The 124,505-nt window shown below is 48.0% G+C and overlaps 1 protein-coding gene and 1 long non-coding RNA gene across 2 annotated transcripts in view; both read left to right on the forward strand.

The window, feature by feature from the left end:
* Nucleotides 1-3,916, forward strand: part of LOC147114553 (uncharacterized) — a 6,754-nt gene extending 2,838 nt beyond the window's left edge. Inside the window, exon 2 of the long non-coding RNA XR_015078956.1 lies at nt 1,736-3,916. This is a non-coding gene — a long non-coding RNA (uncharacterized LOC147114553). The remainder of the gene's footprint in view (nt 1-1,735) is intronic.
* Nucleotides 3,917-30,780: 26,864 nt separating this feature from the next.
* Nucleotides 30,781-119,451, forward strand: LOC147114554 (dermatan-sulfate epimerase-like protein). Its single transcript, XM_085992293.1, has 2 exons — nt 30,781-32,088; nt 115,065-119,451. Exons 1-2 carry the CDS (start codon nt 31,100-31,102, stop codon nt 117,661-117,663), a joined length of 3,588 nt encoding a protein of 1,195 aa, XP_085848419.1. The 5' UTR covers nt 30,781-31,099; the 3' UTR covers nt 117,664-119,451.
* The last annotated feature ends 5,054 nt before the right edge of the window (nt 119,452-124,505 follow it).

Genomic DNA, 124,505 nt, shown 5'->3' on the forward strand with positions numbered 1-124,505 from the left:
TGCTCCGCATCAGGAGTAACAGTAGAAATCCAAGTAGATAAGGCATATGCGTACCCAGTAACAGAAATAAAACACCCTGTTCTTTACGCATGGGAAATTGCCGACCCAAGTTTGAGTCCCAAACTTGTCAGTCTGTTAGGAGCGTGGGGATTCATTACAAGCTCCATAAAACAATACCAGGAATCCCTGAAACTAGGGAAATGGCATCCAAAATTGCACTGCACGGCCTGCTATGACAAAACAGGACAAGATTATCAGCCGTTTTTTAATTTAAAATACCTCCTAACTATTAGACTGCACAGCCCTATAAAGTTACAATTAATCCAGCTGCACCATTACCCAAAAGGTCACAGTATCCATTGTCAGAGAAAGCAGAAAAAGGAATTGAGCCAGTGATGGAATCATTGTTAAAACAGGGAGTTAACGCCGGATAGAATAAAGGTCGTTTGCAACACATCGTTGCCAAAAACTAAAAGAGAAATGAAGCATTTTCTAGGAATGACTGGCTATTGTAGACAATGGATATTGAACTATTCAGAAATAACCAGACATGAGCATGACAAATTTGGAAAATTCGCGGTTACCTGACTTCCTCGGGAACCCAGATTAAAAATGCACAAGAAGTGCAAAATCTTTTACTAGCTATTCAGAGACGTAAACAGATTGCAATTATTAAGTGCCAAGCGCACATGGGGCATTTGGACAAGGTTGCGCTTGGAAACGCTGCTGCAGATAGCGCTGCTAAGTCAGTAGCTATATCAAGTACTGAACGACAAGTTTCAGCCTTCCCTGTTAGGGAAAAGCCAGAGATACCGCAGCCCCCGTCCTTAGATGATGTGCTGACCCATCAAGATAGGGCCAGTTCTGATGAAGTAAAGGAATGGGTTGTTAATCATTGTTTTAAAAAACACTGACGGCTTATGGGTTCATCATGACGGCCGCATGGTGGCACCCAAATCATTACTATCACCAATTGCCCGATGTGTTCATAAATTCACCCATGCGGGCAAAAGGGGGATGGCGGACTATATCCTCAAGACCTGGTATGCACCAGGAATCTCAAAGTTGGCAAAACAAATATGTGAAAATTGTATTATTGCCAGACAATGAATGCAGGAAAAAAAATAAAGAAGGTACAGCCCGCATCCCATCCAAACCCCATGGGTCCTTTTGTACACTTGCAAATGGATTTTATTGAACTACCTGTGTGTATGAGCTTTAAATATGTATTAGTTATTGTTGATATGTTTTCAAGATGGATTGAAGCGTTTCCTTGTAGAAAGAGTGACGCCACTACTGTTGCTAAATGTTTATTGAAGGACATTGTACCGCGCTTTGGGATACCAGCAAAACTGTCAAGTGACAATGGGTCCCATTTTATGGGAACAGTGATTAAGGAACTATGCAAAGCCTTACAGATTAACCAGCACCTCCATTGCAGTTATCATCCACAGTCGGCTGGACTAGTGGAAAGATATAACGGGATGCTGAAAAACAAGCTTGCAAAACTGTGTAAAGAAACTGGACTTAAATGGGTTGATTTGTTACCCATAGCTTTAATGACAATGCGGTCTGCTACCAACAGAACTACAGGATTGTCGCCTCACGAGATCGTCATGGGAAGACCACAAAGATTGCCCTTTTCGGCACCTTTAACAGCTAAATAAATGGACATTCATAAAATGGAGGAAGATATGTTGAGTTATTGCATTGCACTAACCAAATGTATTTCTAGTTTCCATCAACAGGTGAAGGAAGCCCAGGTCGATCCCGCTGAAGGAAAGTGCCATACTTTCGAGCCAGTAGATAACGTCTACATAAAAATCTTCAAGCGAAAGAATGGCCTTCAACCCAGATTTGAGGGACCCTTCCAAGTACTCCTGACCACAAACACCGCTGTAAAAGTAAAGGAGCGACCAACATGGATACACGTGTCCCATTGTAAGAAGGCATCAGTTGAAGACGATACACTGCCAAGATGAACTGGATTTGGACTCTAATAAGACTGTCCCCTTTGTTAACGATAATTGAAACTGCCATATTGATTTATCAGATCCCCTGAAGGGCAAACCATGCATAGAAGAATGTGTACTTTTAAACAGTGATTTCTTTTATATTATATGCTATAACGAGACTATGAAGGTTCAGCTTCAGGATCACACTATGCAGGTACCCCCGTATCAACCCCTGAGTCTTAGGATTAGGCAGAATAAGATAGTAGAAGAAGATAGTGGACAGAAGCTTGATAAGCTATGGGTCACATGCCGTGATACTGTATTACCAAGTGACAAAACTGCGAACGGAGGGGTTATCTGCAATGGTAATTCAAGGGGAGGACTGGCCCTGACAGCTAAGTCAATGTTTTGTGATAATCCTTTTCATAACTATCATCAAGTTATCTGTACGCTAAAAGACAGAACCTTGCCAAATGCTGGATATGCAGCCACATCCCTGTGCATGCAGAGGGTGGAATACCTCTAAGGCCCATTCCCTTCGAAATAAAAGAGATGGTAGGGTGGTTATTACAGTCTAATACCACCTGGAATAAGGAGGCAGCCAATACATTTCAGACCCAAAATAGTTTAAACCCAGATCAGTTGGAAAATGAATAGAAAGATGCAGGATACAACCTTATAAAATTTGAAGGGTGGTTTCATCCCCAATATGATAATCGAAGGAATCCAGAGAGTCTATTAGTGCATACCCTTGGTTACCACAAAATTGGACTGGGTCATGTTATTTGGGATATGTAGTGCCCTATATACATCATATTTCATCTTTGGATAGCCACCCTGGGACACGAGTAAAACGAGCCATTACAGAAACTGAAAGGTTCTTTGCTATAGCATTTCCCTGGTATGGAACAGGGAAGCTAGCAAGAGAATCTATAAGCATGGCAGCAGTGTTGGAACAAATAGCCAATGATACTGCTGATGCTCTTAGTGATGTAAACGCAGAAATGGTGGCTTTGCGCACTGTTGCTTTGCAAAACCGCATGGCTCTGGACTATTTGTTGGCAAAAGAAGGGGGCACATGTGCAATCATAAAAACCAAATGTTGCACCTATATTCCAGATAACTCAGAAAATATCACCAACCTGGTAAACCACATAAAAGGAGGCTGTAGAGAAACTACGTCAACCTGAACCGTGGTCCATGTGGGATTGGATTTCAGGATGGGGGAGGAGCATTAGGAAAGCAAATTTTGGAAGTCTTAATTGCAATTGTGATGATTATAATTTTAATTAGTTTATTGATTGGTTGTTTAAAATTATTGTGTACAAAAGTCCTTTCCTCATTAACGTCAACTCCTCCAGTACCAATGATATCTGAATATGAGGATATTAAGGGTGAGACCTTTGATGTAGAATTTCTTAAACTTAGCGAAATAAATTGTCCTTAGAAAGGACAAAAGGGGGGAATGAGGAAATCTACATATTATAAGGGGTTAATTTCAGGTGCTTGCTAGGTATAAGTTTTCAGACTTGACACCGGTCAAGAGTCGATGTGTAACTAAAGCTATTGCACGTACTTGGATTACAGCCAAGAACAGATGTCTGCCCACCTAATGAGAATGTAGAAGTGAAACAATGGGTTTCATTTGAAGTACCCAGTGACTTAATAACTTGTACATGATTAAGATTAAGGAGGACCTCCGGTTACACGATTCATATCCTGTTATATCTTAACCGTTGACTTATGTGTCCAGGATCCTTCTGTCAATATGTTATTTCTACCTGATGATTAATCTAAAATGTATCCTGATAGAGGAACAAAGGAATGTCAATCAAACTTGTTTGTTACACTGTATAAATATAGTACGCTCACGCTGTATCATTGGAATAGTAGCCTCACCCCTTGAGTGGAGGTACTGATTCCCCTTGCAAGTTAAATAAAAGGCCTGTCCGTCTGACGAATCCAAGTGTGTATTGAGTCATTACCCAGAGCTAAGAAGTAAGGCACTTCTACAATTCGCACTTGGTTTGAGTGTAAAGCAAGGCTTTAATCAACTTGTTTCAGAACATGGAGGTCTAGTTGTACTTCTCTAGTTCCTGTCTTACAAAATATCCCTGGGCAAGCTGGGCCCACGCCCGAGCATTTATACTCCTTGGACAGCGCCACCAGCTGGCTGTCCAGCGTTATTTCATGAGTAGTTTCTTTATGAGGATGAGATTTATGACACACCCCACTTAGCAGGCACCCCAAATGCACTGACTATGCCATGGGAAAATTGCCTGACCACCACAGTCACATTGTCCAGATGGGACGTCGACCGAGAGTCTCTGGGGTGGGAGGTGGAGGCAATCAGGAGGGGCGTGACCGGGGGCGGTGCCGGCAACAGCGAATAATTCTGCTCTTTCTGATACGACAGCCACATGACCACCAGATGTGTCATCGAGCAAGCCATCAGGTGCCGAGATAGGTCTGTAGGCAACTTTCAGTGCTCGCCAGCGAGAGTGTCCAAAGTCGTAGTGGTGTGCTGCGTCCTGCACAACTTTGCGCAGTAGCGAGGATTAGTGGGCGAAGATGAAGAAGGCGGTCGTCGCTCATCATCTGATGATGCTTCCAATGAAGAGGAGGAAGGCGATGAGGAGGAAGATGAAGATGGGGCCCCCCAATGTCAGGCCCGCCGTTCACCTTGCTGCTCGGGATGCCAGGGGTGACCTAATAGGTCAAAGGTTCAGTTAGCCACTCACCCTGGACCAAAGTAACTCTCACATCCCCCGGCCCTCCCCACCCCCACTCACTCAAAGCAGTCCTGCAACCAACCACTCACACATTGCATATCCCCCAATTAGTCCCGACAATTCATGTCTTCACATTCATCACCAAGAAACTGAAAAGACGAGTTCCCACTCGGCACGCAGGAATGGGCAACACGGGGAAATAGTGAAAATTTAATACATTTTATTTGCCGTGATAACAAAAGGAAACTTAACAACATAACATTTTCTCCAACACCCGCGTGTCTACACTTGGTGAATTTCTCTTCCGTTGTGTAACGCTCCTACATGGTGCAATCCCGGAGGCTTCAGCAGAGGTAGAGGCAGGCTGCTCAGATCCCTGCCCTGGCTGCTGAGATGTTCTTGGCCAACAACCTCTGGTTGTTTGAGCCGTGAGGGCTCCGCCAAAAGCTGCTCCACCTGCACCTGTGCAGGGGCAGACTCGGCCATCAGGAGAGAAGGCAGCATGTCGGGTGCTGGCTGGGGGGCGGTGGGGGGCGACAACAGGTGAGTTGTGGAAGCGCTTTGAGTGGAGCTCCCACTTCCATGTCCGCTTTCGGCTTCATCTCTCTCCTGGGCCAGCGGCACATCACTCCTCCCACTCTGCGGGGGAGCAGTTTGGTGAAGATCAGTGACACTGTGTAAGGCCACAGATAAGGTATCTGTCACCCTATTTAAGGCGGCAGATATGCTGGCTTCCGAAGTCTGCACGGCCATGGTCATGGATTGCATGGACTGGTTTGAGAGCCGCGATTGCAGTTCTACGGAGGCAGCCACTCTCTCCATGGCAGGCATTCTCGCAATGGCCGACAACATCAATCCACTAGCGATTCAGTGGAGAGTGTGCGTGGCATGTCTGCCAATACTTCACAAATTAGCTGCTGGCCCTCAATGACTCTCCTTTTCATCGATGGTTCAGCATCTGTGTCCAGCTGAGCAGAGAGGATTGCGCCCTCCGACGTGGACTCTCCACAGCTGTCCCTGCCACCAGTGTCTGCTCCTGTTCACTTGTGAACAGTGAGTCACCAGGGGAAAACCCAACTAGCTGTCTAACCGGGCCCACTGAAGTACGAGTATTTGCGTAGGCGCCTGGGTAGTACGTCCTGTGACGGTGCACCCTCAGAAGCAATGAGGTCCCCCGAGGAATCATCCTTCAGAAAGTCAACAGACTGCTGCTCTACGCATGAAGGCCCTGGAGGAGAGAAGAAAGGGATATGAACTAGTCCTGGCAATGTAGCAATGTTGCCACTCAGGCTTATCATATTTCGCTCGTTGCTGCAATAAAGTCAAATGAATTGGTCTTGTATGAGACATTTGGCAGATATATTTTTAATTCAGTGGCATCTGTGAAATTCCAGTCTCTCCATCTCCGATGGTCAGGGACGTTGAGATGCCACTGATCTCCTTTGCCTCCTCCTCTGCAGCTGTCAGCTGCACAATCTGTGCCGGCCCACCTCCGGTCCTCTCCCTCTCCCTTGTGCTTGCGCTCTCTTCTCCTGTAACGTGGGAATGAACAGACCTGTGAGTGACTGTAAGGCATGTGTTTACCTGATGGAGGCAGTGACTTCGGTGAGGGTGACAATCAGGCAGAGGCATCACATTGCATAAGGATCGGGGTGAGTGGCAGCGGTGGAAGGATAAATGGGGAGGTGAGGAAGTGCATAGAAAGTGAAGGATGGGTGCTGGACACTTGTGTGAGGAGTGATGTGATGGAGTAGGCTTGACAAGACATAGTGGGGGTATGGGTGAGATTATTGCATCTTGACCAAACAGTAATGAATAGAGGAGACGGAATGTACCTTTTACTATTTACTGACTAAATGGGTGGACATTACAGCACATTGTCTGCATGGCAGAACCCGAAACTGAAAGTGAAAGACAAAGTAAAACCGAGCCCCCCAGCACCCCCTTCAGGTAACACCTGGGAACTGGGACAAACTTAATTGAAGCAAAACTCAAAACACAACCCTCCTTTCCCCCAGATAAAACCCCTTAGTCCTCCAGGCATCTGGGATGGAATCTAACCCGACTTGAGCGCCGCTGGACAGGCATAGTCGGGGTGCCACTGCTAGCCGCAGGAAAACCTTCCTCCGTGGCTGATGACTCCGTTACACCTTCTGTCGATGTGGCTTCCGTCGTTGTTGCAGGAAACAGGCTGTCACTGCCTGGCAGAGGTGGCGGAGACAATGGCCTAGCCTGTGACGTCTCTGTTACTCTCACCGGAGTATGACCCCGTAGCTGGTCTATGTGGCGTCTGTGTAGCTGGCCATCAGGTGTACGGACGCTGTACGACAGGGGACCCGTGGCCTGCTCCACCACGGCAGGCATCCATTTGTCTCCTCCTGCATAGCAACGGGCAAACACAGTCTCTGACGGCTCGAACTGCCTGGCGGTGCCCTGGTGCTTCTTAGCCAGCTCTTCTTGCTTTGTGTGCATCTCATCCCTGTAGTCCGGGTGTAGCCGGTCCAGTGCAGTCGCCAGCCGGCGACCCATCAGCATCTCGGCAGGACTCTTCCCCGTTGCTGAGTTTGGTGTGGTATGCTGTGATAACAGGAGCCTGGCCAATCTGGTTTGCCAGTCCCCCACCGATATCCTCACCAGTGCCTCTTTTGTGGTTTGCACCATCCTCTCTGCCTGCCCGTTAGAGGAGGGGTGATAGGGCACTGTGGTCACGTGGCGGATCCAATTTCTGCCTGCAAAAGCGTTGAACTCCGCTGACGTGAAGGCTGCTCCATTGTCCGAAACCAGCACGTCGGGGACCCCATGTGTGGCAAACAGCAAACGCAACACGTTGATCACTGCACTGGATGTCATGGAGCTCATGATAGCCACCTCCAGCCATTTCGAATGAGAATCCACCACTATCAAAAAGACCTTCCCCTGAAATGGCCCTGCAAAGTCAATGTGGAGTCTTGACCATTTACGAGTGGTCCACTCCCAGGGGTGAAGGGGAGCCTTGGATGGGCTATGGCGAGTCAGCTGACATGTCCCACAGCTCTTTACCACCTCCTCTACGTCTCGGTCCAACCCCGGCCACCAGACGTAGCTTCTCGCCAACGCCATCATGTGCACAATCCCAGGGTGTGAGTCATGCAGCATTTTCAGCACCTCCTCTCTTGCGGTGGCAGGAACCACCACACGGCTTCCCCAGAGCACGCAGTTCTTGTGTGCAGACATTTCATGGCGCCTCTGAACGAAGGGCTTGAAATGCTTCTCCTGGACCCCAGAGGGCCAGCCATGCAGCAGCCAGCGTAGCACCCGTGATAAGGCTGGATCTTTCTGTGTGAGGCTGCCAATCCGCTGGGCATGGAGTGGGGCCTCCGGAACCTCCTCCAGTAGCAGCACCTCCAGGGGTGGTGGCGTCTCAGCCATCGGCCGGTTCAAAGGCAAGCGACTCAGAGCATCAGCATTAGCCAGCATCTTCCCAGGCCTGTAGCAAAGTTCATAACTGTAGGCCCCCAACATCAGACTCCACCGAAGCATACGCGGTGATATGATCTGGGGCATGGGCTTGGAGTGATGCAGGAGCCCCAAGAGTGGCTTGTGGTCTGTGTAGATGACGAACTGTCTCCCTAACAGGTACTGACTGAACGTCTTTACCCCAAATATGATGGCTAGGGCCTCCTTGTCAATCTGGGCGTAATTACATTCTGTTGTTGAGAGTGTTCTTGAGGCAAAACTGATCGGAGCTTCCTGACCATCTGGCTCTATGTGACCCAACAGAGCTCCCAGCCCGTATGGTGAGGCATCACACACCAACACCAATGGCTTGTTTTCATCATAGTGTGCCAGAACCTTATCTGCTTGTAGCAGTTCCTTTGCCTGTCTGTAGGCTGTTTCATGAGCTGAGGTCCAGTTCCACACTGTTGCTTGGTCTAACAGCCTGTGCAGTGGCTCTAAGATTGTGGCTTTGCCCTTGAGAAAACAACTGTAGAAGTTTAACAGTCCGAGGAATGCCTGCAGTTCGATCTTGTTCTTGGGGGTGGGAGCGCTCCTGATAGCCTCCACCTTCTCCGTAGTCGGATGCACACCGTCTTTGTCCACTCGGAATCCCAAGAACTCCACTCCATTGGCAGCGAACACACATTTCTCCTTCTGAAGGAGTAGTCCTACCTCAGCCAGCCGGCGTAGTACTTCCTGCAGCCGCTCATCATGGGCTTCCTGTGTCTTGCCTGTAATCAGTATGTCATCCAAGTAAGGCTGAACTCCCGGAACACCAGCCAACAAGGTGTCCATGAACCTCTGAAATATTGCCACAGCTGTAGACACCCCAAACTGCAGCCTTGTGGCTCGGAAAATTCCTCTGTGGGTGTTGATTGTCAACAGCTCGGCTGACTCTTCATCCAGGACCAGTTGCTTGTATGCTTGCTTGAGATCCAGCTTGGTGAACAGAGTGCCTCCAGCCAGTGTTGAAAACAGCTCTGTAACTGTTGGTAAGGGATACACATCTGGTAACACAGCAGTATTAACCGTACATCTGTAATCGCCACAGATTCGCAGGCCCCCGTCCTTCTTTGCAATGGGCATGATAGGGGTGGCCCAACGGGAGTTCTTCACTGGCAAGAGAACCCCTTGGTTCACCAGCTTATCCAGGGCCTCATCCACCTTCTTGCGCAACGCAAAAGGAACTGGTCGCGCCTTGAAGAACTTAGGCGCTACCCCAGGGTCCACTTCGATTGAGACTGGTGGTCCCTGACAGGCCCCGAACTCACCAAAAACCTCTTCATAGTTCTCAAACATAGGCATTATGGGCTGTTGCTGTACCGTGTGTACTCCTGTCACTTCAATACCGAGGGGCTCAAACCAATCTCTGCCCAGCAGGCTTGTGCCCTGCCCCACCACCACATAAAGTGGAAGTGTGTCCTTGACTGCCTGATACTTAACTTGCACATGAATCATACCCAGCACCTGGAGTTGAGCTTGGGACCACTGCCGTAGCACGCCACTGACCTGAGCCATCGCCGGGGGTTCACTTGGCCACAGCCTATTGTAAGTCTCTTCACTTATCAACGAACACGCTGAGCCTGGATCCACTTCCATGCAGAGTGGTGCCCCATTCATGATCACATTTGCCGTGTATCCCCACCGTCTGTGGGGTAGCTGCTCAGCTGCCGTGGTATACACTGTGTACTCATCGTTGTCCTCCAGTGTCAGGGTGTGTGTCTGCGATGCTTGTCTTGGCTCTGCTGCAGCAGCCTGAGCTTTTTTCATGCAGACACGAGCTATGTGTCCTCTTTTCTTACAGAAATGACATACTGCTGACACAAATTTGCATGTAGTGGAACCATGGAGAGCCCCACAGCGGAAACATTTTCTTCCTGTCTCTTTAGTTGCCTCCATGTTTCTCGCAGCAGCAGCTGCGTGTGTGGTCTTGTGCACCTCCTCGGTGGCCTGAGATGGTGCTGCCTCTGTACGGCGCATACGTGTGTTCATCGATGCAGCCTCTGCTGCTAAAGCCTTCTCCTCGGCCAGTCGGAACGTCAGGGCCTTCTCCGCTAACAGCTGTCTCTGCAATGCCGAGTCCAGCATTCCGCACACAATCCAATCACGGAGCATATTGTCTAACTGGTCACCAAAATTACAATGTAATGAGCGTTTCCTCAACTCAGCAATGTAACTTGAAATAGATTGTCCAGGCTGTTGTTTACAATTGTGAAAATGGAAATGCTGCAAAATCTCTGAGGGTTTTGGGTTAAAATGTTTCTGCAGCTTCTCAATCAAATCAGCATAATCCACCTCACTAGGTTTATGAGGAGCCACCAATGAATGCAGGATGAAGTAGCAGCTCCGCATACACTTAGCAACACTGAGCGCTTCTTCTCTTCTTTGTCAATATTATTGGCCTCAAAGAAACACCCCAGTCTTTCTGCGTATTCCTCCCATGAACTGTCCTTAGCCCCAGAGAACTCTTCAATACGTCCCAAGGTCGTCATAGTTTTAATGTGCACTGTCCCTTTAAGATCCACGGGCTTTTTTCTTTTTAAAAAAAATTCTTTTTCTCCTCCGGCCAGAGTTACGGTAGCTACACTCACGGTAGTTGCCTGGCCCGCACAATACTCTGTCCGCCATCTACGTCGCAGCTAGCCAACGATCAAAATGCCGTTGATGTTGCTAGCTGAGTGGCCCGCTCATCGCAATTTCCAATATCACGGCTGTAGGTTCGCATGTCTATCTCCGTCCTTCTAGAGAGTTCAACAGCCGCCTCGTCGCCAGTATTGCATCTTGACTGAACAGTAATGAATAGAGGAGACGGAATGTACCTTTTACTATTTACTGAGTAAATGGGTGGACATTACAGCACATTGTCTGCATGGCAGAACCCGAAACTGAAAGTGAAAGACAAAGTAAAACCGAGCCCCCCAGCACCCCCTTCAGGTAACACCCGGGAACTGGGACAAACTTAATTGAAGCAAAACTCAAAACACAACAGAGATGATGTGCACTACAGGATGTAGGTGAATCAACAACTTTCCTCACCTTTCCTGGCCTGGTTAGGTCGTTAAAGTGCTTCCCGCACTGGATCCAGGGACAAGCCACAACGCTCCTGCTGCTGACCTCCTCAGCCATCTGCAACCACGCCTTCTTGGTGAGAGCAGCAGGTTTCTTCCTCCTGTTGCCGGGGAAGATGATCTCTCTACGACCCCTCACTGCACCCAGCAATACGTCAAGCGATGCATCCTTAAAGCGAGGCGCAAGCCCGAGACCGTCCTGAATCCGTTACGAAACTTCTCCCTCCCTTTGTGCACGCTCCTGACTCCTCTAAATGCCATCTTTGGATTGGCCCTTTAAATAGTTGTGCTGAGATCGCGTCATGTGGGTGTGTATCACGCCCGCTGCCGCGCACTGGAGGCACGATACCCGGTAGTAAAATTATAATTCGATCGCCGTGTTGAAATCGGACATTCCGACATGTTGAAGCTTGTTCTGAGTTTGGCGTCTGCTATCGCCCCCCCCCCCCAACACCGCCCCTTCTCAGAACCCACCTCTGGGTTATTATCAGGGCCCTATGAGTGATATGAAGTACTAACAAGGCATGGATATAACATTTCCTTCCCAATAAAAAGTATGTATCGTCAACCCATAATCTCACATAAATTTAAAAAGAGACTTTGCAATCCCCAATAAGAATAACCTCAGGAACCAATAAGAACATAAGAAATAGGAGCAGGAGTCGGCCATTCGGCCCCTCGAGCCTGCTCCGCCATTTAGTGAGATCATGGCTGATCTGATCTTGGGCTCAGCTCCACTTCCCTGCCCGCTCCCCATAACCCTTGACTCCCTTATTGTTCAAAAATCTGTCTATCTCCACCTTAAATATATTCTCTTAAATATGACTCAGCCTCCACAGCTCTCTGGGGCAGAGAATTCCAAAGATTCACGACCTTCTGAGAGAAGAAATTCCTCCTCATCTCCGTTTTAAATGGGCGACCCCTTATCCTGAAACTATGCCCCCAAGTTCTAGATTCCCCCACAAAGGGGAAACATCCTCTCTGTACCTACCTTGTCGAGCCCCCTCAGTATATCTTATATGTTTCAATAAGATCCCCTCTCATTCTTCTAAACGCCAATGAGTACAGACCCAGCCTGCTCAATCGTTCTCTGGCAGCAGTGATAATAATCACTCCTGCCACAGAACAATGAGCATTCTGTTACTGACGGGCTTTCCCTGAATTCTTTTAAGCAGTTTGAAGGAGTTCCCCTGATGCATTGTTTCAAACATGACAAATTACTCTTCGATTTTCCAAGTAGGTCATACGCGTACCTCAGTAACATTTACAGCCCTTCGCTGAGCTTAACGTTAAAACCTCTCTTTCCATTGCAAATTACCTTTCTGACATCCTATAATTATGTGTTATTACCCCAAGATGTTGTTAATATATTTGCAACAAAAGGTGAGACCCTGAGCAGTCGCTAGATTGTTGAGTTATTGCCCTCTCACTGGCAGCTAAGAGCCAACTTTAGAGCGTTGGTGAAAGGTTGCATTAAATGACTTCTCAAAAGTTCAAAAGTGGTGTTGATGGGAGCATGAAAGGAGCACACGTCATTCTTAAGTATTCTGAGAACTATCACTTATGTATCCCTAAGCTATTGTCACTCAGCGGTTGCAGTGTGTTGCCATCACAGTGTGATCTCCACATCAGCTCAATCCGTCGCCAGACAGTTTGACATGTCAATTGCGGCTTGGAAAAAAAATACATTTTTTTTTCAAATGCTATCATTGTTGAAACACACTCCTTTTACCTGCATCGAAATGTTTTAAAATCAAACAGTTCATGGAATGAAGTAAGTATGTCCAGCCCTACAACCCTCCGAGGTCTCTGCTCTCCTCCAATTCTGGGCCTAGAAATTCAGTCGCGTTTGCGCCCACTTATTGGCTATAAAGTGGTTTGCGCCTGAAGTTTTTTATCGCCCGAAATTCAGATGGACCCTAACATCGGCGTTAGCCGGTAGCGCCGCGCCGGCACCGATGACGTCATCGGTGTGCGCAGCGCCCCCGTTGCAATGCTATTCCGGCCCGATGGCCAAATTCAGTTGCGGCCGCCTCGCCCGTGGCAGCCGCAAACAGCGTTTGTGAAACGGGGTCTTGCAGCTCCGAAAGGCCGGCGCATAAAGGTGGAGCGGCGGCCGGCCGCTTTCCCGGCGGCCGCCTGCCCGCACCTCCCTCCCCGGACTCCTGCACCACCCCCCCGCGGCATTGATGTCTGAGTCCCGCGAGCCCGGCACTTCTCCGTGGTGCCGGGCTCATTTGCCGGGGGAATCCACCGGTGATCTGACGGCTGCAGGCAGCTCCTCCTTAAGAGAAGGAGGAGGCCTGCAGTACCCCAGCCTGCCGCACCGCATCGGGTGCCGCAGCGGGAGCTGGACGCCTGAAAGTGACATTCATCGCCCCTAGCGAGGCGGCCAAACCCTGCAATAGCGCCCGCCGCCGCCTTGGCCCGTCGCAACTGAATTTTAGGCGGGCGCTACGGGAATCCTGGCGGGCGCAAAATTTCGGGCGCAAAAGACCTGGCGGGGCCATACCGAATTTCTAGGCCCTGGCTTCTTACGAATCCTCAATTTTCATCGCTCCAACGTTGGCGGCTGCGTCTTCAGCTGCCGAGGCCCCGAGCTCTGGAATTCCCTGCCTAAACCTCTCCGCCTCTCTTTCCTCCTTTAAGACGCTCCTTAAAACCTAACTCTTTGACCAAGCTTTTGGTCATCTGCCCTAATATCTCCTCATGTGGCTCGGTGTCAATTTTTGTTTGATAATTGCGCCTGTGAAGCGCCTTGGGACGTTTTACTATGTTAAAGGCGCTATATAAATACAAATTGTTGTTGTTACTAAAGCAAAATCCTGCGGATGCTGGAAATCTGAAAAAAAAAACAGAAAATGCTGGAAACACTCAGCAGGTCAGGCAGCATCTGTGGAGAGAGAGAAACAGAGTTAACGTTTCAGGTCGGTGACCTTTCATTGGTTGTTGTTGTTGTTGTGACAACTTGGCCTCGATATTAACCCCGCCCCACGATGGGCGGGAGAGGGTCAGGGGTTAAAAATGGAGGACGCGGCCCCAGCCTGACCGCGCCGTTGCCGTTTTTACCATGGCAGATATCAGGGGATCTGATTGCCCGCAGTGGTGAAATGGGACACTTCAATAAAACTTTTAAATTGGACGGCCACAGTGCAATTGGGAGCCTGATTAAAACTTCACTGCTGCCGGACGTGTGTCCCAGGGGTTTCGGGATACCTGGCAGTGAAAGGGAGGTGGGAGCTGCCGGCCTGCTCAAGGTGAGTGCCTTTTCCAGGACTCCTTGTGGGCCAGGAGGAGCAAAGAGTGCTTCCTCCGCCACCCGGGCCCCTCCAAGAAGCCTTCAGCCTCCCCCCGCACCCTCCCTGCCTCCCCTTAAATATCGGGGTCTCTGTATCACAGAATCACAGAAACCCCACAGTGCAGATAGAGGCCATTTCGGCCCATCGAGCCTGCACCGACACATATCCCACCCGATCCCCGTAACCCCTTCACCAATACATATCCCACCCTAGCTCCGTAACCCCACACATTTTAATCCCCCTAACACTAAGGGTCAATTTATCATAGCCAATCAACCTAACCCGCACATCTTTGGACTGTGGGAGGAAACCGGAGCACCCGGAGGAAACCCACGCAAACACGGGGAGAATGTGCAAACTCCACACAGACAGTCACCCGAGGCCAGATTTGAACCCGTGTTCCTGGCGCTGTGAGGCAACAGTGCTAACCATGGGTGGGTAGCACCATCGCTCTCTGCTATCAGAAGGTCGTGGGTTCAAATCCCACTCCAGAGACTTGAGCACAAAAATCTAGGCTGACACTCCCAGTGCAGTACTGAGGGAGCGCTGCACTGTCAGAGGTGCCGTCTTTCGGATGAGACGTTAAACCGAGGCCCTGTCTGCTCTCTCAGGTGGACGTAAAAGATCCCACGGCCACTATTTTGAAAAAGAGCAGGGGAGTTATCCCCGGTGTCCTGGCCAATATTGATCCCTCAATCAACATCAGTAGAACAGATGATCTGGTCATTATCACATTGCTGTTTGTGGGAGCTTGCTGTGTGCAAATTGGCTGCCGCGTTTCCCACATTACAACAGTGACTGCACTCCAAAAATTACTTCATTGGCTGTGAAGCGCTTTGGGAGGTCTTGAGGTCGTGAAAGGCGCTATAGAAATGCAAGTCTTTCTTTATATGCAAGGCAAATCACAAAAACAAGACAGGCCATCACATTTCCATCTGAGGCTGGGGTACCAGTACAAATCACAGGGCAGCAATTCCAACATGAATAATAGAACATTCTAAAATGTCTGAAGCCTATTCAGGCGGATAGTGTTACAACAATTGGAGAAATGTCATCGATACACTAATGGATACAATGAATGTTGCCACAGCTCTGAAGCTGAAACGAAGAAGATGAATGAAAGTACAAGTGTCCAGGTCTCAGTCCTCCAAAGCAACATTAAAAACACTGTAAGACTGACTGTAAACACACCAGTACAAGCGTGACCTAAAGTCTGGCATTATTTTGGCCAATTGCCAGTCATTTTTGTTCATTAAAGATATTCAGATTATTAAAATAATTGGAAAACTGATCATTCCTTGTTCAAAATTGATATGAGGATGCCAAGTATAGATTTTTTTATTTGTTCCTGGGATGTGGGCGTCGCTGGCAAAGCCAGCATTTATTGCCCATCCCTAATTGCCCTTGAGAAGGTGGTGGTGAGCCGCCTTCTTGAACCACTGCAGTCCATGTGGTATCATCACGTGATAACTCCATGTACACAAACAACCAGTGTCTCAGAAACATGGATGGGTTTTGGCAGCAGAATCAAAAACATGAAAATCTCAGAGGGGGAGGAGGCATAAATGGGGTACATTAGGAACATTACCTCCAGACTCGACTCTTCCAACGCTCTGCTGGCTGGCCTCCCACCTACCGCCCTCCGTAAACTTGAGCTTGTCCAAAGCTCTACTGCCCGTCTCCTAACGCGCACCAAGTCCCGTTCAACCATTACCCCTGTGCTCGCTGACCTACATTGGCTCCCGCTCCGACAACGCCTCAATTTTAAAATTGTCATCCTTGTGTTCAAATTTCTCCATGGCCTCGCCCCTTTCCTATCTCTGTAACCTCCCCCAGCCCTACAATATTCCAAGATCTCTGCATTCCTCTACTTCTGGCCTCATGCGCAGTGCCGATTTTCATCGCTCCACCATTGGCAGCCGTGCCTTTAGCTCCCTAGGCCCCAAGCTCTGGAATTCCCTCCCTAAATCTCTCCGCCTCTCTCTCCTTCTTTAAATCGCTCCTTAAAACCAACCTCTTTGACCAAGCTTTTGGTCATCTGTCCCAATATCTCCTTCTGTGGCTCGGTGTCAGTTTTGGTTGCCTTATCTGAGGAAGAATGTCCTTGCCATGGAGGGAGTGCAGCGAAGATTCACCAGACTGATAGCTGAAATGGCAGGAATGACGTATGAGGAGAGATTGGGTCGATTAGGCTTATATTCACTAGAGTTTAGAAGAATGAGAGGGGATCTCATTGAAACTTATAAAATTCTAACAGGACTAGACAGACTAGATGCAGGAAGGATGTTCCCGATGGCGGGGGAGTCCAGAACCAGGGGTCACAGTCTAAGGATAAGGGGTAAGCCATTTAGGACAGAGATGAGGAGGAATTTCTTCACCCAGAGAGTGGTGAACCTGTGGAATTCTCTACCACAGAAGACAGTTGAGGCCAATTCATTAAATATATTCAACAAGGAGTTAGATATATTTCCTAAGGCTAAAGGGATCAAGGGATATGGGGAGAAAGCAGGGACAGAGTACTGAATTTGGATGATCAGCCATGATATCATTAAATGATGGAGCGGGCTCGAGGGGCCGAGTGGCCTACTCCTGCTCCTATCTTCTATGTTTCTATGTTTCTATGTTTTGTCCGATGACGCTCCTGTGAAGCGCCCTGGGACATTTTACAACGTAAAGGGCACCATATAAATACCAGTTTTTGTTGTTGAAGGGATGGGGATAACCAAAGATGTGGATTGGAAGAACTTACAAGCATGAGGGAAAGCAGAATCAGAGAACAAATCTCAGAGACAGAGTGGAGCTATCAGAGACTTGCGGGGTGAAAGTGCAAAACTGGACAGTACAGCAATGCTATCTTGATGAATAACTGTGAATCCTTCCACATCAAAAAGGATTGGTACAAGAGTGACAGGCTGCAGTTAACCAAACTCAACCAAGGTGTCAGCCTTAGCTCAGTGGCTCGCACTCTTACCTCTGTGTCAGAAGATTATGGGTTCAAATCCCACTTCAGGAACTTGAGCACCACATTCAGACTGACACTCCTAATACCAATACTGAGGGAGTGCTGCCCTGTCGGAGGTGCCGTCTGTTGGATGAGACGTTAAACTGAGGCCCCGTCTGCTCGCTCAGGTGGATGTAAAAGATCCCATGGCACTATTTCGCAGAAGAACAGAGGGGTTTCTCCCCAGTGTCCTGGCCAGTATTTATCCCTCAATCCAACATCACTACAACAGATTATCCAGTCATTATCACATTGCTGTTTGTGGGATCTTGCTGTGCACAAATTAGTTGCCATGTTTCCCACATTACAACAGTGGCTACACTTCAAAAAAGTACTTCCTTGGCTATAAAGCACTTTGGGATGTCCCAAGGGCTATATAAATGCATTTCTTTCTTTCACGGACTTGAAAGAGACATGGGGGCAGCAATGGAATTTCATTTCATCTCGACAGCTGGGGGGGTTGGGCTTCTGATATTCAAAAAGGTGTACGAAACAGACACTGGCAACTACAAACCCATTGGACCTTACTTCCATTCCAAGTAAAATAATGGAATTGATTATCAGGAGCAAACTTGAGGATTTGAGCAAAGCAAGCACTTGGGGTTCATTTCTAGAGGGATAGAATTGAAAAGGAGAGAATTTATGTCAAACTTGTGTAGACCTATGGTTAGACCACACTTGCAGCACTGTGAACAGTGCTGGTCTCCATATCATAAAAAGGATACAGAGGCAATGGAGAAGGTGCAAAAAGGATTTACTAGAATGATCCCAGAACTGAAATCATGGGGGTGATTTTCTCAATAGGAAGCTTTTGGAGGCGGGACTCCCACTTGTCGGGTTTCAGTCCCGCCTCCATCAGCTTCTGGCCAACCAGCGGAGTTTTCCGCCCAGCGGGCTTAGCAGGCCAATTAAGGCAAAGCCGGTTGCAGAGCACGTCAACGTATGACGTGTCATCTGTTAAGAATTTTTGAAAGAAGAAATGTCATAATTAGACAGCTCTGTGGAGCTGTCAAACACTGACATTCTCTGCAGTTTGATGAGGTCTTGCATACAAGAACTCATCAGCCTTCTTTCTTTTACAGAAATGAGATGTTTGTTGCATCTGAGAATGCAACGGACATCTCTCATCTGCAACACGGAGGCACGAGACTCTCCGTATCGAAGCCGACTGAAGCCTGCAGGAAGAAACAAAGGTAAGTACACTTTTAAAAACACTTAGGACTTACCTCAGATACTCACCTCTACACTTTTGCACCCATCACTTACCTTCGCACCACACTTTTGCACCCTCCCGACCCCCGCAGACCCATTAGTCGCCTCGGTGACCCTGGCGGGTTTTGGAGCCTTCTGGAAGCCCGCACTTGTGAGGACAAAAACGGGATAATCCTATTTGCTGCCTGTTAACTACCTGTTAACAGGCAGTTAATAGGCTTTAATTCCTTCCCGCCTCCAAGGAGATGGGACCCGGCGCGGGACGGCTACCCACCTCCTGGGAAGATGGCATGGAGGCGGGTTGGAGGCGGGTTTGCCACCCACCCCCAAATTCTGCCATTTTCCCGGCAGTCCCGCCTCCATACCCGCCTCCTCGGGGCTGAGAAAATCGCCCCCGTTATATCTATCAGGAAAGATTGAACAGGCTGGGGCTTTTTTCTCTAGAAAAGTGAAGACTGAGGGGTGAACTGATAGTGGCCTTTAAGATTATGAAAGGGTTTGATGAGGTAGACACAGAGAAGATGTTTCCACTTGTCGACGAGACCAGAACTAGGGGCCATAAATATAAGATAGTCTCTAATAAATCCGATAGGAAATTCAGGAGAAACTTCTTTACCCAGAGAGTGGTGAGAATGTGGAACTTGCTACAACAAGGTGTAGTTGAGGTGAATATCAGAGATGCATTTAAGGGGAAGCTAGGTAAACACATGAGGGAGAACGGAATAGAAGGATATGTTGATGGGGTGAGATGAAGAGAGGTGGGAGGAGGCTCGCATGGAGCATAAACACCGACATGGACCTGTTGGGTTGAATGGCCTGTTTCTGTGCTGTAAATACTTTGTAGTACTTTGTAACCTGTACATCAATAATCTAGTTAACAACAGTCAGCATGGATGCCTCACCTTCTTAAGGAAGTGACAAACAATTGTGTTGTAGGAAGCCCTACGACATGGTGTACCTCGACTATTAAAAAAGCTTTTGACAAGGTTCCATACAAAAGCCTATTAGTTGAACTCAAAGCTGTGGGAATTCAGAGGAGAAACCCTGGCAATGGATAAGAAACTGGTTGAAGGGTGGGAAACAATAGGCTGAAGGTTAGAGGAGTTATGTCAGAGTGGGAGGGGGTGGAGGGGAAACATTAAAGAGCAGACTTGCATTTATATAGCGCCTTTCATGACCATCGGACGTCCCAAAGTGCTTTACAGCCAATGAAGTACTTTTGAAGTGTCGTAATGTAGGAAACGCGGCAGCCAATCTGTGCACAGCAAGCTCCCACAAACAGCCATGTGATAATGACCAGATAATCTGTTTTTTAGTGATGTTGATTGAGGGATAAATATTGGCCAGGACACCGGGGATAATTCCCCTGCTCTTCTTCAAAGTAGTGCCATGGGAACTTTGATGTCCACCTGAGTAGCAGACGGGGCTTCGGTTTAACGTCTCATCCGAAAGACGGCACTTTCAACAGTGCAGCACTCCCTCGGCAGTGCACTGGAGTGTCAGCCTAGATTTTTGTGCTCAAGTCTCTGGAGTGGGACTTGAACCTCACAACCTTCAGACTCGGGGGCAAGAGTGCTACCCACTGAGACACGACTGAATAACATTGTGTGCATAGATTCTAAACACCAAACAGTCACGGAGAAAAGGGGCAGGGTGAAAACATTTACTTAAAATGGTGATGTTAAGCTGGTTCATCCTGAACCATGTGCTAATGGGTATAATGAATGATCCAGCAGATTCCATGCTGGCGTAGAAGACCTGGAACTAATGCAAACAGTCAGTCGAGTTCTCCCTTGTGCCCTTTCCCAGCACAACCACTGAATGATTCATTACAGACTTGTTAGCATGCCCTCCCTCCCACCCATAAAAAAAACCATACTATTCACATCTGCAGCTGAACACACGGTATGAATAATTGAATATGTTTCTCCCCCCGGGGGTTACTTATACTCATGACAACACTTACCAATTTTCTCAGAGTAAACTTACAAAAAGAAAAGTGCATGATTGGATGCAAAAGCTGTCGGGCTCTTCTGAGTAACGACACCTACCATTCTGTTCACGTTGTCAAGCGTTTAAGGCTATGCCCACTATGGGTACATTCAAAAAGATCTGACAAGTCGCCCTTATTTTTAATGAGGCTATTTTTTTGGAGAAAAAATAATGGAACTTGTTTATCCTGCTGTTCAAAAACAAACGTACCAAGCTTCTTTGATTTCAGGCACCTCACAGTCAATGTTCCCTCTTACTTTTATTTGGGTGCTTGGTCCCTTTAAGTGGCTGCGCGGCCCATTCAAATTTTCGGGTGTGCGTGGTTTCTCCCCTGTAAAAGCCGGTGATCAGCCTGCGCGGGACCGCCAGACCGCTGCGTGACCACGGGGCCGCACAGCTTAACGGGAACGTTGCTTACAGTTGCCCGCCTTGATTTTAAAATTTGACTTTAAAATTCTCATCCTTGTGTTCAAATCCCTCCACGGCCTCGCCCCCCCTCCCTAACTCTGTAACCTCCTCCAGCCCTGCAACACTCTGAGAACTCTGCGCTCCTCCAATTCTGGCCTCCTACATAAGCACATAAGAAATAGGAGCAAGAGTAGGCCATACGGCCCCTCGAGCCTGCTCCGCCATTCAATAAGATCCTGGCTGATCATCCACCTCATCTCCACTTTCCCGCCCGATCTCCATATCCCTTGATTCCCCTAGAGTCCAAAAATCTATCGATCTCAGCCTTGAATATATTCAATGGCCCAGTAATTCCGTTCCAAACGCGTGAGTACGGTCGGGGTACTCAGGCGTCTGGCTGGAGGAAATGCCGGTTTTCAGCATGCACAGCGCATGCGGGGAAATCCGGCATTTCCTGTCCTCTGAACGAAGGGGTTCAGAGGCACAGCGCGTGCGACTGCACAGGCAGCGCGTGCGCAGTGAACTTCGTCGATTTCATTCATGGATTCAGTGAGGTTAAGTCCTTACAACTTACACATGAAAAAAGCATGTGTAAAGTTGCTCCAGAGGCTGCGGAGGAAGATATATTTTATCGTGGAGCTTCTGAAAGGCAATATTTTTGTTTGGGAAAGGGAGGAAAGTTATTTTAAGAAATGCTGAGGTAAGTTTTAAAGTTTAATTTTTTTTTTTAAACGGGTTTTCAGTACTGTAGGTAGAAGGAGCAATTGTGGCTGTGTGAATTGAATTTGCTGTGTTTATTAAATGTGAAAATGACTGTTCTAAAATGAGTAATGTAACATTTCCAACATTTTTAAGAAAGAAACTTTTCATCAGTAATATATTCTTTTAAGTAATTATGTATGTATGTCCGTATATATTCCTTTACGTATATGTATGTAGTATATATTCCTTTACTTATGTGTATGAATGTATGTATTTAATTATGATTTTCCAATAAGTTACTTTCTCTGAAAGTCATAATTAAATACATACATTCATACACATAAGTAAAGGAATATATACATACATACATATACGCAAAGGAATATATACAGACATACATACATAATTACTTAAAAGAATATATTACTGATGAAAAGTTTCTTTCTTAAAAATGTTGGAGTCATTTTCACATTTAATAAACACAGCAAATTCAATTCACATAGCCACAATTGCTCCTTCTACCTACAGTACTGAAAACCCATTTTAAAAAACAAAAATAAACTTTAAAACTTACCTCAGCATTTCTTAAAATAACTTTCCTCCCTTTCCCAAACAAAAATATTGCCTTTCAGAAGCTCCACGATAAAATGTATCTTCCTCCGCAGCCTCTGGAGCAACTGTACTCATGCTTTTTTCATGTGTAAGTTGTAAGGACTTAACCTCACTGAAAGCATGAAGGAAACCGGCGAATTTTACTGCGCACGCGCTGCCTGTGCAGTCGCACGCGTTCTGCCTCTGAACCCCTTCGTTCAGAGGACAGGAAATGCCGGTTTTCCCCGCATGCGCTGTGCATGCTGAAATCCGGCATTTCCTCCGGCCAGACGCGTGAGTACCCCGACCGTACTCACGCGTTTGGAACGGAATTACTGGGCCAACAATTTACATGTCAATAAAATGAAAAATTTAACAATTGCACGATTTGCCCCCTCGCATCTGTGACTGAGGGTCCAAGGAGGTGCATTGCGCAAGAGGTCATCGTCATACGTATCCTCACACTGTTCCCTTTCGGGAACTGTATGACGTGGTGGAAGGATTTCTGGCCACGTTAACGCTCCTTCCATGACCATAACCATCTTCATACCAGCCATTAGGGTGGTTAGTCCTATGGCGTGAGGGTTTTACGGGCTCCCACAACCCATCTGAGGGGGGGGGGGCCACCCACACCCACGGACGCAAGTATCCCGCTGGATGTCCACCCAGAATTTATAGTTGGAGCTCCGACTCCACTTGCCGGGACTGTCTGGAGCGGGGTTCGAACCCCTACTCCTTCTGGCCCAGCGGCGGGGATGCTTACCGCTACGCAAAAGGCCCACTCCACGCAAAAGGTGACACCCATACGTTTCCTGCGCCTTTTCCCTCCCTGTGACTGGGGCCCTATGCTGCCACTTGAAAGACCACGCTATCATCTGTCCTTTTTGCGGCGCCTTGGACTTCTCATTACCAACGATGAGCAGGCGCTGCGCCTCCACCTCGTTGAGGAGATTGCTGAGGTCATCATCAGTTCAATTGTGAGTTCTTTTAATGCCGTGAATTGTTCTCATTCCAGCCATTTCACATTGCTAATCGGAGTGGGCCTTTGGCGTAGCGGTAGGATCCCCGCCACTGGGCCAGACGGGGTAGGGTTTCGATCCCCGCTCCAGACAGTCCCGGCAAGTGGAGTCGGAGCTCTGGCTCTAAATTCTGGGTTGACATCCAGTGGGATATTTGCGTCCGTGGGTGTGGGTGGCCCCCCCCTCCTCGTATAGCTTGTGGGAGCCCGTAAAACCCTCCCGCCATAGGACTAACCACCCTAATGGCTGGTACAAAGATGGTTACGGTCACGGAAGGAGCGTTAATCACGGCCATAAATCCTTCCACCACTTCATACAGTTCCCCAAAGGGAACAGTGTGAAGACACGTATGACGACGACGTTGCTAAATAAATAAATGGAATGAAAAAAATTCTTTCAGGGCTTTTAAAAGTCTTTAAATTGCTTTAATTCTGTTTAAAACTACTTCAGATTCTTCAAAATAATGTAATCATTTTTAAAAGTTTATAAAAGTTACCAAAAGCTTCATAAAAATACCAAAAACCTATTTAAACTGCTGCTCTGCATGTAAAATGCTTTGCAGCTTGTGAGAAACATTGGGGGCGTGTCCTATTAAACTGAGACCTCAAGGGGCGTGTCTCAGTTGCACAGCGCGCTCCAGGCTTCGCGCTGGCTGCACTCCTGGGCGGCGTGACATCAGACGCTGCCCGGGATTCTTCTCTTTCAAAAAGGAATTCCAGGCGTCCCTGGAGGTGAACGGCAGGCGCGTCGGGTAAGTGCAGATCGGGGGCTTGCACGCGCGGCAAGCCCCCAATCCGAATTTCTGCCCCAATGACTCAGCATTCACAGCCCTCTGGGGCAGAGAATTCCAAAGATTCATAACACTCTGAGTGAAGAAATTCCTCCTCATCTCCGTCTTAAATGGCCTACCCCTTATCCTGAGACTATGCCCCCTAGTTTGAAAGGATTTTTACTAGTCCTAGCCCCTTTTAGGGCTACCCCAGATCAGGCGTATTTCTCAGACATTCATTTTCAACTAAAGTTAGAGGTAGCCGAATCCTAAAGACGCTTAATTGGGTCTAAAGGTCCGGGCTATCCCTCCTTAAAGGAAAGGAACAACCCGAGAATGTTACTGTCCTCCAGATAGCGCTTTTAATAAGTTTAGCTAGACTGTAATGTTCCAGATATTATGAGGGTCTGGAAAACTCCCTCAGAATTCTGCAACTCCTCACCAAAGAGTGTACAGAGATTGAGTTTGCGAGTTTTTGATGCAGAAGTCTTATGTGAGACAATTCTAAAAAGATATAGATTTATTAAAGAACCGATATGCAATTTACAGTTGGTGAGTCAATCGCAACATTAACAGTTCCAAAAAGAGAAAACATACGATCTTTTTAACAGAGAATCTTACTTTCAAATCTTAACTTCACTACAGTATTACAGTTTTTAAAGTTTTCTACAGGATATCCACCAATATCAAATACCTTTGATCCCCGAGGTACAAAGAGTGGTAGACTACAGAGTCGCCTCTGAAGCTGAGAATTGCTTTGCCCGATTAAAGCGAGTCTGTTATCCCATTTGAGAGTTCAATATTTATACCCTTTTCCAGTGGTATTTCCTTTAAGGTTTTCTGCTGATGCAAACTAATTATCTCTAGTCATCTTTCTGCCGACCTCTGCAATTCTTACTGTCACATCAGCTGGTAGCATTACGGACTCATGTCTCATCTCTAGGTGTTCTAAGTTTCCAATATAGAAAACGGTGTGACGGCAGGTGTTCCTTACTTTATGTCATCTTTATGAGGGCAGATGTTCCTTATCTTATGTGCTACTTTACGAAGTGTAAATGAGAACACCTTATCCAGGGTGAACCATTATTTCGTTCCCAAAAATTCAGCTTGTCGGACTGCTTCACCTTCTGTTTCAATAGCCTTCAGGGTCAACAACTGTCTTACCTCAATAGCCAGAATGCTTTCACAGCTATTTCATAGTTAGGTTTCTAAATTTCCAAACCCAGTTTGTCATGTTTTAATAAAGCCAGAATTCTTTCGTAAGATAGTATTTTTCGGAATAGGTTATATGGCTTATTCCTTCACAAGTTCTAGACACTCCAGCCAGGGGAAACAACCTCTCAGCATCTACCCTGTCAATCCACTTCAGAATCTTGTATGTTTCAATGAGATCGCCTCTCATTCTTCTAAACTCCAGAGAGTTTAGGCCCATTCTACTTATTCTCTCCTCATAGGACAACCCTCTCATCCCAGGAATCAATCGAGTGAACCTTCGTTGCACCGCCTCCAAGGCAAGTATATCTTTCATAGATACATAGATACATAGAAGATAGGAGCAGGAGTAGGCCATTCGGCCCTTCGTGCCTGCTCCGCCATTTAATGAGATCATGGCTGATCCTTTAATTCAGTATCCCGTCCCCGCCTTCTCTCCGTAACCCTTAACCCCTTTTGCCCGTAGAAATATATCTAATTCCCTCTTAAATATATTTAATGAGCTGGCGTACACTGCCCTCTGTGGCAATGAGTTCCACAGGTTCACCACTCTCTGAGTGAAGAAATTCCCCCTCATCTCTGTAGATAAGGAGACCAAAACTGTGCACAGTACTCCAGGTGGTCTCACCAAGGCCCAGTACAATTGTAGCAAGACTTCCTTACTCTTATACTCCAACCCCTTTGCAATAAAGGCCAACATGTCATTTGCCTTCCTTATTGCTTGCTGTACCTGCATGTTAGCTTTCTGTGTTTCTTGCATGAGGACACCCAAATCTCTCTGAACACCAACATTTGAAAGTTTCTTACCATTGAAACAATATTCTTGTTTTTCTATTCTTCCTACCAAAGTGAATAACCTCACATTTCCTTACATTATACTCCATCTGCCACCTTACTGTCCACTCACCTGATGGGAAATTCAGCTGTAGCGCTCCAAGAGGGAAGTGGGGCGTTAAAATCAAGCGCTAACCACATCTCCACTTGCGCACCCTCGATTTTCATTGCTCCACCATTGGCGACCGTGCCTTCAGCTGCCGAGGCCCAAAGCTCTGGAATTCCCTCCCTAAACCTCTCCACCTCGCTACCTCTCTCTCTCCTCCTTTAAGACGCTCCTTAAAACCTACCTCTTTGACCAAGCTTTTGGTCATCTGTTCTATTATTTCCTTATGCAGCTCGGTGTCAATTTTTTTCTGATCACGCTCCTGCGAAGCGCCTTGGGATGTTTTACTAGGTTAAAGCCGTAAATGCAAGTGGTTGTTATTATTTTAAAGAACATAAGAAATAGGAGCAGGAATAGGCCACTTGGCCCCTTGAACCTGCTCCGCCATTCAATAAGATCACGGCTGATCTTGGGCTCAAAGCCACTTCCCCGCCCGCTCCCCATAACCCTTCACTCCCTTATCTTGCAAAAATCTGTCTATCTCCACCTTAAATGTATTTAATGACCCAGCCTCCACGGCTCTCTGGGGCAGAGAATTCCACAGATTTATGACCCTCTGAGAGAAGAAATTCCTCCTCGTCTCAGTTCTAAAAGGGCGACCCTTTATTCTGAAACTGTGCCCCCGAGGTCTAGATTTCCCCACGAGGGGAAACATCCTCTCTGCATCTACCTTGTCCAGCCCCCTCAGTATCTTATATGTTTCAATAAGATCACCTCTCATTCTTCTAAATTCCAATGAGTATAGGCCCAACCTGCTCAACCTTTCCTCATAAGTCAACCCCCTCATCTCAGGAATCAACCGTGTGAATCCAGTGCAAGTGTAAGAGGGCAGAATAAAACTGCCTTCCATATGGTCTGACCTTCCTAGATATGAAGAACAAGGGGGAGAAATTTATTTGGTTAGCACCTCCCTTTGGTGCCTGGGGGGTGCTAACGGGGCGCTAAGGGGTTAGCGACCGGGCCCGGTGAATGCAGCGACGCCCACGAACTTCATTTCCAGTTTCCTCTTACTGCCTGGGCCTCGAGCGCCTCGCAGATCGTGACATCATCGAGTGCGCAGCGCCCCGTTACCGCCCCGGTCATGAAATTGGCTCCCGTCCCCCTGCTGTATCGCTGGCCATGAACAACGACAGGAAGAGGAGGCGCTGTCAACTGGGCTGGCCGCTTGGGGGAGCGCTAATTAAAGGGAATGGTTTTCAGGTCGGCCAACTGACATAAGAAAACTACTAGGCACTTGGTCAGAGTATTAAACAAAGCTTTAATCGACTGTTTCACAACATGGAAGTCTAGTTATCCTTCACTAGTTCCTGCTTACAAAATGTCCCTGAGCAAGCTGGGCCCGTGCCCGAGTATTTATACTCTCCCTGGACAGCGCCACCAGCAGGCCGCCCAGTATATTTCAGAAGTCCTTTCTACATGAATGGCACGATTTATGTCACCAACCTTTAATATTTCCACCAGTCTGGTTGCTGCTGAAAGCTTTTGGTCGCTTCATTGCTGCAAGATGTCCGAACCCGCCACTTTGTGAGAGTGTTTGGGGCGGTGATGGCAGCCGCCCAGGTCGCCCTGCAATGCAGATCTGCCAACAAGTAGGTTGTGCACCATCACTGGCCCTTCCTTTTAAGCAAGGGAAGCAGCCTCTGATGCTGTTAGCGATGCGCTCCAAATTGTTCAGCGCTCTGCCACTACCACCCCGCTCTCGGGCTTTAGCGCTCTAGGAGAAGTGGTTAGCGCTTGATTTTAGCGTTCAACTTCCCTCTTGGAGCGCCACAGCTGAACTTCCCGGCAGGAGGGAATCATTAGCATCTGGCGCTACTTTTCAAAAGTTAGCGCCCCCCAACCGGGGCGAGATGCAATTTCTAGCCAGCGGCTTCTCCTTATAACCAGTGACAGTGGGGATGGTCAGTACACATAGATAACTCGCACCAAGTCCCGTTCACCCATCACCCCTGTGCTCACTGACCTACATTGGCTCCCGGTTAAGCTACGCCTCGATTTCAAAATTCTCATCCTTGTTTTCAAATCCCTCCATGGCCTCGCCCCTCCCTATCGCTGCAATCTCCTTCAGCCCCACAACTCCCCAAGATATCTGCGCTCCTCTAATTCTGCCCTCTTGAGCAACCCTGATTATAATTGCTCAACCATTGGTGGCCGTGCCTTCTGTTGCCTGGGGCCCTAAGCTCTGGAATTCCCTCCCTAAACCTCTCCGCCTCGCTACCTCTCTCTCCTCCTTTAAGACACTCCTTAAAACCTACCTCTTTGACCAAGCTTTTGGTCACCTGCCCTAATTTATCCTTATGTGGATCGGTGTCAATGTTTTTGTCTTATAATACTCATGTGCAGCACCGTGGGACGTTTTAATACGTTAAAGGCGCTATATAAATACAAGTTGTTGTTGTTGTGAAAGCAGCAGAACTGTTTCAATTTTTAAAAATTGTGGGGATGAGATAGAGGCAATTGCCTTCAAGCAGAGAGACGGACCGTGAACCTGGTGTGAACTGCAGTGCACAAGGGACACTCCAGATTTGACCATTGCACGGTTTGCAGGTTGAGACCCATTGACAGCGCCCTCTTCCGCCTTATCCTCCCTGTGCTCTCTCTCTCTCTCTCTCCAATCGGATCGTGCAAGTTTAAAAACCACAGTTAAATGGTTGGATTTTCTGAAATCACACTATTGCCGAAGATTATTTTTTAAACAAATGCAGGATCAGAGCCACAACAAAAAATTGGCAATTAAAAAAAATAGGATCTGGGCTTCAAGCAGTCTTCAGAAAGTAGCTGAAGTTAGGAGTTTGTAACGTGTGTGTGAGGACTCAGTGGCTCTCGGCGGAACAGTTTACAATCCAAGAGAGAGAGAGAGACAGGGGGAGAGGGAGAGGGCTGGTGGACCAGACACAGACACAGACAGTAAAGGGCTGGGCTGGGTTCTGTCCGGGGAGGAGTCCCACATTGTCCAGGGAGCCTTCTATAGATTAAAAAAGTTTGGCGACTTCACGGAAGCGAGTTAGAAAACTCAAGCCCCTGAAACTCGGCTTCCCCCCGCCTCCCCACCTTCCCGGCTCCTATTGGGCTTTCAGTGACTTGTGTGTTGGGGAGGGAGGCGAGGAGGCGGCTCTCAGGTGGAGATAAGACCTCGCTCTCACTTACCCAGCACATCCCAGTGCAGACAGATTACTCCCAGCACAGAGACACTGCTCCCAGCAGAGAAACACTATTCCCATCACGGAGACACCAGTCCCAGCACAGAGACACTGCTCCCAGCACGGAGACCCTATTCCCAGCAGAGACACTGCTTCCAGCACAGAGACACTATTCCCAGCACAGAGAGACACTGTTCCCAGCAGAGACACTGTTTCCAGCACAGAGACACTATTCCCAGCAGAGACACTGCTCCCAGCAGAGACACTGCTCCCAGCACAGAGAGACTTCTCCCAGCTCAGAGACACTGCTCCCAGCACAAATACACTATTCCCATCACAGAGACACTATTCCAGGCACAGAGAGACTGCTCCCAGCAGAGAGAGACACTACTCCCAGCAGAGAGACACTTCCCAGTACAGAGACACTACTCCCAGCACATAGACACTGCTCCCAGCACACAGACACTATTCCCAGCACAGAGACTGCTCCCAGCAGAGAGACATTACTCCCAGCAGAGAGACACTATTCCCAGCACAGAAACACTATTCCCAGCACAGACACTGCTCCCACCACAGAGACACTAATTCCAGCAGAGGCATTCCCAGCAGAGACACTACTCCCAGCACAGAGACACTATTCCAAGCAGAGAGGCGCTATTCTCAACCGAGAATCATTATTCCCAGCACAGAGAATCATTATTCCCAGCACAGAGACACTATTCCCACTTGTGGAGGGAGAGAAACGGGAAGAAAAAAAACAACCAACTCGACCGGTTTGATGGGCAGGTACTAGGGCTGATCATCCAGAAAGAGAGAGAGAGAGAGGGGAGAGAAGGGAGGAGAGAGAGAGAAGGAAGGATAGTCAGTCAGAGAGAGAGAAGGGAGAGGGGAGAGGGAGGAGAGAGAGAAAAGAGAGAGGGAGGAGAGAGAAGGGAGGAGAGAGAGAGAGGAGAGACAGACAGACAGAGAGAGGAGGGAAGGCGAGACCGAGAGAGGAGGGGTGGATAGACTGGGAGGAGAGAGAGAGGAGGAAGAGGAGGAGAGACGGGGACAGAGAGAAGGGAGGAGAACCAGAGAGAGAGAGAAGGGAGGAGAGAGAAGGGAGGAGAGAGAGAGAGAGACAGAGGGAGAAAGGAGAGAGAGAGGAGGGAGGAGAGAGAGAGAGAGACAGAGGGAGAAAGGAGAGAGGGGGGAGGAGAGAGAGAGAGAAGGGAGGAGAGAGAGAGACAGAGGGAGAAAGAAGGAGAGAGAGAGGGGGGAGGAGAGAGAGAAGGGAGGGGAGAGGGGGGAGGAGAGAGAGGAGAGAGGGGGGAGGAGAGGAGAGAGGAGGAGAGCCGGAGCCGCCGGGCGATGGGGACGAGCCATGAAGATCTGGCTGTAAAGTTTGGGAGTCGGGTCCCGGCAGATGCTGTGTGGAAGCTCTTGTGGCGGAGTTGGTGAGCCTGGAGCCGGAGGATCGGGTCTGGCGGAGCCGCCACTGAACTCTCTCTCTCTCTGATGTCCCCACCTCCAGCGAGCGATCGGATCTCCGGCGCGGTCCACCCCAGAGCAGCAGCGGGCTGATCCGAGTTGAGATGTAAACATGGCGTTGATTCTGAGCCCCTTGCTGCTCTTTGCTTGTGTCTGCCCCGGGCTGGGCGAGAGGGACATCTATTGGGACCGGAGCGGCTTGTCGGAGGAGCAGCGGAGCGATGTCCACCAGCCTCCTCACCCTCTCCTCTACTTCGACTCCCGGGACATCAAGATCCTACGGCAGAGGTCCCGCACCAGCCACTCGCCCATCACCCGGGCCATCAGGAACGCTGTGAGGACCATGGTGACCAAAGCCACCCTCTACCTGCCCCCTGCCGACCATCTGACCTTCTCGGCCAAGTGGAACGAGGTCTATGGGAACAACCTAGGGGTGCTGGCCCTCTACTGCCTCCTCTTCCCAGAAGATCGGGCAGCGTTAGACTTCACCCTGGACTACCTGGACAGGATGTCCACCTACCCCCACTGGCAGGTCCGGGTGGCACCCAACGACGAGGTGCCGGTGGCTCACTCCTTGACCGGCTTCGTGACCGCCTTCGACTTCCTCTACCCGTTCCTGGACGCCCCCAGGAGGAAGGGTTACCTGGAGAAGATCCAGAGCGTCACCAAGGAGCTCTACGAGTTCTCCAAGTACCGAGCCTGGGGCAAGCACTTCCTGCACAACCACCAAACCACCAACATCTTGGCCCTGCTGATGGGGGCGCTGGTGCTAACTCCTCACCAGCCCCAGAGCGCCCTGCTCTGCAAGCAGATAGCCATCGACGTGATGGAAAAGACCATCTTCCTGCTCGACCACGTCGTCGATGGCTCTTTGGACGAAGGGGTGGCTTACGGCAGCTACACTTCCAAATCCATCACCCAGTACGTCTTCCTGGCCCTGCGGCATTTCCAGCTGAACCACACCGGGAGCCCCTGGTTGAAGCAGCACTTCTGGTTTTACTATGCCACCCTGTTGCCTGGGTTCCAGAGGAGTGTGGGCATCGCTGACTCCAACTACAACTGGTTCTATGGGCCAGAGAGCCAGCTAGTTTTCTTGGACAGGTTTGTAATAACTTTCCCTCTCCTTCCAAAATTGTTTCTTCTTCTTGTAAAATTACGCAACTTCAACACATTGGGGTGTAAAAATCTGTTGAGGCTGGGGGTCAATTGCAAATGTCAGAGAATGTACGAGAATGGTTCCAGGGATGAGGGACTTCAGTTACGTGGGTCGACTGGAGAAGCTGAGGTTGTTCTCCTTAGAGCAGAGAAAGTTGAGAGGAGATTTGATAGAGGTGTTCAAAATCATGAGGGGTCTGGACAGAGTAGATAGAGAGAAACTGTTCCCATTGGCAGAAGGCTTGAGAACCAGAGGACACAGGTTTAAGGTGATTGGCAAAACAACCAAAGGCGACATGAGGAAAAACTTTTTTACGCAGCGAGTGGTTAGGATCTGGAATGCACTGCCTGAAAGGGTGGTGGAGGCAGACTCAATCGTGGCTTTCAAAGGGAATTGTATAAGTACTTGAAAGAAAAAAAATTGCAGGGCTACAGGGAAAGGGCGGGGGAGTGGGACGAGCTGAAGTGCTCTTGCAGAGAGCCGGCATGGCTCGACGGGCTGAATGGCCTCCTTCTGTGCTGTAACCATTCTATGATTCTAACTGAGATTGATAGATTTATGTTAGGCAAGGGTATTAAGGGTTATGGAAACAAGGTGGGTAGATGGTGTTAAGATACAGATCAGCCATGATCTAATTGAATGGCGGAACAGGGTGGAGGAGCTGAATGGCCTCATACTGTTCCTATTCCTTTTACCTTCAGCCTTGTTCATTTAAGATCCATTATTTAATACTAGTGAGTGCAGTGTTTCCAATTGGTCTGGGAGAACCAGTATTACTATTGCTGAAACCCAAAACCAAAAGTTTACAAAAGAAAAAATAATGAGGTTGCAGTTATTGTATCAATAAGCATGGGAATCTGGGATCTTATGATTAACTGATACCTTTTTATAGTGTCTGTTGGGCACACGTGATTGTAAAAGTATCACGATTGGTGAGTAAGCGGTTGTAGCAAGATCATCAAACTTCATTGGAATTAAAACAAAACAGATTGTGTGTGCAGCGCATTGGGAGAATGGGTTGAGGTCATAGGTCGTAAGATGGATTGAGATCATAGGATGTGTTGAGGTTGTAGGATGTGTTGAGGTTGTAGGATGTGATGAGGTTGTAGGATGTGTTCAGGCTGTAGGATGTGTTGAGGTTGTAGGATGTGTTGAGGCTGTAGGATGTGTTGAGGTTGTAGGATGTGTTGAGGCTGTAGGATGTGTTGGGGCTGTAGGATGTGTTGAGGCTGTAGGATGTGTTGAGGTTGTAGGATGTGTTGAGGCTGTAGGATGTGTTGAGGTTGTAGGATGTGTTGAGGCTGTAGGATGTGTTGAGGTTGTAGGATGTGTTGAGGTTGTAGGATGTGTTGAGGCTGTAGGATGTGTTGGGGCTGTAGGATGTGTTGAGGCTGTAGGATGTGATGAGGTTGTAGGATGTGTTGAGGTTGTAGGATGTGTTGAGGCTGTAGGATGTGTTGGGGCTGTAGGATGTGTTGAGGCTGTAGGATGTGTTGAGGTTGTAGGATGTGTTGAGGCTGTAGGATGTGTTGAGGTTGTAGGATGTGTTGAGGCTGTAGGATGTGTTGGGGCTGTCGGATGTGTTGAGGTTGTAGGATGTGTTGAGGTTGTAGGATGTGTTGCGGCTGTAGGATGTGTTGAGGTTGTAGGCCTTAGTGTTAGGGGGATTAAATACGTGGGGTTACGGGGATAGGGTGGGATATGTGTTGGTGTAGGGGTTACGGGGATCGGGTGGGATATGTGTCGGTGCAGGCTCGATGGGCTGAAATGGCCTCTATCTGCACTGTGGGGTTTCTGTGATTCTGTGATTCTGTGATGTGTTGTGGTTGTAGCATGTGTTGAGGTTGTAGGATGTGTTGAGGTTGTAGGATGTGTTGAGGTTGTAGGATGTGTTGAGGCTGTAGGATGTGTTGAGGTTGTAGGATGTGTTGAGGCTGTAGGATGTGTTGAGGTTGTAGGATGTGTTGAGGCTGTAGGATGTGTTGAGGTTGGAGGATGTGTTGGGGCTGTAGGATGTGTTGGGGCTTTAGGATGTGCTGAGGCTGTAGGATGTGTTGAGTTTGTAGGATGTGTTGAGGCTGTAGGATGTGTTGAGGTTGGAGGATGGGTTGGGGCTGTAGGATGTGTTGGGGCTTTAGGATGTGTTGAGGCTGTAGGATGTGTTGAGGCTGTAGGATGTGTTGGGGCTGTAGGATGTGTTGGGGCTGTAGGATGTGTTGGGGTTGTAGGATGTGTTGCGGTTGTAGGATGTGTTGAGGTTGTCGGATGTGTTGAGGTTGTCGGATGTGTTGAGGTTGTAGGATGTGTTGAGGTTGTAGGATGTGTTGCGGTTGTAGGATGTGTTGAGGTTGTAGGATGTGTTGAGGTTGTAGGATGTGTTGAGGTTGCAGGATGTGTTGGGGCTGTAGGATGTGTTGAGGTTGTAGGATGTGTTGAGGCTGTAGGATGTGTTGGGGCTGTAGGATGTGTTGAGGTTGTAGGATGTGTTGAGGTTGTAGGATGTGTTGAGGCTGTAGGATGTGTTGAGGTTGTAGGATGTGTTGAGGTTGTAGGATGTGTTGAGGTTGTAGGATGTGTTGAGGCTGTAGGATGTGTTGAGGTTGTAGGATGTGTTGAGGCTGTAGGATGTGTTGAGGCTGTAGGATGTGTTGAGGTTGTGGGATGTGTTGAGGCTGTAGGATGTATTGAGGTTGTAGGATGTGTTGAGGCTGTAGGATGTGTTGCGGTTGTAGGATGTGTTGGGGCTGTAGGATGTGTTGAGGTTGTAGGATGTGTTGAGGCTGTAGGATGTGTTGAGGTTGTAGGATGTGCTGAGGCTGCAGGATGTGTTGAGGTTGTAGGATGTGTTGAGGCTGTAGGATGTGTTGAGGTTGTAGGATGTGTTGAGGTTGTAGGATGTGTTGAGGCTGTAGGATGTGTTGAGGTTGTAGGATGTGTTGAGGCTGTAGGATGTGTTGAGGTTGTAGGATGTGTTGAGGCTGTAGGATGTGTTGAGGTTGTAGGATGTGTTGAGGTTGTAGGATGTGTTGGGGCTGTAGGATGTATTGAGGTTGTAGGATGTGTTGAGGTTGTAGGATGTGTTGAGGCTGTAGGATGTGTTGAGGTTGTAGGATGTGTTGAGGCTGTAGGATGTGTTGAGGTTGTAGGATGTGTTGAGGTTGTAGTATGTGTTGAGGTTGTTGGATGTGTTGAGGCTGTAGGATGTGTTGAGGTTGTAGGATGTGTTGAGGCTGTAGGATGTGTTGAGGTTGTAGGATGTGTTGAGGTTGTAGGATGTGTTGGGGCTGTAGGATGTATTGAGGTTGTAGGATGTGTTGAGGTTGTAGGATGTGTTGAGGCTGTAGGATGTGTTGAGGTTGTAGGATGTGTTGAGGCTGTAGGATGTGTTGAGGTTGTAGGATGTGTTGAGGTTGTAGGATGTGTTGGGGCTGTAGGATGTGTTGAGGTTGTAGGATGTGTTGAGGCTGTAGGATGTGTTGAGGTTGTAGGATGTGTTGAGGTTGTAGGATGTGTTGAGGTTGCAGGATGTGTTGAGGCTGTAGGATGTGTTGAGGTTGTAGGATGTGTTGAGGCTGTAGGATGTGTTGAGTTTGTAGGATGTGTTGGGGCTGCAGGATGTGCTGATACTGTAGGATGTGTTGAGGTTGTAGGATGTGTTGAGGTTGTAGCATGTGTTGAGGCTGTAGGATGTATTGAGGTTGTAGGATGTGTTGAGGCTGTAGGATGTGTTGAGGCTGTAGGATGTGTTGGGGCTGTAGGATGTGTTGAGGCTGTAGGATGTGTTGAGGTTGTCGGATGTGTTGGGGCTGTAGGATGTGTTGAGGTTGTAGGATGTGTTGAGGCTGTAGGATGTGCTGAGGCTGTAGGATGTGTTGAGGTTGTAGGATGTGTTGAGGTTGTAGGATGTGTTGAGGTTGTAGGATGTGTTGAGGCTGTAGGATGTGGTGAGGCTGTAGGGTGTTGAGGTTGTAGGATATGTTGAGGCTGTAGGATGTGTTGAGGCTGTAGGATGTGTTGAGGTTGTAGAATGTGTTGAGGCTGTACGATGTGTTGAGGCTGTAGGATGTGTTGAGGTTGGAGGATGTGTTGAGGTTGTAGGATGTGTTGAGGCTGTAGGATGTGTTGAGGTTGTAGGATGTGTTGAGGTTGTAGGATGTGTTGATGCTGTAGGATGTGTTGAGGTTGTAGGATGTCTTGAGGTTGTAGGATGTGTTGAGGCTGTAGGATGTGTTGAGGCTGTAGGATGTGTTGAGGTTGTGGGATGTGTTGAGGCTGTAGGATGTGTTGAGGTTGTAGGATGTGTTGAGGTTGTAGGATGTGTTGAGGTTGTAGGATGTGTTGAGGTTGTAGGATGTGTTGAGGCTGTAGGATGTGTTGCGGTTGTAGGATGTGTTGGGGCTGTAGGATGTGTTGGGGTTGTAGGATGTGTTGGGGCTGTAGGATGTGTTGAGGCTGTAGGATGTGCTGAGGCTGTAGGATGTGTTGAGGTTGTAGGATGTGTTGTGGCTGTAGGATGTGTTGAGGTTGTAGGATGTGTTGAGGTTGTAGGATGTGTTGAGGTTGTAGGATGTGTTGAGGTTGTAGGATGTGTTGAGGCTGTAGGATGTGTTGAGGTTGTAGGATGTGTTGGGGCTGTAGGATGTGTTGAGGTTGCAGGATGTGTTGAGGCTGTAGGATGTGTTGAGGTTGTAGGATGTGTTGAGGTTGTAGGATGTGTTGAGGTTGTAGGATGTGTTGAGGCTGTAGGATGTGTTGAGGCTGTAGGATGTGTTGAGGTTGTAGGATGTGTTGAGGCTGTAGGATGTGTTGAGTTTGTAGGATGTGTTGGCGCTGTAGGATGTGCTGATACTGTAGGATGTGTTGAGGCTGTAGGATGTGTTGAGGTTGTAGGATGTGTTGAGGTTGTAGGATGTGGTGAGGCTGTAGGGTGTTGAGGTTGTAGGATATGTTGAGGCTGTAGGATGTGTTGAGGCTGTAGGATGTGTTGAGGTTGTAGGATGTGTTGAGGTTGTAGGATGTGTTGAGGCTGTACGATGTGTTGAGGCTGTAGGATGTGTTGAGGTTGGAGGATGTGTTGAGGTTGTAGGATGTGTTGAGGCTGTAGGATGTGTTGAGGTTGTAGGATGTGTTGAGGTTGTAGGATGTGTTGATGCTGTAGGATGTGTTGAGGTTGTAGGATGTCTTGAGGTTGTAGGATGTGTTGAGGCTGTAGGATGTGTTGAGGCTGTAGGATGTGTTGAGGTTGTGGGATGTGTTGAGGCTGTAGGATGTGTTGAGGTTGTAGGATGTGTTGAGGTTGTAGGATGTGTTGAGGTTGTAGGATGTGTTGAGGTTGTAGGATGTGTTGAGGCTGTAGGATGTGTTGCGGTTGTAGGATGTGTTGGGGCTGTAGGATGTGTTGGGGTTGTAGGATGTGTTGGGGCTGTAGGATGTGTTGAGGCTGTAGGATGTGCTGAGGCTGTAGGATGTGTTGAGGTTGTAGGATGTGTTGTGGCTGTAGGATGTGTTGAGGTTGTAGGATGTGTTGAGGTTGTAGGATGTGTTGAGGTTGTAGGATGTGTTGAGGTTGTAGGATGTGTTGAGGCTGTAGGATGTGTTGAGGTTGTAGGATGTGTTGGGGCTGTAGGATGTGTTGAGGTTGCAGGATGTGTTGAGGCTGTAGGATGTGTTGAGGTTGTAGGATGTGTTGAGGTTGTAGGATGTGTTGAGGTTGTAGGATGTGTTGAGGCTGTAGGATGTGTTGAGGCTGTAGGATGTGTTGAGGTTGTAGGATGTGTTGAGGCTGTAGGATGTGTTGAGTTTGTAGGATGTGTTGGCGCTGTAGGATGTGCTGATACTGTAGGATGTGTTGAGGCTGTAGGATGTGTTGAGGTTGTAGGATGTGTTGAGGTTGTAGGATGTGGTGAGGCTGTAGGGTGTTGAGGTTGTAGGATATGTTGAGGCTGTAGGATGTGTTGAGGCTGTAGGATGTGTTGAGGTTGTAGGATGTGTTGAGGTTGTAGGATGTGTTGAGGTTGTCGGATGTGTTGAGGTTGTAGGATGTGTTGAGGTTGTAGGATGTGGTGAGGCTGTAGGGTGTTGAGGTTGCAGGATATGTTGAGGCTGTAGGATGTGTTGAGGTTGTAGGATGTGTTGAGGTTGTAGGATGTGTTGAGGCTGTAGGATGTGTTGAGGCTGTAGGATGTGTTGAGGCTGTAGGATGTGTTGAGCTTGTAGGATGTGTTGAGGTTGTAGGATGTGTTGAGGCTGTAGGATGTGTTGAGGTTGTAGGATGTGTTGAGGTTGTAGGATGTGTTGAGGCTGTAGGATGTGTTGAGGTTGTAGGATGTGTTGAGGCTGTAGGATGTGTTGAGGTTGTAGGATGTGTTGAGGCTGTAGGATGTGCTGAGGCTGTAGGATGTGTTGAGGCTGTAGGATGTGTTGAGGTTGTAGGATGTGTTGAGGCTGTAGGATGTGTTGAGGCTGTAGGATGTGTTGAGGCTGTAGGATGTGTTGGGGCTGTAGGATGTGTTGAGGTTGTAGGATGTGTTGAGGTTGTAGGATGTGCTGAGGCTGTAGGATGTGTTGAGGTTGTAGGATGTGTTGAGGCTGTAGGATGTGTTGAGGTTGTAGGATGTGTTGAGGCTGTAGGATGTGTTGAGGTTGTAGGATGTGTTGAGGTTGTAGGATGTGTTGAGGTTGTATTATGTGTTGAGGTTGTAGGATGTGTTGAGGCTGTAGGATGTGTTGAGGCTGTAGGATGTGTTGAGGCTGTAGGATGTGTTGAGGTTGTAGGATGTGTTGAGGTTGTAGGATGTGTTGAGGTTGTAGGATGTGCTGAGGCTGTAGGATGTGTTGAGGTTGTAGGATGTGTTGAGGTTGTAGGATGTGTTGAGGCTGTAGGATGTGTTGAGGCTGTAGGATGTGTTGAGGTTGTAGGATGTGTTGAGGCTGTAGGATGTGTTGAGGCCGTAGGATGTGTTGAGGTTGTAGGATGTGTTGAGGCTGTAGGATGTGTTGAGGTTGTAGGATGTGTTGAGGCTGTAGGATGTGTTGAGGCTGTAGGATGTTTTGGGGCTATTGGATGTGTTGAGGCTGTAGGATGTGTTGAGGTTGTAGGATGTGTTGAGGCTGTAGGATGTGTTGGGGCTGTAGGATGTGTTGAGGTTGTAGGATGTGTTGAGGCTGTAGGATGTGTTGAGGTTGTAGGATGTGTTGGGGCTGTAGGATGTGTTGAGGTTGTAGGATGTGTTGAGGTTGTCGGAGGTGTTGAGGTTGGAGGATGTGTTGGGGCTGTAGGATGTGTTGAGGTTGTAGGATGTGTTGAGGCTGTAGGATGTGTTGAGGTTGGAGGATGTGTTGAGGTTGTAGGATGTGTTGAGCGCTTGTTAGCAGGACTGGAATGAGGGAATGTTCACTCAAATTCTAAAGTTTAATTTAACTAGGATCAGCAGGTTTATTAGTGCTCAATATATTCGCAAATTCAAGAGAGAATTGGATAAGTACCTGAATGAAACATTGATAGAGAGGCATTGTTTGATATGATATGTGGGATAAGCAGTGGGACTGCCCAGAAGGATGACAATATTCTTTCCTAATCTTGTTTATTGCTGTACCATTCTGTTTCTATTCACTTCTCCATTCCTCTCTCCACATCTTTTTCTAGCTCCCACTTAAGCCCCACATTTAACTTAAGGCGCCCGGCCAGAATAGGGCGTGTTCATGTCGGACGCCCGACTTACAGCCCACTCGACTTTTAGTTCAATTGAAGCCAACAGGGCATAAAATGGGGTGGGGTTTTAAAAGGGCAAATGAGCCCCGTCGTGATCGGTTACATTAGGTTAAAGTCAGGATTTCTCTGCCTTTCTCTAGGCCAGCTCGCTTTCTCTGCTCTATACTGAGAACCAGCACAAAGAGCAAGTTTATAATGCAGTTTTAGTATTGTTGAGAAATGGTTTTCAAAGTATAATGTGAGTAAGACCAAAATCGATTTTTGAAGGAGAGAATGTGAGGCAGCTGGAGGAGACACTTTGACACTACTTAGAAGCAACACTAGTGCAGCGTCAAACTGGATTTTGAAAGTGCTGGATACTTTCCAAACACACCAAAATCTTACGTTAAATGTTTTTTGAGTGTGAATGCTCTCCTTCTCAAAACCTATAAAATGTAACTGTCACAAGCAGCGTTGTGCTCATGTAGGATAGCTCAGTGCTCTCCTGGATCTGACTGCTCACCGTATAAAAATAAAGCCTTGCATTTATATAGCGCCTCTCCCAACCTCATGGGGTCCCAAAGCGCTTTACAGCCAATAAAATACTTTTGAAGTGTAGTCACTGTTGTAATGTAGGAAATGTGGCAGCTGATTTGCGCACAGCAAGGTCCCACAAACAGCAATGAGATAATGACCAGGTCATCTGTTTTTCGCGATGTTGGTTGAGGAATCAGTATTGGCCAGGACACGAGGGAGAACTCCCCTGCTTTTTCCACAAGTTTTTTGTTTCTTCGTTTATGGGATGTGGGCATCGCTGACAAGGCCAGCATTTATTGCCCATCCCTATTTGCCCTTGAGAAGGTGGTGGTGAGCCGTCTTCTTGAACCGCTGCAGTCCCTGTGGTGAAGGTGCTCCCACAGTGCTGTTAGGGAGGGAGTTCCAGGATTTTGATCCAGCGACGATGAAGGATCGGCGATATACTTCTAAGTCAGGATGGTGTGTGACTTGGAGGGGAACTTGGAGGTGGTGGTGTTCCCATGCGTCTGCTGCCCTTGTCCTTCTAGCTGGAAGAGGTCGAGGGTTTGGGAGGTGCTGCCGAAGAAACCTTGGTGAGTTGCTGCAGTGCATCTTGTAGATGGTGCACACTGCAGCCACGGTGCGCCGGTGGTGGAGGGAGTGAATGTTTAAGGTGGTGGATGGGGTGCCAATCAAGCGGGCTGCTTTGTCTTGGATGGTGTCGAGCTTCTTGAGTGTTGTTGGAGTTGCACTCATCCAGGCAAGTGGAGACTATTCCATCACACTCCTTACTTGTGCCTTGTAGATGGTGGAAAGGCTTTGGGGAGTCAGGAGGTGAGACACTCACTGCAGAATACCCAGCCTCTGACCTGCTCTTGTTGCCATGGAATCTTTTACATCCACCTGAGAGAGCAGACGGGGCCTCGGTTTTAACGTCTTATCCAAAAGGCGGCATCTCCGACAGTGTAGCCCTCCCTCAGCACTGCACTGGGAGAGTCAGCCTGGATTATGTGCTCAATGTTTGTGGAGTGGGACTTGAACCCATGAAGTTCTGGACTCAAGGGCGGGACAGCTACCCACTGAGCCATATTGCTGCCTGCAAAGGGACACGATAATCACCAATCTGCGATTTAAGAACATAAGAAATAGAATGCAGGAGTAGGCCATTCGGCCCCTCGAGCCTGCTCCGCCATTCAATGAGATCATGGCTGATCTTCTGCCTCAATTCCATTCACTGGCCCTATCGCCATATCCCTCGATGCCCTTACTCGTCAGAAATCTATCGATCTCAGTCTTGAATATACCCAACGACTGAGCCTCCACAGCCCTCTGGGGCAGAGAATTCCAAAGACTCACCACCCTCTGAGTGAAGAAATTTCTTCTCATCTCAGTCCTGAATGGCCGACCCTTTATCCAGCAAAACTGCACCCCAAAAAAAACCTGTTTAATAGGCAGTGAATGGTGTTTCGTTGAAAGGAGTTGAGGAGCGTACTAGATGGGATACAAAGATAGTCTCTGCCCGGCAATGGAAAATCACCAGAAAGATTCTTTTTTTAAAAAGCAGTTCCAAAATAGAAAGGCATAAAGCAGAAGTTAGATGGAAGAATTTGGCAGGAAAATGGGAAGATAACTAATGCCTGAAGTTGCCAAAGTCGAGAATGAAAACCAGGATGCCAGGGAGAATGAGCTCGATTACCATAGAATCATCGGAATTTACGGCACAGAAGGAGCCCATTCGGCCCATCGTGTCTGTGCTGATTTGAACAGAGTACGAGGCTGGAGACAGAGGAGAGAGTGGGAGTGGGAGTGGGAGTCGGGAGGAGTTAAAGTGGTGAGGCACATGGAAGTCAGGATCACATTTTCAGATGCTTGTGAACCTGTGTATATCCAGTGCCCCTGTTTTCATTTCAAATGTCCAATCTTGGCAGTTTTCATCTCGAATTCAGATATCTTCCCCTCCCCTCCCCTTTCAGCATTCCGCAGGGACCGCTCCCTCCGAGACACCCTAGTCCACTCCTCTATCACCCCAAACAGCCCTTCCCCTTCGCCTGGCACCTTCCCGTGCAAGCGGAGGAGATGTAACACCTGCCCCTATACCTCCGCCCTTGCCACTGTCCAGGGCCCCAAACACCCCTTCCAGGTGAAACAGCGATTTACTTGTACTTCTCGCAATCTAGTATACTGTATTCGCTGCTCACGATGCGGTCTCCTCTACATTGGGGAGACCAAACGCAGATTGGGTGACCGCTTTGCGGAACACCTCCGTTCAGTCCGTAAGGGTGACCCCGAGCTTCCGGTCGCCTGTCATTTTAATTCACCGCTCCATTCCCACTCGGACCTCACCGTCCTTGGCCTCTTGTATTGTTCCACAGAAGCTCAACGTAAACTCGAGGAACAGCACCTCATCTTCCGATTAGGCACTCTGCAGCCTTCCGGACTCAATATCGAGTTCAACAATTTCAGATCATAACCTCGGCCCCTATTTCATTTTTTCTTGTAATTTTTCCACTCCTTTCCCCCCCCCTTTCCTTTTGTTTCTCTCTCACACCTGGCAGCTATCTCTTGCCCTGCCAGTACACTTTACATCTAATCTCAGCCTATTACCATCTCGTCTAGCTTCTAATCTCTTTTACTTCTTTTGTTTCTTTTATTCTTTTGTCCGATCGCAGCCCTGCCTTCGATCTAGTTTCTTTTCTTTCCAGTTTTGAAGAAGGGTCCGACCCGAAACGTCAACTCAAATTTCTCTCCATGGATGTTGCCTGACCTGCTGAGTTTTTCCAGCATTTTCTGTTGTTATATTAGAATTAAAGGGGTTGGTGGGGGGTTGCGGGGGGGAGCGTGCCTGGGGGTGGAAACTAGCTCACAAAAGACACTGTCACCCAAGGCTGTGTACTCAAACATAAAACCGTGCATGATTCAGGGATTAGTGGGATTTGGAATATTTTTAGACAAACTATGCCATGAGTCTCAAATATTCTGATACACACCAGTAAATCTCAATCCTGAGGATAGGGATAGACTTCAAGAGGACATAGACAGGCTGGTGGAATGGCCGGGCACGTAGCAGATGAAATTTAACGCCGAAAAGTGCAAAGTGATACAGTTTGGTAGGAAGAACGAGGAGAGGCGATATAAACTAAAGGGTACAATTCTAAAGAGGGTGCATGAACAGAGAGACCTGGGGGTGTACGTACACAAATCGTTGAAGGTGGCAGGGCAGGTTGAAAAATTGGTTAAAAAAGCATACGGGATGCTGGGCTTCATAAATAGATGCATAGAGTACAAAAACAAGGAAGTTATTATGAACTTTTATAAAACACTGGTTCGGCCTCAACTGGAGTATTGTGTCCAATTCTGGGCACCGCACTTTAGGAAGGATGTGAAGGCCTTAGAGAGGATGCAGAAAAGATTGACAAGAATAGTTCCAGGAATGAGGGACTTCAGTTACGTGGATAGACTGGAGAAGCTGGGGTTGTTCTCCTTGGAGCAGAGAAGGTTGAGAGGAGATTTGATAGAGGTGTTCAAGATCATGAGGGGTCTAGACATAAGAACTTAAGAAGAACATAAGAAGTAGGAGCAGGAGTAGGCCATACGGCCCCTTGGGCCTGCTCCGCCATTTAATAGGATCATGGCTGATCCGAATCTAGACTCACGTCCACTTCCCTGCCCTCTCCCCGTAACCCCTAAATCCCTTATCTGCTAGGAAACTGTCTATCTCCGTTTTAAATGTATTTAATGTTGCAGCTCTCTGGGGTAGCAAATTCCATAGATTTACTACCCTCTGAGTGAAGAAGTTTCTCCTCATCTCAGTTTGGAAAGGGCAGCCCCTTATTCTAAGATTATGCCCCCTAGTTCTAGTCTCACCCATCAGTGGAAACATCCTCACCGCATCCACCCGATCAAGCCCCCTCACAATCTTATATGTTTCGATAAGATCGCCTCTCATTCTTCTGAACTCCAATGAGTAGAGGCCCAACCTACTCAACCTTTCCTCATACGTCAACCCCCTCATCTCCGGAATCAACCGAGTGAACCTTCTCTGAACCGCCTCAAGAGCAAGTATATCTTTTCTTAAATATGGAAACCAAAACTGCATGCAATATTCCAGGTGTGGCCTCACCAATACCCTGTATAACTGCAGCAAGACTTCCCTGTTTTTATACTCCATCCCCCTTGCAATAAAAGCCAAGATTCCATTGGCCTTCCTGATCACCTGCTGCACCTGCATACTAACCTTCTGTGTTTCATGCACCAGGACTCCCAGATCCCTTTGTACTGTAGCACTTTGCAGTTTCTCTCCATTTAGATAATAACTTGCTCTTTGATTTTTTCTGCCAAAGTGCATAACCTCACACTTTCCAATATTATATTCCATCTGCCAAATCTCTGCCCACTCACTTAGCCTGTCTATGTCCTTTTGCAGGTATTTTATGCCCTCCTCACTCACTGCTTTCCCTCCCATCTTTGTATTGTATAGACAGAGTAGATAGAGAGAAACTGTTCCCATTGGTGGAAAGGGTCAAGAACCAGAGGACACAGATTTAAGGCGATTGGCAAAAGAACCAAAGGCGACATGAGGAAAACTTTTTTACGCAGCGAGCGATTAGGATCTGGAATGCATTGCCTGAAAGGGTGGTGGAGGCAGACTGAATTGTGACTTTCAAAAGGAAATTGGATAAGTACCTGAATGAAAAATAAATTGCAGGGCTACGGGGAAAGGGTGGGGGAGTGGGACTGGCTGAAATGCTCTTGCAGAGAGCTGACACGGGCTCGACGGGCCGAATGGCCTCCTACTGTGCTGTAACCATTCTATGATTCTATGATTCTGTGATTCTATAAATGATGACACTTGGCATACTTGATATTCATACTTGGTGATTAACAATAAAAACAGAATTTGTCATAAAATTATAAACTAAGATACAGCACAACAGGGGGCCATTCAGCTATTGTGCCTGTGCCGGCTCTCTGAAAGAGCGATCCAGTTAGTCCCACTCCCCTGCCCTTCCCCCATAGCCCTGCAAATAATAACTGTCTATGACTCACAACCCTACTCAAAAATTATAAATACTTAATGTGGGCAAAATGGATCATCAAATAACTGTCCTTACTCCTGTTCCTCAACTTCACTCTGCCAATCTCATTATTTTACCACTTCATTTCTCTCCACTTCTATTCAGCCTCCTTATGATTTATAGCCGCACTCTGTCTATCTGAGCACTGAGGGAGCGCTGCACTCTCAGAGGTGCTGTTTTTCGGATGAGACGTTAAACCAAGGCCATGTCTGCCCACTCAGGTGGACGTAAAAGATTCCACGGGCACTATTTCGAAGAAGAGCAGGGGAGTTCTTCCCGATGTCCTGGGCCAATATTTATCCCTCAACCAACATCACTAAGAACAGATTATCAGGTCATGTTTGTAGGAGCTTGCTGTGCGCAAATTGGCTGCTGCGTATCCTATATTACAACAGTGACTACACTTTGGGACGCCCTGAGCTCATGAATGGTGCTATATAAATGCATGTCTTTCTTTCTTTCTTTCTTTCTTTTCTAAAATGTTGACTAAATTCATCATGGCAATCTATTGATCTATTATTTCAACCTGCCTCTGTCTGGACTTCACACTAATTAAGAGAATCTTGAGCAATCTTATGAAAATCCTGGCATACAAGAGACTTAAATCAAGATTCCAAAAGTGAAGCTTTAATTTTTTTTAAATAGATGTAGAATCATAGAATCATAGAATGGTTACAGCACAGTAGGAGGCCATTCGGCCTGTCGAGCCCGTGCTGGCTCTCTGCAAGAGCACTTCAGTTAGTCCCACTCCCCTGTCCTTTCCCCGTAGCCCTGCAATTTTTTTTCCTTCAGGTACTTATCCAACTCCCTTTCGAAAGCCGTGATTGAGTCTGCCTCCACCACCCTCTCAGGCAGTGCATTCCAGATCCTAACCACTCGCTGAGTAAAAAAGTTTTTCCTCATGTCGTCTTCGGTTCTTCTGCCAATCACCTTAAATCTGTGTCCTCTGGTTCTTGACCATTCCACCAATGGGAACAGTTTCTCTCTATCTACTCTGTCCAGACCCCTCATGATTTTGAACACCTCTATCAAATCTCCTCTCAATCTTCTCTGCTCCAAGGAGAACAACCCCAGCTTCTCCAGTCTATCCATGTAACTGAAGTAATGCTCCAATATGTTGGAAATATTGGTATGCTATTGGTACAATGCAACCATTCCTCTGTGTTTAGTGGTTCAAAGGCGAGTTAATGAGAAGAATAAATTAAAAATATGTATTTAATAGAGCATGAAAGGAAAAATGAGGAAAGGCAATTTCAATGAAATGTTGCAATTTTAAGGGGGGGTGCAAGAAAAGAGGGAGCTTACATTCACAAATCTATCAAGGTGGCAGGACAAGTTGATAAGACTTAAAAAGCATATGGGATCCTTGGTTTTATAAATAGAGGCATCGAGTACAATAGCAAGGAAGTAATGGTAAACCTTTCTAAATCATTGATTATGCTTCAGCTGGAGTAATGGCCCAGAAATTAGGATCGGGGGCTTGCCGTGCATTCAAGCCCCCGATGTGCACTTACCCGGCGCGCCGACAGCTGAAGCCTGGGCCTGCTTGGAATTCCTGTCACTGGCCCAGTTCAGCTGTCGGCGCGCTGTGCTTGCCTGATCCAGCGGCGTAGTTAGTGTGATGTGCCGGCTGGGATCAGGTGAGCACTGGGCAGCCAATCAGGGGAGGGAAAACTTCATTCATGAGTTTGATAGTAAGAACTGTCAAACTCATGAAAACTACGGGCGCCCAAAACACTACTTAAACTTTAAATAACATTTTTAAAAACATCCCACTAATTAAATGAACTATAAATAACTTTAAAAAACTATTTTAAACAGTTAATCAAATTTTTGAAAAAAATAATTTTTTAAGAAATCGGGTCTAAAAATAAACTTACCTTACTGTAAAGTCCTTAAAAACAATAAAGCTGTGGAAAAAATGTTATAATTTTAAATAATAGACCACTTACCTTAAAGAATCAAGTCCTTACGTCTCCTTTTTACATTTCTAAAAAGTAGAGGCCCTTACACACGGGCAAACCTGTCAGAAAGAAGGAAGCTCAACGCGTGCGCGCAGAGTCCGGCACGCACGTGTTGGACCTCTGAACCCCTTGGAGGAAATGCCGGTTTCCCGCGCGTGCGCTGTGCATGTTGAAATCCGGCACTTCCAACGGGCCCACGCGTGAGTACACCGTCCGTACTCACGCGTTGGGACCGGAGTTACTGGGCCATTGTGTCCAATTCTGGGCACCACACTTCAGACAGAATACCAAGGCCTTGGGAGAGGGTGCAGAGGAGATTTAAAAGAAAAAAGAAAGAAAGACTTGCATTTCTATAGCGCCTTTCACGTCCACCGGACGTCTCAAAGCGCTTTACAGTCAGTGAAGTACTTTTTAAAGTGGAGTCACTGTTGTAATGTGGGAAATGCGGCAGCCAATTTGTGCATAGCAAGGTCCCACAAACAGCAGTGTGACAATGACCAGATAATCTGTTTTTGTTATGTTGGTTGAGGGATAAATATTGGCCAGGACACCGGAGATAACTCCTCTGCTCTTCTTCGAAATAGTGGCCATGGGATCTTTTACATCCATCTGAGAGAGCAGACGAGGTCTCAGTTTAACGTCTCATCCGAAAGACGGCACCTCCAACAGTGCAGCACTCCCTCAGCACTGCACCGGAGTGTCAGCCTAGCTTTATGTGCTCAAGTCTCTGGAGTGGGCACTATGCAATAATTCCCCAAAAATGCCACCGTTAAAGGTACAGATGGAAACGATGAAATGTAGGTGGTAAAACATTAATGTTAACAAGAGTTGCATTGCATAAGTCAGTGGAAGGTATGTACTGTATGTAGCTGTTGCAGATTTTCAGCTGATTCGCAGTAGATGTAATGGAGACATTTTCTCTGACTTTATCTCATTGTCCTACTGCCTGGATATTAATCAGGCGCAAAGCTAAGTGAATCTGCTCAGATTGCTATATGGAGCCGAATGCAAATGATCTGTCACTTTCCACTGCACAGAATAAGCCATTTGTCACACAAGTAATTTTAGCCCTGTTGAATTTGGGGCAGAGGAGAACACGAATGCTGGGAGTAAACCACATTCAATTCAAAATATTCTATCCTCGTTATATCAGTGACAAGAGACTCTCCATAGAACAGGTTACTCAGAAAGAAATTCCTCAGTGCAGTTGTTTTGATTTCAACTCACCGATTTAGATGAAAGGTTTCTCTCTGCTGGTACTAGACAGGATGAGTTTGGGTGGTCTGAACACAGTTTCTGATGAGCTTGCATATACAACACAAAACTATCCATCATTCAGGTAGAAAATGGTAGACATGTCTAAAATCAAACATTGTAGTCATACACAAAGGCGGGTATCGTTACCTTAACAAAGGAAAGACTTGCATTTCTATAGCGCATTTCACAATCTCAGGACGTCCCAAAGCGCTTTACAGCCAATGAAGTACTTTTTGAAGTGTAGTCACTGTTGTAATGTGGGAAACGCGGCAGCCAATTTGCACACAGCAAGCTCCCACAAACTGCAGTGTGATCAATGACAAGATAATCTGTTTTAGTGATGTTGGTTGAGGGATAAATATTGGCCAGGATAATATTGATGGCAAAGGCTCTTGCTTTTATGCCATCGATGGACAGGATCCGAATGTTTTGTGGCACATGTGAATGTTAAGAATAGTGGCCCTTGGAGTGGCCTATTGCACTGTACATTAGTGCAGTTAGTTTTTTTCCTTTTTACAGCACGAGACAGGTCATTCGACCCAACAGGTCCATGCCTGTTTATGCTCCACATGAACCTTCTCCCACCCTACTTCTTCTAACCCCATCAACATATCCTTCTATTCCTTTCTCCCTCGTGTGTTTATCCAGCTTCAACAACAATAACAACAACTTGTATTTGTATAGCACCTTTAACGTAGTAAAACATCTCAAGGCACTTCACAGGAGCGTTATCAAAGAAAATTTGACACCGAGCCACATAAGGAGATAATAGAACAGGTGACTAAAAGCTTGGTCAAAGAGGTAGGTTTTCAGGAGCGTCGTAAAGGAGGAAAGAGAGGTAGAGAGGCAAAGAAGTTTAGGGAGGGAATTCCAGAGCATAGGGCCCAGGCAACTGGAGGCACGGCCACCAATGGCGGAGCGATTAAAATCGGGGATGACCAACATGCCAGAATTAGAGGAGCGTAGATATCTCGGAGGGATGTGGGGCTGGAGGAGATTACAGAGATAGGGAGAGGCGAGGCCATGGAGGGATTGGAAAACAAGGATGAGAATTTTAAAATCGAGACGTTGCTTAACCAGGAGCCAATGTAGGTCAGCGAGCACAGGGGGGTGATGGGTGAACGGGACTTGGTGCGAGTTAGGACACGGGCAGCCGAGTTTGGGATGACCTCAAGTTTATGGAGGGTAGAATGTGGGAGGCCGGCCAGGAATGCGTTGGAATAGTCGAGTCTGGAGATAACGAAGGCATGGATGAGGTTTTCAGCAGCAGATGAGCTGAGGCAGGGGCGGAGACGGGCGATGTTCCTGACGTAGAAATAGGCGGTCTTAGTGATGGCGGATATGTGGTCGGAAGCTCATCTTGGTGTCAAATATGACACCAAGGTTGCGAACTGTGTGGTTGAGCCACAGACAGTTGCCAGGGAGAGGGATGGACTTGGTGAGTAGGGAACGGAGTTCGTGGCGGGGACCGAAGACAATGGTTTCAGTCTTCCCAATATTTAGTTGGAGGAAATTTCTGCTCATCCAGAACTACCTTGTATGTATGGTCCCTGGTTCTGGTCTCCCTTACAAGTGGAAACATCTTCTCTATGTCTACCCTATCAAACTCCTTCATAATTTTAAAGACCTCTATCATTTCCCCATTACGATATTCTGATTTCAGCTGGCTACATGAAGGAGGCATTGAAAGGAGAATGGTTTATTACCTATAGGTGGGAAAGATAATGTAGATCGCTCTTGTGACTGGTTACAGATATACACATTAATAGAACCCACTCATTCTGTTGCATGATGAGACTGGAGAAGCTGGGTGGATCTCTTCGAGCAGAGAAGGTTAAGGGGAGATTTAATAGAGGCGTTCAAAATCATGAAGAGTTTTGATAGAGTAAATAAGGAGAAACTGTTTCCAGTGGCAGGAGGGTCGGTAACCAGAGGACACAGATTTAAGGTAATTGGCAAAAGAACCAGAGGGGAGATGAGACATTTCTTTACGTCGTGAGTTGTTGTGATCTGGAACGCGCTGCCTGAAAGGGCGGTGGAAGCAGATTCAATAGTAACTTTCAAAAGGAAATTGGATAAATACTTGAAGGGAAAAATTTGCAGCTTATAGGGAAAGAGCAGGGGAGTGGGATTAATTGGATCGATCTACCAAAGAGCCAGCACAGGTACGAGGGGCCGAATGGTTTCCTTCTGTGCTGTATCACGCTATGATCCCTACAGCACAGAAGAATGGTCACAGCACCAAAGATGGCCATTCGGCCCGTCGGGATCACAGATCACCTCCCACCTGCAGAATAGCATTTTATCCCAAAATGCAAAATACTGCAAATGCTGGAAAATGGAAAGGAAAACAGGAATTGTTGGAACCACTCAGCAGGTCAGGTAGCATCTGTGGAGAAAAGGAACAAGTGAAAATTCAGGTTTGGGCCCTTCATCAGATATTAGCGATGAACAACAGTTGAAGAGGATCAAAATAAGGGGGAGGGATAGAACACACACTATTATCACTTCTGTCACTTAATCATCTCCGCTTAAGCACATTACAGGTCGTTCTCATTCTTTTCCTTTGTGTGAGTTCGCCCTCTCCCCTTCCCCTGCCCCTTATTCTGCCACCCGTGTCCTAACTCGCACCAAGACCCGTTCACCCATCACCCCCTGTGCTCGCTGATCAACAGTGGCACTCGATTCGGCAACGCTTCGATTTAAAAATTCTCATCCTTATGTTCAAATCCCTCCATGGCCTCACCTCCTCCTACATCCCTTCGAGATCTCTGCGCTCCTCCAATTCTGGCCTCTTGCGCAGCCCCGATTTCAAGCACTGCACCATTGACGGCCGTGCCTTCAGCTGCCTGGGCCCTAAGCTCTGGAATTCACTCCCTAAACCTCTCTACCTCTCTCTCTTTTAAGACGCTCCTTAAAACCTACCTCTTTGACCAAACTTTTGGTCACTTGTCCTAACATCTCCCTATGAGGCTCAGTGTCACGTTTTCTTTGATAATGTTCCTGTGAAGCACCTTGGGATGTTTCAGTACGTTAAAGGCGTTATATAAATACAAGTTGTTGTTTTGAAATGCTGTTCATCAGTAATATTGTCCAGTTCCTACACCAAAAATGTCAAAATTGTCTGTTCCCTCCATGGATGCCGCCTGACTTGCTAATGATTCTAGCAATTAGCTCAGGGGACTTTGAGTCAAGGCAGGTGGAGTTAAGCAAAATTATGAAGTGGATCAGTACACACTTTTACCAAAATGAGAAACAGGAACATAATTTTTTTTTAGTTTATGGGTTGTGGGTGTCGCTGGCAAGGCCAGCATTTATTGCCCATCCCTAATTGCCCTTGAGAAGGTGGTGGTGAGCCGCCTTCTTGAACCGCTGCAGTCCACAGTGCTGTTTGGGAGGGAGTTCCAGGATTTTGACCCAGCAACGATGAAGGAACGGCTGATATATTTCCAAGTCGGGATGATGTGTGACTTGGAGGGGAACTTGGACGTGGTGATGTTCCCATGAGCCTGCTGCCCTTGTCCTTCTAGGTGGAAGAGGTCGCGGGTTTGGGAGGTGCTGCCGAAGAAGCCTTGGCGAGTTGCTGCAGTGCATCTTGTAAATGGTACACACTGCAGCCACGGTACGCCGGTGGTGGAGTGCGTGAATGTTTAAGGTGGTGGATTGGGTGCCAATCAAGCAGGCTGCTTTGTCCTGGATGGTGTTGAGCTTCTTGAGTGTTGTTGGAGCTGCACTCATCCAGGCAAGTGGAGAGTATTCCATCACACTCCTTACTTGTGCCTTGTAGATGGTGGAAAGGCTTTGGGGAGTCAGGAGGTGAGACACTTGCCGGAGAATACCTAGCATCTGACATGCTCTTGTTGCCACAGTATTTATGTGGCTGGTCCAATTAAGTTTCTGGTAAATGGTGACCCCCAGGATGTTGATGGCGGGGAATTCGGCAATGGTACTGCCGTTGAATGTCAAGGGGTGGTGGTTAGACTCTCGCTTGTTGGAGATAGTCATTGCCTGGCACTTCTGTGGTGCAAATGTTGCCTGCCACATATCAGCCCAAGCCTGAACGTCATCCAGGTCTTGTTGCATGCAGACATGGACTGCTTCATTATCTGAGGAGTTGTGAATGGCGCTGAGCACTGTGCAGTCATCAGCAAACATCCCCATTTCTGATCTTATGTTGGAGGGAAGGTCATTGATGAAACAGCTGAAGATGGTTGGGCCTAGGGCACTGCCCTGAGGAACTCCTGCAGTGATGTCCTGGGGCTGAGATGATTGACCTTCAACCACCACAACCATTTTCCTTTGTGCTAGGTATGACTCCAACCAGTGGAGCGTTTTCCCCCCGATTCTCATTGACTTCAGTTTTACTAGAGCTTCTTGATGCCAGACTCGGTCAAATGCTGCCTTGATGTCAAGGGCAGTCACTCTCACCTCACCTCTGGAATTCAGTTCCTTTGTCCATGTTTGGACCAAGGCTGTAATGAGGTCGGGTGCTGAGCGGTCTTGGCGGAACCCAAAATGGGCATCAGTGAGCAGGTTATTGGTGAGTCAGTAGAAACATAGTAACATAGAAGATAGGAGCAGGAGTCGGCCATTCGGCCCCTCGAGCCTGTTCTGCCATTTAATGAGATCATGGCTGATCATCCAAATTCAGTACCCTGTCCCTGCTTTCTCCCCATATCCCTTGATCCCTTCAGCCTTAAGAAATATATCTAACTCCTTCTTGAATATATTTAATAAGTTGGCCTCAACTGCCTTCTGTGGTAGAGAATTCCACAGGTTCACCACTCTCTGGGTGAAGAAATTCCTCCTTATCTCAGTCCTAAATGGCTTACCCCTTATCCTTAGACTGTGACCCCTGGTTCTGGACTCCCCCGCCATCGGGAACATCCTTTCCGCATCTAGTCTGTCTAGTCCTGTTAGAATTTTATAAGTTTCAATGAGATCCCCTCTCATTCTTCTAAACTCTAGCGAATATAAACCTAATTGACTCAATGGCCTAGAAATTCACTGGCCTTAGCGCCGCTTTTGAGGCGCTAGAGGGCCTAGCGCCGAAGTTATGGCCAGTTTAGAAATTGACAGGGGCCCTAAATCGGCGTTAGGCCGGTAGCGCTGCGCCGGCACCGATGACGTCATCGGTGTGCGCAGCGTCCCGGTTGCCATGGTAACCCGCCCAAACTCGGAAATTGAGTTGCGGCCGCCTCGCCCGTGGCAGCCGCAAGCAACGTTCTGGCAGAGGTGCCTTACAGAACTTTGCGCCGGCGCATTAAAGGCCCCGCGGTGGCCGGCCGCTTTCCCGCCGGCCGCCTGGCCGCAGCTCCCTCCCCGGACTTCCCCCCCCCCCCCCCCGGAACAGAAGCAAGCCCGGCACTTGTCCGAGGTGCCGGGCTCATTTTTAAAAAGATTATCGCGGGCCGCGGCCGGGTGCAGGCAGCTCCTCCTTAACGGAAGGAGGAGGCCTGTACTTCCCGAGCCTGCCGCACCGCAGCGGGCGCCGCAGCGCCGGAATAGCGCCGCAATGCGGCGCGTGGCGCCAGTTTTGAGGCGCTGAGACCCCTCAGTAGCGCCGGCAGCCGTTTGGGCGCGGCGCTACTGAATTTTTGGCGCGCGCAGGGGGACTTAGCGCCGGCACTAACTTCTGGCGCTAAAGCCCTCGCTGCGCCAAAACCGAATTTCTAGGCCAATCTCTCTTCATACCTCATTCCTGCCATCCCAGATATCAGTCTGGTGACTCTTCGCTGCACTCCCTCCATGGCAAGAACATCCTTCCTCAGATAAAGCGACCAAAACTGCACATAAATCTCAAGGTGTGGTCTCACCAAGGCCCTGTACAACTGCAGCAAGACATCCTTGCTCCTGTGCTTGAATCTTCTCACTATGAAGGCCAACATACCATTTGCCTTCTTAACCGCCTGCTGCACCTGCATGCTTACCTTCAGCGACTGGTGCACAAGGACACCCGGGTCTCGTTGCACTTCCCCTTTTCCCAATCTATTGTCATTCAGATAATAATCTGTCTTCCTGTTTTTGCCACCAAAGTGGATAACCTCGCATTTATCCACATTATACTGCATCTGCCATACATCTGCCCAATCACCCAACCTGTCCAAATCATACTGGAGTTTCTCTGCATCCTCCTCACAACACACACGCCCACCCAACTTTGTGTCATCTGCAAACTTTGAGATATTACATGTAGTTCCCTCATCTAGATCATTAATATATATTGTGAATAGCTGGGGTCCTAGCACCGATCCCTGTGGTACCCCACTAGTCACTGCCTGCCACTCGGAAAAAGACCTGTTTATTCCAACTCTTTGCTTCCTGTCTGCCAACCAGTTCTCTATCCAAGTCAGTACCTTACCGCCAATCCCATGTGCTTTAACTTTGCATGCCAATCTCTTATACGGGACCTTATCGAAAGCCTTCTGAAAGTCCAAATACACCACATCCACTGGTTCTCCCTTATCTATTTTGCCAGTTACATCCTCAAAAAATTCCAGTAGATTAGTCAAACATGATTGACCTTCTGTAAATCCATGTTGACTTTGTCTGATCCAGTCACTGTTTTCCAAGTGCTCTGCTATTACATCTTTTATAATGGACTCTAGCATTTTCCCCACTACCGATGTCAGGCTTACCGGTCTATAATTCCCCGTTTTCTCTCTACCACCTTTTTTAAATAGTGTGGTTACATTAGCTACCCTCCAATCCATGGGAACTATTCCAGAGTTTATAGAATTTTGGAAGATGACCAGCAATGCATCTACTATTTCTAGGGCCACTTCCTTAAGTACCCTAGGATGTAGATTATCAGGCCCTGGGGATTTATCGGCCTTCAATCCCGTCAATTTCCCTAACACCATTTCCCTACAAATATTAATTTCATTCAATTCCTCCCTCTCATTAGACCCTATGTTCCCCGAAATCTCTGGAAGGTTATTTGTGTCCTCCTTTGTGAAGACAGAACCAAAGTATGTATTTAATTGGTCTGCCATTTCTTTGTTCCCCATTATAAATTCCCCTGATTCTGACTGCAAGGGACCTACGCTTGACTTCACCAATCTTTTTCTCTTCACATATCTATAGAAGCTTTTACAGTCAGTTTTTATGTTCCCTGAAAGCTTACTCTCATATTCTATTTTCCCCCTCTTATTTAATTCCTTTGTCCTCCTTTGCTGAATCCTAAACTGATCTCAATCCTCCGGTTTGCTGCTTTTTCTGGCCAATTTATATGTCCTCTCCTTAAATCTTATGCTATCCCTAATTTCCCTTGTTAGCCTCGGTTGAGTCACCTTTTTTGTTTTATTGCTTGATAGCACTGCCGATGACACTTTTCATCACTTTGCTGATGATTGAGCGTAGACTGATGGGGCGGTAATTGGCCAGGTTGGATTTGACTTGCTTTTTGTGGACAGGACATACCTGTGCAGTTTTCCATATTGTCGGATAGATGCCAGTGTTGTAGCTGTGCTGGAACAGCTTGGCTAGAGGCGCGGCTAGTTCTGGAGCACAAGTCTTCAGCACGATAGCTGGGATGTTGTCGGGGCCCACAGCCTTTGCTGTATCCAGTGTGCTCAGCCGTTTCTAGATATCACGTGGAGTGAATCAAATTGGCTGAAGACTGGCTTCTGTGATGGTGGGGACCTCAGGAGGAGGCCGCTATGGATCTTCCACTCGGCACTTCTGGCTGAAGATGGTTGCTAACGCTTCAGCCTTGTCTTTTGCACTCACATGCTGGGCTCCACCATCATTGAGGATGGGGATATTCATGGAGCCTCCTCCTCCCGATAGTTGTTTAATCATCCACCACCATTCACGACTGGATGGGGGAGGACTGCAAAGCTTTGATCTGATCCGTTGATTGTGGGATCACTTAGCATAGTCTATAGCCTGCTGCTTCTGCTTTTTAGCATGCATGTAGGCACCGCTGGTGCTGCTGCTGGCATGCTCTTCTACACTCCTTATTGAACCAGGGTTGGTCCCCTGGCATGATGGACAGGTGCCTTTTAAAAGGGGAGGAAAGGAAAGAATTCGATTTGTATTTTTCATTAATTCATCAAATGTGTGCAAGGGTCCGCTTTCTGTGCTGATCAAGGCTTAGTATCCATCTCAAAGGCAGTTGAAAAAGATTTATTTGTGGTGTTTATAACTTATTGGTAAAGCTGCATTTGAAATATTGTATGTAATTTCGCTCGGCGAGCTGTCAAACAGACATTGGATTCTCCGCGGTTTGAGAAGAGCTGTCCATTAGGAATTGTTTTTAGTAAGTAGTAAGATTCTATAGATTGGCTATTGAAAGGTATATGTTGGGGTGGCACCGGCCTTAATCATAACTAATTAAATTCTGTTGTGAGGTGACGTCCTATAACAAATCCTGTGGGATATTTTTTGGGTGACACGTTGCAATTTCATCCCAAATAGAACAATAGTTATTCATTGAAACTTCTTTTATAGACACGCTATTAAAACAACATTGACAACTTGTATTTATACAGCGCCTTTAACGGAGCAAAGCATCTCAAGAGGCTTCACAGGATCGTTATAAAACAAAATTTGACAGGGTAGATGCAGGGAGGATGTTTCCCCTGGCTGGGGAGTCTAGAACCAGGGGCCACAGTCTCAGAATAAGGGGTCAGCCATTTAGGACTGAGATGAGGAGAAATTTCTTCACTCAGAGGGTGGTGAATCTTTGGAATTCTCTACCCCAGAGGGCTGCGGCGGCTCCGTCGTTGAGTATATTCAAGACAGAGGTTGATAGATTTTTGAATATATGGGGAATCAAGGGATATGGGGATAGTTCAAGAAAGCGGAGATGAGGTAGAAGATCAGCCATGATCTTATTGAATGGCGGAGCAGGCTCGAAGGGCCGAATGGCCGACTCCTGCTCCTATTTCTTATGTTCTTATGTTTACGATGGAGTAACCCAGGCTTGTAACAATCTGAACTGAATATTGTGTCTTTCACATGTACCCTTCTGTTCTAACTGATGGCACTCTCGCCTCTGAGTCAGAGGTTGTGGGTTCAAGACTCACTTCAGAGATTTGAGCATGTAATCTAAACTGATTCTCCACTGCAATACTGAGAAAGAACTTACATTTATATCGCACCTTTCATGACATCAGGACTTCAGAAAGTGCTTCACAGCCAATTAATTACTTTTTGAAGACCAATTAAACTTTTAATGGTGCTGGTTGAAGGATAAATGTTGGCCAGGACACTGGGGAGAACTCCCCTGCTCTTCTTCAAATAATGCCATGGATGTCCACGCTTTTGCACTCTATGCCTCTATTTATGAAGCCCAGGATCCCGTATGCTTTTTCAACCGATTTCTCAACCTGCCCTGCCACCTTCAACGATTTGTACACATATACCCCCAGGTCTCTCTGTTCATGCACCCCCTTTAGGATTGTACCCTTTAGTTTATATTGCCTCTCCTCATTCTTCCTACCAAAATGTATCACTTCGCACTTTTCTGCATTTAATTTCATCTGCCACGTGTCCGCCCGTTCCACCAGCCTGTCCACGTCCTCTTGAAGTCTATCACTCTCCTCCTCACTGTTCACTATATTTCCAAGTTTTGTGTCAGGTGCAAATTTTGAAATTGTGCCCTGTACACCCAAGTCCAAGTCATTAATATATATCAAGAAAAGCAGTGGTCCTAGTACCGACCCCTGGGGAACACCACTGTGCACCTTCCTCCAGTCCGAAAAACAACCGTTCACCACTGTTTCGAAGAAGAGCAGGGGGAGTTCTCCCCGGTGTCCTGCCCAATATTTATCCCTCAACCAATATCACTAAAAACAAATTATCTGGTCATTCATCACATTGCTGTTTGTGGGAGCTTGCTGTGCGCAAATTGGCTGCCGCGTTTCCTGCATTGCAAACAGTGACTACGCTTCAAAAGAACTTCATTGGCTGTAAAGTGTTTTGGGACGTCCTGAGGTCCTGAAAGGTGCTATAGAAATGCAAGTCTTTTACTACAGAGATGTGCCGCACTTTCATGCTGCCGACACTCAGTGGAGGAGGTTATTGACGGAGCTGGCGTCCTGGGTTAACTGTCACTCACCTCAATGCAGCTGTGGGCAGCAAACAGAAGCGTCAAATTTGAGGGTCAAGGTAGCAAATGTAACCCCACTATTTAAGAAAGAAGTGAGAGAGAAAACGGGGAACTACAGGCCAGTTAGCCTGACATCAGTAGTAGGGAAATTGCTAGAATCTGTTATTAAGGACATGGTAACAGGGCACTTAGAAAATAATAATAGGATTGGGCAGAGTCAACACGGATTTATAAAAGGGAATAAAAACAGAAAATGCTGGAAATACTCAGTTCAGGAAAGTGGAGATGAGGTAGAAGATCAGTCATGATCTTATTGAATGGCGGAGCAGGCTCGAAGGGCCAAATGGCTGACTCCTGCTCCTATTTCTTATGTTCTTATGTAATCTTGACAACTATGCAGATTGCCTGGAGGCCTTTGTCGGTTACTACCTCCTGCTAAACCTTGGCCTCCTAATGCACTGCTTGCTCTTCACTCAGTCGCAGGTACTTGGGGTGCTTCAGCTGCTGGATAGTGCAGCAGTGAGTCCAGTGCCACCTTCCATCTCTCGCAGCGTTTTCTCCTCCCTGCTGATCGCAGCCAGGCCAAGCGCATAAGGAATCAATTATTGCAATCCTCATTGTGATGGGCATATAAAACAAAGTAATAAGAACAGAAAATGCTGGAGATACTCAGCAGGTCAGGCAGCATCTGTGGCGAGAGAATCAGAGTCAACGGGCTCGATTATCTAAGCCCCGTGGAGGCGGGTTTGGAGGCGGGAGTAGTGGGAAAATTGCAGAATCGGGGGGCAGGAACCCATCCCGCCCCCAACCTGCCTCCGTGCCAATGTCCCAGGAGGCGGGTATCCGACCTGTGCTGGGAGCCGCCTCCCCGAGGCGGGAAGGGGATTAGTGCCAATCCCTAATCCCTATTTTTAGCCCTGAAATGTGGGCTGTCCGACAGCTCCGAACCACGCCAAGTTAGCGAGGCGGACCATCGATCTGCAGGTGTCGGAGGGGTCGAGATGTCTGTTGTGCAGGTGAGTGATGGGTGCATGTGTGCAGAGGTAAGTGTGTGAGGTAAGTGTAAAGTGTTTTAATAAGTTTTACTTACCTTTACTTTCTCCTGCAGGCTTCCTTCCTTCAGTTCTCGGGAGTCCCTCAGCTCACCGGCACAGAAAGCAGAATGGCCACTGATAATGTCAAAAGCTGCAGCCTTTGCTTTCTGGTCTGGAGAGCTCTCTAACTGAGTCTAAGTAGAAGACAGATTGTCAGTGTTTGACAGCTTCACAGAGCTGTCAAACGCTGATTTTTCACCTGTCAAAAGCTCTTGACAGATGAAATGTCAATCGCTGACGTCACCAGTAACCAGGTGTCCCTTAATTGGCCTGCTGAGTCCTGGGACATTGGCACGGAGGCGGGTTGGGGGCGGGATGGGTTCCTGCCCCCCGATTCTGCAATTTTTCCACCACTCCCGCTTCCAAACCCGACTCCTCGGGGCTTAGAAAATCGAGCCCGTTGACTCTGATTCTCTCTCCACAGATGCTGCCTGACCTGCTGAGTATCTCCAGCATTTTCTGTTTTTATTACTTTGTTTTATATGCCCATCACAATGACTCAAGAATCCTCTTGAGTTTCATCGATATAAAACAAGGTTGTTGGTTGGAAACTCTATAAAAGTCACAAGTTCACTGCACCAAGGTCAATCAAGGGAAAATAGCGTGGGTTGGCCACAAGTCGATGGAGGTGGGACTACAACCCAAAAAGTGGGAGTCCCGCCTCCATCACGTCCCCATTGACAAAATCGAACCCAACGTTTCAGGTCGATGACCTTTCGTCAGAACTGGATGTGAGAGCCCAAGAAAGCGCTCAGCAAATGAGCATCCGCATTGCGTGCGAATCCTCTTTGAGTTTCAGCGATATAAAACAAGGCTGTTGGTTGGAAACTCCATAGAAACATAGAAACATAGAGATAGGAACAGGAGTAGGCCATTCGGCCCTTCGAGCCTGCTCCGCCATTCAATGAGATCATGGCTGATCTTCGTCTGAGATCATAGCTGATCTTACCAGTTCAGTACCCCGTCCCCGCCTTTTCTCCGTAACCCTTAATCCCCTTAGCCTTCAGAAATATATCCAATTCTCTCTTGAAAATATTTATTGAATTAGCCTTCACAGCCCTCTGTGGCAGGGAATTCCACAGGCTCACCACTCTTTGAGTGAAGAAATTCTTCCTCATCTCTGTTTTAAATGATTTGCCCGCTATTTTTAGACTGTGGCCCCTGGTTCTGTGCTCCCCGGCCATTGGAAACATTCTCTCTGAATTCAGCCTGTCCAGGCCTGCCATAATTTTATATGTTTCGATGAGATCCCCTCTCAATCTTCTAAACTCCAGTGAGTACAAGCCCAAACTATTTAATCTCTCTTCGTAGGTCATTCCCGCCATTCCAGGTATCAGCCTGGTGAATCGCCGTTGCACTCTTTCCATGGCAAGAACATCCTTCCGCAGATGGGGCGACCAAAACTGTACACAATACTCCAGATGCGGTCTCACCAGCACCTTGTACAGCTGTAGTAAGGTATCCCTATTCCTATACTCGAACCCCCTTGATATGAAGGCCAACATACCATTTGCCTTCTTAATCGCCTGTTGCACCTGCATGCTCTCCTTCAGTGACTGGTGCACAAGAACACCCAGGTCCCTCTGCACTTCCCCATCTCCCAATCTATTGCCATTTAGATAATAATCTACCCTCCTGTTTTTACCCCCAAAGTGGATAACCTCGCATTTATCCACATTATAGTGCATCTGCCACGTATCCGCCCATTCCCCCAACCTGTCCAAATCGCACTGTAGCCTCCTGACATCCTCATCAGAGCCCACCCCTCCTCCTAGTTTAGTGTCGTCAGCGAATTTGGAAATATTGCATCCAATTCCCTGATCCAGATCATTTATATATATTGTGAACAGCTGGGGTCCCAGGACAGATCCTTGCGGCACCCCGCTGGTCACTGCCTGCCACTCCGAAAACGAGCCGTTTATTCCAACTCTCTGTTTTCTATCCGCCAGCCAGTTCTCTATCCACGTTAATACTTTGCCCCCAATCCCATGAGCCTTAATTTTGCATGATAATCTTTTGTGTGGAACCTTATCGAAGGCTTTCTGGAAGTCAAGGTACACCACATCCACTGGCTCTCCCCCATCTATTTTACCAGTTACTTCCTCAAAAAATTCCAGCAGATTAGTCAAACACGATTTACCCTTTGTAAATCCATGTTGACTCTGTCCGATCCTTTCCCCATTTGTCAAGTGCTCCGCTATTTTATCCTTAATAATGGACTCTAGCATTTTGCCCACAACCGATGTAAGGCTTACTGGTCTATAATTCCCTGCTTTCTCTCTACCCCCCTTTTTAAATATTGGGGTAACATTAGCTACCCTCCAATCCACGGGTACTGTTCCCGAGTCAATGGAGTTCCGGAAGATGGTCCTTAGAGCATCTGCTATCTCCAGGGCCACCTCCTTAAGTACCCTAGGATGTAGTTTATCAGGCCCCGGGGATTTGTCGGCCTTCAGTCCCCTCAACTTACCCAACACCATATCCCTAGAGATACTAATTTCTGTCAGCTCCTCCCTCTCATTAGTCCCTATGTTTGCCGATATTCCTGGGAGGTTATTTGTGTCCTCCTTTGTGAATACAGAACCAAAGTATGAGTTTAATTGGTCTGCCATTTCCTTATTCTCCATTATATATTCTCGCGAATCGGACTGCAAGGGACCGACTTGGGATTTTACCAGTCTTTTCCTCCTGATATACCGATAAAAGCTTTTGCAGTCTGTCTTTATGTTTGCTGCAAGTTTACTTTTGTATTCTATTTTCCCCTTCCTGATTAATCCCTTTGTCCTCTTTTGCTGTATCCTGTACTGCCCCCAATCTTCCGGTCTGGTGCTTTTTTTTGCCAGTTGATATGCCCTTTTTTTTGATTTTATGCTGTCCCTAATTTCCCTCGTTATCCACGGTTGAGTCACCTTTTTAGGTTTATTTTTATGCCAAACCGGTATAAACATGTTCTGGAATTCTTCCATTCTATCTTTGAATGCTTGCCATTGTCTCTCCACTGTCAATCCCCCCAGAAACACCACCCAATCAATCTTACCCAATTCCCGTCTCATACCCTCGTAATTCCCTTTATTTAAGTTCTGGACCTTAGTCTCTGATTCAATTTCCTCACTCTCCATCTCGACTGAGAGCTCGATCATATTATGATCGCTCTGACCCAAGGGGCCTCGTACAAGAAGATTGCTGATAAGTCCCTTCTCATTGCACAATACCCAGTCTAAAATGGCCTGATCTCGAGTCGGCTCCTCGACATATTGGTCCAGATAACTGTCCCGAAAACATTCCAGGAATTCCTCCTCCTCAGAATTTTTACTAATTTGGGTAGTCCAATCAATATGTAAATTAAAGTCACCCATGATGACAGCTGTGCTCTTATCGCACGCTTCTCTAATTTCCCTTTTTATGCCTTCCCTCACCTCCATATTACTATTTGGAGGCCTATATATCACACCCACTAACGTTTTCCTCCCCTTGCTATTTCTCATTTCTACCCATACAGATTCCGTTTCATCCGAGTTAATATCCTTCCTTTCCATTGCATTAATCCCCTCCTTTACCAGCAATGCTACCCCACCTCCCCTACCTTTTTGCCGATCCTTCCTAAATATTGTATATCCCTGGATGTTAAGTTCCCAGCCTTGCCCACCCTGCAGCCACGTTTCTGTAATCCCAATCAAATCATACTTGTTTACCTCTATTTCCACAACTAATTCATCCACCTTGTTCCTAATGCTTCTAGCATTAAGATACAAAGCCTTCAGGCTTGCTTTTTTCACACTCTCATTATGAATTAGTTTGGCCCTTTGTGTTTCTCTCCTTTGCTTATTGCTTCTCACCTTTCTACCATCTATTTCTGACTTCATATGACTTCCCTCTTTTCCACTACCTAGGTTCCCATCCCCCTGCCAAATTAGTTTAAATCCTCCCGAACCGCCCTAGAAAATATTACCCCGAGGACATCGGCTCCCTCACAGTTCAGGTGTAGACCGTCCCCTTGGTACAGGTCACTCCTCCCCAAGAACTGGTTCCAATGCCTCAAGAATTTAAATCCCTCTCCCTTGCACCACTGCTCAAGCCACGTATTTAGCTTATCTATCTTACTCTCTCTAAACTTATTAGCTCGTGGCACTGGTAGCAATCCAGAGATTACTACCTTTGAGGTCCTACTTTTCAATTTAGCTCCTAACTCCCTAAATTCAGCGTGTAGGACCTCCTCCCTCTTTTTACCTACATCGTTGGTACCTACATGTACCATGACAACTGGCTGATCCCCCTCCCCCTTCAGAATGCTCTGCACCCGCTCCGAGACATCCTTGACCCTTGCACCAGGGAGGCAACATACCATCTTGGAGTCTCGGTCTCGGCCACAGAAACTCCTATCTATCCCCCTTACAATTGAATCCCCTATCACTATAGCCCTATCCCTCTTTTTCCCGCCCTTCTGTGCAGCAGAGCCAGTCATGGTGCCCTGAACCTGGCTGCTGGTGCCTTCCCCTGATAAGTCATCTCCCCCAACAGTACCCAAAACGGTAAACCTGTTTTGGAGGGAGATGACCGCAGGTGACTCCTGCACTACCTTCCTGCCTTTACCCTGCCTTTTGGTCACCCATTTACTGTCTGAGCTAGCCTTTACCTGCGGTGTGACCAACTCACTGAATGTGCTATCCACAACATCCTCAGCATCGCGTATGCTCCAGAGTGAGTCCATTCGCAGCTCCAGCGCCGCCATGCGGTCCGCTAGGAGCTGCAGCTGGACACACTTCCTGCACACATAGTTGTCAGGGACAGTGTCCCTGATTTCCCACATGGCACAGGAGGAGCATGACACGGGTCTGAGCTGCCCTTCCATGACTTAACCCTTACAATACCTTTTTATTTACTACGATTTAGCTTAATTATTGAATTCTACTTAGAATAAGTTTGTGAAAGTACTCGCCAACCAGTCACCTACCTGTTTTCTGGTGTTGTATTTTCACTGCCGCCTCCTGTCCTGGAACCTTTTCCACCTAGGTTAGGCTCCTGAAATAAAATAAATTGAACCTACCTTTTCAACTTCCCCTAACCCCTAAAAGGTTAGAGGAGGTGGAAGGGTGGGAGACACTACACTGTAGTGTTTCGGGTTTAGCAACAGCTCCACCTATATAAGAGTTACTGGCCTCCTGCTCTCCCGACTGCACCAGCTGCTCCCTGGTGACGTCACACACTGATTACTATTTACCCCTCTCCTCTGCTGTTGATTTGGTACGCCTCGCAACTGCCGCCGGTTTTTAAGCCGGGCTCCTCCTCGCTGCTCTCTGCTGCTCCGAGTGGTCGGGCCTCGCAACTGCCGCCGGTTTTTAAGCCGGGCTCCTCCTCGCTGCTCTCTGCTGCTCCGAGTGGTCGGGCCTCGCAACTGCCGCCGGTTTTTAAGCCGGGCTCCTCCTCGCTGCTCTCTGCTGCTCCGAGTGGTCGGGCCTCGCAACTGCCGCCGGTTTTTAAGCCGGGCTCCTCCTCGCTGCTCTCTGCTGCTCCGAGTGGTCGGGCCTCGCAACTGCCGCCGGTTTTTAAGCCGGGCTCCTCCTCGCTGCTCTCTGCTGCTCCGAGTGGTCGGGCCTCGCAACTGCCGCCGGTTTTTAAGCCGGGCTCCTCCTCGCTGCTCTCTGCTGCTCCGAGTGGTCGGGCCTCGCAACTGCCGCTGGTTTTTAAGCCGGGCTCCTCCTCGCTGCTCTCTGCTGCTCCCCACGCCCGAAAGCCGGCCAGCCTTGCAGTGCCCCGTGCTACACGGGCGGCAGGAACGGCACCAGCCGTGGGGTACGGATACTGCGCTAATCCCCGCGTGTGCCCCCCCAGTTGAGCCTCAGTTACGTCAGCACCAATGGCCTGGTTGCACTCATGCCCAGAAGCCTCCTTCGTGGCCCACTGTGTGGAACAGAGCCGTAGACTGATCGGAAAAACGTGCGCCACGCTTCACTCCTAATCTAGCTGCCTCATTGACCTGAATTTACGGCTGCCCTCAGGCTCTGTGCTGACACTAACTTCTGGATTATGGGTTCTTTTAAGTCTAAATGAATCGTCGTAATGTACTTCATGCAACAGTGCGCTTGTCAATTAAGATTAAGGGATTGATAGAGTGGACCTTTAATCTTGTCCTTTCTTGTTATTGATCCCAATGCTTAATTTAACCAAGCTGCATTCACATTCATTAAGGACAATTAGCACTGAGCCCGAGAAAGCTTCTTCTTCTTAAGCAGTCCCTCGGAGCCGAGGATCACTTGCTTCCACATTAAAAATGAGTTCTCAGGTGACTGATGAGTCCAATGCGGGACCTAAAGTCTCTGTCACAGCTGGGGCAGACGGTGGTTGAAGGGGCGGCTGGGTGGGGTGCTTGGGTTGACGTGCGCTGTTTGCGCTTGGCTTCCGCTTGCTCCCGGCAAAGAGACTCGAGGTATTCGGCTCCTTCCCGGATGCTTCTCCTCCACTTTGTGCGGTCTTTGGCCAGGGATTCCCAGGTGTCGGTGAGGATGTTACACTTTTTCAAGGAGGCTTTGAGGGTGTCCTTGAAGCGTTTCCTCTGCCCACCTGGGGCTGTCTTGCCGTGCCGGAGCTCTGAGTAGAGCACTTGTTTTGGGAGTCTCGTATCGGGCATGCGGACAATGTGACCCGCATGCCACTTAGCAAATGAGCATCCGCATTGCATGTGAATCCTCTTGAGTTGCATCGATAATGATTAGATCTCTCTTTTGCCCTTTGATCTTATTCTATTGTAACTAAGAGCCAGCCATTGGAATGACACCTCTATCCGGGAGAAAATTGTGTTATCACAGAGGTTACTGCCACAGCGGCAGTAATTCGTATACGATCCTTCTTTATCATTTCTTTGCATGTTAGATGTTCAGCTAGTGTGATATTTCAATCGAATGTGCCTCTTCATTTTGCGAGCAGTTATCCAGCAGGCTTTCAATCAGTCTACTTTATAGTGCATTAGTGCTGTGAATTCATGTTTGAAACCTACCGGAGTCTTTGATTTTCACTGCAAAGAAATAAAATTCAACAAATCCTTCTCCAAAATATGGAACTAATTTGATGCCTTAGAGGGAGTGCAACAAAGGTTCACCAGACTGATTCCTGGGATGAGGGGATTGTCCTATGAGGAGAGATTGAGTAGATTAGGCCTATATTCCCTAGAGTTTAGAAGAATGAGAGGTGATCTCGTTGAAACTTATAAAATTCTTATGGGGCTTGTCAGGGTAGATGCAGGGAAGATGTTTCCCCCTGGCTGGGGAGTCTAGAACCAGGGGTCACTGTCTCATAATTGGGGGTCAGCCATTTAGAAAAGAAAGAAAGACTTGCATTTATATAGCGCCTTTCACGACCACCGGACGTCCCAAAGCGTTTTACAACCAATGAAGTACTTTTGAAGTATAATCGCTGTTGTAATGTGGGAAACGTGGCAGCCAATTTGCGCACAGCAAGCTCCTACAATGTGATAATGACCAGATAATCTGTTTTAGAGATGTTGGTTGAGGGATAAATATTGGCCCAGGACACTGGGGAGAACTCCCCTGCTCTTCTTCGAAATAGTGCCATGGGATCTTTTACTTCCACCTGAGAGAGCAGACGGGGCCTCAGTTTAATGTCTCATCCGAAAGACGGCACCTCCAATAGTGCAGCACTCCCTCAGCACTGCACTGGGAGTGTCAGCCTAGATTTATGTGTTCAAGTCCCTGGAGTGGACTGAGATGGGGTGGAATTTCTTCACTCAAAGGGTTGTGAATCTTTGGAATTCTCTACCCCAGACACCTGTGGATGCTCAGTCATTGGCCTAGAAATTCAGTTAGGGGCGCCCAGCTCGCCTGGGCGCCGGAATTACCGCTGCGCGCGGAGCCACTTGCGCCAGCGGGAAATTCAGTTTCAGTGCCCCAAGTGGAAGCCGGCTGCTAAACAAGGGTTTTGGCGCCCCGCTTGGGGCGCTGAAACTGAATATCGGTGTGTAAAGTGCCGCAGCGCCACCCGCTGCGGCACGGCAGCCTGCGGTACTGCAGGCCTTCCTCTCATTCTTAAGGGGGAGGTGCCTGCAACAGCGCGATCCCCGCTCGCAAGTGCCGGCAAATGAGCCCGGCACCAAGGAGTAGTGCCGGGCTCTCTGGAAACAGCCGGCAATGCCGCGGGGGGAGGGTGTAGGAGGCTGGGGAAGGAGGTGCGGGCAGGCGGCCGCCGAAAAAGCGGCCGGCCGCACCTCCACCTTAACTCGCCCCACTACCGGCACAGGTAGGCCCCGTGTACCGGTCGCTGTTTGCGGCCGGCGTGGGGGAGGCGGCAGCAACCAAATATGGCCAGCGGGGCGATAGCGGGGCGCTGTGCACACCGATGACGTCATCGGTGGTGGCGCAGCGCTACTGGCTAACGCCACCATTAACGCCCCGCTAAATATGGCGGTAGGTTTGCACAGTGGCGCAAAAGCCCTCTTTGGGCCACTGAATTTTTAGCCCATAGAGTATATTCAGGACAAAGATCGATAGATCTTTGGATACTGAGGGAATCAAAGGATATGGGGATAGTGCGGGAAGGTGGAGTTGAGGTAGAAGACCAGCCATGATCTCATTGAATGGCGGAGCAGGCTCGAAGGGCCGAACGGCCGACTCCTGCTCCTATTTATTATGTTCTTCTGTTCAAATGGCCTAAATTCATATTAAAAGTAGCAAATTGAGTCCATTCCAATAATTATGTAACTTTTCAATCACTTGAGTCATTGCACATGGTAAGTTAGAGAATATGGTATTTCTTGTTGCCTTTGTGTTTTATTTTTCTCTGTTTTGTCTCATCTCCCTACCTCTCCTTTTTGATTCGTTCCTATTTCTTTTTGCTTTCTTCTTTCCTATATGGTGGGAAATGGTGGGGGAATGGGAACCATCAACAGTTGCATTTGGTGAAGGACTTTATAGGGAAATTGTGACCCTCAGTGGCTCCTGCCCATCTCCTTCCCCCAATCACTCACCTTCCCACTACCTCCTCCACTTCTTACCATCCCCTCACTCCCATCGCTACCTCTACCACTCCCCATTTGGACTACCCTTCGCTGTCTCTCACCTCACCATTAACCCTCAATTCTGAATCCATTTCCCGCACTCCTCCAACTTGCCTCCCGCCTCCTCTCTCTACCTTCCCGCCCTATCTCTCTGTCAGCCGTGGCTCAGTGGGCAGCACTCTCTAGGTGGGCGGGGCTAGGAGTGAGCCAGGTGCGACTGGTTGCCTAATTGCAGCTGGGTGTTGGAGGAAGTTTTGTAAAAAGTTGGTGGAGGGTTTTGTGGTGTTGTTTTCAGGTTTTCGGGCCGTTTTGGCCCACAAAAAACAGCCAGATGGCTGCTGAGGGGTCCGGAGTGCCGGGCCCCTCAGAGGACAATATTCCCGAGAGGAATTTTATTAGGGAAGAAACTGTGGAGGGAAAGGGAAAAAAAAGGCCCAAACATTTGGGCCGGGACCTCAGGAGGTTTGGTAAAGAAAATATGGTGGTGGTGCAATGTGAAGATAAGAAGATTCGAGCCTGGGATATAATCCAGGCGGTTCATGAGGACTGTGGTGAGGGAAGCTGTTTTGCCTGCCGACCAAAACCAAATGTGGGATTTGAGGTGACGGTCAGTGGCCGTGAGGAGGTGGAAAAACTGCTGCTCAGTCTGAAAGTTGGGGAGAAATTTTTGGAGGTGACTCTGCTATATTCAGAGGAGGTGGTGGTTTCATTTTTGAACTTGCCTGTGTACATCGAGGACGAAGTGCTGAGCAAAAAGTTGGAGTCGTGGGACATTAAAATCTGTTCCGAAATAAAGAGGAGGTACTATCCGGGAACACGGGTAGCAGACGGAACCCGGTATGTAAAGGTGCGGTTCCCAGAGGGGGTGAGGTCTTTGCCTTACAGTATGAAGTTCGAGACACTGGAAGGGGTACAGTACTTTCGTGTGCTGCACGATAACCAAGTAAAGGTGTGTTATTATTGTCTGGGACATGACCATCTCGTAAGAAACTGTCCTGATTTGTATTGTTACAATTGCGGTGAGTCGGGACATATCGCGCTGAGCTGCAAGGCGGAGAGCTGTGGGGTGTGTCGTAAAGGCCCCGCCCGCTGTGAGTGTGTGGCAGAAGGGAGCGAAATGAGTGATGAGGAGATGGGAGAAGGAGCAGGAGAGGAGCGTGGAACGGCCGGAGGTGCGGTGCAGTCGGAGGACACAGCCGGTAAAATGGAGGAAAAAGGAGCACAGGAAGAGGCAGAGGTTGGCGGAGCGGGGATCGAGATGGAGATGGCGGAAAACACGGCGAGTGCTATGGAGGGGAATGAAGACAGCAGCGGGCAGCAAGGGTCGCGTGCAGACTCGAGCCTTAGTGCAGTTCGGCTCCCCCTGGGGAGTCTGGTGTCTGCGGGGGGAGAGGAGGCAGGAGCGGGGTGTGTGGTGGAAGTGAGTGCTCCGGGGAGAGGTGGGGAGTCGGATATTTTGATGAGCGGGAGGGGGCAGGGCGGGGAGAGGGTGCAAGAGGCAGGAGCCTTAAAGGGACAGCAGAATGGGATCGGCGAGATAGAGATGTCAGAAGGGAACAATTTAGGTGCGCCATTGTCCCATGGAGTGAGGGAACAAGGTGCAAGGGTCAGAGGTAGAGACGTGGTCGAAGGGGGCGGCACAGTGGGAGAAACTGCAATAGCAGGAAGACTCTCTATGGGAGATGAAGTATCTGACGGGGCACAGGATTATGTATCGGACGGGGAGCAGGCACAGGGGGTTGCAGAAGAGCTTGAGTGTGAGGAATTAGAGGGGGACAGAGACATGGAAGTCGGGGATGGGGTGGCATCATGTGGAAAGGGAAAGGTTAGTGAGGGGCAGAAGGAGGGAGAAAGGGCAGCTCCTGGGTGTGATGAAATATTTCCATTCATCACTGCCTGTGACTGAGATCGGTTTCGGTGTCATTTCCCTTCCCCCAGACCTCATTGTATTGTGTACTGGAATGTGCTGTATTGTATACTGGAATGTGCTGTGTGTAGGGCTCCGCCCATACCTGGCCCCGTTTGTAAGCTAGCTTCAGTCTAGCCCCAGTCTCCAGAAGGACGACATCTCTCTCGCTTACGTGTTTCGTTCTAAGTTAATAAAAGCCTTGTTTTGTTCTGCTACCTTCGAGTCTCGGAATTATTGAGGCACATCAATTTTATTAACTTAGAACGAAACACGTAAGCGAGAGAGATGTCGTCCTTCTGGAGACTGGGGCTAGACTGAAGCTAGCTTACAAACGGGGCCAGGTATGGGCGGAGCCCTACACACAGCACATTCCAGTATACAATACAGCACATTCCAGTACACAATACAATGAGGTCTGGGGGAAGGGAAATGACACTGAAACCGATCTCAGTCACAGGCAGCGATGAATGGAAATATTTCATCACACTGGGCCCAATGTTAAGGCAAGGAAGAGGCTGAAACAGCAGGGAGGGGTCAAAGAGGAGGGGAAAAAGAGCCGGAGGCTGCAGGAAAAAACAACAGCTGGCCGAAAAGTTGAGAAGGAGCATGAGAGGAGGGAAGAGCCAGAGATTAAATGATGGGGAGATTATTGGGCATACTTCCCTTCTTTGGAGCCATGATTGCATTGGTCTCGATCAATGTGAACGGACTGAGGGGTGAGAAGAAATTGCAGCAGTTGTTGCAGGGTTTTAAAGGCACGGACTTGTGTCTGCAAGAAACCTTTTGGGATGAGGATATTCTAGAAAGAGTTCAGAAGGTTTAGAAGGGAGAGGTGTTTGCAAGTTGTGCAAACAATAACCGTAGAGGGGTGGCTGTTTTGGTGAGTCCGTCCATAGAAGAGAACATTGCCTTGGTGGACAAGGACACTGAGGGGAGATTTTTACGGCTAAGGGTAAAATTGGAGGGATTTAATTGTGATCTTTTTAATATCTATGCACCGAACGACCATTGTAAGCGTCGCGAGTTTTTTCGGGGGTTATTCACTGAAGTGGCAGAGGTGGAAAATCCTTGTATAGTGGGGGATTTTAATGTATTTTTATCTTGGATGGACATTTCAGCCCAGATGACCTTTAAAGAGGATAACTCCAGAGGGATGATTATAAAAATGATGGCAAATTTAAATTTGAGAGACTTATGGAGGGACCGGAACCCCATAAAAAGGGAGTTCTCCAGAGCAGGTTGGGTGGGTGATGTTTTAAAACAGAGCCGAATAGATTTTATGTTAATGCGGGAAGGGTTAAGTTCGGAGGTGATGGAGATTTATTATAAAAAAGTATTTTTTAGTGATCACTCGGCTTTGGTTCTTAGAATTAGGAACAGCAGAGTTAAGATCGGTTCAGGGGTGTGGATTTTAAACAATCAATACCTGAAGGAAAGTGCTTATAAAGAAGGGATTATAAATATAATAAAGAATGCTCAGAAGGAACTTTTGTTCTTGAAAGAAAGAAGAGTTTGGTGGGACAATTTCAAATATGAGGTAAAAGTTTTTTCGGGACGTTATGGGAAAAGAGGGTGGCAGCTAACCGGCATCGAGAAGAGAGTATAAACAAAAGGTTTACGGATGTCTGTAAAGCAGTTGACGGAGGGGATAAGGGAGCTGAGACTAAGTTCCGGGTGCTAAAGGAAGAGTGGGGATTATTGCAAGCTGAAAAATGCAAGGGGGCCATTCTCCGTGCAAAGGCTAGAGATGCATCGGAGGGCGAAAGATGCACTAGATATTTTCTAGAGCAAGAGAAGCTGCGACAGAGATTATTGTTAATTGAGGAGTTGAAGGTTGGGGAGAAGATCATTCATGAAAGTGAGGAGATTTTGGAGGCGGCTAGCAGCTTTTATCAAGAGCTATATACAAAAGAAGACATTTCCAATTTGGAGATGGAGAAGGTTACTGCTTTTATTGAAAAGGGTTTAAAGGAGGATGAGAGAAGCATGTGTGATAAAGAAGTAGGATTAGCAGAAATAAAAATAGCAATAAGTGGAATGAAGGGGGGGAAAAGCCCAGGGTCCGATGGACTAAGTGCAGAATTTTATAAGGAATTTTTTGAGATTTTAAGTCCATTGCTCTTAGAAGTTTTTAAGGAAATTAAAATTGAGGGAAGCCTGGCCCCATCTATGAGGAGAGGGATCATAAGCTTAGCTTATAAAAGTAAAAGGGATAGACAGGATCTGAAGAATTGGAGGCCCATCACACTATTAAATGTGGATTATAAGATCTTGGCGAGGGTTATGGCAAATCGTTTGAAGGAGATGTTACCAGAGATAGTTTGGCCCTCTCAGTCCTATGGAGTCATAGGCCGGGACATCGGACTCTGTGGTCTCAACCCGAGATGCGATAGAGCTCATGGAAGAGAGTGGGAGGGAGGCTTATGTATTAAAGATAGATCAAGAGAAAGCCTTTGATAGGGTCTCTCATGAGTTTTTATTGAAGGTTTTGGAAGCATTTGGTTTCAAGGAAAATTTCATTCAGTGGATAAGGATTTTTTATTCATACTGTGTTAAATGTAATGGTTTTTTATCTAAGTATTTTCCGATACAGAGATCAGTGAGACAGGGTTGTCCCCTGTCCCCACTGCTGTACACATTGGTAGCAGAACCATTAGGTTACATGATGCGAAAGAAACAAGGTGTAGTTGGGATTGTGGTACCCAGTTCTGGGCTGGTGTCGGTGATACACCAATATGCAGATGACACAGCCTTAACATTGAGAAATGGGGAGTCAGTGAGGAAAGCTATGGGGGTAGTGGAGGAATATTGTAGAGCTTCAGGAGCCAGAGTGAATTATAGTAAGTCCCAATGCCTGGTTGCAGGGAGGGGTAGGGGGGAATGGTTGGGGGAATGTCCCTTTAAGGTGGTGGAGGTTTTGGAAGTTCTGGGGGTGCATATGGGGTGCAAGAAAGACAGGGAAGAAGTGGATCGATTAAATTGGGAATGGAAGGTTATGAAAATTAAAAAGATTTTGGGAAGATGGGAAAGAAGGTGGTTGAAAGTGCAAGGAAGAGCGACAGTGGTGTCTGCTCTCCTGCTATCTAAGCTATGGTACTTATTGACGGTGGAGGATATTCCTGAGTGGGCAGAAAAGTCCATCCGAGAGGCTTGTGTGAGGTTTTTATGGGAAGGGAAACCAGCCTTGGTGGCTTACAATACCATCATTGGACGGAGAAATCAGGGAGGACTCAACTTCCCAGATATTGATTTGAAGAAAAAATCCTTTAGAATCAAATGGGTGAAGAGATTTCTTCAGAAGTCAAATTCCAGTTTTTGGAAGAGTTGTTTTGAGCCTTTTTTAAAACGAAGTGGGATAGGAGGGCAGGGGATATTGTATATGGAATACAATAATATGTTTTTGAAATCGATTAAGCTTCTCCCTAGGTTTTATAAGGGGGTTGTAGAGACTTGGGCTCAATTTTTAAAAAGTGTGCAGTTTATGCCCAAGGGGGCTGAGGAATTTTTAGAACAGCCCTTATTTTTGAACAGGTGGGTCAACATCGAAGGAGAGGTTTTATTTAATCAAGCTTTTATAAAAGCTGGGATTATATCGGTGAAAGATGTATTATACGAGGTGATTCCAGGTTGGTTGCCGGAAGCGATAGTGAGGGACATGGTGTGGGAGGAGGATCAGGGGGTAGAAGGAAAAGCAATAGGAATCATGTATGAGAAGATTGTGAGGGCAATGCCACAGGATTGGATGGAAGAAATAAATGCGGAAATCTCCAAAGGAAGTAAAATGCGTCCTGCTTTTCCAAGCTTTGTACTGGAGAAAGGGGGAGAGTTAGTCCAATTTGACAACTGTAATACTCGAGATTTCTATGAGGCATTCAGAGAATGGAGATTCAAGACACCTGCTGGTCAGGAGTTTTGGCAGAGTATATACCCACAGCTGGACTTCAACAGGATTTGGAAGGGAGTGTGGGCAAATTTTAAATGCCCAGAATGGATTGAGCTGGATTTCAAATTGGCTCATAACCGAATTTTTACCATGACGGTCTTGTGCAAGATTGGATGAGTGGAGGCGGCAAATTGCCCAATGTGTGGGACACAGGATGAGACTCTGTCCCATTTACTGGTGTTATGTCCGCAGTTAAATGACTTTAAATACTATGTTCGACAGTTGTGTGAAGCTTTTTTGCTGGGTGGGGACCGAACAGCGAGAATGGGAATCCCGTGGGACTCAATTTTGAGATGGGGATTGCAGGAGAGTCTGCCAGAGTCTAGCGGAGCGGCAATTAATTTAATGTTCAGTTTGGCTAGATTCGTGATTGTGCAAAGAAGGAATGCTCTGTTTTTTAAGGGGAGGAGAATCAATCTAAAAGAGTATTTTAAATATAAGGTAAAATACCATTATAAGGCTCTGTGGATGTTTTATTCAGAAAGGAATTTAAGGACAGTATTTTACAACCAATTTTTAAAGTACAATCGATTAATATATGTTACAGGTGACAAATTAAACTTCAGGTTTTGATGTTAAAATGTGGTGGCGGAATGGCTGTGCAGGGCGGTGGAATTGATTTGTATCATACAATGTAATGATCACGATGTTGTAAATGTTCTTAATGTTTAATAAAGTATAATTTAAAAAAAAATTTAAAAAGTGGATAGCAAAAAAAAAAGTGGGCAGCACACTCGCCTTTGAGTCAGAAGGTTGTGGGTTCAACTCCCACTCCGGGGACTTGAACACAAAAATCTAGGCTGACACTCCACTGCAGTGCTGAGGGAGTGCTACACTGTCGGAGGTGCTGTTTTTCAGATGAGATATTAAACCGAGGCCCCATCTTCTCTCTAAGGTGGACGTAAAAGATCCCATGGCACTATTTCGAAGAAAAGCAGGGGAGGTATCCTGGCACAATATTTATCCCTCAATCAACATCACTAAAACAGATGATCTGGTCATTATCACATTGCTGTTTTTGGGAGCTTGCTGTGCGCAAATTGGCTGCTGCGTCTCCTACATTACAACAGTGACTACACTTCAAAAAGTACTTCATTGGCTGTAAAGCATTTTGGGACGTCCAGAGATCATGAAAGGCGCTATATAAATGCAAGTCTTTCTGTCATTCTTTAGAGGCTTTACTTGCTTCCAAAAATCAACTTTTAAAACATTTGTTTATGGAATGTGGGTGTTGCTGGCAAGGCCAGCATTTATTGCCCATCCCTGATTGCCCTTGAGAAGGTGGTGGTGAGCCACCATCTTGAACCGCTGCAGTCCGTGTGGTGAAGGTAGTCCCGCTGTGCTGTTAGGGAAGGAGTTCCAGGATTTTGACCCAGCGACGATGAAGGTTCGGCGATATATTTCCAAGTTAGGATGCTGTGTGACTTGGAGGGGAACTTGGAGGTGGTGGTGTTCCCATGCGCCTGCTGCCCTTGTCCTTCTAGGTGGAAGAGGTCATGGGTTTGGGAGGTGCTGCCAAAGAAGCCTTTGTTTGCAAGTTGCTGCAGTGCATCTTGTAGATGGTACACACTGCAGCCACAGTGCGCCGGTGGTGGAGGGAGTGAATGTTTAAGGTGGTGGATGGGGTGCCAATCAAGCGGGCTGCTTTGTCCTGGTGTCGAGCTTCTTGAGCGTTGTTGGAACTGCACTCATCCAGGAAAGTGGGGAGTATTCCATCACACTCCTTACTTATGCCTTGTAGATGGTGGAAAGGCTTTGGGAAGTCAGGAGGTGAGACACTCACCATAGAATACCTAGCCTCTGACCTGCTCTTGTTGCCACAGTATTTATGTGGCTGGACCAGTTAAGTTTCTGGTCAATGGTGACCCCCAGGATGTTGATGGTGGGGAATTCGGCGATGGTAATGCCGTTGAATGTCAAGGGGCGGTGGATAGACTCTCGCTTGTTGGAGATAGTCATTGCCTGGCACTTCTGTGGCACGAATGTTGCCTGTTACTTATCAGCCCAAGCCTGAACATTGTATGCGGGCATGGACTGCTTCATTATCTAAGGAGTTGTGAATGATGCTGAACACTGTGCAGTCATCAGCGAACATCCCCATTTCTGACCTTATGTTGGAGGGAAGGTCGTTGATGAAGCAGCTGAAGATGGCTGGGCCTAGGACACTGCCCTGAGGAACTCCTGCAACAATATCCTGGGGCTGTGATGATTGACCTCCAACCACTACAGCCATCTTCTTTTGTGCTAGGTATGACCCCAGCCAGTGGAGAGTTTTCCCCCCCGAGTCCCATTGACTTCAGTTTTACTAGGGCTCCTTGATGCCACACTTGGTCAAATGCTGCCTTGCTATCAAGGGCAGTGACTCTCACCACACCTCTGGAATTCAGCTCTTTTGTTCGTGTTTGGACCAAGGCTGTAATGAGGTCGGGGGCCGAGTGGTCTTGGCGGAACCCAAACTGGGCATCAGTGAGCAAGTTATTGGTAAGTGCCGCTTGATAGGACTGTCGATGACACCTTCCATCACTTTGCTGATGATTGAGAGCAGACTGATAGGGCGTTAATTGGCCGGATTGGATTTGTCCTGCTTTTTGTGGACAGGACATACCTGGGCAGCTTTCCACATTGTCGGGTAGATGCCAGTTTTGTAGCTGTACTGGAACAGCTTGGCTAGAGGCGCGGCTAGTTCTGGAGCACAAGTCTTCAGCACGACAGCCGGGATGTTGTCGGGGCCCATAGCTCTTCGCTTGTGTCTTTAAAATAAATCAAATTTAGAATGAGGCAAAGCACTGCCTCTGTCTCTCTGGCCGAGAAATTGAGTTTGCGCTGCGCCAGGGCTTTAGCGCCGGAAGTTAGCGCCGGCGCTAAGTCCCTTTGCGCGCGCCAAAAATTCAGTAGCGCCGCACCCAAACGGCTGCCGGCGCTACTGAAGGGTTTTAGCGCCTGAAAACTGGCGCAACGCGCCGCATTGCGGCGCTATTCCGGCGCTGCGGCGCCCGCTGCGGTGCGGCAGGCTCGGGAAGTGCAGGCCTCCTCCTTCCGTTAAGGAGGAGCTGCCTGCACCCGGCCGCGGCCCGCGCAAATGTCCTCAAAAATGAGCCCGGCACCTCGGACAAGTGCCGGGCTTGCATCTGTTCCGCGGGGGTGGGGGGGGGGGAGAAGTCCGGGGAGGGAGCTGCGGGCAGGCGGCCGGCGGGAAAGCGGCCGGCCGCCGCGCCTCCTTAAAGCGCCGGCGCAGACTCCGGCAGCACTCGTTTGCCGGAGTCTTAGTTGCGGCTGCCACTGGTGAGGCGGCCGCAACTGAATTTCGGCTTGGGGCCGGGTTACCACGGCAACCGGGGCGCTGCGCACACCGATGACGTCATTGGTGCCGGCGCAGCGCTACCGGTCTACCGCCGCGGAAGGGCCCCAGGCAATTTAGGAACCGGCGCCAATTGCAGCGCTAGGCCCTCTAGCGCCGCAAAATCGGTGCTAAGGGCACTGAATTTCTAGGCCTCTGTCTTTAAAAAAAACACTTAATATACATTTTACCCCAATAAAGCTTTTGAAATTCATCCTCTTGTTTTTCAAAATTGTTTGATGAAAAGCCATTGAGCTGAAAGTGCTATAAACTGAAAAATAAATGATCCGTGCAGCTATCTGAGCCTCCTGGGAAATTAGCTGCACTGTACAATCCAAATTCAGCTCAGTGTTGCAGCTCTGGATAAAGATGTAAACTCCAAGCCCAGGCTTTTGGGAGAGACTGAGGCCTTTCAAGTACAGGAAACTCTCGATTTACCGGCACCTAAATAACCGGAAATCTCTGTTAACCGGCAAAGTTCAGGAGCAGGTTCAGGTAAGTTTTACTTCATATTAGTGGCCGTGTAACCGGGATTCCTGCACCTGTTGCTAAGCAACAGGGACGCCTGGATCTTGTGGCCGGGGTTCCTGCACCTGTTGCTAAGCAACAGGGAAGCCTGGATCTGTTGCTGTGTACGGGGCTCTCGTACCTTTTAACTATACCTCTCTGTAATCCGGACTTTTTGATAAACCGGCACCACGCCGGTCCCGTCGGTGCCGGATAAAAAAGAGTTTCCTGTATAAACTTTTAATGAAGGAACTGAAAGAAAGAAAGAAAAAGACTTGCATTTATATAGCGCCTTTCACGACCACCGGACGTCCTGAAACGCTTTACAGTTAACGAAGTACTATTGAAGTGCGGTCACGGTTGTAATGTAGGAAGCGCAGCAGCCAATTTGAGCACAGCAAGCTCCCACAAACAGCAATGAGATAATGGCCAGATAATCTGTTTTTAGTGATGTTGATTGAGGGATAAATATTGGCCCAGGACACTGGGGGAGAACTCAGTTAAAGACACAAATCCAGGTTGGTGGGTATATTTAATTATGCTATTGTAAAACATGTAGCTTTTAAATGTATTTAAACTTTTATTCTGGCCATTACAAAATTCAGTTCCTATGGGGTGTTGGTACATAAAGAAACATTTTTAAACCATTTTTATCAATTTTTAAAAACTCAGTGGCCACGTTGCATAATCTTAGGGTGGTGTGGAGATGCCGGAGTTGGACTGGGGTGGACAAATGTAAGAAGTCACACAACACCAGGTTATAGTCAACAGTTTTATTTGAAATCACAAGCTTTCGGAGCGCTGCTCCTTCATCAGGTGAAGTGGAGAGATGCCTATAGACACAGCTTATATAGTCAGAGAATAATGCCAGATGATTACAGGTAATCTTTCTAACTGCCATTTATCACACCTCGGCAGAGAGATAATCACAGCAATCAAAGGTGTGAATGGTGTCCAAATAGGTTAGTCAGGAAAGCATTACATCAAAGAACAATGAGTTGGGGTCACGAGGGGTCAAATGTTCCAGATGCTGGGGTCTGTATGAAAAACAAAAAACAGACAAAAAAACATTTTTTTGCTGGAATCACAGCAGGTCCGGCCGCATCTGTGTAGAGAGAACACGCCAATGACGACTCGATCTTAGGGTGGAAAGTTTGCGTCGGAAAAATCCATTCTAAATGTAGATATAGGAATTTATAATTAAAGGGTGGGGGGTTAAGACAAAGTGTAACAATAGGAAGTACACCCTTAGCTAAACGTTAATGTTTCATAGAGTAGCACAGCACAGAAGGAGGCCATTCGGCCCATCGAGTCTGCATGGGTTCTTTCGAAGAGCAATCCAGTGCAATTTTTTCTCTCTATATTGTAGATCTACCTATTTATATTGTTAAACCTCTTGCGTGTGACACGCACTGCCTATCCACAAACTTCATTCTCTGTAGCATTTTTCACGTCCAGATTTATAATGGGAAAAGTCTGATGTAAACAGACTGTTAATAAATTAATCAAATCACTCAAAATACTTCTTGAGAGAAAAAAATGTGTCCACCGTTTTTTCCTCAGTAACTGATAGTTCGAATGTCTAAAATAATGCTTTAAACAAAATAAAAAAATAAATATATGAAATTAAACATTGATGATCCATCAACAACAACAACAACTTGTATTTACATAGCACCTTTAAGGTAGTACAATGTCCCAAGGTGCGTCACAGGAGTGTTATAAGACAAAAAATTTGACACCGAGCCACATAAGGAGAAATTAGGGCAGGTGACCAAAAGCATGGTCAAAGAGGCAGGTTTTAAGGAGTGTCTTAACGGAGGAGAGAGAGGTAGCCAGGCGGAAAGGTTTAGGCAGGGAATTCCAGAGCTTAGGGCCGAGCCAACATAAGGCACGGCCACCAATGTTCAGCAATTATAATCAGGGATGCTCGAGAGGGCAGAATTAGAGGAACGCAGATATCTCGGAGGGTTGTGGGGCTGGAGGAGATTACAGAGATAGGGAGGGGCGAGGCCTTGGAGGAATTTGAAAACAAGGATGAGAATTTTGAAATCGAGGCGCTGCTTAACCGGGAGCCAGTGTAGGTCAGCGAGCACAAGGGTGATAGGTGAACATGACTTGGTGCGAGTTAGGACACGGGCAGCCGAGTTTTGGATGACCACAAGTTTACGTAGAGTAGAACGTGGGAGGCCAGCCAGGAGTGCATTGGAATAGTCAAGTCTAGAGGTAACAAAGACAGGGATGAGGGATTCAGCGGTGTCACGGACTTCTCAACCAGAGAATAGTCTTTTCCTATTCACTTCAACAAACCTCTTCATCATTTTAAAAAACCTCTTTAAATTTCCACTTGGCCTTCTCTGCTCCAGTGGAAATAGACCCTGTATCCCAAGTCTCTGCTCATAACTATAGTTTCCTATCCCTGGCATATCCAGATGAATCTATGCTAAATGCTCTCTCACTTCAATGAACAGTCTGTAATGGTGGACCCAAATGTGCACACATGGCCCTAACTGCAGCTGAACCAGTGTTTTATGTGATGAAATATTCCATTCATCACTCATCAGTATTTCTCTGCCTGTGACTGTGGTTGGTTTCAGTTTCATTTCCATTGTATTGTACTGTGTGTAGGGCTCCGCCCATACCTGGCTCCTATGTAAGCTGGCCCAGCCTGCATCACATCCAGTACGGCAGACCTCTGGATGGAAGATACATTCTCCTCTGTGTGTTACCTTCTAAGTCAATAAAAGCCTTGTTTTGTTTCGCTAACATCGAGTCTCGGATTTATTGAGGCACATCATTTTATATAAATCCATCAATATGTCTTTACTCTTGGACTCTATGCCCCTATTTATAAACCTAAAATTCGATTGGTCTTTTATGGTTTTATCTACCTTTGCTTACACTTTCAGGGAACTCTGTTCATCCACACACTTCAGTGTCTTTTTCCAATTAAGTGTGTATTCCCATTCCTTGCCTTTTCTCCAAAAATGTATTATCTCACACTCGCCCACATTAATTACATCTGCCCATCCCACTAACCTGTTTTTTACATTCCTCCTCACTGCTCTCCCAAATGTCCCAATTTTTTGAGATTGTGTACGTATACCCGATATATACCGAGAATACAGAAGTAAACTCAGCACTGACTTCTGGGGTACATTAGCTTCAACCCTTCTCTAGTCCATGAAACAGCCCAACCCTAACCCTAACCCTAACCCTAACCCTTCTCTAGTCCATGAAACAGCCCAACCCTAACCCTAACCCCAACCCCAACCCCAACCCTAACCCTAACCCCGACCCCAACCCCAACCCCAACCCCAACCCTAACCCGATACATACCGAGAATACAGAAGTAAACTCAGCACTGACTTCTGGGGTACATTAGCTTCAACCCTTCGATAGTCCATGAAAAAACCGAACCCTAACCCTAACCCTAACCATAACCCTAACCCTTCGATAGTCCATGAAAAAACCGAACGCTAACCCTAACCCTAACCCTAACCCTACCCTAACCCTAACCCAACCCTAACCCTAACTCTAACCCTAACCCTAAATGCAGTCCACGAAACAGCCGAACCCTAACCCTAACCCTAACCCTAACCCTAAATGCAGTCCATGAAACAGCCGAACCCTAACCCTAAACCTAAATGCATTAGCTTCAACCCTTCTCTAGTCCATGAAACAGCCAAACCATAACCCTAACCCTAACCCTAACCCTAACCTTAACCTCAACATTAACCCTAAACCCAAAGCCAACCCTAACCCTAACCCTAACTCTAACCTTAACCTCAACCCCAAACCCAACCCTAACACTAACCCTAACATTAACCCTAACACTAACCCCAAAGCCAACCCTATCCCTAACACTAACCTTAACATCAACCCCAAACCCAACCCTAACACTAACCCTAACCCTAACCCTAAACTTAACCCTAACCCCAAACCCAACCCTAACCCTAACCCTAACCACAACCCCAACCCTAACCCTAACCTTAACCCTAACCCTAACCCCCAACCCCAACCCTAACCCTAACCTTAACCCTAACCCCAACCCTAACCCCAACCCCAACCCCAACCCTAACCCTTAACCCTAACCCTTAACCCTAACCCCAACCCCAACCCTAACCCTAACACTAACACTAACCCTAACCCCAACCCCAACCCCAACCCTAACCCTAACCCAACCCTAACCCTAACACTAACACTAAACTTAACCCTAACCATAACCGCAACCCTAACCTCAACCCCAAACCCAACCCTATCCCTAACCCTAACCCAACCCTAACCCTAACCCTAACCCCAAACCTAACACCAACCCTAACACTAACCCCGATCCTAATCCTAACACTAACCCTAACCCTAAACCTAACCCTAAGCCCAAACCTAACCCTAACCCGACACCCTAACACGACACCCTAACCCTAACCCAACTCTAACCCTAACCTGAACCACAACCCTAACCCTAACCTTAACTCCAACCCCAACCCTAACCCTAACCTCAATCCCAACACCAAACCTAACCCTAACACCAACCCCAACTCTATCCCTGACCCTGACCCCGACCCCAACACCAACCCTAACCCCAACGCTAACTCTAACCCTAACCCCAACCCTAACAATAACCCCGACCCTAACCCTAACACTAACTGATGTAATAAAAAGTCTCACACATCAAGGAACTTTAAAGTAAGCTTTAAACAACTTATAATTAAACTATATACAAGAGCGGTCTTCACCATGCCTCTAGGAGAAGCTCCTTTACTATACTGAGCAGTTCAGTATTTATACTAGTCCAAACACAGGAAGTGACGTATGCACAGGAAGTGATGTATGCACAGAGTTCACAGTTCATAGTTCACAGGAGGTGATGTGCACATAACTTCATTCTTCCCTCCTGTGAGATTAGAAGGCTGTGGTCTTCCTTTTATTCCGCAGCCGCCGAACAAGGAAGAGTCGCACCCGTTTGGGTTCCCGTCGTAGAGGGTCACTGGTCCGCTTACATGCTGTTGGCCATTGGTCAGAGTCTGTGTGGCCTGAATTACCCTGTGAAGGGTCGGGGAGATCATGGCTTCGTGTACAAGCCCCAATAGGTGCAGAGTCGGTCTGTCTCTGTTCAGAGGGAGGCGCAGAGCTGGTCTGTGGCGGATCAGTACTCTGGTGCGCGGTGCTGGGAGGGCCGCAACTTTGAGAACGGGGTTCTACCGGCACCAAGCTAGTTGGTGTCAGATCAGGATCCTGGAGAGGGGTACCCGGTGGGTTCCAAGAGGCTCCTGGTAAAATACCATCACTCGATGTCCCACTAGGTCCTGGTGGGCAGGGAGCCAGATCCCGTAATGATACGGTAGATTCTCGGCCGTCGGGATATCGTATGTAGGCATAGGTGGGGTTGGCATCGGTTAGTTCGACCTCGTCTACGAGAGGGTCATTTTTAGACGTCCGAACGTATCTTCGGAGTAGTACAGGTCCAGGAGTAGTTAGCCATGACGGGAGGGATGTCCCATAAGATGAGCGACGCTGGAATCCAAAGAACCGCTCATGAGCCGTAGTACTTGTGGCTGTAGAAAGAAGGGACCGTATAGAGTGCAATGCATCTGGAAGCACTGCTTCCCATTGCTGGTTTGGTAGGCCCCGAGATCTTAAAGCAAGATGTACGGAATTCCAGATGATACCGTTATACCTCTCTACCTGCCCATTTCCGATGGGATGATATGGCGTCGTTTTGCTTGTAGCAATTCCCCGTTCTGAGAGGTAGTCCTTGAGTTCCCTTGACATAAAGGATGGACCCCGATCCGAGTGAATGTAAGGCGGCATGCCACAGAGAGAAAATACCTGCTCAAGGCAGCAGATTACTGTGGACGCCAGCATATTGGAGCAGGGGAAGGCAAACGGAAAACGTGAATATTCATCAATCATGGTGAGCAAATATGTGTTCCGAGTTGAAGAGGGCACTGGGCCCTTAAAATCGATGCTAAGTCGTTGCATCGGTTGGGTTGCGTGTATGAGCATACCATCTGAGGGGCGGAAGAACTGAGGTTTTAATTCTGCACAAAGCCGGCATTCTGAGCACATTTTCTTTACATCTCCAGTAGAAAAAGGGAGATTCCGTGATCGTACGAAATGTAGCATGCGCGTAACGCCCGGATGACACAATCCATTATGGACATCCATGAGAGTAGAGGACGACATAGTGGAGCAAAATGCTCGTGTGAGGGTATCCGGGGCCACATTCTCCTTGCCAGGTCGATAGTGAATGGTGTAACCAAAAGAGGCCAGTTCCATCCTCCAAAGCTGTATTTTATTATTCTTAACTTTGGTTCGTTTTCGATTATCGAGCATGAAGGCAACTGATCGCTGGTCCGTGATTAATGTAAAGTGCTGGCGAGCTAGGAAATGGTTCCACTTCCGTACCGCCTCTATGATGGCTGTGGCTTCCTTCTCAACCGGAGGATAATGTAGCTCGGCACCTTGTAAGGTCCTGGACATAAATGCTACAGGACGACCTTCCTGATTTAGAGTAGCCGAGATCGCCACCTCCGAGGCATCACATTCGACTATGAAAGGGAGATTCTCATCGATGGAGTGAAGAGCCGCTTTCTCCAACTCTTTTTTGAGAAGGTTAAAGGCTGCAACAGCCGCTGTTTCCAATGGAAATGATCTAGCATGCAGCAAGGGTTGGATTTTGTCTGAAAAATGAGGAATCCATTTAGCGTAGTATGCAAACAGACCGAGAGCCTGACGTAAAGAAGCCGGATTCTTAGGTGACGGGAGCTCTTGGAGCAGGCGAAGTCTTTCTGGGTCTGGCTTAATGATACCATTGCCTACGCAGTAGCCAAGGATGTTGATGGTCGGTTGCGACTCAACAGATTTAGATTCATTCAAAGTTAAGTTACGGTGATGGAGAGCATCCCGAAATTTTTGGAGGTTGGCGTCGTGTTCCTGCTGATCGTGACCTGCAATAGTAATGTTATCAAGATAGGGAAAAGTGTCCCTTAAGTTTTCCTGCTTAACCAGGCCATCCATTGCCCGTTGGAAGACAGCCACTCCATTAGTAACCCCGAATGGGAGGCGACGAAATTGGTACAGCCGTCCATTAGCCTCAAAGGCCGTGTACTGCTTATCTGAGACCTTCAAGGGTACCTGATGATAGGCACTTTTCAAATCGTAAGTTGAGAACACTTTGTATTCGGCCAGTTTATTAACCATATCATCAATGCGTGGCAATGGGTAGGCGTCCAAGTCAGTATATTGATTGATGGTTTGCGAATAATCAATGCATAGTCGTTGTTTGTGAGGTTTTAGAGGGTTCTTGACGATGACGATTTGAGCCCGCCAGGGCGACGAACATGGTTCGATGATATCCTCTGCTAAAAGTCGAGAGATTTCAGCCTCAATAAAAGATTGGTCTTCCTGACTAAAGCGCTGCGATTTCATTATTATTGCTTTGCATCGAGGAGGAATACTGGCAAATAATGAGGGTTCATCAAGTGAAGCTGCTGATAATGCACAAAACGGTAATTTAGACAGTATATTAGAAATAGTAAGTCCAGGTTTGGATCCGCCGACCTCAATGGTGAGTTTCTTATGCTGTTTTTGAAAATCCAGCCCTAAGATGAGATCACTACATAAGTCCTTGAGCACCGAAAGTCGGGTGGAGGGATACATGCGACCATTAAGTGTCATATCAATAATACAAAAGCCGGAGATTCTGGTATTAAGTGATGACTGAGCCATCGCAATTGCCTGGTCCGATGGGAAGATATGTAGTTTCAATTTCACAACAATCTGTTCTCTAATGAAACTATCAGTACTTCCTGAGTCAATTAAGGCATCTAAGGTATGCCCATTAACTGAAACTTTTGTAGCTGCATGAAGCAGGTTCTGTGGGCAAGCAGCTGTAATTGGTGTGGTTGCACAGAGAGTGGCTGAAACTAGGTGTGCTTCTTCGGGAGAGAGCTCGAGAGGAAGCTTGATAGGTCCTAGCTGGAGCATCTTGATAGGCCCTAATTGGGGCAGTTCGGTAGGCCTTAGCTGGATAGGCCCTCGCAGAGGCTCTTGATTGGCAAACTTTTGCAAAGTGTCCCTTTTTATCGCAATAACTGCAGATCGCATTGCGAGCAGGGCAGAATTTCCTAGGGTGAAAAGAATCTCCACAAAAGAAGCATTCCTTCCTAGATTGCCAAGAGGCTGCTAAAGTGGGGTCATCCTCTTTTTCATCAGAATTATCATCAGGATTAGATTCCTCCATGATAGGGTTCACCTGAGGCCACTTGAATCGTCTGGTCGCAGTTACAGCAGCAGATCGAGATCTGGGCAGCTGATAGAGGTCTGCATTTTTCTTTGCCAAATCCAGAGAACAAGCCAGGTCAAAAGCCTTTTGTAGCTCAAGTGTTTTACTTTCTAGCAGACGCTGGCGTATAAATGGAGAGGCAATCCCGCAGATGAAAGCATCACAAATAATTTCTTCGCGGTACAGCTCAGCCGAGGCTGCCTGAAAGTTACAATCTACGCTGAGCCTGCGAAGTTCTTGAAGGAATTCGTTAATCGATTCCCCTGGCCCTTGTCGGGCTGTGGCTAGTAGATGTCTAGCATAGACCTCATTTGCGGTCTTGGCATATAGTTTTTTAAGTGCCCGGATCACCTCATCGTAATTATCCCATTCATCAACATATTCAAACACTGTTGGGGTCACATAGTTGATAAGTATCCTCAGTTTAGTAGAAGCATTTGCTTTACATTCATCAAGAAAATTCTCAAAAGTACGATACCAATGCTTCCAAACCCTGCCAGCTGCTGGTGCGTTTGGGTCCAAATCCAGACGAGTAGGTTTAAGGATGTTTTCCATGATGGGTGGTTCCCTGGATCCTTAACTCCGAGTTTGTCCGAAGGTCTAGTATTTGTGAGAGTAAATACTAAGTTGTTTAAATTGATGTAATAAAAAGTCTCACACATCAAGGAACTTTAAAGTAAGCTTTAAACAACTTATAATTAAACGATATACAAGAGCGGTCTTCACCATGCCTCTAGGAGAAGCTCCTTTACTATACTGAGCAGTTCAGTATTTATACTAGTCCAAACACAGGAAGTGACGTATGCACAGGAAGTGATGTATGCACAGAGTTCACAGTTCATAGTTCACAGGAAGTGATGTGCACATAACTTCCTCCGGAAGTTATTATTATTATTACACTAACACTAACCCTAACCCGACACCCTAACCCTAAGCCCAAACCTAACCGTAACCCTAACCCAACACCCGAACCTGACACCCTAACCCTAACCCAACTCTAACCTTAACCCGAACCACAACCCTAACCCTAACCTTAACCCCAACCCCAACCCTAACCCTAACCTCAACCCCAACACCAAACCGAACCCTAACACCAATCCCAACCCTATCCCTGACCCTGACCCCGACCCCAACCCCAACCCTAACCCCAACCCTAACACTAACCCCGACCCTAACACTAACCCTAACCCGACACCCTAACCCTAAGCCCAAACCTAACCGTAACCCTAACCCGACACCCTAACATGACACCCTAACCCTAACCCAACTCTAACCCTAACCCAAACCACAACCCTAACCCTAGCCCTAACCTTAACCCCAACACTAACCTTAACCCCAGCACCAACACTAACCCTAACCCTAACCCTTTGTTTCCTGTCTATTAACCCAGTTTCCATGTATGCTGCTCTTGTACTTACTTCTTATACTCCTGAATTTTTCTAATATGCTTCTTGTGAGACACCTTATTATCGCACACCTTCTGAAAGTCCACCTACTCTGCATCTATTGCATTCCTGTTATCTATCTAATTAGTGACATTTTCACAAAATTAGTTAAATTTATGAACTTTAACAATCCCATGCTGTCTCCCTTTGATCCGTGCATTTCTAAATGCTTGCTAGTTTTATCTCGCATTGATAACGCTACCGCGAACTGAATGTTTTCTGAATCAAGCCTTCTGTAACAGCCTGTGTGGTGTAATTAATTGGTGCCAAAATTTGTGGTATACGATGGTGGTAATAAGAAAGGATTAAATTAGTAACAATCTGTTGCACCTCAGGTAGTAATTAGTGCCAGAAGAATTGTGTCTGAAATTGTTTAAAATTGGTTGCAATTATATTAAACCTTGACACTCCAGTGCAGTACTGAGGGAGTGCTGCACTGTCAGAGGTGCCATCTTTCAGATAAGATATTAAACCAAGGTCCCGTTTGCCCTCTTAGGTGGATGTAAAAGACCCCACGGCCACTATTTCGAAGAAAAGCAGGGGAGTTCTCCCCGGTGTCCTGGGCCAATATTTATCCCTCAATCAACATCACTGAAACTGATTATCTGGCCATTATCACATTGCTGTTTGTGGGATTTGGCTGTGCGCCAATTGGCTGCCACGTTTCCTACATTACAACAGTGACTTCAAAAAGCACTTAATTGTCTGTAAACCGTTACGGGACATTCTGAGGTTATGAAAGGCGTGGTATAAATGCAAAAATTTCTTTTCTTTAAAAAGCAGTGTCATCTTGGGAAAGTAAAGTTATATTTTTCACATTTATGGTTACTGTGTTATTATTTGTTCGCTACATCATGCCAGTACTTTATTAGTGTGATCACTGGGATTGCAGTGAAGTGTTACAGTGAGCGTGTGGGAAATTTCTTTTTAATACTGGAAGAATGCCTGTCTCTAAAACTTGGTCCAAATTTGTCTGATCAAGGAGACAAGCTCGCTGCTATATGAATGGTAGATATTTAATTTCATTACCCATAACTTAATCTAGATCAAGTAAGTAGTCAAGAAACAACACTATAAACTAAATTATCTAATTATAAATTTAATTAAATGTAATTAAATAAAACAAGGTCATATAGGGATGGCAGTGCAGGCGGTGTGCCGCAACTGCAGCATGTGGGAGTTAGTGGAGAGCATTGTGATCCTGGACAACCACGTTTGCAGTTAAGTGCCTGCATCTTGAGGAACTTCAGCTCATTGTTTTTGAGCTGGAGTCTGAGGTGCAGACATTGTGGGGCATCAGCAATGGGGAGAGTTACCTGGACACTTTGATCCAGGAGGCAGTCACACCCCTTGGGTTAGGTAGTGGTACAGGTCTGGTTAGTGGTCAGGGACAGGCGGGTGTGACTGCAACTCAGGCAGGTAAGGGGACCCCAGGTGCAGTGCTGGAGGAGCCTCAGCCTTTGCCCTTGTCCAACCGGTATGAGGTTCTTGCTGCCTGTGTGGATGAGGGAAAAGCCTGCAGGATGGATGAGCAAGCTGACCATGGCACCATGGTGCTGGAGGCCATTCAAGTGGGGGGAGTGAAAAGGAATGTAGTTCTGGTAGGGGACAGTATAGTCAGGGGATAGATACTGTTCTCTGCAGCCGCGACCGAGAGCTCCGAAGGTTGTGTTGCCTGCCCAATGCCAAGGTTAATGATATCTCCTCGCGGCTGGAGAAGAACTTGGAGTGGGAGGGGGAGGATCCAGTTGTCGTGGTCCTCATAGGAAGCAATGACATAGGTAGAACTAGGAATGAGTTTCTGCTGAGGGAGTTTGAGGAGCTAGGATCCAAATTAAAAAGCAGAACCTCAAAGGTAATAATCTCTGGATTGTTACCTGAGCCACGTGTAAATTGGCATAGTGTCAAACAGATTAGAGGTTTAATTACATGGCTCAAAGAGTGGTGTGGGAGGAAGGGGTTTCAGTTCATGGGGCACTGGCACCAGTACTGGGGAAAGATGGAGCTGTTCCGTTGGGACGGGCTCCACTTAAACCAGCTGGGACCAGTATCCTGGCAAACCGAATAACTAGGGCAGTAGACAGGGCTTTAAGCTAATGATTGGTTTCCATATTTAAGAAAAGATATACTTGCTCTCGAGGCAGTTCAGAGAAGGTTCACTCGGTTGATTCCAGAGATGAGGGGGTTGACGTATGAGGAAAGGTTGAGTAGGTTGGGCCTCTACTCATTGGAATTCAGAAGAATGAGAGGCGATCTTATCAAAACATATATGATTGTGAGGGGGCTTGATCGGGTGGATGCGGGGGAGGATGTTTCCACTGATGGGTGAGACTAGAACTAGGGGGCATAATCTTAGAATAAGGGGCTGCCCTTTCAAAACTGAGATGAGGAGAAACTTCTTCACTCAGAGGGTAGTAAATCTATGGAATTTGCTACCTCAGAGAGCTGTGGAAGCTGCAACATTAAATAAATTTAAAATGAAGATAGACAGTTTCCTAGCTGATAAAGGAATTAGGGGTTACGGGGTGAGGGCAGGGAAGTGGACATGAGTCTAGGTTCGGATCAGCCATGATCCTATTGAATGGCGGAGCAGGCCCGAGGGGCCGTATGGCCTACTCCTGCTCCTACTTCTTATGTTCTTATGTTCTTATGAAGGCGGGGTGGGAGTATTCAGAAAAGAGTAAATTTAAAAGTAGTGAGAGAAATGTCAAGGCTCTAGAGCAGAGTAGAGTTCGGGGTAAAAATAAGCAGAGTGGGTCAGGAAGGGACAGAGAGAGTAACAAAGGTAATAGGGCATCAGTGACTAAGGTGACATCAGGGAAAAATGGAAATAAGTCAAAGCTAAAGGTACTATATCTGAATGCGTGAAGCATTCGCAACAATATGGATGAATTAATAACGCAGATAGAAATTAATAGGTTTGATCTAATAGCCATTACGGAGATGTGGTTGCAATGTGGCCAAGGTTGGGAACTAAATATTCCGGGATACTTAACTTTTAGAAGAGATAGGCAAAATGGAAAAGGATGTGATAAAAACAAAAGAGAGAAAGGATCTTAGCTCTGAAAATCAATAAATAGAATCAGTTTGGGCGAAGCTAAGAAACAGCAAAGGGCAGAAAACATAGGTGGGAGTTGTTTATAGGCCCCCAAACAGTAGTTGTAATGTAGAGCAGGGTATAAATCAGGAAATTAGAGCCGCATGTAACAAGGGTAATACAGTGATCATAGGGGACTTTAATCTACATATAGACTGGGCAAACCAAATTTGCAGTAATAGTGTGGAGGACAAATTCATGGAATGTATACAAGATAGTTTTCTAGATCAGTATGTTGAGGAACCATCTAGGGAACAGGCTATTTTAGATCTAGTATTGTGCAATAAGAAAGGGTTAATTAATAACCTTGTAATAAAGGGGCCTTTAGGGAAGAGTGACCATAATATGACAGGATTTTATATTGAGTTTGAAAGTAATTTAGTTAAATCTGAAACTAGGTTCTTAAATCTAAACAAAGCAAACTACGTAGGTATGAGGGGCGAGTTGGCTAAGGTAGATTGGGAAACTACATTAAAAGGTATGACAGTGGACAAGCAATGGCTAGCATTTAAAGAATTAACACATCATTTGGGGAGGTTGTCCTAGGAGGAGAGATTGAGTAGACTAGGCTGATATTCTGTAGCATTTAAAAGAATGAGAGGTGATCTCATTGAAACATACAAAATTTTACAAGGCTTGTCAGGGTAGATGCAGGGAGGATGTTTTCCCTGGCTGGTGAGTCTAGAACCAAGAGTCACAGGCCTAGAAATTCAGTTCTGACGCTATTGCGGCGCTAAAGTCGGGCGCTCGTCAAATTTAGCGCCCGCCGGAAAGTGCAGGCGAGCTCGCCGAAATTCAGTAGATTTGGCCAACTTTTTGGCCGAGCGCTGCGCAAGGCGTTGGAACCCTGTGTTCAGGCGCTAATCCGGCGATGCAGCCTAATAACGCCGATTCCGGGCGCAGCGCAGGTGCGATCATGTGGTGAGTGTCAGCAGACACCCTGACGCCGGCCAGCTCTTAAAGGGGGAAGGGTCAACTTTGACTGCAGCCACGCCCTGCATGCTGTAGCCCTGCAACTAGGCCTCAGGAGTGGTTGTGTGGCATATCAACGCCTGGAGGACATGGAGAGGGCCCGTGAAAGAGCCGAACGCTTCTCTGAGCATGCGCTGGGTGTGCTCCTTCATGGGGTGCGCAAAAGAAGGCGGGTCGTTTGCCCGGCTAGTGGCAGGAAGGCTCCCAGGAGCCAGTTCAGGGAGGCCTGGACCAAAATTGCCCGGAGGGTCTTCTCCAGCTCAGATGTTCCCAGGAGTGCGGACCAGTGCCGCAAGAAATACAACGACCTATGTCGGCTGGTCAAGGTGAGTACCCTTTCCAATGTCCCCCTCATCCTTGCATGTGCACCTCCCATTAGGGCCAAAGGGACATCCAAGGTCTAATGGCCAGCCCTGCTGCCGCTGCAATGGCACTTGCATGTTAATCAAGAGCTCTTTCTGCACTTACCACACTGTGCAAGCTATTCCACCATGGGAGGCCTCACACAGAGCTACAGGGCACCACACTGTGCAAGCTATTCCACCATGGGAGGCCTCACACAGAGCTACAGGGCACCACACTGTGCAAGCTATTCCACCATGGGAGGCCTCACACAGAGCTACAGGGCACCACACTGTGCAAGCTATTCCACCATGGGAGGCCTCACACACAGCTACAGGGCACCACACTGTGCAAGCTATTCCACCATGGGAGGCCTCACACACAGCTACAGGGCACCACACTGTGCAAGCTATTCCACCATGGCAGGCCTCACACACAGCTACAGGGCACCACACTGTACTTAGACGCCCTCCTTTCTCTTGCAGGCCAAGCTGGCGAGGAACGCCAGGAGCCTCCGTGTCACTGGTGGAGGCCCTCGCGAGTTCCAGGAGCTGACGCCTCTGGAAGAGAGGGTGGCCCGACTGCTGCGGCACCCGGTGTTTGGGCCTGTGGCGATCGGCGACGCCGACCCTATACTGGAGCCCACTGGTAAGGACAGGACCGGCTGCACCTCTATCCTTGCCCTCGCGCATCAGATCTACATCCTTCCCCAGTGGCCGATAAATGCGCATAATGCACCAGTGCGGCCTCCCTCGCTGTCGGCCTGTCCTCACTCTAAAGCTACACTTGTGCCTTCCTGCTTTCAGCTGGTGAGGAGGAGGTGCTCCCTGAAGCCCACACAGCCAGGCCCTCGGAGGAGGAGGACGTGGAGGAGCAGCAGGAAGGCGCCACCTCGGGGGAACCCTCCTCCGCTCCAGGACATGCCAATGAAGGGGATACGTCTGGCGTGCCGGAGAGCCAGGGGGAGGCGGGGGAGGGGAGCCCCAAACCTGGTCCCAGTGGCATGGACGCCCGCGGCAAGGCTCCGGCGGCACGCGACCCTTCTGCCCAGAGGGGGGGAGGCGGTGGAGGGGAGGGCAGAACCTGGTGTCAGTGGCGTGGCCGCACGCGGCAGCGCTCCGGCGGCACGCCAGCCTTCTGGCCAGAGGGTGGAGGCGCCCTCCAGTCCGGTCTCGGACGTCGCCCAGGAGGTGCGCCTCCTGGACGAGATGTCGGCGGCGTCGGAGCGCCGCCACGTGGAAATCATGGAGGTGCTGGCACAGATGCCTCAGGCCATCGAAAGCCTCTCTCAAAGTGTGGTGGCTTTCGGCCAAGCCCAGGCCAGGGGCCTCGAGGTTTTCGCTGCAGCGCACGCCAGGGGGGTGGAGCTCCTTGTGGCAGCGCATGAGAGGGGGGTCGAGCAACTCGAGGCAGCGCAGCACGCCAGTCGCCAGCTGAGAGGTGCTGTCCAGACAATGGGACTGCAGATGCGGGGACATGCCGGCGCAGTTGGGGCACTGACTTCTGCGACCCTCGCACTGGCGGGGAGGCGTCGCCAGGCCAGGCGCCGCCCTGCTGCCGCACACCGGTCTGGCCACCCACAGTTTGGCGCGCTTGCTCCCCGGCCAGGCCGGCCGCATGCACGTGTGTCTGGCGACCAGTGCGCGCCTGGCATCACCCACCTTGTACCCATTGGTGCAGGCGAGCCTGCCACTCCCCCAGCCAGGGTGCAAGGAGCTGCTGCAGGCAGTGAAGAGGGCCACCCACAGCTGCAGCAGCCACCAGCCGGCCCCTCCCGGGCCCGCCCTCATGTAGGCCGACCCCCAAGGGCATCTGGCGAGACGCCTTGTCGCCCTGAGGATCCTTCCCCCAGCCTCGGCACAGCCTCACGGCCCAGCTTGAGGCGCAGCAGCAGGACGGGCCGGGGCAAAAGACGCCTGTCCACACACTCGCCCTCTCGCCACACCCAATAGAGTGTGTTCACCGAGGGTTTGGGTGATGCGGGGGCTTCTGTTCTGGGGGGCATTATGTGTTTTTGTTTTATGGGGGTCTTTGTGTTGTTGGGGGGGCTTGTTTTTGTTAGGCCAGTGACGAGGCCATTTGGATGCTGATGTTATGTTAGTCCTCCCCAGGTTTTGGGAGTGACAGAAGTTTGTTACTGTTTTTTGGGGGTCTTCTCTGTTTTGCTCTTCCATGTGGGAAGGGCCCTGAGGTTTTCAAATAAAGATGTTTATTTATTCACCATGTGCAAGTGTCATGTTTCAAGTGGTTGTTGGGTTAACCGGCTGAGGGCTTGCGAAGCGGCTGCGTTCAGTGGGCCAGGCCATTCCCTGACAGGGGGCCTAGAAGTGTCGAGCAATAAGCCCCCGGCGGACGGCTCTTGGACCTTGTCGCTCCCTCCTGGCCTGGTGCTGCTCCTCCTCAGGGTCCTCCTGCTCGTCCTCCTGAGGTGGTGGCCCAATGTCAGGTGGCAGTGCCTGAGTCCTGCGGATAGCCAGGTTGTGGAGCATGCAGCAGACCACGACGAACTGGGAGACTCTATCCGGCGAATACTGAAGAGACCCGCCCGAACGATCCAGGCAACGGAACCGTTGCTTGAGGACGCCTATCGTTTGCTCTATTAGGTTCCTTGTGGCTTGATGGCTTTCGTTGTATGCCAGCTCCGCTGGGGTCCTGGGCGCGCGGAGCGGGGTCATGAGCCATGTGCACAAAGGGTGCCCTTGTCCCCGAGAAGCCATCCCCTTGGTTGAGGCTGTGCCTGGAACATGTCAGCCACAGTAGTCTGTCGCAGGATAAAGGCATCGTGGATGCTTCCTGGGAAGCGGGCATTGACAGCTAGGATGCGCTGCCTGTGGTCACACACCAGCTGCACATTTAGGGAATGGTAGCCCTTCCGGTTGCGGTCTTGCTCGGCATTGCGGATAGGTGGCCGCATAGCCACATGCGTGCAGTCAATGGTGCCCTGCACCATGGGGAAGGCCGCGATCCTGGCAAATCCGAATGCACGCTGCTCCTGCTTGTGTTGGGTCATGGGGAAGGAGATGAATTGGTGGCTCCTCGCGAAAAGTGCTTCGGTGACCTGTCGGATGCAGCGATGTGCGGCGAACTGGGAGATGTTCGCGATGTCCCCAGCAGCGGCTTGGAAGGAGCCGCTTGCATAAAAGCTGAGAGCCACCGTGACCTTCACTTCCACCGAGAGAGACGCCCTGGACATGAGCTGTGGCTGCAAATCTGCATGAAGCCGCTGGCAGATCTCTTCAACCACCTCCCTTCTGAAGCGCAGCCTCTTCACACAATGCGCCGCAGTCATGGTGAGATATGAGACCTGCTCCCGGTATTGCCTGACTGGGTAAGGCCTACGTTGGCGACGCCTAATGGCCCCTCTGCGTCTAGCCATGCCTGGGCCTGTCTCAAAGCGTATGCCAGCCCTTCGCACAAAATGTCGCAACTGAGGGTTGGCCCCCCATGCAGCCCCCATTACAAAGTTCCAACCAGCAAAATCACAAGGATGCAAATGTCAAAGCACTGGCTAGAAGCCAAAAAGACCTCTCCTATGGTGTCCGAAATCAGTAATCTCTGTGCCTTGCTCTCTGTGCAGAAATCCAAACCAGTCAAGTCATTGCAGCGAAATGGCTAGCTTTTATGGGTGAGTGGATGTGCCCTTTAATTAGCGCTCCCCGAATCCCACAGGGCCTCTGTTGAGTTCCATTTCACAGTTCTTAGTAGCGCCACGCCAACATCGGCCGGGCACCACTGAATTTCCGGTTTGGGGCGCACAAACGGCGTTGCACGACGGAATGACGTCATAAGATGCGCGCGCAGCTGACCGGGTGCTAACACTTTGCGCCGGCGCTAAAGCCCAGCTGAATTTCGGCGTAGGCGCAGATCCGGCGGTGCCCGGGCACTAAGTGGATAGCGCCGGAAATCTGGCGCTAACGTCTGGCGCAAACAGCTGAATTTCTAGGCCACAGTCTCAGGATAAGGGGTTGGCCATTTAGGACTGAGATGAGGAGAAATTTCTTCACTCAGAGGGTGGTGAATCTTTGGAATTCTCTGCCCCAGATGGCTGTGGAGGCTCAGTCGTTGAGTATATTCAAGACTGAGATCGCTAGATTTTTGGGCACTAAGAGAATCAAGGGGATATGGGGATTGGGCAGGAAAGTGGAGTTGATGCAGAAGAACAGCCATGATCTTACTGAATGGCGGAGCAGGCTCGAGGGGCCAAATGGCTGACTCCTGCTCCTATTTCTTATGTTCTTATGATTTGCAAATTCACAGACTCCTTGTTCAAACATGACCTGCTTGTCAGTTTTCTGAACTCTGAGCCAGCGCATTGCAGCGCACATGATTTTGAGCAGCTGTGGCAGCAAGTGGATTAGTGAAATAAAAATTAAATGGATCCTGGAGCAATAATGATGAAGAATGCAATCCAGGATTTCCAAACAGGCTGCTTCATTCATATATCTTTGAATGGGTTGTGACATGGGTTGACTTAAAAGTGTTATTGGATTTTGCACTTTCTCGCTACAGAACGAGACACTATATTGTACAGAATGTCATTATCGGTGGAGATTATTAAGTGAACATACAAATTACCAGTAATCCCTTGGCCATATGTCGGACAGGGCTGTCCTGTGTTGTACAAGGACACGCTCTATATAGCACAAACTACAGTCTATTAGGTCAAACAAAAATATTGTACAGTGCAGTTTAGAGTGGAACTGAGTCATCAGGTCGGTCACTTGAATTTAATAGCTGCTTTAGTCAGTTTGACAGCAGTGCTATAAAGCAAGTAAAGCAGGGGTATCAAATAGTTATAATTCTACCATGTGATACTGATTTCAAATAGATTTTTGATTAGTTCCTATATTACAACAGTGACTGCATTTCAAAAGTACATCATTGATTGTAAAGTGCTTTGGAGTGTCAGCTGTGGCTAAGTGGGCAGCACATTTCGCCTCTGAGGTCAGAAGGTTGTGGGTTCAAGTCCCACTCCAGAGACTTGAGCACAAAAATCTAGGTTGATACTCCCAGTGCAGTACTGAGGGAGTGCTGCACTGTCGGAGGTGCCATCTTTCGGATGAGATGTTAAACCGTAGACCCTGTCTGCTCTCTCAGGTGGACGTAAAAGATCCCATGGCACTATTTTGAAGAAGAGCAGGGGAGTTATCCCCAGTGTCCTGCCCAATATTTATCCCTCAATCAACTTAACAACAACAGATTATCTGGTCATTATCACATTACTGTTTGTGGGAGCTTGCTGTGTTCAAAATTGGCTGCCGTGTTTCCTACATTACAACAGTGACTACACTTCAAAAAGTACTTCATTGGCTGTAAAGCGCTTTGGGACGTTCTACGGTCGTGAAAGGCGCTATAGAAATGGAAGTCTTTCTTAATTTAGTTAATGGGTCACTGAACCGGTTTTATTTACTGACCAACTTTTATTTTCTGATCGTTTACATCTACAGTGATTTGGCCTTAATCATTTGACCTGAACAGCACATAAGAACATAAGAAATAGGAGCAGGAGTAGGCCATACGGCCCCTCGGGCCTGCTCCGCCATTCAATAGGATCATGGCTGATCTGAATCTAGACTCACGTCCACTTCCGTGCCCTCTCCCCGTAACCCCTAATTCCCTTATCTGCTAGGAAACTGTCTATCTCCGATTTTAAATTTATTTAATGTTGCAGCTTCCACAGCTCTCTGGGGTAGCAAATTCCACAGATTTACTACCCTCTGAGTGAAGAAGTTTCTCCTCATCTCAGTTTTGAAAGGGCAGCCCCTTATTCTAAGATTATGCCCCCTAGTTCTAGTCTCACCCATCAGTGGAAACATCCTCACCGCATCCACCCGATCAAGCCCCCTCACAATCTTATATGTTTCGATAAGATCGCCTCTCATTCTTCTGAACTCCAATGAGTAGAGTCCCAACCTACTCAACCTTTCCTCATACGTCAACCCCCTCATCTCTGGAATCAACCGAGTGAACTTTCTCTGAACCGCCTCGAGAGCAAGTATATCTTTTCTTAAATATGGAAACTAAAACTGCACGCAGTATTCCAGGTGTGGCCTCACCAATACCTTGTATAACTGCAGCAAGACTGCCCTGTTTTTATACTCCATCCCCCTTGCAATAAAAGCCAAGATTCCATTGGCCTTCCTGATCACCTGCTGCACCTGCATACTAACTTTTTGTGTTTCATGCACCAGGACACCCAGATCCCTTTGTACTGTAGCACTTTGCAGTTTCTCTCCATTTGGATAATAACTTGCTCTTTAATTTTTTCTGCCAAAGTGCACAACCTCACACTTTCCAACATTATATTGCATCTGCCAAACCTCTGCCCACTCACTTAGCCTATCTATGTCCTTTTGCAGGTTTTTTATGTCCTCCTCACTCACTGCTTTCCCTCCCATCTTTGTATTGTCGGCAAACTTGGATATGTTGCACTCGGTCCCTTCCTCCAAATCATTAATATAGATTGTAAAGAGTTGGGGTCCCAGCCCTGCGGAACACAACTAGTTACTGATTGCCAGCCCGAGAATGAACCATTTATTCCAACTCTTTGTTTTCTGTTAGATAGCCAATCTTCCACCCTTGCCAGTATATTACCCCCAATCCTGTGATTTTTTATCTTGATCAGTAATCTTTTGTGTGGAACCTTGTCAAATGCCTTTTGGAAGTCCAAATACACTACATCCACTGGTTCCCCTTTATCCACCCTGTATGTTACATCCTCAAAGAATTCGAGCAAGTTTGTCAAACATGACTTCCCCTTCGTAAAACCATGCTGACTCTGTCCTATTAAATTATGTTTATCCAAATGCTCTGTTACTGTTTCCTTAATAATGGACTCCAACATTTTGCCAACCACAGATGTTAGGCTAACTGGTCTATAGTTTCCAGCTTTTTGTCTACTTCCCTTCTTAAATAAGGGTGTTACATTAGCAGTTTTCCAATCTGCCGGGACCTTTCCTGAGTCCAGGGAGTTCTGGAAAATGATCACCAATGCATCCACAATCCCTACCGCCACTTCTCTCAAGACCCTAGGATGTAGGCCATCAGGTCCGGGGGATTTATCCGCCTTAAGTCCCATTATTTTACTGAGTACCATCTCCGTAGTGATTTTAATCATGTTTAGCTCCTCCCCCCCCATTGCCCCTGTTTGTCCAGTGTTGGGATATTTTTAGTGTCCTCTATTGTAAAGACTGATACAAAATATTTGTTCAGTGTCTTTGCCATCTCCATGTTCCCCACCACTAGTTTCCCGGTCCCATCCTCTAAGGGACCAATGTTCACTTTAGCCACCCTTTTTCTTTTTATATAGCTGTAGAAACTCTTGCAATCTGTTTTTATATTTTTTGCTAGCTTTCATAATCTATCTTCCCTTTCTTAATTAATCTTTTAGTTATTGTTTGCTGGCTTTTAAATGCTTCCCAATCTTCTATCCTCCCACTAGATTTGGCTAATTTAAGAACATAAGAACATAAGAAATAGGAGCAGGAGTAGGCCAATCGGCCCCTCGAGCCTGCTCCGCCATTCAATAAGATCATGGCTGATCTGATCCTAACTGCCAATCCACTATCACAGAACCATCTCCTGCATCTAACAGAATTAGACACACGAAATAGGAGCAGGATCAGGCTACACGGCCCCTGGGCCCGCTCCGCTACCCACAGGGCCATGACCGATCCAAACCTAGACTCATGTCCATATTCCTGCCTGCTCCCCGTAACCCTTAATTCCCTTTACTTCTAGGAAACTGTCTATTTCTGTTTTAAATTTATATAATGATGTAGCTTCTACAGTTTTTTGGGGCAGCATATTCCATGGACCTACCACCCTCTGAGTGAAGTAGTTCCTCCTCATCTCAGTTTTGAAAGAGCAGCCCCTTATTCTAAGACTATGCCCCCTAGTTCTAGTTTCACCCATCATCGGGAGCATCTTCCCTGCATCCACCCGATCCAACCCCTTCACAATCTTATATGTTTCAATAAGATCGCCTCTCATTCTTCTGAACTCCAATGAGTAGAGTCCCAATCTACTCAACCTCTCCTCATATGTCCATCCCCTCATCCCCGGGATTAACCAAGTGAACCTTCCTTGTACTGACTCGAGAGCAAGTGTGTCCTTTCTTAAGTATGGACACCAAAACTGTACGCAGTATTCCAGGTGCGGTCTTACCAATACCTTGTACAACTGAAGCAATACCTCCCTATTTTTATATTCTATCCCCCTAGCAATGAAAGCCAACATTCCATTGGCCTTCTTAATCACTTGCTGCACCTGCATACTAACCTTTTGAGTTTCGTGCACCAGGACCCCCAGATCCCTTTGTACTTCAGTACTTTCCAGTTTCTTGCCATTAAGATAATAACTTGCTCTACGATTTTTCCTGCCAAAGTGCATAACCTCACACTTTCCAGTATTGTATTCCATCTGCCAAATCTCTGCCCACTTACTTAGCCTGTCTATGTCCCCTTGAAGGTTTTTTATGTCCTCCTCACTCACTACTTTCCCCCCCATCTTAGTATAATCTGCAAACTTTGATATGTTACACTCGGTCCCCTCCTCCAAATCGTTAATATAGATTGTAAAGAGTTGGGGACCCAGCACTGACCCCTGCAGAACACCACTAGTTACTGATTGCCAGTCTGAGAATGAACCATTTATCCCAACTCTCTGCCTTCTGTTAGATAGCCAATCCTCTATCCATGCCAGAATATTACCCCCAATCCCGTGATTTTTTATCTTAAGCAATAATCTTTTGTGTGGCACCTTGTCAAATGCCTTTTGGAAGTCTAAATACACTACGTCCACTGGTTCCCCTTTATGCACCCTATACGTTACTTCCTCAAAGAACTCCAGCAAATTTGTCAAACATGACTTCCCCTTCATAAAACCATGCTGACTTTGTCTTATTAAATTATGATTATCCAAATGTCCTGTTACTGTCTCCTTAATAATGGACTCCAAAATTTTACCTACCACAGATGTTAGGCTAACCGGTCTATAGTTTCCAGCCTTCTGTCTACTGCCCTTTTTAAATAATGGTGTTACATTAGCAGTTTTCCAGTCTGCCGGGACCTTTGCCGAGTCCAGGGAGTTTTGGAAAATTATTACCAATGCATCCACAATCCCTACCGCCACTTCCCTCAAGACCCTAGGATGTAAGCCATCAGGTCCAGGTGATTTATCCGCCTTGAGTCCCATTATTTTACCGAGTACCACTTCCTTCGTGATTTTGATCGTGTTTAGCTCCTCCCCCCCCTTTAGCCCCCTGTTTGTCCAGTGTTGGGATATTCTTAGTGTCTTCTACTGTAAAGACTGATATAAAATATTCATTCAGTGTTTCTGCCATCTCCATATTTCCCACCATTAATTTCCCGGTCTCATCCTCTAAGGGACCAACATTTACTTTAGCCACCCTTTTTCTTTTTATATAACTATAAAAACTCTTAGGCCTAGAAATTCAGTTTGGGGCGCCCAGCTCGCCTGGGTGCCGGAATTACCGCTGCGCGCGGATCCGCTTGCGCAAGCGGGATATTCAGTTTCAGCGCCCCAAGTGGAAGGCGGCCGCTAAACAGGGGTTTCGGCGCCCCGCTTGGGGCGCTGAAACTGAATATCGGCGGGAAAGGTGCCGCAGCGCCACCCGCTGTGGCACGGCAGCCTGCGGTACTGCAGGCCTTCCTCTCACCCTTAAGGGGGAAGTGCCTGCAACAGCGCGATCCCCACTCGCGAGTGCCGGCAAATGAGCCCGGCACCAAGGAGAAGTGCCGGGCTCTCTGGAAACAGCCGGCAATGCCGCGGGGGGGTGGTGTCGGAGGCCGGGGACGGAGGTGCGGGCAGGCGGCCACCGAAAAAGCGGCCGGCCGCACCTTCACTTTAATTACCGCCACTACCGGCACAGGTTTGCGGCCGGCGCTGAAGAGGCGGGCGCGACTTAATATGGCGTTCGGGGCGATAGCGGGGCGCAATATGGCCAGCGGGGCGATAGCGGGGCGCTGCGCACACCGATGACGTCATCGGTGGCGGCGCAGCGCTACAGCCTAACGCCGCCATTAGCGCACCGCTGAATTTCGCCTGAAGTTTGCAGACTGGCGCAAAAGCCCTCTTTGGGCGCAAACTGGTGGCGCAGGCCACTGAATTTCTAGGCCTTACTATCTGTTTTTATATTTTTTGCTAATTTACTTTCATAATCTATCTTCCCTTTCTTAATCAATCTTTTTGTTATTTTTTGCTGTCTTTTAAAGTTTTCCCAATCCTCTATCCTCCCACTGGATTTGGCTACCTTATGTGCCCTTGTTTTTAGCCGAATACTATCCTTAATTTCTTTACTTAGCCACGGATGGCTGTCTTTTCTTTTACACCCTTTTCTTCTCAGTGGAATATATATTTTTTGGAAGTTGTAAAATAACTCCTTAAATGTACACCACTGATCATGTATCGTCTTACCCTTTAATCTATTTTCCCAATCCACTCTACTCAATTCCGCTCTCATACCTTCATAGTCTCCTTTATTCAAGCTTAGCACGCTTGTTTGAGATCCAACCTTCTCACCCTCTAATTGAATATGGAATTCAACCATGTTATGGTCACTCATTCCAAGGGGATCCTTTACTAGGACATTTTTAATTAATCCTGTCTCGTTACACAGGACCAGATCTAAGGTTGCCTGCCCCCTGGTCGGTTCAGTTACATACTGCTTAAGAAACCCATCCCTAATACACTCAATGAACTCATCCTCAAGGCAGCCCTGCCCAATTTGATTTGTCCAATTAATATGATAGTTAAAATCCCCCATAATTATAGATGTTCCCTTATTACAAGCCTCAACTATTTCCTGATTGATACTCCATCCAACAGAATTGCCACAGTTCGGAGGCCTATAGACTATGCCCACTAGTGTTTTTTTCCCCTTATTATTCCTTACCTCCACCCAAACTGTTTCATTGTCCTGATCTTTTGACCCAATATCATTTCTCTGTATTACAGTGATTCCTTCCTTTATTAACATAGCCACCCCACCTCCCCTTCCTTCCTGCCTGTCCTTCCTGATCGTTAAATAACCTGGTATGTTTAATTCCCAGGCATTGTCACCCTGCAGCCATGTTTCTGTAATGGCCACAAGATCATACCCATATGTAGTTATTTGTGCCATTAACTCATCTATTTTGTTACGAATGCTACGTGCATTCAGATAGAGAACTTTCAAAGATGTTTTGTGACACTTAGTTCCTGCTTTTGCCCTTTTTATTACTTTACCTTTTACTCCATACCTTCTACCCCTTCCTGACATGCTCTGGTTTTTAATTTCCCCACTGCTACCTAAGTCTATGACCTTCTCTGTTGTCGTTTGTATTATTTGCTCTCTAGGAACCTCCCCCCCCACTAGTCGAATACTATCCTTTATTACTTTACTAAGCCACGGATGGCTGTCTTTTCTTTTACTCCCCTTTTTCCTCAGTGGAATATATTTATCTTGAAAGATGTGAAATATCTCCTTGAATGTAGACCACTGCTCTTGTACCATCTTACACTTTAATCTGTTTTCCCAGTCCACTTTAGTCAATTCTACTCTCATACCTTCATAGTCTCCTTTATTTAAGCTTAGTACGCTGGTTTCAGATCCAACTCTCTCACCCTCAAACTGAATTTGGAATTCAACCATATTATGGTCACTCATTCCAAGGGGATCCTTTACTAGGACATTTTTTATTAATCCTGTCTCATTACACAGGACCAGATCTAAGATTGCCTGCCCCCTGGTTGGTTCAGTTACATACTGCTCAAGGAACCCATCCCTAATACACTCTCTGAACTCTTCCTCAATGCTGCCATGCCCAATTTGATTAGACCAGTCAATATGAAAGTTAAAATCCCCCATGATTATAGCTGTTCCCTTATGACAAGCCCCAACTATTTCCTGATTTATACTCCGACCAACAGAGTTGCAACTGTTAGGAGGCCTATAGACTACGCCCACTAGTGACTTTTTCCCCTTATTATTCCTTATCTCCACCCAAACTGTTTCACTATCCTGATCCTTTGACTCAATATCATTTCTGACTATTGCAGTGATTCCATCCTTGATTAACATAGCAACCCCACCTCCCTTTCCTTCCTGTCTGTCCTTCCTAATTGTCAAATACCCTTGTATGTTTAGTTCCCAGTCATGATTATCTTGCAGCCATGTTTCCGTAATGGCCACCAGATCATACCCATGTGCAGTTATTTGCACCGTCAACTCGTCAATTTTGTTACCATTCAAATCTATCAAGAACATAATTTGTCAACTTCCCAGATATTTTAAAATATGAAAATGTTCACCAATGAATAAGGAATTGGTGAAGCCAGTGTCTGTACACTCGAGACAGTATTATTTATTCCTTCATGCACTTCCGTAGGGTCATCTCACTCTCCTGTTTCCAATGCTTGATTCATACTAATATAGACTCTAGTACAGTTTACAGCACAGTTTTGTTGAGCTGAAGTGCACGGAGTGGGGAGGCTGGGAGGCCAGACAGGAGGATATTGGAATAACCGAGTCTGGAGATGACAAGGACATGGATGAGGCTTTCAGTGGCAGATGGCCTAAGGGACGCAATTAGTCCCACTCCCCCGCTCTTTCCCCGTAGCGCTCCAGATTTTTTTTTCCCTTTGAATTATTTATCCAAATCCCTTTAGAAAGTGACTATTGAATCTGCTTCCACCGCCCTTTCAGGCAGCGCGTTCCAGATCACAACAACACAACACAACACAAAAAGACAATTCTCCTCATCTCCCCCACTGGCTCGTCTGCCAATGACCTTAAATCTGTGCTCTCTGGTCACCGTCCCGACCCCTGCCAGCTTCTCCCTCTTTACTTTATCAAAACCCCTCATGATTTTCAACACTTCTATGAAATCTCCCCTTAACACTTCTATGAAATCTCCCCTGCTCTAAGGAGAACACTCCCAGTTTCTCCAGTCTCGCCACATAACTGAAGCCCCTCAGTGCTGGGGCCACTGCTTTTTTTGATATATCTATATATATATATATATACTAGCTGGGGAAGCCCGGCTTTGCCAGGGCTGTTTTGGGCCGGGCGGTTTAAATCGAGTCCCAGGCTTTGGGGCCTGTCTGTCGGTCCCTGTGTGAATCTGCTGCCGGGCAACATTTCTACCTTTTAATAGCTTCAAAGATGAAAGTGAAAGTACTTATAAAACGTTTTTGATAAATGTTATGTTATTTTTAAAAGAGATACTAACTTTTTCGAAGCTGGATTAGCAAATTTGGAGCTGGAAGTAGTGAAGCAATGGCTGCCCGATGCCTGAGTTGAAAAGCATTAGTCCCGCCCACAGACGCAGCGATTGGCCAACCATCAGGCGACTGAACTGTAGGATTGGTCAATCGTGACGGCACAGGATTGGTCGACCTTGACGTCAGTCAATCAATGCTAATTAGCAGATAATGAGTTTAATTGTGAAGGTTTTTTGCATAACGCGCGAACAATTTTAGTCCGACCGAAAAGTAAATATGCTTATGACGGTTCTGGAATCGTAAGCTTTCTTTCGATGTAACACACGTGTAGGTACGCTCCATAACTTTCGAGTTTATTCAATACAGACAGACGGAATGACAGACAGAAAGAACCGCTTTATATGACCTGGATATTGGAACACAGAGTAGAATTTCTAAATTTCTAAATTTGCCAATGACACCAAACTTGGGGGTGTGGCAAACAGTGATGATGATATCAATCGACTGCAACAGGACATAGAAAGGCTAGCAGAATGGGCAGACAAGTGGCAGATGGAATTTAATACGGAGAAGTTGTGAGGTGACGCATTTTGGCAGAAGGAACAGGGAGAGGCAATATACACTTAATGGTACAGGTTTAAAGAGTGTGCAGGGACAGAGGGACCTGGGAGTTAATATGCATAGGTCCCTGAAGATGGCAGGACATATTGAGAGAGTGGTTAACAAAGCATATGGGATCTTGGGCTTCATAAATAGAGGTATTGAGTACAAAAGTAGAGAAGTTATGCTGAACCTTTATAAAGTGCTGGTTAGGCCACAACTGGAGTATTGCATCCAGTTCTGGTCACCACACTTTAGGAAGGATGTGAAGGCCCTTGAGGGGGTGCAGAGGAGATTTACCAGAATGGTTCCGGGGATGGGGGATCTTAGCTACAAGGACAGGTTGGAGAAGCTGAATTTGTTTTCATTAGAGCAAAGGAGGTTGAGGGGTGATTTGATAGAGGTGGACAAGATTCTGACGGGTTTGGATAGGCTAGACGGGGAAAGGCTGTTCCCACTAGTTGATGGTACAAGGACTAGGGGACACAGATTTAAGGTTTTGGGCAAGAGATACAGGGGGGGATGTGAGGAATAACTGTTTTACGCAGCGAGTGGTGACACCTGGAACTCGCTGCCGACAGAAGTGGTGGAAGCGGAGACGCTCAACGTTTTCAAGGGGAGACTGGATAGGCACTTGAGGGAAATAAACTTGCAGGGCTACGGGGATAGAGCGGGGGAATGGGACTGACTGGATTGCTCCACAGAGAGCCGGCACGGACTCGATGGGCCGAATGGCCTCCTTCTGTGCCGTTATGACTCTATGACCCTCATCCCTGGTATCTCTGCACCCTCTCTAAGGAAATTTCCAATCATTACTTAATTTCCTCAACAATTTCTTTGCACCCATGTTCCTGATGTAAAGTATTACACTAGAACCTAGGATGTCTCATCTGTATTCAGTGGGTGGAACTGTTTCTCGGGAGGCCGTATGCCACTAATTTATATTCCTGTTAATTCTCTCTGTCCAAAAAGAGTGTGCGTTGTGCAGTGGGTAGTAAAACCAGTGTATTAAACTATCCAGTTTTCTCGGAAGGTAACAGTAATGGCCATTGAGAGCTGAGTGCAAGGCATTGCCGGCAAGGTTTGCCACACTGCTAAATTCCTAATCACAGAAACCTGCCAATCCCCCCGCCCCATCTTCTCCACCAGGGGAAAGTCATAACCAAGCAGCTTTGCGCACTCCGTAAACTTGAACTAATCACTCTATCTTTCACCTTGCTGTGGAATAAAGCAGATTAATAATTCGGACCAGGCTTCACCGCACCTCGTCTAACTCAGTCTGCCTCCGGACAGATGGAAGAAACACAAGTGCAAGAAACACGTATATCCAAACCACAAGAGGCCTCGATTTTAAAATTCTCATCCTTGTTTTCTAAATGTCTTCTTAGGCAGTCCCTCGGAACCGAGGATGACTTGCTTCCACATTAAAAATGAGCTCGCAGGTGACTGATGAGTCCAATGCAGGACCGACCGTCTCTGTCACAGGTGGGGCAGATGGTGGTTGAAGGGGCGGGTGGGTGGGGTGCTTGGGTTGATGTGCGCTCCTTGCGCTGCCTACGCTTGGCTTCCGCTTGCTCCCGGTGAAGAGACTCGAGGTGTTCGGCGCCTTCCCAGATGCTTCTCTTCCACTTTGTGCGGTCTTGGGCCAGGGATTCCCAGGTGTCGGTGGGGATGTTGCACTTTTTCAAGGAGGCTTTGAGGGTGTCCTTGAAGCGTTTCCTCTGCCCACCTGGGGCTCTCTTGCTGTGCCGGAGCTCCGAGTAGAGCGCTTGTTTTGGGAGTCTCGTATCGGGCATGCGGACAATGTGACCTATCCATCGGAGCTGATTGAGCGTGGTCAGATCTTCGATGCTGGGGATGTTGGCTTGAGCAAGAATACTGACGTTGGTGTGCCTATCCTGCCAATGGATTTGCAGGGTCTTGCGGAGGCAGCGTTAGTGGTACCTCTCCAGTGCTTTGAGGTGCCTGCTGTACATGGTCCATGTCTCTGAGGCATACAACAGGGCAGGTATCACTGCTGCCCTGTAGACCATGAGCTTAGTGCTGGGTTTGAGGTCCTGGTCTTCAAACACTCTCTTCCTCAGGCGACCGAAGGCTGCACTGGCACACTGAAGGCGGTGTTGGACTTCGTCGTCGATGTCTGTCCTTGTTGACAGTAGGCGCCCGAGGTATGGAAAGTGGTCCACGTTGTCCAAGGCCTTGTCGTGGATTTTGATAACCGGGGGGCAGCACTGTGTGGCGGGGGCAGGTTGGTAGAGGACCTTTGTCTTACGGACGTTTAGTGTAAGGCCCATGCTCTCGTATGCTTCGGTGAAGGTGTTTACGATGGTTTGGAGTTCGACCTCCATTGCCTCAGCTCTCCCGAGCTCTGAAACCTCCTCCAGCCCTACAACCCCTCCGAGATCTCTGCACTTACCCGAATTTCATTGCCCCACCATTGGCGGCCGTGCCTTCAGCTGCCGAGGCCCTAAGCTATGGAATTCCCTGCCTAAACCTCTTTCCGCCTCTCTACCTCGCTCTCTCTCCTCCTTCAAACCGCTCCTTAAAACCTACCTTAGCACCAGTCGCTAAAGGTAAGCATGCAGGTGCAGCAGGCGCTTAAGAAGGCAAATGGTATGTTGGCCTTCATAGCAAGAGGATTCGAGTACAGGAGCAAGGATGTCTTGCTGCAGTTGTACAGGGCCTTGGTGAGACCACACCTTGAGTATTGTGTGCAGTTTTGGTCACCTTATCTGAGGCAGGATGTTCTTGCCATGGAGGGAGTGCAGCGAAGATTCACCAGACTGATACCTGGAATGGCAGGAATGACGTATGAAGAGAGGTTGAGTCGATTAGGCTTATATGCGCTAGAGTTTAGAAGAATGAGAGGGGATCTCATTGAAACGTATAAAATTCTAACAGGACTAGACAGGCTAGATGCAGGAAGGATGCTCCCGATGGCCGGGGAGTCCAGAACCAGGGGTCACAGTCTAAGGATAAGGGGTAAGCCATTTAGGACTGAAATGAGGAGGAATTTCTTCACCCAGAGAGTGGTGAACCTGTGGAATTCTCGACCACACAAGGCAGTTGAGGCCAATTCATTAAATATATTCAAGAAAGAGTTAGATATATTTCTTAAGGCTAAAGGGATCAAGGGATATGGGGAGAAAGCAGGGACAGGGTACTGAATTTGGAAGATCAGCCATGATCTCATTAAATGGTGGAGCAGGCTCGAGGGGCGAATGGCCTACTCCTGCTCCTATCTTCCATGTTTCTATGTTTGGCCAAGCTTTTTGGTCACCTGTCCTATCTCCATATGTGGCTCATGTCAAATTTTTGTTGGATAGCTATCCCCCGAGATGTGCTTCAGTAAATTGGCACAACCCCGGTGCACACCGGTTGGAATGAGAGCACGTAAAGTATCACTGCAGCTTCGAAACTGCCCTGGGACGTTTGAAAGGCGCTATATAAATGCAGGTTGTTGTCGATTGTGGCTTGCTTGCAGAAGCCTTCGCAGAGGCCCGGGAAAGCTATTCCCTGCGTACACCGCAGTTAGTGCATGGCTCGGTAACAGCGGGGAACTGGAGGGAGAAACAAGCGGAAACTGTGCGTAGCGACGAAACACAAACGCACGTTTTTAAAATTCTCCTTGAACCTAATTTTTTTTTAGCAGCTCCACAGTTGTTCGATCGCAGATTTATGTGGCGTTCAGTACTGAGTACAGTGAGCACCGAACGTTATATTGGATTGATATAAAATTCGGCAGCCCAGTTACAACGGGCAAATTGATCAGCGATGAAAAATGACAGTGATTTTAAAAAGAATTGGCTGCTGAACAGACAGCGTATTGCAACTTTGTACTCTCAAGTGTGTCCCTTTTTTAACGAGTGCGCGAGCTAAATTTGAAAAGAATGATGGAGTTGTGGCAGCTTCAAATCTGCAGTGATACTTTACGTGCTCTCATTCCCACTGGTTATACCAATTTACTGAAGCATTTCTAGAGGGATAGAATTGAAAAGCAGTGAAGCTGTGTTAAACGTGTACAGAACCTTTGGTTAGACCACACTTGGCGTACTGGGCACAGTTCTGGTCTCCATATTATAAAGAAGGATGTAGAGGTCAACGGAGAAGGTGCAAAAGAGGTTTACGGGATTGAGTCCAGAATTGAGAGGTTATACCTATCAGGAATTAGGCGCTGTTTTTTCTCTAGAAAGGAGAAGGCTGAGGGGTGACCTGATAGAGGTCTTTAAGATTATGAAAGGGTTCGATAAGGTGGACGTAGAGAAGATGTTTCCACTTACGGGTGAGACCAGAACTGGAGGCCATAAATATAAGATAGTCACTAATAAATCCAAGAGAGAATTCAGGAGAAACTTCTTTCCCCAGAGAGTGGTGAGAAAGTGGAACTCGCTACCGCAGGGAGTGGTTGAGGCGACTAGCATGGATGCATTTAAGGGGAAGCTAGATGAACACATGAGGGAGAAAGGAATAGAAGGTTCTGTTGATGGGGTTAGGTGAAGTAGGGTGGGGAGAAGATCCGTGTGGAGCATAAACACCGGCATGGACCTGTTGGGCCGAATGGCCTGTTTCTGCGCCGTAGGGCTGGATTTTCCCGGGTCCCGCCTGCACGGTGCGGAGGAAGGGAACCCGGGAGATGGCGGGAAACCCGTAAATGCAGGTTTCCCGGCACGCTGTGGAGTTTTGTGCGCGCGACGGAAAGGGCGGGTTCTCCGCCCGGAGGTCACCCTGACTGACTGACAGGCTGGCTTCCAGTCGTGTGGGGAACACGGACCAGGAGGCTACAGGACCGGGTAGGTGCTGGGCCCAAGATGGTTGTGGGGTGGGCGGAGGGTGGTGGGGGGGGAGCGGTTTCCAAGCTGTGGGTGGAGGCGGGGGTCTGATCCCCCGTGGCTGAGTTGCGATCCCCAGTGGGGGTCTTCCAGACCCGGAGACGGGGGGAGGAGGGGGGAGGGCGGTCCAAACCCCGACCCCGGGGGCTGCAGGCTGCTGGTGGGGGAGCTTGGGAGGCTGTAAGGAAGCACTCCTGCTCCTCCCGGCCCACAAGGATTGCTCCCCGAGGCTGTGGGCGCCTCGTTGCAGCCCCTGGGATTCCCGAGCCCCGGGATCCTCGGCCGCCTGCAGTAAAACCAGCAAATGGATTAAAGCAGAGGCTTCAGGCCTCATTATCATATTTAAATTGCCGACCCGCCTCCTGTCAGCGGGTTGGCAGCTCGCGCACCGCCCCCCCCGTCCCGCGTGAGTGAAAGGTGAAAGCGGGCGGGTTGGGGTCGGGTTTTACAGCTTTCACTCTCCTCCCCCCCTGCCACCACGCCTCCAACCCATCCGTTCTGACCTGTGAAAATTCCGGCCCGTGTAATACTTTTCAAAGGAACCTATCTTATCAGAAGAGGGTAATGGTCAGCTAATCCATCCTCTGGAGCACTGTGGAGATACACATGACATTTGGCCTTCCCTTGTGATATAATGGAAAGCTTGAGAGCTTATTTCTTCAAAAATATGTTTTAATTCCCTACAGGTTTACACTGGATATTGTCTCTGTCAGTGTTACCTTTCACAACCAACCAAAATGCTTTGCAGCCGATGAAGTGTAGTCACTGTTGTAATGTGGGAAACGCAGCAGCCAATCTGCGCACAGCAAGCTCCCGCAAACAGCAATGTGATAATGACCAGATAATCTGTTTTTAGTGATGTTGATTGAGGAATAAATATTGGCCCAGGACACCGGGGAGAACTTCCCTGCTCTTTTTCGAAATAGTGGATCTTTTTGCATCCACCTGAGAGAGCAGACGGGGGCCTCAGTTTAACGTCTCATCCGAAAGCCGGCACCTCTGACAGTGCGGCGCTCCCATGGGAGTGTCAGCCTAGATTTTTGTGCTCAAGTCTCTGGAGCGGGATTATGAATCCACAATCTGCTGACTCAGAGGCGAGGGTGCTGCCCGCTGAGTCACGACTGACTGTTGTCCTCTCTAACTATAAAATTCATCCAAACTGAAAAAAACTGCGTAAACGCTTCATAGAATGACACAGCACAGGAGGAGGCCATTCAGCCCACCGTGCCTGTGCCGGCTCTCTGATAGAGCTCTCCGATTAGTCCCTCTCTTTCCCCGCAGCCCTGTAAAAAAAATTTCACGTGCATTATGTATGCTGGACATAAACTTGATTTTTTCTTGAGACTTTTCACTTTTTATTAAATTAAATGAAAGTTGCTGACCTTTCCAACATAGCTGAGGCAATAAACAGCCTCTGATACGCTGGTAGAATGGGGCTGAAATTGGTCTCTGCTGGTAACACATATTGGGCGATAGTGAATTGCTGCCCGTTTTACACCATGCCCCATTCTCTTTTGCATTGACTCGGTGTAATATCCGCTACCACCCGAGACCAATTTAGAATCACAGAATCAGACAGCACAGAAGGAGGCCATTCGGCCCATCGTGCCTGTGCCGGCTCTTTGAAAGAGCTCTCCAATTAGTCCCACTCCCCCTGCTCTTTCCCCAGAGCCCTGCAAATTTTTCCCCTTCAAGTATTAATCCAATTCCCTTTTGAAAGTCACTATTGAATCTGCTCCCACCGTCCTTTCAGGCAGCGCGTTCCAGATCACAGCAACTCGCTGCGTAAAAAACTTTCTCCTCATCCCCCCCACCTCTGGCTTTTTTTGCCAATTATTTTAAATCTGTGCCTCCTGCCAGTCTCCCTATCTGCTCTATCAAAACCCCTCATTATTTTGAACACTTCAATTGAACAGCTTCTTAGCAGTTGCAGAAAGGGTGCGTGCATGGAAGGGCCTGGAACACGCTCTTATTGAATGGCGGAGCAGGCTCGAGGGGCTGAGTGGCCTACTCCTGCTCCTAATTCATATGTACGTATGTAACTTACACCTGTAGTTGAATCTGCATCTTTTAAACCAAAAAGGCAAACAGTTTGAAAACGGCTTAAAGTGTTGAGATGATCCTTCCATTTGGGCCCCAGCTGCAGTATTGTGTACAATTGTGGGCACCACATTTTAGGAAGGATGTCAAGGCCCTGGAGAAGGTACAGAGGAGGTTTACCAGGATGATACCAGGGATCAGGGACTTCAGTTATGTGGAGAGATTGGAGAAGCTGGGATTGTTCTCCTGACAGCAGAGAAGGTTACGGGAAGATGTATCATAGAATCATAGAAATGTACAGCACAGAAGGAGGCCATTCGGTCCATCTTGTCTGTGCCGGCCGACAAAGAGCTATCCAGCCTAATCCCACTTTCCAGCTCTTGGTCCATAGCCCTGTAGGTTACGGCACTTCAAGTGCATATCCAAGTACTTTTTAAATGTGATGAGGGTTTCTGCCTCTAGCACCCTTTCAGGCAGTGAGTTCCAGGCCCCCACCACACTCTGGGTGAATAATTTCTCCTCAAATCCCCTCTAATGCTTCTACCAATTACTTTAAATCTATGCTCCCTGGTTATTGACCTCACTGCTAAGGGAGGTGTTCAAAATAATGAGGGGTTTTTGATCGAGCAAGTAGGGAGAAACTGGTTCCTCTGGCAAATGGGTCAGTAAGCAGAGGTCCTAGATTTAAAATAATTGGCAAAAGAAGTGGAGGGGAAATGAGGAGAAATTTCTTCACAGAGTGTTGTTAAGATCTGGGCCGCACTACCTGAAAGGCTGGTGGCATCAGAGTCCACAGGAACTTTCAGAAGGCCCATTGGACATGTACTCGAAGGTAATGTACTCATTGAAACTTATAAAATTCTAACAGGACTGGACAGACTAGATGCAGGAAGGATGTTCCCGATGGTCGGGGAGTCCAGAACCAGGGGTCACAGTCTAAGGATAAGGGGTAAGCCATTTAGGACAGAGATGAGGAGGAATTTCTTCACCCAGAGAGTGGTGAACCTGTGGAATTCTCTACCACAGAAGGCAGTTGAGGCCAATTCATTAAATATATTCAAGAAGGAGTTAGATATATTTCTTGAGGCTAAAGGGATCAAGGGATATGGGGAGAAAGCAGGGACAGGGTACTGAATTTGGATGATCAGCCATGATCTCATTGAATGGCGGAGAAGGCTCGAGGGGCCGAATGGCCTACTCCTGCTCCTATCTTCTATGTTTCTATGTCTATGTTTCTAAGAGGACTAATTTGCAGGTTTATGGGGAAAAAGCTGGGGTGCGGGACTAAATTGGACAGCTCCGTCATAGAGCCGGCACAGGCGTGATGGGCCGAATGGCCTCCTCCTGTGCTGTCAGATTCTCTGATTCTTCTATTTATTTGTTTGCTGTTGGGAGCCTGGGAAACAGCTGGTTTTATGACCGGATGGTGAACTTTATTGGCTTCCATTCACACGGACCCTGGTGGATGGCGGGCTGATTGCAACAAAGAGTTGGCAACTACACACTACGCCGCTGCCAATTTCCATTGAATATTTTCCCATGCTCAGCCACCAGGCCGAGATTTTTTTTACCCGCGACACGGTGCATTGGATCAAAAAATAAATAAATGCAATCTCGCTGCTGCCGCGGGGACATCTAAAATAAATGTAGCAGGCTGAACGTTGCCAAGTCTTTTTACTGTTTGGCCAATCGCGGTCTGACTAATGTCCATTGTCTGTTCCTTGTGTTCCAGATACGTGCTGAGGAACGGCAGCGGCAACTGGCTGGCGAAGCAGATCAGGAAGCACCGGCCCAAGGACGGGCCGATGGAGCCCTCCAGTGCCCACCGGTGGTGCACCCTCCACACTGAGTACATCTGGTACGACCCCGCGCTAACCCCGCAGCCTCCTGCCGGGTATGGCAGCCCGAAGCTGCACGTCTTCTCCAACTGGGGGGTTGTCACCTACGGAGGTGGCTTGCCCAACAACCTGGGCAACACGTTTGTCTCCTTCAAGTCGGGGAAGCTTGGTGGGCGCGCCGTGTACGAGATAGTCCACGAGAACCCTTACTCGTGGATCGACGGCTGGAAGAACTTCAACCCGGGACATGAGCATCCGGATCAAAACTCCTTCACTTTCGCCCCCAATGGACAGGTGTTTGTCTCCGAGGCTTTATATGGGCCCAAGTACAGCTACTTGAATAATGTGTTGGTCTTCTCCCCTTCTCCGACTAGCCAATGCAATGAGCCCTGGGAGGGCCAGCTGGGCGAGTGCGGCCAGTGGCTCAACTGGATGGCGGACGAGGCCGGAAGCTCGGCGGGGGAGCTCGTAGCCGCGACGCAGCACGGAGGCATGCTGTTCACCAGCGGCGAGGCGGCAGCCGCCTACTCCTCCGCCATGCGGCTCCACAGCGTCTACCGCTCCCTGCTGCTCCTGAACCCCCAGCTGCTGCTGGTGATCGACCACATCGAGCGGCGTGAGGACTCCCCCATCAGCGTGGTCAGCGCCTTCTTCCACAACCTGGACATCGACTTCAAGTACGTCCCCTACAAGTCGGCGGGCCAGCTGAATGGAGCCATGATGGATGTCTGGGACGCCCAGTACAAGATGTTCTGGTTTGACCACCGTGGCAGAAGCCCCGCCCCTCAGATACAGGAGGCGGAGCAGGCTGCAGAGTTCAAGAAGCGATGGACCCAATTTGTCAACGTGACCTTTGCACTTGGAAAGCCTGTCACCAGAATCGCCTATGTATTCCACGGACCATACGTCAAGATTGCCAACTGCAGGTTTATTGACGACAGCAGCTACGGATTGAAAGTCGCACTGAGCGTTAATGATACAGAGACAGTTGTGTCGGTGGTGACTCATTATACTGACCCGACTGTTCGGTTCAGTTACTTAGGATTTGGGGGATATGCAAAGGTGGAAGATACAAATCAAGTCACGAGATTTGGCTTCGGGACAGCCCCCGTGCTGCGGCCAAGGAAGCTCACCACCAACTTCTTTCGCTTTGGGATGACGGTGAAAGTCCTCATGGCCATCGCCTTGTGCATTGGCTTGGTACTGCTGGCCGCTCGCTGGAAGCTCTACATCTCCTTCGGCCAGCTGATGCGCTTTGCACTGCTGATGATCATCACGCTGTGGTTCATGGAGCTCGTGGCCCTGTGGAGCACCTGCACACAGCCCCTGTGCGGCATGAACTGGAATGGTGACCGCGCCGATGCCGACGCCAACTCGAAGCAGTGGGACGAGAACCTCGGCAAAATGTCCCCCGTCGTCATCGCTTCGCTCCCGGGTTCCGGGGCGGAGATCCTGAAGCACCTCTTTGTCAACAACACCGACTTCGTCTACATCCGGGTCCCGACGGAGCACCTCGACATTCCCGAGATGGAATTTGAGTTCGACTCCTTCGTCGACGCCTGTGAGTGGAAGCTCTCCGACGTCCAAGCCGGCCGCTACCGCCTGATCCAGGGCTGGCTCCAGTCGCTGGTGCAGAACACCAAGCTTCACTTGCAGAATATTCCGCTGCACGCGGGAAGCAGAAGTGCATTTCCGGCGGAGAAGTCCAACGGCGCCCGGGACAAGAAGAGGAAATACAGAAGGAGGGCTTCCTTAATGGATCAGAGCGCGAAGTACAAAGAAAACCTGGAGAAGGACATGGAGTACATTCGAGGACTGAGGAGGCACCTGGCTTCCCACCCCAATGCGCGTGTAGTGCTTAGCTTAAGCAGCGGGAGTTGGACGCTAAAGCTTCCCTTTGTGCAGGGAGTTATAGGACCTTCTATGAGGGCTGTGCACGTGGTGAGGGACCCGCGGGCGTGGATCTACTCATTGCTGTATAACAGCAAGCCCAGTCTTTACTCCCTGAGAAATGTGCCCCAGCATTTAGCTATGCTATTCAAGGAAGGAAACAGCAAGGAGAAGTGCGATTTGGACACCGGCTACGCCTTCGAATACGAACTACTTCGGAGGCAGTTTGCGGCACCGGCCAGGAACACGGTGTCCCTCTTGGCTCACCTGTGGCTGGCCAATACCAGGGCGACTCTGAGGATAAACAAGAAGCTGCCGCCCGCCAACTATCAACTGGTGAAGTTCGAAGACGTGGTTAACTTCCCCCAGGGAACGGCCGAGAGAATCTATGTCTTTCTGGGCTTCCCTCTCCCCCCCGCTGTGCTAAACAGGATAATTTTTGCCACCTCCACAAACCTATTCCACCTGCCGTTCGAAGGCGAAGTGTCGCCTAGCAACCTCCACCTCTGGAGGGACAGAATGCCCCAGAAGGACATCAGGGTAATCGAGGACATCTGCTGGTCAGTGATGAGTCAGTTAGGGTACGCCAGGTTTGCCACTTGAAAGCGGTTCCGCTTGGAGTTAAAAGAAAGCGCTGACGGAATTGTTTGCACAATAAAAGTTGAAGGGGTCTGGCTGGGAGCTTGTGGTGAAGACATTTCATTTCTACACGGGGTACGGTAGCACAGTGGTTATGTTACTGGGCTTAGTAATCACAGAGGCCAGGCACGGCTAACCTGGAGACATCAGTTCTAAACCCCCACCACGGTAGTTTGTGAATTTAAATTCAGTTAATTAAATAAATCTGGAATAAAAAGCTAGTATCGGTAATGGTGACCATGAAACTATCACATTGTTGTAAAATCCCATCTGGTTCACTAATGTCCTTTAGGGAAGGAAATCTGCCGCCTTTACCCGGTCTGGCCGATATGTGACTCCAGACCCACAGCAATGTGGTTGACTCTTAACTGCCCCTCTGAAATGGTCTAGCAATCCCCTAAAGCGGCTCATCACCACCTTCTCGAGGGTAATCAGGGATGGGTAATAAATGACAGCCTTGCCAGCGGCGCCCACATCCCGTGAATAAATTAAAAAGAAAATTAATTTAGGTCAAAAGAAACAGAATGGCCTAGAAATTTGCCTCAGGCGATGACGCAAAACGGGCGGTATTGGATCGGCCGCCCGTTACACGCGGCGTCCGTTAATTGCAGCGCCCGATACACGCAGCGCCCGTTACACAGAACGTTCGATACACGCGGCGCCCGTTACACGCAGCGACTGATACACGCGGCGTCGTTACACGTGGCAACTGATACACGCGGCGCCCGTTACACGCAGCGTCCGTTACACGCAGCGACTGATACACGTGGCGCCGTTACACACGGCAACTGATACACGCGGTGCCCGATACACATGGTGCCCGATACACACGGCGCCCGTTACACACAGCGACTGATACACGCGGTGCCCAATACACGCGGTGCCCGATACACGCAGCGTCCGTTACACGTGGTGCCCGATACACGCGGCGTCCGTTATACGCGGTGCCCAATACACGCGGTGCCCGATACATGCAGCGTCCGTTACACGCAGCGACCGATACACACGGTACCCGATACACGCGGTGCCCGATACACGCAGCGTCCATTACACGTGGTGCCCGATGCACGCAGTGTCCGTTATACGCGGTGCCCGATACACGCGGTGTCTGATATTCAGTTCCGTGACTCTGGTATCACCACTGCCTGAGACGGATTTCTAGGCCAATGTGTTTCCAGTCTCCTCGGTATTAATTCCAAAATAATGTTTACCAGGAGTCCCACAGGGTCTTGCAGGGAGAGACATTAACAATGTAAGGCCAGTGATGGGGAAACTGTGGGGAACTTTTTGGATGAGCATGAATGACATGGTTTTGAGGATGTATTGTGGGGGGAGGGGAGTATTTGTAACCTTGCGACACACCATTAATGATGCGATGCTCCGTAGCATTCATCATACCAGTCGGCACATTCAGCAACGTGTCTCTCAACTCAGATCATTAAGCGATGATTAGCCACAGATGCTGATCCTTTCCTCTGCGGTCGATTCTCATGCTGCGGAGTTATTGCACACACACACTCTCGGAAAGAGACCAGCCTCGGCCGCTCCTGAAGAGAGACAGATATACGACCAGAAAGAAACAAAACCACAGCATCTGGCTCACACGGGACTTTTACTGTCATCCGCAGTGCTTAAAATATATCACTTGTAAGAACGGCGCACGTAAAAAAAATGCACCGCGGGGATGCTTTACAGAATTTATGGAGCCTCTAGGTTGCCGTTTCCAAACTGAATTAAAACGTCTGCCAATTTTATGAGTCTTCTCCTGAACTGTAACGGAGAGAGCGACCACTTTGGTCAGCTATCTTGACATGTCGATGTTGCTCTTTTCAGGCGCGGTGGGCAGCGTGGATATTATTCATTAATAATCAACATGAAGGTGGACTGCTCGCTGGGACTCTCTGGCAATCTTTGTTTGGGAGTTGTTTTCCGTGCAGCCCCCGTACTGCCAAATTGCAAGATAATGGTAAAATACTGGAACTGAAGGGGTGTAAAAATTGCTGGGAAGAGGGCATAAATGGAACATCCCTCTAGCTGTCCTACCAGCACAGGTACGATGGGCCGAATGGCCCTCTTCCGTACAGTAAGATACTATGATTCCATCTGACTTCAATACAGCCAAACTGATAAAAGGAATATCGATAAAATCTATTAAGGGATCATCGCTGGGTGAATCTAGTAATTAAGGGCCATGCAATACCGTATTTTGAAACTAAAATGTGTTTACACATGCTTCAGCCCATGGAACTGGTCCATCACATTTTGTCAAAGGGTAAAAGAAAGTGTGTAAAGGGGAGTGTATAACCGAACTGAACTACATTGGCTTCCAGTCCGGCAATGCCTTGATTTTAAAATTCTCCTCCTTGATTTCAAATCCCTCCACGGCCTCGCCCCTCCCTATCTCTGTGACCTTCTACAGCCCTCCGAGATCTCTGCGCTCCTCCAATTCTGGCCTCTTGAGCATCCCCGATTTTAATCGCTCCAACATGGGCGGCCGTGCCTTCAGCTGCCGAGGCCCTAAGCTCTGGAATTCCCTCCCTAAACCTCTCCCCCTCTCTACCTCTCTCTCCTCCTTTACGTCGCTCCTTAAAGCCTACCTCTTTGACCAAGCTTTTGGTCACCTGTCCTAATATCTCAAATTTTGCTGGTAACGCTCCTGCAAAGCGCCTTGGGACATTTTAGTACATTATAGGGGAAAAATTCCGCGGCGTCCCCTTTGGGGTGCTAACTTCGCCGGGGCGCTACTTTTAGCGCCCTGAAAAAGTTAGAGCCCCCGCGCCGTAAATTCAGTGGTAGCGCCTCAAGCAAGAGGCGGGGTATGACTGGAAGTGCTCCCTCTCCTTCTTGGGTCGCTACAAGTGAATATTGCGGCGCTACGTGCAACAGCGTCACACGCGCGTCGGCACGTAACGCCGCGGTACTGCAGGCCTCCCTCCCCTGATTAAAGGGGAGGGGCCTAGCGCAGAATGCACCGGGGCCCTGCTGGATCACCGGGGAGCGGGGTGCCGGGAAAACAGCCCGGCGCTCAAGAGGAGCGTCGGGCTAAGCGATTGCGGTCGGCATCCCGAATAAAAACAGAAATGGCCGCCCGACACCTGCGTGGGATTTCAGGCTAATGCATTGAACATTCATATGCTGTTATCCCACAGAATAATTTCAAGGTCCTAATTATGGCTGATGTAGATGTAGAGCAACAACTTTAATACTACATTCAGGTTTTTAAGCCAGATAATTGAGTCAGGAGTCGTGGAGGGGGGACCTGATTGAGGTGTACAAAATTATGAGGGGCATAGATAGGGTAGATAGAAAGGAACTTTTCCCCTTAGTAGAGGGGGCAATAACCAGGGGGCATAGTTTCAAGGTAAGGGGCAGGAGGTTTAGAGGGGATTTGAGGATAAACTTTTTCACCCAGAGGGTGGTTGGAATCTGGAACTCACTGCCTGAAAGGGTGGTAGAGGCAGGAGAGGGTGGGAATTCTCCTGGTCATTTTGCAGGAATTCCTACCCACAGCCTTCAATCCTTGAAGCGATGGCAAGAGATAGCAACTGGGAGCATTGCTGAGGAGGGGAGGGGACTGCCAATGTGAACTGGGAGTGGGGGTGCGTGGGGAGAATAAGAGAGGAATGGGGTGGCAGATAAAAATTGCCAGTTTGAATTCGGGTAGTGGGGAAGGGAGGGAAGAGGGGAGAAGAGTGTCTTTGTGATATGCAGGGAGGAGACGAGGATTGTGTGTCAGCCGTGGCTCAGTTGGTAGCACCCTTGCCTCTGAGTCAGAAGGTTGTGGGTTCAAGTCCCACTCCGATGACTTGAGCACAATAGTCTAGGCTGACACTCCAGTGCAGTGCTGAGGGAGTGCTGCACTGTCGAAGGTGCCATCTTTTGGATGAGACATTAAACCGAGGCCCCGTCTGCCCTCTCAGGCGGACGTAAAAGATCCCACAGCCACTATTTCGAAGAAGAGTTATCCCCCAGTGTCCTGACCAATATTTTTCCCTCAACCAACATTACAAAAGCAGATTATCTGATCACGATCTCATTGCTGTTTGTGGGAGCTTGCTGTGCACAATTGGCTGCCGCGTTTCCTACATTACAGCAGTGACTACACTTCAAAAAGTACTTCATTGGCTGTAAAGCGCTTTGGGACATCCTGAGGTCGTGAAAGGCGCTATATAAATGCAAGTCTTTCTTTCAATTTAATGGTGGCAACTGTATGCGTTGTTTAAATATTTAGCCAATGGAGTGGTACCAATTCATATTCACAACAGCCTGCAACTTCTTCACAAAAAATATGAGAGAAAATCTGCAACTTTCGTGACAATCTTCTCTCGTGCAGTTGATGGGATGTTTGGTATTGAGTCCCAACAAACCTGCGGCCATTTCAATTCCAGCATAGCGCCCTGTCACAGGACTGTTTCAGAGCTGTCGGCTTTTCCAAACGGTTGTTCACCTCGTGTTTGTTTTCCATGCATGAAGTTTCTAGATAAGGCGCAGGCACGATGGGCCGAACGGCCTCCTTCTGCGCTGTATCCTTCTGTGATCCTACGATGAGCGCTCTTGTCTCAAGCCGCTGTAAGTGGGTGTCCCCCTAAATTTTCATTTTTTAACGTTCGATTATTTTCCGGTTCTCATTTCAAAAATCAGCAGGTGACTAAAGGTATCGAGATTAAAATGTAACAGAAAAAGGAGGCTTCTGATACAGTGAAAAATGGACAAGCCATTAAATAGATTCAGGACAGAAGGCGGGAGGGGGGGAGGAGGAGGGGCAGCAAAGGCAATCTGTTGAAGGGCTGTATCCCAAAACGTTAATTTAGCCTGTTCTCCCCACAGATGCCAGTCCTGCTTCGATTGGGCAGACAGTACATAGAATTACACAGACCCTCCAGCACAGAAACAGGCCATTCGGCCCAACTGGTCCATGCCGGCGTTTATGCTCCACACGAGCCTCCTCCCACCCAACTTCATCTCACCCTATCAGCATAACCCTCTATTCCTTTCTCCGTCGTTTTTATCTCGCTTCCCCTTAAATGCATCTATGCTATTCGCCTGAACCACTCCCTGTGGTAGCGAGCTCCACATTCTCACCACTCTCTGGGTAAAGAAGTCTCTCCTGAATCTCCTATTGGATTTATTAGTGACTACAGGAAACTTTCTGGTATCCGGCACGGACGGGACCGAGCTGGTGCCGATCTATCAACAATGCTGGAGAATCGAGCGCTATAGTTAAAGCATACGGAGCTTCTGAGCACCGTATCTAGCAACAAACCCTGTTGCTTAGCAACAGCTTCAAAACAATCAGCACAGCTTGAAAGCGACTCTGTAGCTTAGCAACAGCTTCAGTTAGACGCTTGCACAGCCAGAAATGAGTAAAAAAAAGTAACTAAAAGTAAAAAAAGTTATCTGAACCGACTCCTGAATTTTGCCGGTTAACCGACATTACCGGTTATTTAGTGGCCCGTTAATCGAAAGTTTCCTGTATCTTATATTTATGATCCTCAGTTTTTGGAAACAAGTAGCTACATCTGCTCTATGTCTACCCTATCAAATCCCTTCATAATTTTAAAGACCACTATCAGGTCACCTCTCAGCCTTCTCTCATCTAGAGAAAAGAGACCCAGCCTGCTCAATCTTTCCTGATAGGTATAACCTCTCATATCTGGTGTCAACCTTGTAAATCTTTTTTGCACCTCCTTCCATGCCTCGAGATCCTTTTTGTTCCGAGGGACTACCTAAGAGAAGAAGAGAGATCCTTTTTGTAATAGGGAGACCAGAGCTGTGCACAGTGCGCCAAGTGTGGGCTAGCCAAGGTTCGATATAAGTTTTATATAAGCTGGTTTTCAATTCTATTCCTTTAAAAAGGAGCCTCAGTGCTTGGTTTGCATTTTTATGGGGCCTTGTTGACCTGCATTGCTACTTTTAGTGATTTATTTATCTGTACCCCTATATTCCTCTGCTCCTCTACCCCATTTGGACCCTTATTTTTCAAGGGGTATGTGGCCTCCTTATTCCTCCTACAAGTGGCGCATTGACACTGGCACAGACGGTTTGGGCCGAATGGCCTGATTCTGTGCTGTATATTCTATGTCATTCTATGTAAACCGAACAAACTTTGTTTTTTTATTATTCGTTTTTATGGGATGTGGGCATCGCTGGCAAGGCCAGCATTTATTGCCCATCCCTAGTTACCCTTGAGAAGGTGGTGGTGAGCCGCCTTCTTGAACCGCTGCAGTCCGTGTGGTGAAGGTACTCCCACAGTGCTGTTAGGGAGGGAGTTCCAGGATTTTGACCCAGCGACGATGAAGGATCGGCGATATACTTCTAAGTCAGGATGGTGTGTGACTCGGAGGGGAACTTGGAGGTGGTGGTTTCCCATGCTCCCACTGCCCTTGTCCTTCTAGGTGGAAGAGGTCGAGGGTTTGGGAGGTGCTGCCGAAGAAGCCTTGGCGAGTTGCTGCAGTGCATCTTGTAGATGGTACACACTGCAGCCACGGTGCGCCGGTGGTGGAGGGAGTGAATGTTTAAGGTGGTGAATGGGGTGCCAATCAAGCGGGCTGCTTTGTCCTGGATGGTGTCGAGCTTAGTGAGTGTTGTTGGAGCTGCACTCATCCAGGCAAGTGGAGAGTATTCCATCACACTCCTTACTTGTGCCTTGTAAATGGTGGAAAGGCTTTGGGGAGTCAGGAGGTGAGACACTGCTTAAATTAAATGATGTTATAGATGGTGTCAGTAGAACTGAGAAGCCTGTATCTAATTTGTAAGGTGGATCCTATTTTGCTGCATGTTGCCTCTGCAGTTATCAAAGTGGACAG

Source organism: Somniosus microcephalus, chromosome 7 (genome assembly GCF_052327205.1).
Source record: "Somniosus microcephalus isolate GS21.2 chromosome 7, FLI_Smic_1.0, whole genome shotgun sequence".
NCBI lineage: Eukaryota > Metazoa > Chordata > Chondrichthyes > Squaliformes > Somniosidae > Somniosus > Somniosus microcephalus.

Excerpts from the sequence above, each read along its gene's own strand:
- LOC147114554 (XM_085992293.1), top strand. The coding sequence starts at position 31,100 with ATGGCGTTGATTCTGAGCCCCTTGCTGCTCTTTGCTTGTGTCTGCCCC. Across the intron at positions 32,089-115,064 it reads CAGCTAGTTTTCTTGGACAG|ATACGTGCTGAGGAACGGCA; the intron begins GTTTGTAATAAC and ends CTTGTGTTCCAG.